Here is a 144,179-nt window from a genome sequence, read left to right as displayed (position 1 = left end):
TACAGAGTTAAAAATCAGAGCAGCTCTGTACTCATTATGGGATTTAATTTGGAAATAAAAATATTCAGAAAAAATATATTCCAGACTTTTCAAGGGCCCTCTTCCTCCTTGGGGCCCTAGCAATCAGTCCCACTTTCCCCCCCAGACGCCCCTGCAAAAGGGCTGTCATGTGTATGGACACCTCTGGGTCATTTCACTCTGTTCGTAACCTCATTGCCCTGTGTGTTTGTTTTAAGGCTACCATCCTGCAGGAAGATGAAGTGTATCTGCATGATATTTCTGCTTCACTACTGCACCCTCACTACAGCAGGTACAGAGAGGCACTGTGTGTACTGTATGTGTGTGTGTACAGTACGTGTGCGTGTGTGCCTGGCTAGTACTAGTCTGCCTAGTACTGTAGTGTTTGTGTGTGTGTATGTGTGTGTGTGTGTGGGGGGGGGGGGGTGGTGTATCCATGTCTGTATTTTACTCCCTAAGGATTGCTTAGGAATTGACCTTAGGATTGACGATTAACGAATGCAACACAAACAGCGCGAGTCGGCTAGCCTAGAAATCTAGACGCAAATTACATTTGCTGCCAGGGCTAGTCTAGCAACTCTCCGTTGGCTTGTGAGCTCCAGAAATCGAAACTCAATCAGGCCAATGAAATTGTGTATCGTTAGGTGGGTCGTGAGTCGTTAGGTGGGCTTAACATATTGATTGATGGCAGAGTTGCAACGGTTTGGCTTGAAATCCCTGCTACTTGAAAACAAATAAGATGGATGTTGCTGTTGGCGAAGTGTGACACGAGTTAAGCTTTTATTAAGTTGGCAAACGTTTGAACTAGCCAACTAGCTCCGCTGGTGGGAAACGCATGGGACTCATAGCGCTGCCGCTGTCCTATTGCGTGCAGAGGGAATTTGAAAGACAACTGATTATCCTGCCCCTCGGACTGAGCACTGCGAACGGTGAGTGCCCAGACCCTACATTTTAATGTGGGTCTGGCTCGTCAGCCTACGAATCGGCTACTCCTCTCACGTTCAACGACTGTGATTTGCGCTGCATTCGTTAATCAACTTGCTTCCTTCAAGGTGGCCGCGGCAGAAAGACAGCTAAGGTATCCTAAAAACACACCCTTCATAAAATAAAGTTTTTATAACCTTTCAAAACACTTAGAATGTTTACAACACTTTGATTTGTCTGCAGACAACCTCACCACACTACCACAGAATTGTCATTCTATTTTGAACATTGTCAGTGGTGTAAAATAGTTTGTTTTTGACGTGAGTTTTATGCCCAGTTTGCTTTCACTGTAAGACAATTTGGTGTTAATGCAAACTACAGTACGTTCTTGCACAAAACTTCATCAATTTATATTATGCTCTCAAACAACATTATGAACCTGTTAGCTTCTGAAAATAGACCCTAGGTTGTTTTTGCACCAGAACATTCCTATAACACCAATATTTGGTTTCTTTCTCTGGAGTTTGGTTTGTGGTGGTGGGTCCTGATCGTCCTGTAGTTGGTGTGGCTGGTGGGGACGCGCTCCTACCATGTTTGCTCAAACCCAACATCAGTGCCGTGGACATGGAGGTCATGTGGCTCATCGGCAGTGCTGTAGTCCATCGCTACAGAAACCACAAGGACGAGGCTGACCTGCAGCTCCCAGACTACCAAAACAGAACCAGCTTGTCCACAGAGGGGCTGCAGAGAGGAAACGTCTCGCTGAGGCTCACATCAGTCCAATTCTCAGATGCAAATACATACAGGTGTTACATTGTATGTACTGAGGGGGTGTTTGACACCAACATTGAACTCCAAGTGGAGGGTAGGTGGTCTACTTCAAAATCTCATTGTTGTTGAGCTTAAAGGTGCCATGAGTAAGAATTAAGGTAAAAATATTCAAAAAATGAGCTACACGCATCAAAAGAATGAGAAGAAATAAGGGCGATGATGTCATTAAAAAAATTACAAGGTATGGTGCTGCAGAGATATGAACCTGAATTAGCATGCTAAATTACTAGCCACAGCTCGACAGGTGTCATAATACCAGTTTCGGCAATGGGAGGTGGTATGCGGGCAACATAACCGCCAGCCAAACCGCAATACATCTGACTCGGTTGTTACTCTAGGGTAGACCAACTCACTTTTTGGAGGTGATTTGAATTGATTTTTTGGCGGACATTACACATGGCACCTTTAAAGGTTGTATCAGCGATTGCAGGCCCAAAAAATAAATGATCACATTCATCTATCCTAACGATCCGCTAGCTGCCTGCCCCATAAGCAGGCCGTCAAAAAACGCGTCTCTGTAGGCAGCCTAGGCTCCGAGATCTGTACACAAAAACAATTGGTACCAACAAGGGTTGGCAAAATAAAGTGTTTCAACCAATAACCGATGAGATTGTTTGGTCAAGAAGTGTCTGCTAAATGTAATGTAATGAGATGTGCGTTTAGGAGAATTTTAATTGCATGGGAGGGAGGGGGAGGGACTAGAGAGCTAGCTCTCTGTTTTATTTGAACATCAACAGAAGTGACGTATCCCCGGTATCGCTGATACAACCTTTAAGTGCCTTTTGGTGTATTAAAGGTTGTATCAGCGATAGTGGGGATATGTCACGTCTGTTGATGTTCAAAGAAAACACAAAAAACTAGCTCGCTACTCCCTCCTCCTCCCTCCCGTGAAATTAAAACTCTCCTAAATGCCCACCTCATCGGTTATTGGTTGAAACAATCCTTGTCTTGTAGAATTGCCATCGATCACTAGTACCTAGGCTGCCTACAGAGACGCGTTTTTTGACGGCCTGCTTATGGGGCAGGCAGCTAGCAGATCGTTAGGAATTAGATGAATGTGATCATTTATGTTTGGGCCTTTTTTGGGCCTGAAATCGCTGATACAACAACAAAGGAGTAGACATAAAGCTCAATCTTTCTAGCAGAAATTGGACCCAGGCCTGTGATTCCTAAATATTTGAGCTCATTTGATTGTCTTCCATTTCTCTGTAGCTGTGGGCTCCACTCCAAACATCTCTGTTGAGAGTCTGGGAGATGGGCGTGTGCGTCTGCAGTGTGAATCTACAGGCTGGTCCCCTGAGCCCCAGATGGAGTGGCTGGACAGTGAAGGACAAATCCTCCCGGCTGAAGCTACACTTGTCCGAATAGACCCTGAAGGCTTCACAGTGAGGAGTGTCACTGTGCTGGAGAGTGAGGGCAGCAGGTTTCTCTGCAGAGTCTCAAACACGATAAAGACAAAAGAGAATCCGACCCATGTCCCACGTAAGTATGTTTCAGTTTATGGAGTTGGCGAACTATACTTTTCTTCTAAAATTATGTATTAATAAATGTAACATCAATCTGTTATGCTAATTCTATTAATGCAAATAATAATGAAAAAAAAATGTCAACATTAAGTTGTCAGTGCTACACCAGTTTTTAAAATGAGTCAGGCCCGTTTAAACTGTAACTTAATGTTACTTTTAATCATTTCCTATATAAATGAAAAGTGAAAATGAATTGAAACATTGCAGTGGTCAATTAGGTAATTTTGTATTTTTTAGGAATTATGTTTGCTCTGTCACGGCATCGCATGTACCCTGCTAGTTTCGTCTTGTTCTTTCTGGTGTCCACTGTAGTTCTCTCAATATGCATCCTGAAAAAACATCAAGGTAATGTTGTCATTTAAAATGTCATTCTTTTTCATTTTCAACGTCTCTATCTAGGGCAAAAGACTTTCCACTGTGAAGTATGAAGTATTGAAGTATACTTGAATTTGCTTAGTCGTGTAACTGATTTTTTTTTTTATGTTATCCAGGGCTCACCAGATACAAAGAATGGGTCATATCCAGTGTTGAGTCTGAACGTAGCCCCTTTCCTGATAATCTACACGACCACTACACTGACCCGCTCATCATTAAGTTAAATGTAGAGGAAGATAAAGTGTCGGCTGCAGGAGAAATATTCCAGGAGACCTGCAGTTTAGATAAGCTCTTCAGCATTGATGATGGTAGACCAGATCCAAATGCAATCATTCTTCAGGGACACACAGGGTGTGGCAAAGCCTTCACTGTACAAAAGATCATGTGTGACTGGGCGTCTGGTGCGGCCTACTTAAAGCGCTTTGCCCTTATCCTTCTCCTGAAGGGCGCAGAGCTGAGGCAGGAACTTCTTCATCAGGAAGAAAAAAAGAGGAGTCTGGTAGAACTCATCAGCCCCATGGGGAAATTCAGTAGTGTTGCTGGGCGCCTTCTGAAGCACACTCTGAAGGACGCTCCACACAAGGTGCTGTTCATCATCGATGGGTTTGATGAGCTGAGGCTGTCAGCAGTAGAGCCCAGCTCCCATCTCCCCAGCCAGCCATTCACCAGAGCGCCCCCCGCATACATCATCAATGCACTGCTGGGAGGACGCATCCTGCCCGAGTCCTTCCTGTTGGTGACCACCAGGCCCACCGCTTCAAAGGCGCTAATGAAGATGCTCAAACAACGGGAACAGCGCTTCACTGAGATCCTGGGCTTCTCTGAGAATAAAGTAGGAGATTATTTTAAGAAGTTCTTTGAGAACCAGGAGAGAGCAGAGGAAGAGTATCAGCTTGTGCGTGAAAATGACTTCCTGTTCTCCTCCTGTTTAATCCCTATACTGTGCTGGATGATCTGCTCAGTCTTGAAGAAAAATCCTAGAGGTTTTCAGGAGAGATCTCCTGTAACCAGAACCTCTATATTTCTGCTTTATTGCACATCCCATATAGATAATGTTCGGCTCAAGAGGCTTGGCCAACTGGCAGCGAGTAAGACATTGACGGGGGAGGTGCTGTTTGATGAGAAGAGTGTGTATGACACAATAACAGATCCGACCAAATCCCCGCTCTTGCAGAAATATTCTCTCGGCTGGAACGATGTCCAGCAGGTGATGTACGGTTTTGTACACCCGACTATTCAGGAGTTCATCTCAGCTCTGTACTATATCACCTTAAAAGAGGAAGAGATGCTAAGGGAAGTAAAGGAGCTGCTCAATTCATTGAAGGGACCCTCTGCAGATGAAACCATCCAACTTCGGCCCATTATTCATTTCCTCTTTGGTCTCTCAAATGCGAATGTGTGGAGCTTACTCTCTGCCAAATTGAAATCAACAGCTGACAATAAATCTATTCGAAATATCTTAGAGCAATGGATTTTTGAAGAGGTTGCAACATTTGTTGGGAAAGATATGAGACTGTTTATTCTCCACTGTCTTTTTGAACTCCATGAGGAGGAGTTTGTGAGGAGCGCTATGAAGAAATGGAGGAAGCTTGACTTTGCCTCATTTTCTCTGAAGAGGATAGACTGTTGGGCATTGCACTACTGTTTGCAGTGCAGACCTGCCATAGCACGCCTGAATCTCAGCAACTGCAACCTAACCGCAGAGAAGCTGAAGCTGCTTGAGCCTGCACTGTCACAACTGGACTGCAAGGAACTGTGGTGAGTGACAATTGCCTGAATATACTTACAATCTAATTAGTCAAGACTTGCTCATAATTGACTGATGGGCGAAACATGTTTTTTGTTTTGTCATTGTTAGCAGCCTGGTCCATGGAGTTGCATCAGTACTGCCTATGTAATCAGACTTCCGGGTTTAGCCATGTGGCTTTGTATGTCATTGTCACCTCTCATTGTCATTGTCAATGTCATCTCTCATTGTTCGCCTAATTGTTTGCTACCCTGGGTCTCATCTGCCCTGTTTCCACTAAGTGGGTTGCCCTGTGTATTTATAACCTTGCTTCCACTGTTCTTTCCTTTTGTTGTGGTCATCATCATGTTTTGCCTTCATGTTTTCCTGAGTGTATTTTTTTTTACTTCATGTTGTGTTCAAAACCTCATTGTGGTCACAACGAAACAAAACCACTTAATTTCACCACTTATTAATTCCTTACTTTTGACCTTAAAACCCTTATTTTATAGTATTAGTTTTTAAGTAGAAATGTGCATAAAGGTCGATTTAGGAGAAAAGCCTACTGAATTTACCCCCTTAATCAAGGAATCCCTGTATTAATACTGCCTTCACGCCAACCGTAAATTCGGAGGACCCAACTTTAGATATCCCGACCACTGAAAAAAGTGTCTTTATGAGATCAGCACAGAAAAAAGAGGAAATGCATAAATAAATTAGAACTGCTTACTATGGTTTAGCAAGAAGGAAAATGTCTCGGGTGAGTATTTCTATCTGTAGTGTTAATTTAGTGATAAATTACCTTCCCTATTTGAAATGAGAATGAGATTCACCTTGTGATGTTACAAGGGAGGCCGTCGTGGTTGGAAAATATGATAATGATGTCAAGTCCGGTACCTCGAGGTACAGGAGTTCCGCACAAGTCTCTGAGCGTAAAATCTGACCGGAATTTGCATTCAAGTCAATTTTCCTCTATCAGAGGTTGGAATATCCAATGTGGCATGAAGGTCAGGACTTTTACAGGCTTTTCCCAAATCACGGAAGAAACGTTGACGCAGCGGTATAGTAGCAGATAATCAGGCAAGTCTTATTTAAATAAACTCCTGGTGCACTTGCAAACTTTCTAATGCCTCGTTATTGGACTAAAGGTCATAGTTGTACTACTGCAGAAGTTTCGTACCATTCAGGACATTATTAGTGGGGTAATTTACGAGATAAAAGTTGGTACCATTACGACTTCAGAAACTCATTCGTTTCTGACAGCGCTACTCGACCAGGGTTCGACCAAGGGAAAACCGGTTCTGGGAGGGTGTTTGGCTCGGGGTCATTGTGCAAAGGACCCTAAGATGAAATTACTCCAAACCATCGCTTTAATTACTCCCTTAATGACAAGAAATAAATGGAACCCCTGACTTGACACATTAAATGTAGATTAAGGGGTCACACCTTAAAATGGCCTTTTAATGTAAAATTAAGTGCCTGTTTTACAAATGATGGGCCTCTTAATATAAATTAAGTGTTTTTGGTATGTTTTCAGGGGTAATTTAAGGCAGTGTTTTACAACCTTTTTTGTGCCACGGCACACTTTTGACACTTAAAATGTCCCATGGCACACTAACATCCTGTGTGAAGAAAAAATAAACATACCATAGCCTAAAATTTCAAATAATACACAGATATGGCCTCATTAAAATGTAGGGTCTGGGCACTCACCGTTCGCAGTGCTCAGTCCGAGGGGTGGGATAATCGGTTGTCTTTCAAATTCCCTCTGCACGGAATAGGACAGGCTATGAGTCCCATGCGTTTCCCACCAGCGGAGCTAGTTGGCTAGTTGGCTTATTTGTTTTCAAGTAGCAGGGAATTCAAGCCAAACCGTTGCAACTCTGCCATCAATCATTATGTTAAGCCTGCCTAACAACTCTATACACGATTTGATTGGCCTGATAGAAGTTTAATTTTTCGAGCTCACAAGCCAACGGAGAGTTGCTAGACTAGCCCTGGCAGCAAATGTAATTTGCTGCCGCTAGGGTGCGTCTAGATTTCTAGGCTAGCCTTATTATGGCTTCTATGCAAGACCTGCTCAATAAAACAAGCGCCCTGTTTCATTTGTAGGTGACTATATCTAATTTAATTGTTGTTATGAACTGGATATGTGATGATTCTGTGAATATTGGATATGGGGCCTGCATACCACAAATAGTGCAATCATACAATCAATGAGAGCATGTGGTTATAAATTCTTTGATGCAACAGTTGCTTTTCTGGACCAGTGAGTGACATTTGGGTAATTATCTGCGGCACACCTGATGATCTCTCACGGCACACTAGTGTGCCCCGGCACAGTGGTTGAAAAACACTGATTTAAGGTGGCCTAAATGCACAACCCACTATGGAATTTGAGTACATCACATTTCGTAGTGGGTTGGGCATTTAGGTCCTAGAGTTAAATGTATAACAGAACTCTGGATGAATGCTGAGTAATGAATGTGGTATTGCAGGCTGGATGTGGAGGACCTATCAGATGCTGATGTTGGTGATCTGGTCTCAGCTCTGAGCACAGGAAGGATCCTGGGCAGATTGAGGTGATGTCATTTCCTGTTTTTCTGTTCATCACCAATGTCAAACACAGCAGAATACAGTTGCCTTTATTTTGGCCTCCGCCTGTCGGCTGTGTGGCGGAACATGAACACATCAACACAGTGAGTGATATGCCAGTCTACTGTAAGTGAGTATTGAATACTTTTCTTCTCTTTCAGAGTGGAAAACAGCTTGCTGTCAGATGACAGTTTACAGCAAGTCCTCACTGCTCTGGAAAAACAGAAGTCTGTGGGTTCAGTTAATCTCTCAGTGAAGACAGTCAGCTTACTCACAGCAAATATGGTCCTAAAACATGTACACAAAGTCACAGGCATCATGAGGTGAGAAATACTGTATGCTTTCTATACCTCTAGATCAGTGGTTCTCAAACTTTTCTTTAAATTTAACTTCAGTGATGAAGGATGTTTTATTGTATATATGTTGATGTAATTTGAAGCTGATATGCCTCTGGAATACATAGGCTACACACACCTGCAGTTGTTCCATTCAGTGCATAAAGCATTGAGATTTCCAAGGAAAAATAATGATGCAATGATATTTTCCTTCTTATTTAACAGTATCACATTGACGTGGAAGAAGCCACCTAATGGGGATGGACATGGAGACCGACTCTGTTCATCACTCCGTGTGGGAAAAAACCAGCACAGCTTCACGTGAGGCAACAGACAGGGTGGTTCTTTGTGTGTGTTCATGGTGGGTCATCAGTTTGAATGCAACACTTGGTTCTGTGTGTGTTTGTGATCAGTGTGAGCGTTGAGGATGATGGGAGCACTTCCCGGCCGGCCGTGTCTCAGCTCTCCGCCACCCTGCCCAACAGTGAGGAGACTGCTAACTGGACACCCCTCCTCAAGTCTTTCCATGAGCTGAGAGCGCTGAAGAGCGAGTAGGAACACTGTTAATGAATGCAGTTTGTGATGTGTTCTGCTGTTGGTGGTTTCTCTGTTTGTGACGCGCCCTTGTGTTCCCCAGCCCAGAGCTGGATAAGAATGTGGAGATGTTGTTTTCCTCCCTGTGCTCTCTACCTGGGCTGAAGAAGGTGTACCTGAATGCCAGAGTCCAGAAGATACAGTGGGCCTTTGAGCTCCTCTCTCTCATCCACAACTGTGCCAATCTACAGGAAATGGAGTGAGCAAGTTTGTGGTTCTGTGTGTGTCTGTGTGGGGGTGTCTTCTCTCTTCCAGACCTATCCCAGACTGATGGAAATAAATCTTTTAGCAGCACCATGAACAGTTTTGTAAATTGATAAAAGCCGAAACACAAACATGTTTAATTAATTATACTAATATAATAGTATCACTGCACTGTATGAATAACCATTTGCTCAGTTTTCTAATATTGTTCTTTTTGTTTAAAGTGTAATGGTGAAGCATCGGCTAGAACAAGAAACTCTCTGCTCATTCCTGTCTTTGAAGAAAGCCCCGTATAGCACTCTCAAGCAGGAGGCAATGATCAGGTAAAACTAGAGCAAATGCTAATTGAAGGACTGACTAAAACTTCTGGCCCGTGGATGTATCACTTTACAAGTCCCGTCTCTCTTAGTTATTATGACCGCTGTGCAGCAAAGTTTTTTTTCATCCGTTTTTTTTCCGCATAAGTAATTTTCCGTCAAGGATTCCCGGGACACTGAAAGACCGGGGTGCACGAAACTTGGTGGGCATGTAGCCCCACAAGGATAGCATGGAACCATTGTTTTTCGTTTTGATCTGTAGCCCCCCTGCTGGACTGAACCCCCCGAAAGGAGGGTAGGGCGGACACAGTTTTCTGTGAATATCTCGAGAACTGTAGGGTTTAGGAGGACCACCTTTTTTTGTATGTTGATCTTAAGGGGCCATGTCAACCCATTCCATAACCACTCATTTCATGTATAGCGCCACCTAGTTAAAAACGAAAAAGTAAAAATGAGGTGTTGTAATCACAATATCTCTGGCTGACATGGTCAAAACTGCACGAAATTGAAAGTGTAGGATCATTATGACACCCTCTGAATGCATGCAAAGTTTTGGGGACTTTCGTTCATGGGGGGCCATACAATAAATTAATGTATGTGTACATTTAGTGACCGTACACCAACAGAGTTTTCTGTGAATATCTTGAGAACCGTAGGGCCTAGGATGACCAATGTTTTGCGTATGTTTGCCTCCAGGGGTCATGTTAACCCTTAGAACCCGATTGACGCAAAGTGCGTCAAAAAACACACCCTTTCTTCTCTGTTACATTGCTCCGGAACGGTTCATCGCAGCGAGATGAAACCTTTATTGCACGACAGAGCAGAAGTGGGGCTTTCCAACGAGACTACACACTTGTCTGTACGATCAAGTATGAAAATAAAAAAAAATCATGAAATTAAATCAAATTGCATCATATTTACAGTCTATACTTCTCTGCGTTCACCTGCACACACATTACTCTAGTTTGAATTACTCGCGAACCCGTGATCGCATCGATATGGCAAGCATATCAGATGAAAGAGGGGGCACAGGGCTATCCATTGGTACCATGTTTATCGATCCTTCTGGCTTATAAAACCAGACGAAGTGACTGCAAAATAATAACGTCATGTACACAAACCAACGCTGCACACTCATTACTCTCGTTTGAATTACTCGCGGACCCGTGATCGCATAGATATGCCACGCATGTCAGATGAAAGAGGAGACTCAGAGCTATCATTTGATACCAAGTACATCCTTCTGGGTTATAAAACAGACGAAGTGACAGCAAAATAATAACTTCATATAGCTGGACTTACCCCACGTTTGTGTCTGTTCTTGTGGCAAAGCATGTTTATAATCCAATGCTATCATGTGTTTCTCTATGGCAAAGCATGTTCATATTCCGGTTTTGAGATCCTAGCAAATTCATGCATGGCATCCAATTCAAGGCTCACATTGCATCCCAATTTGTTCAACAAATAAACACCTTTTTTGCCTTTACTTTGTTCATGGCAATGCAGTAAAGAGTTGAGAATTATTATGACTGCATACACACAGGCACGCAGGCTAACACGCAACCTCGGGTCAAGTCAGGTCAGATCAGTTCGTGTCACAGATATGGAGCGCAGAAAGGTCATTTTTCATCACTAAATAAAAAATGGCATTTATTTCCGTAAATCACACAGCAAATATTTCTGTAAATTGCTCAGCCCCAGAGTATCCCTCCAACATGGCAATTATATTGCCCGATTCAGGACAGTCTGCCCTACACACACATGAAATGCATGTAGAGCTGTGAGCTTGCAGTGGTGAGATACATGTCGAAATATAATAATTTTTATAATACTTTATTTATATTTTAATTTTTTAAAAATCAAAAGAAAATCAATGCTAGTATTAATACATGAAATGATGGCAGATCTGAATAGCCTAAACTCTCCTGAAAAAAACAATATATAATATATGTGTGTGGCACTTACAATGACCAGAATAAATCCTTATGAATAAAGGTAGTGAAAATGCCCTAAAAACAGCTTAGGGTTCTAAGGGTTAACCAATTCCATATGCACACATGTGCATAAACAGATATTCACACACACACACATACATTCACAGTAATCATACGTATGACACATACACACACAGTAGACATATGTACGTATGCATGCACATGCACACAGAAAGGCCCACACACACACACACACACACACAAACATAAACACGTACACACACACATGCACACAATTCAACAATTTCTCAGAATTATGAACAGGCAAGATGGGGGTGGGGTGGTATAAAATGTATTTTACATGTGAAATCTATGAACTAATCATGTTTTGGTACTTGTTGTCTAGAAGATACCAGAGAGAATCGAGTGTGCATAATGAATTCAGTGAGACAGTTAGAATCATATATGCCTTTTACCTTTTGTTTTTAGCCAGCAGCCAGACCAGCAGATACCCTGACTTTGCTGAATTACTGAAGCTAAGCAGGAACAAAGTAGGAAATGAACACAATTTGACAAGCGTGACTTATTTTTGTGGAAAAAATGTGCTGGACTGGGTGTCATATTTTGTACCACTCTGCGGTACATCTAGTTATAACATGAAAGCCAAGGCTTTTCAAACTCAAATGCAAATATATTTTTTTTAACCACACTTTGTACTGTCCTTTCTCTTTCTGTATTGATAACCTAAATGAAAACCCCTAAGGTAATGTAGAATTAGTTTTGTTGTAGGCCAATAGAGCCTATATCGAGCCAACATGTTGTAGGCTAGTATAGGTTCTTGTTTCATGACAGAGTGTTCTGCAAAAAGGCATGTAACTCCCCTTGTGCTGTTGAAATTCATAAATCTCAAAACATCTCTGTTGTAGGTCCTTTGACACAAGGACATCAACAGTGTTTTATAGCACATAGGCGTATATTGTTGACATTATGGGTCTCACAACTTCACCGATCACATGACTGTTTGATCCACTGCTACTGTAACAACTTATAATACAATGCTGATGCAATCCAAAGTATTCAAAATACATTACTGACTTTTAGTAATCTATCGGTATACATTACAAAATACATTTTAGGGCATGTTTTCTGTATTCTGTAGTGAATACATTTTAAAAGTAACCTTCCCAACACTGGACACATACTGTAAGAGGTTCGTTGATTTTTTTCTTAGTTGCCGGCTCGTCAGGTTTGTTTGTTTGAATGTGTTCCTTGTCCATCTTTCCCCGCATTTTAGCACCGATTAAAACACTTTTTTTCACTGATGAGATTCACTTTATCAGCAGCAGCAGTGTTATATGTTATATGTATGAGGCTGTGTACATGGAATGTAACAATGACATGTGTGAAAAAGAATATCCTTATAGGACAATAAAGACTCTATACTATCTATACCAGCTGCAACAGGCGCATCCAACTACAAAGTGGGGTCTGGGGTCATAGAACCAAGTCACTCAAAAAAGAGAACAATCCCAGAAAATCTTATATGTGCCAACCTTATGTTAAATTTTGAAATAACAGCTGTGTGTGTGTGTGTGTTTCTCTAGGCTGACTGTGGAACAGAATACCTTAGGGATCTCTTCTTCACAGACACCCCCATCTTTTTCTGTGGATGATCGTAGTTGGCGGAAACCTAGTCTCACTCCTTCTCTTTTGGCTCAGGAGAAGAGGTGAGTCATTCTCTTCTCTCAAAGCACACACAGTCTTAAGATTAATGACAATTAAACTGTATGTGTGATTGTGGTTGTGTCTGTGAATGTGCTTCCAGGTGGAGTCCCCTGTCTCTTATCTCTCTCACCTTCCCAGGCTCAGAATACTCCACAGTGAATTGGAAGCTTTTCTTGGATATGTTTTACAACTTGAATAAGTATGAGAGATTATAAAGTTCATAAAGTCATTTTAGCCTTATTGTGGGTGTCAGTGGATTGGACAACAGCGTGAAATGTGTCATTTGTGAGCCAGGGGTGGGCAAACTGCGGCCCGCGGGCCGGATCCGGCCCGCCAAGCACTTTCATCCGGCCCGCCGAGCATTTCATTTAGTTATCAGGCTGCTCGCTATTTTTTTTAATGCGATAGAGACGACGTTGGTTAGCTTTACTGCAAACTGCTTTTCACTCTCCTTAGATAACGTTTACAATGTCAATGTCAAAACATCATGTTAAATAGAGATAACATCATGTTAAACTAAGTTAACTCTTAGTTATCAACTTTGCAGCAGATCTAACGTGAACATTATGCAATCCATTTAATTGGGAACGCGTCTGCACTCACGAGAGGGAGAGAGAGCCGCAGGTTCCAGCTGGCTTGTGATTGTTGATAATTGATATCTCCTTCTTATAAGAAAGTTTTAAAAGGAAATCATGAAGGCAACAGTAGTTCCCACTACTGACCATTTAAAAACTGTGAGAGGGCCCAGCCGTAGGTACAGCACTAGCCATAGCGGAGCAGGCAGAAGATAATTGAGAAATAAACTTGAATTAAAGCGACTGTCTTAAAGCGACAGTGCACAATTTATACATTTGTTAAACAGCATAAAATTAGCAGTATTTTTAAGCAATTCATATTTTAAAGCAAATAATTTTCATACTAAATTATAGGCTATAAAAATGTATTTTTTTATGCATGTGTCGTGGGGGACGGGGGGGGGGGGCAAAAAGTTTGCCCACCCCTGGGCTACTGACTGTGGAACACCAGAATCTACAGTGATTCGTATTGTGGTGTTTTGGTCTCTCAGGAATAAGAGTACTGATGTGGAGACTGATGTGGACACTCTGTTTGCCACCCTGCGCTCAGTGCGTGGTCTGAAAGAGGTGGAGCTGAGGGTCCACGGCCTGACGGAGAGCTGGACTCAGCACATCCTCTCTTTCATCGGGGACCAGGAGATTGAGTACAACAGCAGCAATAACTATTACAAAGCTAATGTTAGCCAGAGATAAGCTAATAATGCTAGAGTTAGCCAGACACAAAAATGATTGAAGCTAGTATTAGCCAGAGATAAGCTAATGCTAATGTTAGACAGAGGCACAAAGCAAATGAAGCTAGTGTTAGCCAGAGACACAAAGCTATTGTTGAAGCTAGTGTTAGCCAGAGATAATTATGAAGCTAGTGTTAGCCAGAGACACAGAGCTATAGTTGAAGCTAGTGTTAGCCAGAGATACCCGTAAAACAATTTAGTAATATTTTATTTAATAATAAATCCGAATAATAGCCCGGGCTTTTATTTTCCTAAATCGCCAAACTGCACCGGCTAGTATTAGAGACAGGCGTCTATATGAGACAGGCCTTTAATTCCCTTTACACAAAACTTTTCCTCTGCAAAGATGGAAAATATTATCAAATGAATTATTTCAAACACACTGATGACAATGACAATTACGGATCATCATTCATTTAGTGTTGTTCATTGAGTGGATAAGATCCAAATAGCGGGGATAGCCAGAACAGATGAAACATGTTTTAATCAAACGTAATTTACAAAGAGATTGTATCACACTGAAAGCTCATATTTCACTGTCATTAGCAACCTATATCTGTCCTCTGTCAAATACAGTTGCATTTTCAGCCCTGACCAAAACCGTTCAGGAATTATTTATGCAAAAGTGGAACGTGCGTAATGTTTCATTCTCCCTCCTTTTCACCCCAAATGAAACAGTATGAGAGAGCATGAACCATATCGTTTGACAATGACGAAGTCGGACATATAGGCATAGTTCATATTGAAAAAAGTTATACTTTTTTTATATGCTTTTCCCCACCGCAGTCTTTTAATGCCATCTAATCATAACGTTAGTGCGTGCAGTCTGCACCGATTTTACGGGCTTTAGAAGATTAAATACAACCCAAAACTAAAAAAAAAACAGGCCTCTATTTGAGACCGGCCTTTAACCCAAACCTGTAGCCACACCAGGCATTTAAAAGAGACAGGCATCTATTTGGGACTCGGCTATTATTTTAAGTTTTACGGTAAACTAATGAAGCTAGTGTTAGCCAGAGATAAGCTAATGAAACTAGTGTTATCCACTGATAATCTATTGATGCTAATGTTAGCCAGAGATAAGCTAATGAAGCTAGTGTTAGCCAGAGATATCCTATTGATGCTAATGATCCTCTCTGCTATACCCTGCCTCACACTGCCCAATAAACGCTTGTACTGTGTGTGTGTGTCTGTGTGTGTGTGTGTGTGTATGCAGTGTTCATGTGCTGAAGAAGTGGGAGAGTTGTGAGGAGAGTCTTTGCTCATCTTTCTTTGTGAGAAAAACAGCCAGCACCTTCAGGTGGGCCACACCATCTGGCTCCACACACACAACTAGCCACTTAAATGTGACTGAATAGACTGAATCTGTGTGTGTGCATATGTGTGTGTTTCAGATTGGCAGTTGAACACCTGAGGAAGGGGAGCAGCACTCCTGCTCTCTCATACATCTCCATTCTGGTAGACACCAACACAGTCACACCCTCGGACTGGACTGACTACCTCAAGAGTTTTCACACTCTGAAGGATGAAATAGAAAGGTACAATGACTGCATCGGTCCAGTTTTGTGGCTATTAACATAGATTAGGTCTGCTTTAAAAACAGCCTGGGGTCTGGGGTCAACCTGGTAAAAACAACCTGGGGTCTATGTATGGTTGATAACAGGTTCAAAGTTTCATTTGGGAGCAAAATTACATTAATCGAAGGAATATTGAGCGAGACCGTTCAAATAACATATTAGCAACAAAATGATTTATAACATGTTGCAGTTGAGTATCCATTTAATGTGTGAGTGTGTGTGTTTGTGTTGGTGGTGGATGTACAGCACAGTATTTCAGTGTGTGTGTGATATTGCAGTCGGTATTTGCATGATTTCGTGGGTCCTCTCCTGTTCCCTCTGCAATCTCTGGCTGGCCTGAGGGAGGTAGAGCTGAGGGTGAGCTGTCTGACGGAGGTCTGGGCCGATAACATCCTGTCCCTCGTCGACAAATGTTCCAACCTACAGGAAGTGAGGTAAGAGCAGCAGCTCAGCTGTCTATTCTATTATTTATTTGTGTCAGTGTGTGTGTGTGTGTGTCAGTGTGTGTGTGTGTGTGTGTGTGTGTGTGTGTGTGTGTGTGTATGTGTGTGTGTGTGTGTGTGTGTGTGTGCACTAGATGGTGTGTCCCTGCAGGCTGTTTGTGGGTCGGGCTGTAGATTGTGTGTGTGTGGGTGTGTCCATGATGATGAAACGTGTGTTTACCTCCTGTAGGTTGTTTTCGGGCCTGGCTGTAGTGTGTGTGTGTCCAGGGCCATCGCGGGGGGTGGGGGCGGGCGAATGGGGCCGTCACCGAGGGCCTCACGTCTGATGGACCAAACATTGCATTAACCATTTATTTCCATATCTTTATTAACTCCTATTGTAAACAAAAAGCTTAACGTGGCTTAATGTCCTAAAACAACAATCAGTGATCACCAAATTTCTCTAATATTGTTCCTCCTAATCATTAAGAACCTTCAAAAAATGTAGCATGAAGTCATTATGAACTTTAGGCTACCTGACGTGACAGCATGTTTCTTCAATCTCCTTCCTTCACTGATGCCATATGGAAAAGGCTTAATGGGCTCCCAAAACAACGATTGGTGATCACCAAATTTCTCTCTCATATTGCTACTCATAACCCCTGAAAACAAAAAATCTAGCCCCTTTTTTTCCCTTTTTGAGCATGTCCGAATCGCAGGACATAATGCACTGACCTCTTCCAGGAGCTGAGGCTACTTCGAGATATAATTGCAAGATATGCTAGGCTACTGCACTTAAAACTTAAATATTGAACAAACCTTCCCGAACTTTGAAATTGCGATCAGTGACTGGCATCAGGTGAACAAAGCTTTTCGAGATTAAAACTTAGCTATTGAGAACTATTTGCGCACCTCCATGTCACAGGAGAGATATGTGGGCTTGCCTTTCTATTGAAAAAGACGTTACCTGCAAGCTGGTCTATGAGTTCATTGCTGAGTTTGCGGCAAAGAAAGCAAGAAAATGTTTTTGTCTGAGTCAGAATAAGTCAATTTGTCCAATGTTACAGACCAGTTTCTGTATAGTGCATCTTATCAATAGTTTGAATGTTGTGTGTGTTTCTGCTCATTGACAAATAGCGTTCATTACAATGATTCATGCCCAATTAATGTCCCCTGTTAAAGTATTCGCCTTTGTCTACACCAGTTTGGTTTCCATTTGTATGCAATTCGGTGATGTAGCCTATTAAACATCCACCGACAGTAGGCTATGTGTGTGTATGTGTGTGTGTGTGTATGTGTGTGTGTGTGTGTGTCCTTGATGGGGAAACTTGTGTATTCCTCCTGTAGTGAGAGGTGTAGTGAGTGATGGTCTGTCTGTCTGTCTGTCTGGACTGACATAAGAGGTGTCGGTGTGTGTGTTCCTGTTGCAGGCTGTCTGCAGGTCATTCTGTAGTTAGTGATGGTCTGTCTGTCTGGACTGACTGTGGTCCTTTACTGCTGGAGGAGATCACTCATCTACAGGAGACTCCAATACGCCCAGACTGCACCATCACACTCACAGGGTGGGCATCTCCTACACACACACACACACACACACACACACACACACATACACACACACACACACACACATGCTTTGTTTTGTTTATAATAATAATAATATGTTTATTTTATATAGCGCCTTTCTCAAACCCAAGGTTGCTTTACATAGTAGAAGGAAAACACAACAACAGACAGACAAACAATAAGAATACAACAAAGACAAGCTATGTGTATAGAGCTACTGTATGTGTTGGGTGTAGAGGAGAAGCTATGTGTATAGAGCTACTGTATGTGTTGGGTGTAGAGGAGAAGCTATGTGTATAGAGCTACTGTATGTGTTGGGTGTAGAGGAGAAGCTATGTGTATAGAGCTACTGTATGTGTTGGGTGTAGAGGAGAAGCTATCTGTATAGAGCTACTGTATGTGTTGGGTGTAGAGGAGAAGCTATGTGTATAGAGCTACTGTATGTGTTGGGTGTAGAGGAGAAGCTATCTGTATAGAGCTACTGTATGTGTTGGGTGTAGAGGAGAAGCTATTTGTATAGAGCTACTGTATGTGTTGGGTGTAGAGGAGAAGCTATTTGTATAGAGCTACTGTATGTGTTGGGTGTAGAGGAGAAGCTATGTGTATAGAGCTACTGTATGTGTTGGGTGTAGAGGAGAAGCTATGTGTATAGAGCTACTGTATGTGTTGGGTGTAGAGGAGAAGCTATTTGTATAGAGCTACTGTATGTGTTGGGTGTAGAGGAGAAGCTATTTGTATAGAGCTACTGTATGTGTTGGGTGTAGAGGAGAAGCTATCTGTATAGAGCTACTGTATGTGTTGGGTGTAGAGGAGAAGCTATTTGTATAGAGCTACTGTATGTGTTGGGTGTAGAGGAGAAGCTATGTGTATAGAGCTACTGTATGTGTTGGGTGTAGAGGAGAAGCTATGTGTATAGAGCTACTGTATGTGTTGGGTGTAGAGGAGAAGCTATCTGTATAGAGCTACTGTATGTGTTGGGTGTAGAGGAGAAGCTATCTGTATAGAGCTACTGTATGTGTTGGGTGTAGAGGAGAAGCTATGTGTATAGAGCTACTGTATGTGTTGGGTGTAGAGGAGAAGCTATTTGTATAGAGCTACTGTATGTGTTGGGTGTAGAGGAGAAGCTATTTGTATAGAGCTACTGTATGTGTTGGGTGTAGAGGAGAAGCTATCTGTATAGAGCTACTGTATGTGTTGGGTGTAGAGGAGAAGCTATCTGTATAGAGCTACTGTATGTGTTGGGTGTAGAGGAGAAGCTATGTGTATAGAGCTACTGTATGTGTTGGGTGTAGAGGAGAAGCTATTTGTATAGAGCTACTGTATGTGTTGGGTGTAGAGGAGAAGCTATGTGTATAGAGCTACTGTATGTGTTGGGTGTAGAGGAGAAGCTATTTGTATAGAGCTACTGTATGTGTTGGGTGTAGAGGAGAAGCTATTTGTATAGAGCTACTGTATGTGTTGGGTGTAGAGGAGAAGCTATGTGTATAGAGCTGCTGTATGTGTTGGGTGTAGAGGAGAAGCTATGTGTATAGAGCTGCTGTATGTGTTGGGTGTAGAGGAGAAGCTATCTGTATAGAGCTACTGTATGTGTTGGGTGTAGAGGAGAAGCTATCTGTATAGAGCTACTGTATGTGTTGGGTGTAGAGGAGAAGTGATCATTAAACAAAAAGGTCTTGAGATGTGCTTTGAAGAAAGGAAGAGAAGGACAATCACGAAGAGGTTGGGGTAGGGAGTTCCAGAATTTCGCAGACTGAAGGACCTGCCACCCAGGGTGGAGAGTCTGGTGCGGGGGATAACTAAGAGGTTTTGGTCAGAGGATCTGAGTGAGCGGGAAAATGTGTAAGGGGCCAAGAGGTCGCAGATGTCGGGGGCAAGGTTGTGGAGGGCTTTGAAAGTGAGTAGTAGTACTTTGTATTTGATCTGGGACAGAACTGGTAGCCAGTGGAGTTGATGGAGAATGGGGATGATGTGTGCAGATCGTTTTGGTATGGGTGAGGAGCCTGGCTGAAGAGTTTTTGAATGAATCGCAATCTTTCAAGGGATTTAGTGGGGAGACCAAGAAAAGTGAGTTGCAGTAATCTAGACAGGACATGATGAAGGAGTGAACCAAAGTCTGTGCATCAGTAACAGAAAGGAAGGGTCGGAGGTGGGCAATGTTACAGAGGTGAAAGAAGGCAGTTTTAGTGAGTGTTTTGATATGAGGATCGAAGCTAAGGGTGGAGTCAAGTTGTATGCCAAGGTTTTTGACAAAAGGAATAGAGTGGACAGGTAATCGATGTTGAGAGTGAGACAGAGATTTTTTAGAGCGTGCTTTTAGGGCCAATCAGTAGAATTTCGGTTTTGTCTGTGTTGTTTGAGAAAATTGTTTTGCATCCATAATTTTAAGTCAGAAAGGCGGTCAGTGATGGAGCGTGGTGAGGGGTCAGGGGGAGAGGGAGTGGTAAGATAGAGTTGGATGTCATCTGCATAGCAATGGAAGTTAAGGCTGTGGCTGCGAATAATCTGACCAAGAGGGAGGATGTATAATATTAATATATAATATATAAACATTGCAATGCTGGATCATTGTTATGTTGGACATAAACTTCATGTTTGGTCTCCATGGAAATGGCAATAGGCTTGAGTTCGACTCAGTATGGACTTTAGGCTACAGGAAGCAACGGAGGGGAAAAGGGTTGACTGCCTAGGCTACAAACACAGGATTTATACTGTTCCTTCACAATTACTGGGTTGAAAACACACAGTGGTGTCATGTACAGTAAGGACCCTATTCATGTTGCACAGCACTTGTCATGACATTTTGAGTCTGTTAGGAGGCGCTAAGGCACAGCTTAGGACATGCATAGCTTGTAGGCACTTTGGCTGCTTTAGCCGCTAGCTGGCTAACTTGCGTCAGACAGCACCGGTTTTTTTTCACGTTTTTTTCAGGCCGACAGTATGAATAAATTAATAAATGTAAATGTTAATACTAGCAGGATGAGTAGAACAATGATCATTACTGACATACATTTGCTAATGATGAGCCCAAGTGAATATGGACTTTGTAACAAACACAGTGGTGATGTTTGTTTGTTTGCTTTCGTTCCAAGGATTAAAAGGAGGACTGTTGAAGTGTCCAGTCACTTCAAAGAGGGGAGACTTCAGTGCAACAGACCAGTGAGGATCACCATCAGGGGAAACAAATCTACTGAGGACTTCCTAGAGCACATCAGAGAGAGAGAGAGAGATGAGTCCCTGTGTCCACCACCCCGGCAACTGACCCCTGACCCTCCCTGCCCAGGATCCAGTGTATTGCTGAGACCAGAGACGGTTGATAAAGCGAAATAAAGAAAATAGCTAACTAATGTTTGGTGGAGACTCTGGCCGACTTGCCAAACTGGGGGCCACAGAGTTTCTCTCCTGCTGAGCCAGCGCTTGAAAACTGGCAGCTACATGCGCAGTTCAGTACACGTCAGCACGGCCACTCCACACACGGGCAGTCCACTCTATACTGTACACCAGTTTTTCTCAAACTTTTTCAGACCAAGGACCACTTAACCAATAAAAAAAAACTCATGGACCACCTAGCTAAAAGAAAGAGTAAACCTACTTCAACAGTATTACACAATAGGCCTACTCACTGAACCACCTTGCTTATTGTATTTGCACTTTGCAGAACTGTTTGGATTTACATTCAAGTTGGTTCAATATTGCAAACAACTCATCTATATTATATGTTACCACGTCTGCTCGCGGACCACTTGGGATAGCTTGCGGACCACCAGTGGTCCCCGGACCACACTTTGAGAAACACTGCTGTACACACGCGGACAGTCCACTCCACACACACGGACAGTCCACTCCACACACACGGACAGTCCACTCCACACACGCGGACAGTCCACTCCACACACACGGACAGTCCACTCCACACACACAGACAGTCCACTCCACACACACGGACAGTCCACTCCACACACACGGACAGTCCACTCTCTGCTGCTGGTGATGAAATTTGTGCACAGTGTTTGCAGACTGTGTCTGCTGGAGTGTATCTACCCGCTTACTGCATATTATATTATTGTGGGCAGCTTTAACATATTGTATGTGTATATAAATGTTCAACATATTGTATAATTTGCATTTCTTGGATGTTGTGTCTGTTTTCTTGAGTGTTAATGTTATGTGACCACCAGAGGGCAGTATGGCCCCAGTGATATTCCTGAATTTGCATTTATTTATAAGGTAAAAATGTATGTATTGTGTGTGTGTGTGTGTTAATTTGAGTTCACATATCTTTAAAATAAAGATGAGGATGTCACAAGAAAACATTTTGTGTAGATTATAAAAAAGAGAAAATTACAACTGTCAATTGTACCAGATTAAATCCTCCTATTTCAACTATAATCTCATATTAAACATCTGCCACAAATGGCTGAGGAGTGATTGCATCTGGTCAAACACAAACAAAAACCATCATTCAACTGAAATAACAAAAATATTTATTTGTGGCATATAACCTACAAAACAGTAATGAAACCAAATGACATAGGAACATAACACACAGCAGCATCAAGCACACTTAAGGCTGATTTACTGCAGCTGTAAGCAACTATACAACTAGCAGCAAGCCAGAAAAACCTATCATACAGTGTGGTCAAACTGATCTCTGGTCAGTGTGGAGCTCTGTCTCTGTCCCTCTGGTTGCCGTGGGGATCTCTCTGCAGACCAGCACACAAAGTAGAGGGTCTGCAATCAACTGCAAACTTGCGATGGGAAAAAGCATGTGCAATCTATAATCAGAAATGATGAAAAACGTTGGAATGCAATAGAGAAAGATCATAGAAAAGAGAGAGACAAAGAGCAAATCTAAGCCCGGCTTCCTGCTTGAGTGTGAGCATGGAATACAAGTTAATACACATGTAGTGCGTTAATACACATGTCTTATTGCAAACAGGACAGGGTAAATAAAATAGGAGGTGACAGACAGAATGAGGGAGAGGGGGATGGAGACAAGTGGAGAGGAGAGGTGACTGGAGCAGCGGGGACATCTAAGAGAAAAGATTCCCTCCAGCGCCACCAACTGGTGAAAAGAGCAACCACAACGTAATATGACCAGAATGATACTGATAATGAGGAAAATATACTGCTTCTCCTAAATTCCTCAGTGTGAAAGGGGTGAGAAGGAGCTCCAGGGCATCATTGAAGAGAAGGAAGATGATGAAGATTGAGACTCTACCACCTTGGAGCTGACGCAGTGATCGGACAGCCCAGACCAGAGTCGGCAGACCCGCACACAGGCCAGTGATGAGGAAAATTACTGCTCTGATGTGGAAGGACGGAGGTGGTGAGTCTGTGGTGTTGTACATGGTCTATCCTCAGTTCTGTCAGTGAGAAATATGTTTGCATTACTTTCACAAAATGTATTTGTGGCATGTTTGTGTTTGAAGACATCTAAAACATTTGCATCCAGAACAAGGGCGTAGGTTTGGTCTCAGCATTGGTGGGGACACATCCCCAACTCCTGTGACCAACATTATTGTTTCAATACCAATAGCAAGTGAAGAATCTCGATTTCGATACTTTTGCGATTTTTTAAAATTTGATTTGGTTTGTGTGATCATTCAGATTCAGTCTATGTCTGACATGCACAACAGCGTCAAAGCATAGCCTACGTCTACTTCACTTTGTGGAGACACTGCCAGAAAAGCGAGTTAGTGTGTGTCGGTATAGGCTAAGTTATCAAGGATGTCTACCAATACATAACCCAAAAAAGGCCTGTGTAAAACATTTTAATATTCCCTTTGCCCTTCAGCATGCACATTTTGCCCCTTTTTGTGCTTTGTAAATCAGTTATGCTACCAAAGAAGAAAAGGCACATTTGTGTCAGATAAACCCCATTCGGTTTCAGCCAATCAAACGACAGTGTTTCTTTTACCGTCGGAAAGGTCCAAATAGCACAGAGGAGTTCACTAAAATATTGGTGGGGACAATTTTGTCATCTTAAGACCAAAAAAGGTGGTCCTCCTAGGCCCTACGGTTCTCGAGACATTCACAGAAGACTGTCCGGCCACCTACAGACCACTTGGTGTACAGTAACATAAATTAATTTATTGTATGGCCCCCCCTGAATGGAATTCCAAAAAACTTGGCGTGCATTCAGAGGGTGTCATAATGATCCTACACTTCCAATTTCGTGCAGTTTTGACCATGTCAGGTCAGTGATACTGTACCTGCGATTACAACATCTCATTTTTGCTTTTTCATTTTTAACTAGGTGGCCCTATACATGAAATGAGTGGTTATGGGATGGGTTGACATGGCCCCTTAAGTCCAACATACAAAAAAAGGTGGTCCTCCTAGGCCCTACAATTCTCGAGATATTCACAGAAAACTGTGTCCGCCCTACCCTCCTTTCGGGGGTCCAGACTGGGTCAAAATGAAATACAATGGTTTCATGCTATCCTTGTGGGGCTACATGCCCACCAAATTTTGTGCACCCCGGTCCTTCAGTGTCCCGGGAATACTTGACGGAAAATTTAATTATACAATTTTATTTCTAAATGTATTATTTATAAAAAAAAAAAAAACAGAAGAAAAAACTCTAAACCTATATGACCACCGCTTCGCTGTGCGGCAGTCATAATTAGGTATTGGCCTACAACAGATGTCGGCCATTTCCACATGTAGGTCTACAGTCAAACTCTGTCTCTCTTTCTCTCTCCCTTTCTCTCTATGTATATGAGAGCAAGAGAGGAGGGGGTTAGTATTTTGGAAGAAGGGTGAAGGAGAGAAAGCCAATCTTTAGAGGTGTTTTTGTCAGTCTGGATACCCTTACAATTTACCTCCACAACAGGGTAGGAATTTCACGGCGGCCACGTCGTAGCCCCTTGCATTGGCCGTGACGCCCCTTTGAAAATCAGAGGTTTACAGGCCACGGTGGCCTTGGTGCCCCCTTCTTTCAATATTTTGCTTTGCGTCCTACTAATAGCGATATATATTTAGCCTATGGCCTGTCAAAACAATCTTAGCATTCAGCGCAAATTACGTAAGAAAGTGCGTCCAAATTCACCCATTCTTCTCAATTGAACTACTTGCGAAGTAGCCTACTCATCACACAGACATCACAAGTATCACACGAAAGAGCTTTTTCTCAGGTTTTAAACGATGTCAGCCGCTAATTGCTGTGATGAACGGTTCGCGAGAAAAGTAAATAATATCATTCAATTAATCATAAATTCTACTGAAGGTTTTGCGTCAATCTCCCTACCCATTCATCTCGGCGGAATACTTCACGAACCCCTCGTTTAACACATGACAAACCATATATCAGAATAAACAGCAGACCTTACCGAACACAAAGGTGTAAAGCAGTCCCCTGTACAGTTAGCCGTTCCAGAGTAATGTTGAATTTGCAGTAAATTTCAACATACATGGATGTCTCCAAATTTGGGCTTTTAGTTTTACACTGTGTTTAAATTGTTCCACATTATTTCATAACGGGCCAAATACAAAATAAATATTACAAATGTCGCCTAGATATCGGTAAATCAGAGGACAGCTGACTAAGAGTTTGTGAAAGTAGCCTTAATGATCACAAAATGCTAAGCATGCATCTAGGCTATTTGACTTTCTTAAAGCTGAGCTGTGCTTAAATTGTTCAATACATGATTTCATAACAGGCCAAATATCAAATAAATGTTAAATATAGCCTAGATATCTGTAAATATTAGATGATCAGATGATTTACAGTTATATGTAATGTGTCATGTTTCATGTTTTTGTAATGTTTCATACAGTGATGCAGGTCTACTGCAGTGAATAGGCTAAATACAACTTTGATCATTTTTATAGCCTACTAACTATTGTATAGTTATTGTTGGCCTTAGTGCCCTGACATGTGGCCTTTGTGCCCTCCACCAAATATGCCCAACTGAAGGCCAAGTGGCCTTGCCCCCAGAATGTTGAAATTCCAAGCCTGCTCCACAAGGTAATAAGTATTTTTTGAAAAAAATATAGCCAACCTTAATGTATAGCAACTGTATACAGCAATTTGTCAATGTTGTTATCTTCAAATTCATTTAATCTGTGTATTGTGATGTAATGGACAGATAAACAGCCTGTTGATATTTGTAATGTTTTTGCATATCTTTGGGTAGGGCAAAAACATACTTTTGCTTGAGCAAATTCATTGTTATCCCATTCAGAATCCCATATCTGTTGCTCTTGTACACATACTATGACTCTCCATTTCACCATCGTGAACCTCTACATTATGAGAGAGATGTCTCCATAATTACAACTTTATTGTTCAACATCACTGGTCTGTGTGCAGGTCTACCTGCATTGATCTGGGCTGTCTGATCACTGCACCTAGTTGGGGGAGACAGAGTGTCAGCCTTCAGTGTCTCCCTCCTCTTCAGTGATGCCCTGGAGCTAATTATTATACCTTTCATTGTGGCAGATACAATCAAAGGAGGGATTGTAATCAGAGAAGGGTACATTTTTCTAGTGTATCCTGAATTCTTTAAGACTAGGTTCTGTGGTTTTTACCTCCACCAGTTGGTGGCGCTGGAGGGAATCCTTTCTCTTCATAAGCCCCTCTATTCCAGACGCCTTTCCTCTGCACTCATCTCAATCCCCCTCTCCATCACTCTATGGACGTGTGCTTTCGTTTATCATCCCATAGTTACTTTGATACTTAAAGGAGAATTCCGGTGTGATATTGACCTAAAGTGTGTTGAAACATGATACCGAGTGTGAACGTATGTCTCATAGCCCATCTCGGCTTGTCCCCTGCACTCCAAAATCTGGCGCTAGTTAGCCGATGCTACCAACAGCTTTTTCAATGGTGGTGCTTCGGCATTGGGCTAACCATGCAAATAAATCACTGTTTTACACCATTTACGAGGCTCAATGTATCTCCACACTTCATTGGTAGACTTCCGAGGGCCCTGACATTTAAAACGAGACATTGAGAACTTTGAAAAAGTACTGGTAGTTTACTTACAAGACGATTTATACAGACAGCATCTTCACCAAGGGGGCAGGCAAACGTTCGGAGAGCGTAGACACTATGGCGGATCTGAGGCTAAATAGTAGACCAGTTCACCTAGCCATCCCCATTGAAGACAATTCAATTTAGGCGCCACTTTGACATCAAATAACGTTACAGCTGAAGCGTTTTAAGCCTTTATATGAACTTTTTCTATTTCCGGAGTAATACAACATTGTGTGATTAACGTCATAACCTAATAACTGACTTACAGACTGAGTAATAAACTTTTTTCCGAAATCAATGCTAAAGTGACGTAATAAGCATGTAGCCAGAGCGGGTGAAAGCGTCGCACAGGAGCAAAATAACCGTATTCTCTGGATAAGAACGAAAGCATCGGAGCACATTTCAGCTAAGTTTTGATGGATTGACAGTAGCCTAGGCTATGAATGTGGCGAGTGCTGTTTATATTAAATCACATTTATCTACGAACAACTAGGACATTTAGAACAGTAATGTAGACATGGTGGTAACGAAGTAAGTGGCTACATACCCAATCTCTCGGTGCAGCTATCACAAGAGTTACACAAGTCAGACTACGTGCCTACGTTACATTTACGTCCCCTGAGCCTGCGCAGAAAGCCTCGTCGACCAACAGGAAACGGTTGAAATTTGCTTCACCCGCCACGATTGACGTCTACGTGATGACTCTGTCCATATCTTTTACTGTCTATGATCTTCACGAAGTTTAGCGTTTGCAGCCATCTTGAATTTAGTCACGATAAGTCGAGCAACGAGTAAGAATGAACCAAGGGGGCAGGCAAATTCCCGGAAGTAGAAGAATCGACGTAGGCTGGAGGGACCACCTCTCTGCTAACTCCCATAGAAGGCTATTCATTCTAGGATTTTTTTGAAATACCATAACTTCATATAATATATATCCTGTGCCAATATTGTAGCTTCTGTGTAATCCACATAAACACTACAAAGGCAAAACAGACTCCACTACCTCGTCCGTAATGTTGGTTACCCGTAAGAAGAATGGTTAGCTAGTTCGGTTGGAGGGAAGCTAGCTTTGACGTAATCTCTTCTTTGCGCCGTAGGGAGATAACCGTATTGTTTGGATAAGAAGCTCAGTCCACCTTACTGTCCGACGGTAACTCATAAGCAAAACCTAGCATACACGACCGTATGTTAAGGTAAAGCATTACACAGAGGCAACCTAATAATAATAAAAAAGTAAACCTAATTTTTTTTAAAACGGCACTAATCATTTCAGAGGTTTTCGATGGATTGACCGTAGGTCGGAAAAGTGGAAAGAAGATTAGCTTCAAGGCTATAACTTTTTTGTTTTGTTTTAGCATGACTGTTTTTGAAGATGATCATGTAGCCTATGGTAGTTTCAACATTAACACGACTTGGTGAGGATGATATTAATAATAATACATAAATAAATGTTTAACTTTGATGACTTTGAAGGCGAAGGAAGTGTGAGAAGAATTTCTGTGTATCTATCATATGAGTTACAAGATTCAGTTCGATGGCTAACGTCACAAAGTTAAGTGTGAGTTTGCGCAGTACTGGGGGGACCAACTGAAAAATCGTTCTATTTGACTCAGTGCCCTCCCATTGAAAACAACGGAGTCTGTTCGTCCATTTCTTTTACTGTCTATGGAATGAACAGGCATGATAAGGGATCAGATTCCAAAAATAATTCCGTGGAAATGCATGGATTCCAGTTGCTGCTACTGGAAGAAACTGGAATCCATGCATTTCCACTGAATTGAAGAAGTGTGGAGATACATTGAGCCTCATAAATGGTGTAAAACAGTGATTTATTTGCATGGCTAGCCCGATGCCGAAGCACCACCATTGAAAAAGCTGTTGGTAGCATCGGCTAACTAGCGCCAGATTTTGGAGTGCAGGGGACAAGCCGAGATGGGCTATGAGACATACGTTCACACTCGGTATCATGTTTCAACACACTTTAGGTCAATATCACACCGGAATTCTCCTTTAAGCAAGTAGATGGTTAAGCAAGTAGATGGTTAACGTTATGTTTGTATTAGGGGTGTCAGCCATAGGCCTAATGTGTTAATCGCGATGCGAATAAGGACCAAGCATACGCGTTAATTTTTTTAATCACATTAAGATTTTGTGCATAGCCCTCGGCCAGCGCTTCAATATTGCGCCTTTGTGCTTCTGTTTGGAGCAAATAGGCCACCTTGAAGGTGCCACTGCGTTTCGTAGTTTGGTATGATATTCTTTTCAAACAGCGACAGCGTTGTTGCATTTTAGATACACAGGTTTTGCATTTGTGAAATCGGGTAAGATGAACGCAAAATTGTCTTTCCATTCCTGTTTATAGGCCCAGCTATTTTTCTCCCAGCTCCAACTCCTGTAGTTCGCTTCTCACTCTGCATGCTAATATTTCTTGTAAGCAAACAATAAACATTGCAACATTGTCAGGAGATGGGTTAACCAAGTAGCTTATTTAAGAATAAAAGATAGACTTTATCCAAAGAAGTAATTAGAATAAGTCAGGCTCCGAGTTAAACTGTCCATCAATGCCAAAATTATTGTAGCCTAGTGCCTGGTGTTGTAGTGCCCACATGTACTATTCACAATATTGAAAGGGGACTTAAAACAGAGTTGTATAGGACCCCAATAAAACTATTTCAATTCTATACTTTATATTGGGTTTTTAAAGTAATTTACTGTATTTTATTCTTTTCTATTTACTTATTTATTTATTTCATTCTTTACATTTATTTTCAAAATAACAAGGTTTTTCATGTTTGAAACATTTGGAATAAAAAAAGGTTTTATTTAATACATTTCCGTTCAGATTATTTATAGCCTAACATAATGGTGATGAACACAGGTTGGTTGGGCCCCCTTGGAATTTTTGCTTGGGGCCCCCACAGACTCTAGAATCGCCTCTAGGCACGCTTGTTCCATAGCGGATTGCTATTATGATGGCGGATTTGCCAGGCGCAGCCAGGAACGGTTCACAGCGCTATAGTCAGTTGGGAACAGTTTGCTATTGATTTTTCCTCTTGACAAAATGTAATACAGAAATGTCACTTTCCGATGTTTTGGGATCACTCTCACTGAATCACGAGGTTATGAATGCATGGTGATATTTTTGCAATGTAATCTAACATTACCTCACTATAGACAATGCAGATCTCGCAGATAAGCTCTCCTCTCCCGTGCTGCTGCTGGGGCATTTGGGTTAAATGGCATCGGCATGCAGTTCAACATCACATCTCATTAAGTCCACTCATTAAGTCCACTAATACTTCCTAATTTATGTCATTAACACATCCGTGATTCGTGGAAATGTGTTCGCTAGATTTATACCTATTTTTTCACATCGGACACCACACTGATTTCCCTCGTGTAGCAATATTTGTCCTTGTAATTATGTATGGTTTGGAGAAATGGGAACTGCGTCGTATAGATGAGAGGAGCAAAGTGCATTGCGCAACACAGGCGCCCAAGCAAGCGCTCCTGCAAGTGTAAGCTACGGCTGCACCTTACCAACAGGCAACTCAACAACGACAAACAGTTTCCAAATTGACCTAACTTTCCAACTCTAAACATTGCAACATTGTCAGGAGATGGGTTAACCAAGTAGCTTATTTAAGAATAAAAGATAGACTTTATCCAAAGAAGTAATTAGAATAAGTCAGGCTCCGAGTTAAACTGTCCATCAATGCCAAAATTATTGTAGCCTAGTGCCTGGTGTTGTAGTGCCCACATGTACTATTCACAATATTGAAAGGGGACTTAAAACAGAGTTGTATAGGACCCCAATAAAACTATTTCAATTCTATACTTTATATTGGGTTTTTAAAGTAATTTACTGTATTTTATTCTTTTCTATTTACTTATTTATTTATTTCATTCTTTACATTTATTTTCAAAATAACAAGGTTTTTCATGTTTGAAACATTTGGAATATAAAAAAAGGTTTTATTTAATAAATTTCCGTTCAGATTATTTATAGCCTAACATAATGGTGATGAACACAGGTTGGTTGGGCCCCCTTGGAATTTTTGCTTGGGGCCCCCACATACTCTAGAATCGCCTCTAGGCACGCTTGTTCCATAGCGGATTGCTATTATGATGGCGGATTTGCCAGGCACAGCCAGGAACGGTTCACAGCGCTATAGTCAGTTGGGAACAGTTTGCTATTGATTTTTCCTCTTGACAAAATGTAATACAGAAATCCCATTAACTGCATGACAGTAGGCTATTTACAATATTTTATGTAAAGTAGAGTTTGTAAACACATTATCATCAACTTAATGCACGCACAACTTTTGTTTGAGCAGGAGAGAAAATAACAATGAATGGACGCAGCAGCTACAGAAATTGTAGGCAAGGCTACTTGCAGCTTTTTTTTACTGTCTATGGTTGCTGGTTAACAGCACATAATAAGCTTATTTAAGCGAATTCACAAACTCAAGACTTCAAGGCCATCATGGATATAAAACGTTTTTTTGAAAACAACGAAAGGAGGGAGGGAACATAGCAAAATTTGGAGTTATTTCAGATGGGCTACAACAAGGTAGGCAAAATTGTGGTGCTTGTCAAAACCTTAGCGCAGCTGGAATAATGCTTATAGGCTGATGTTAAAGCGCACACAATGTTTAAAGCCATACACAACGGTAAATTGGAATAAAACTAAAGGTAACTTTAGCCTTTATAGGGCTGTATAAAGTTGTCCAAATTAATAGGTCGTAATTAGGCGTTGTTGTTGTAAAGATATTGCATGTATGTACTAGGCCTATATAGGCTACTACATTTTTAGTTGACCAATGCACGAACAAAACCGGGAAACGGACAAATATTATCAAGGCTTTGAATGTTTCCATCTGTGCACAGGGTGTCTGTAGATCGGTGTGCATAGCATTCATTTCTGCAAGCCTGTGGCCATGCATGCGCCCTTAAAATAGCATCTGAATTTGTGCCACTGACTTTAGACCAGGAGGTTCCTGGTCTGTGTTTTCTGAAACTGCAAAATATCAGCAGAGACCGTTTGCGCCTGAACACGCCCCCTCTTTTCGAATTTAAATATAGGAAATATAGAATTTTGAAATTTAGAAACATATGTATGAAGGGGATCTGAATTTATATTTATTAGTACGGTGTCTTGTGTAATTCCGCTGGATTTTCTTGTAAAAATTTTTTTTTTTTGCATATTTTGCTAGTATAGAGTCTAAGGAACAAGATTTTTTTTGTCTTCAAATTTTCACGATCCATTTTCACACTTAGATGATATCATCATTTATATAATGCATAATTAAGACTGGGACTACTATCACTTGGGGGTCAAATGTGAGAAAACACTGGTAAAGAGGGTATTCTGCCTAATTTTTGGGTGCTGATTCTGAATATCATATTTACTTAGCTGATTTTTTAGTTTTAAACCTGCTAATTAGCATTTGCGGCCTAAAACTGGCCTCCATAGGCAACATAGAACGGGTGAATAGGGTAAAAAATGTAACTCCTTGATATTCTTATGAAACTTTACTAGTTGATTAGTTATGTAGAGACAATATTTTTTTGCATTACAAGTTTTCTGAAAATATATGTTTAAGCATGTAATTTAACAATATCTCATTAATTATGCACTAATTTGCATACATTTCAATTACAGACATCTGAATATTGGATAGTTAACATTGAATGTATACGTTCAGGTTTGCCTTCAGAACTTTTTCTGGATTCAGAGCCTTAAAAGAATGGCTTGTTCAAGCACCAGTCCTAGGTTATGCCGATTTCAGTCGTCCCTTTATCTTAGAGACGGATGCATGCCATGCAGGATTGGGGGCAGTTTTGTCACAGGAGAAGGATGGGTTACAGCGACCAATAGCCTTTGCTAGCCGGGACTTGCGGCCAAGTGAGAGGAACATGTCAAATTATAGTGCCATGAAACTCAAACTCCTTGCAGTCAAGTGGGCAATCACAGAAAAAAATGTCAAGTATCTCCTGGGCAACACGTTCACCGTGTACACTGACAACAATCCCCTCCAATACTTGCAGTCAGCGAAACTGGGCGCTCTGGAACATTGCTGGGTTTCTCAGCTTGCCCTCTTTATTACAACATCAAATATTGTCCTGGGCCAGCTAATTGCAATGCCGATACCCTTTCTAGGCTTCCCACAAGCCCCACTAACACTTTGCGATTTGTGTCACACGGCCTGGACGTCCCCCTGCCGCTTGCCATAGCCAACATGCAAGCCTCAAGTGCACCTATCCAAGACTCTTGGATGACAGAATCTTGTATGGTGGACACCATCCCTGGTCGAACCAAAAGAGACCGGAAAGTCCTGCAAGGGACTGATCCCTGTATTTCCAGATACCTGTGGTTTTGGTGACAGGGACGACCACATACCCGTATTTCCAGATACCTGTGGTTTTGGTGACAGGGACGACCACATACCCGTTAAGACAAGTGGAGTGAACCAAGGGAAGTCCGCAATTGATAAAGCAGTGGTCCCAGATACAGGAAGTGGATGGGACCTTGTACCGAGCGATCCAGGCTCCTCCTTCCAGGGATCCAGTGCTGCAGCTTTTACTGCCAAAGGTGTTGCGAGTCAAAGTGCTCACTAGCCTACACAACAACCACGGCCATCTGGGGGTGGACAGGACCACAGATCTGATATGACAGAGGTGCTACTGGCCCCAGATGTGGCATGAGGTGCAAAAGTGGTGCTTGCTAAAGCAAGACAACCCAAGCCAGAACCTTCTTGGGAAATATGCTAGCCCCTAAGCCTTTGTAAATAATCTCCATTGACTTTACTCTCTTGGATTGGGCTAGCACAGGACAAGAGAATGTTCTGGTAGTCACAAATGTTTTCTCAAAGTTTACCCAGGCCTTTCCCACCCCTGATCAGAGAGCTTCCACCGTAGCTAAGATTCTAACTGAGAGATGGTTTTATGTGTATGGCGTGCAAAGGAGAATCCACTCTGATCAGGGGAGCAGCTTTGAGGAGGAGCTGTTGAAACACCTGTGTGACACCTATAACAAAGACTAGAACCACCACTTATCATCCAGAGGGGAATGGTCAATGTGAACGTTTCAACAGGACACTTCATGACTTGTTCAGGACCTTACCCCCTGAAAAGAAGCGTAAATGGCCCCAGTTGCTCCCTCAGCTCCTGTTCGCCTATAATACCACCGTGTACCAGTCCACACAGCACTCCCCATACGAGCTGATGTTCGGTCAGAAGCCACAGTTACCAGTCGACCACCTACTTGGATATACTGGAGGTGACCACAGGGTCAGTCCACCGACTGATTGGGTGGTGCAACATCAAGAGTACCTGACTTCTGTCTATGCTAGTGCTAGGAGACACTTAGAAGAGGCTGCGGCATATCATAGGCATGGTGGTCCTAACACTGTAGTCCTCTTCAAAGTGGTTGTATGCACATCCCACCTCACTGAGGCCAGGTGCAGGACAAAAAAGCTTATCAAGGAAAGAAGAGTAGTTGTCCGCACACTGCCATCATAACACATAACGCAACGTTTCGACCCACCAGGGTCATCATGAAGACCCTGGTGGGTCGAAACGTTGCGTTATGTTTTTAACTCAATAAATTTAGTTCTTCTGGGAGATTGTAGTGTGCGGTCCTGACACTGTACCCATATTACCACCTGGCACTCTAGTCTTTTTCTAGTGGGCAGTGGTAGTGTAGTGGTTAAGGAGCTGGGCTAGCGTGCAGTAGCCTGAAAGTTGTCGGTCGGTTCAATTCCCGGCTTTCACTGTTATGCCCTTGAGCAAGGCACTTAACCCCAAGTTGCTCCGGGGACAATGTGATCTCTTGTAATATAGCTGACATACAGTATGTAAGTGACTTTGGTGTCTGCTAAATATATGTAAACTCTTTTGCAAGAACCATTTTCATGGTCGCCACAAAATCCAGGATACATGGGTGTCTACCAAGTATGAAATTGTGGAGTGTCTTGATGGAATTGGCACACACTATAAGATCAGGCTGTATGGGGAAAAGGGCCCCCTTAAGACGTTCCACTCATAATACTGCCGGACAGCATTCAAACCCCTTCCACCTCCCACAGTCTGTTTCACATGAGTTCTCTGCCAGTGTAGCAGAAGTAAATATTCTCCCCGTCCCCTTCAAGCCTTGGCAGTAGATAGGTATGCTACCAGGATGGTGAACTTTAAAGACAGGTGTGTATGCAGAAAGGCTGACCTGCAGCGCTGGCGCACACGTCCACCTGTGGGTGGTGATCATATACGTAGCTTCCTCTCTGGGAGAACACAGCCGGTCATTTGATATTTTTGCCGCATGGGTGTTTGTGGTTGTTGTTGTTGGAAGAACATGGCTTTATTCTTAATTCTAAGACTTCATTGCTTCTCTCGCACGCCCGGCCTGTTGGCTGTGGATAACCCGTAGCTTTTAAAGAGAGCAAATGCACATGGTTTAGTGTCTGAGCAATGTTTTCCCTTGAGTTTTTTGTTTTTTGTATTAGTTCAGGCTGTGAGAGGGCCATCCGTGGTTTGTCTGTTTGTTTGTACCTTATATTCTTTTGTTTGTTAATTTTGCCTACTGTTACTCAACTACCCATGCCTATGTCACCTGTGTTGCCTGTACTATTATTATTATTATAGATTATTTCCAAGACAAATTTCTCTTAAGGTAGACAATAGAATGACATGGCAGGTCAAGGAAAGCATCAAGAAAAGCAAAGATTAAGAAATCGTTTTTGACATAGGCAACAAGGGTGGAGGTGTTTTTACACTTTTCAGACACTCAAAGTTTGAAAACTATGGATATTGTTTTAGAACCAACAACCTTTCTACATTATCTGGGGGTTTTGTGTGCAAAAAGTGGAATTAATTGTCAAAAAATTAGAAGAAAATGTGAAAATCACTTTTCGGACTAGATATAATCGCTTATTTTAAAACATACAGAAAAAAACACTAAAGATGGATCGTGAAAATTTGAAGACAAAAAAAATCTTGATCCTTAGACTCTATATTAGCAAAATATGCAAAAAAATTAATTTTTACATGAAAATCCAGCGGGACCCTATTTTCCAAACACAGCGTACTGTACTATATTCTCAAAACCAAAGATCATACAGCAATCTCCAGGAATGAAATGAAATAATGAAATATTTAGGCTTAATTCATTCTTTACAAACAAAATGCAATTGTATTCAACATAACTTACATAAAAAATACTATTGTCACACCAGGTAAACAAATGTGGTGCTGAATGGGTGCTCTGTACTGCCTCTACAAACACAATCAGCCCCACAAATAGTTTGTGTGTGTGTGTGTGTGTGTGTGTGTTAATTTGAGTTCACATATCTAAAAAATAAAGATGAGGATGTCACAAGAAAATATTTTGTTCAGATTATAAAAAAATGAAAATTTCAACTGTCAATTGTATCAGATTAAATCCTAGCCTGGCGGGCCATCCTATATCATTGACATGTATAGTCTGGCATCGAATCATTCACCTCGCTTAATCCAAGGGGCGGGCAGAGAATTGTCTTTCAAACTGCCTAGGCATGCAATAGGCCAGCGCTACGACCATATCCGTATCCGGTCGGCAAAACGGCAAATACATCCTTCTTCGAAAGGAATGACTTAAGTGCATTGTGTTGATCTACTTTCAAAGAAAAGCACATGTCCAACTCCTCCAAAGTTGACGCCAACGCCGATTCAAACAACCGCTCTTCGTTTGCCATAGCCACCTTCCTTGTTGTTCACCGTCGCAGGATGTCGTTATCCTGTTAAGCCCGCCTTAAGACTCTTTAACGAAATAGAGCGCTGTGATTGGCCGTCATCCACGGTGTTAAGCCAATAGAAATTCCTATGGTTCGATACTAGACGTACAAGCTGAGCAAATTAATTTGCCGCCGCTAGGGTGCGTCTAGATTTCTAGGCTAATTAAATCCTCCTATTTCAGATATAATCTCACATTAAACATCTGCCACAAATAGCTGAGGAGTGATTACATCTGGTCAAACACAAACAAAAAACATCATCCAGCTGAAATAATGGAAAAACATTATTGCCACGTATTATGTTTATTTATTTATTTTTATTTTACCTCCTATTCATTCAGTCTTATTTCCACCTTGATCTATTTTATTGTATTTATTGTATTGTGTAATTACTATTATTATTACTGATAATATTTTCTTTTTCTTTTTGTTTCTTTTAAGCACATTGAGTGACATTTTGTATGATAATGTGCTATGTAAATAAACTTGAACTTGATCTCTGGTGAGTGTGAAGCTCTGTCTCTGTCCCTATGGTTGCCATGGGGATCTCCCTGCAGACCAACACACAGAGTAGTGGGTCTGCAATCAAACGCAAACTTGCGATGGGAAAAAGCATGTGCACTTGACCATCAAAAAGCCAGTACAATTCATGATTATAAATGATGAAAAAGATTAGAGGGCAATAAAGAAAGATCAGAGAAAAGACTGCAACAGGGAGCACATCTAAGCCCGGCTTCCTGCTTGAGCGTGAGCAGGAAATACAAGTTAATATGCATGTAACTGCTACAGTGCAGGCCACTCCACACAGGACAGGGTAAATAAAAAAGGGAAAATTGGAGATGATACACAGAGTGATGGAGAGGGGGATGGAGACAAGTGGAGAGGAGAGGTGACTGGAGCAGCGGGGACATCTAAGAGAAAGGATTCCCTCCAGCGCCACCAACTGGTGAAAAGAGCAACCACAAAGTCTAAATGTGTTGACAAAAAAAACCCCCCTCATATGATAATACAAATATCTTATCCATGTAATATCATTCAGTATAAAAGGGGTGACAAGGAGCTCCAGGGCATCACTAAAGAGGAGGAAGATGATGAAGGTTGAGACTCTGCCACCCCTAACTTGGAGCTGACGCAGTGATCGGACAGCCCAAACCAGAGCCGGCAGACCCGCACACATGCCAGTGATGAGGAAAATTACTGCTCTGATGTGGAAGGACGGAGGTGGTGAGTCTGTGGTGTTGTCCATGGTCTATTCTCAGTTCTGTCAGTGAGAAATATGTTTGCATTACTTTCACAAATGTATTTGTGGCATGTTTGTGTTTGAAGACATCTAAAACATTTGCATCCAACACTGTATCTGTCCAGTGAAAATGTGAATTATAAATTACAGTCTTTGTTTTCATAGAGTGGTCCCCGGGGACCAAACGCTTATTTTCCATAACAGTCTAGTGGAGCTACATGCCCACCAAGTTTCATGTTCCCTGGTGTTTCGGTGACCCAGGAATCGTTGACCAAAAATTCAGAACACTGACGCTAGCGGCGGTCATAATTACATAGCCTACTATGTTTTCATGGGGTTTCTGACTTGTAGCACACAAAAACATACAGTGACAAACCTGGACTTGGCTGATGGAAACAAAATGGCCAAACTTTACATGACCAAAAAATAAATCAGAGGATGGTTTCCAGACTATTTCCCTAAGAAATACTGCTATGAAGCAAACACAAACACACCAGCATTTAATCTGTTAGAAGGTTTCTGGTTTATACTGTATGTTGCAATAATTCAAATGTTGAAACAAATGGAGACACTTTGCAATGGCAGTGTATTGGACTGTAGTGTAGTGCTCTTCAAAATGTTGATTTTATGTTACCATTGTTGAAATATTTAGAAAGTTATATTGAAAATAAAGTTATATCGACAAACCACACTCTCAAACATGGATGACTCTTTAACAGTCTTTATTGGGACATGTCATCAAAATGTACACGTTTCAGCCCTAGGCTATCATCAGCGTGTTGTGATGGCATAGGGCTGAAACGTGTACGTCAATAATGCTTGAGAGTGCTGTTTTTCAGCTTTGTTTTTATAGTCTTTTTTCAAACTCGCACCCTGAGACGGGAATTTTATTTTTGGAGTTGAGCGCGCCTGTTCCTGTGTACGTCTGAAGAGAATTGCCATCCTCTGTAGATTTGTGATGGAACATAATACAGCTTCAAAGTTCTGACATTATTTTCATTCTCAACCAATTATTGATTTTTTTTATCTTAATTGGTTGTTGTTTTTTATTAATTCACTTACTGATAGTGTAGTGTTTATTCTTATTGGTAATTGTTACTCTAATGTTCTAAATCACTTTGGATGAAAAAGTTTCAGCTAAGTACAAAAACAATAATTGTATTATGCTGGATTTTGTCTGCTGCGACTATAGTGCTAAACATGATCAATACTTTTCATTTCATCAATTTCATCTTCATTCTATCTGTGTTCTCTAAACTGTTTAAATGCAGTTTTTTTTCTATGTTCCTCTCAGCAAGATTGTCATATATTTATAAACACTTTGAATCCTACGGTAACAGCTACACATGATTAATCCATATAGAATCCTATACTATACTAATCACATTTCTCTCTGAAAGTCCAAGAGGACTAATCACAGTTCATCCATAGTACTTATTTTACTCTACATATAGAAGCTGAACTACTTACACAAATGTCTGCCGTGGTCTTAGGCTACCTCAAGAGGGTGGAATACGAAGTTAGAGATAGCTGCAGGGGTGACACTAAGCCACTGAGCCACCTGCGACAGTAAAGGTTCAGTGAAGTAAAGCAAAGTTTCCTGCTCACCACTCCACCCCACTCTCTCTCTCTCTCTCTCTCTCTCTCTCTCTCTCTCTCTCATTTTCACATAATCAACAAAATCAGGTGTTGTCCATATAAGACAGATGAGACTTTTTCATAAATACATTCTTTTAGCATCAAAATAGGGTAGGCCAAGATCATTTATAATGTTTAAGGACATACTTTCACCTCACTAATCTTGGTGTTTTTTTTTCTCTTCCTTTCAATATCTTCAGGCCACTTTTAAAAAAATTCTTATGTGACAAAAAGTAACAGGTTTGGCAGTAGCCTAAGGCTACGTTCAGACTTGGCTTCCTTTTTCTGACAAGAGAAGTTGTGCAGACCGCTTTTTCACTATTTAAAAATTTGCCATCGTTTTTGTTCCAAAAAGCAGCTGTAAGTATATTTTGCGGTTATCGGCTTGTGATTGGTCAGCTGTCAAAAAACATAGGATGCATACGATAGGATGTTAGGATGATAGGACATAGGATGTTTTTCCGCTAGAAGTTGCACATTTCTCAATTTTAAAAACAGCTCTGAGCTGTAGAAAAAGATTCTCGTTTGAAAAGAAGCAGAAGACTTTTTTGAAAACACGATCTACTCCATAGGATTATAATGAAAAATGGATGCCGGTAGCTGCAAAAAATATGCCTAGGGGGAGGGGTGTATTTATGTGCGTGTGTGTGTGAATGTGTGTGTGTGTGTGTGTGTGTGTGTGTGTTTGTGTGTTACAACAAGTCTTGCTGATCCTAGCACTTACCACATGTCTTGAACTGACACTCAATGTTTAAAAAACAGCACTCACTGCTGCACTTATTCTTACTGTACTCTACCGTTTTTAAATTGTCCTAAAATTGTTGAGAATTGCTTTAAAACTTAAATTGTTTACCATGTTGTTAGTCGCTTTGGTTAAAAATGCGTCAGCCAAATGTAATGTAATGTAATGTGTGTGTGTGTGTGTGTGTATGTCTGTGTTTGCATGTGTGTGACAGCCATGTATGCATTGTTCTCTTGTGTGTCTTTCCCTCCGTCGGCCTGTAAATGGGGGTGTTGATCCAGGTGGTTCCACAATTGCCATGAGAAGAAACAAAATTGTTTTGGCTGCTGAATTCTGATGGCTCATTGGTGTTCATTGAAAGAGCAAAAGAAAACTTTAGGAAATGTTAGCAAATGTGGCCAAGTGTACACATACCAAATTCATCAAAATCATGTCTGAAGCTGTTCTTGGGGCATAGAAATTCATAAATTACAGTGCCTCCCATGGATGGAATTTCATGAAACTTGGCATGTACCCAGATCATACACGTACAATTTTTCTACGGTTTAGAACATATTGGCGATGCATTTTTACATTTATGTTTTTCACCAGGACACGCTGCACCACAAATGAAAAAAAATGAATGTGTCATTGTACCCAGCACTTCTGAAAATGCACTTCTGAGTGTGTCTCTGTCCCCAGCACATTTCAAATCAAACTGACAGCCTAGTTATTAATTTTAGTCTTTATTTAATTTTTCAATATTTTGGGTAATAAAACCCCAATTTTGAACAAACAACCTCTTGTGTCCTCTTGCCTCACTGCCTTGGTCCCTTACATGCACGTTGTGTATGACACATAACATGCATGTAAGGGACCAAGGCAGTGAGGCAAGAGGACACAAGACCTTGAATTTACTGAGACCTTGAATTTACTGAATCTACTGAGATCTTGAATTTCCCCTTGGGGATCAATTAAGTATCTCTCTATCTATCCATCTACAAGGACCCACGGAGTTGTTAACCCTTTTGAGCTGCTTTTTAAAGTAATAAACATTCCTGCATTTGTTTAACGTTCTCCACTAGTTCTGCAAATAAAGTAGATGTGTTAGCTGACATACTGGTGTAGGGCACGTGTCCTAGTTAGATCTTCACCCAGAGCACAGAGACCACATAGACTACAACCACAAGTTTCAGCACAAAAGGAAAGAGACCTTGTGGTGGAAACTGCATGAATATTGGTTGCATGTTGCCATATCTCCTATATCTTATGTCCAAATAAACAAGATTTGCACTCTGACATTGTGGCCTTTGTATTGTGAGCATGTTATTAAAACTGAATAAATGAAATATTACTATTTGAGTTTCTCATAACACATTTTTGGTAAACAAAGGTCTGGCTATGGAAACATATATCCCCATTATGTATGTATGTATGTATGTATGTACAACCTCAAATCACAAAAAGTAAAATGCAAATAAAACCAGAATGTGATAATCTGCAAATCTATATAACCCATATTTAGCTGCAAACGGACATAGACAACGTATGAAATGTTGAAAATGACAGATTTGACAATTTCATGGAAGATATATGTTAATTTTGAATTGAAATATAGAAACATATGTATGAAGGATTTGGGGGATCTGAATTTATATTTATTCTCAAAAGCAAAGATCATACAGCTATCTCCAGGAATGTTTAATGACATATTTAGGCTAAATTCATTCTTTACAAACAAAATGCAATTGTATTCAACATAACATAAAAAAGACTATTGTCACACCAGGGAAACAAATGTGGTGCTGACTGGGTGCTCTGTACTGCCTCTACAAACACAATCAGCGCCACAAATAGTGTGTGTGTGTGTGTGTTAATTTGAGTTCACATATCTAAACAATAAAGATGAGGATGTCACAAGAAAACATTTTGTTCAGATTATTAAAAAAAAGAAAATTTCAACTGTCAATTGTACCAGATTAAATCCTCCTATTTCAGATATAATCTCACACATCTGGCACAAATAGCTGAGGAGTGATTACATCTGGTCAAACACAAACAAAAACTATCATCCAGCTGAAATAATGGAAACACATTATTGCCATGTATTATGTTTATTTATTTATTTTCATTTTACCTCCTATTCATTCAGTCTTATTTCCACCTTGATCTATTTTATTCTATTTATTGTATTGTGTAATTACTATTATTATTACTGTTAATCTTTTCTTTTTCTTTTTGTTTCTTTTAAGCACATTGAGTGACATTTTGTATGATAACGTGCTATGTAAATAAACTTCAACTTGATCTCTGGTGAGTGTGAAGCTCTGTCTCTGTCCCTATGGTTGCCATGGTGATCTCCCTGCAGACCAGCACACAAAGTAGAGGGTCTGCAATCAACCGCAAACTAACGATGGGAAAAAGCATGTGCACTTGACCATCAAAAAGCCTGTACAATTCATAATGATAAATGATGAAAAACATTAGAGGGCAATAAAGAAAGATCAGAGAAAAGACTGCAACAGGGAGCACATCTAATCTTCCTGCTTGAGCGTGAGCAGGGAATACAAGTTAATATGCATGTAACTGCTACAGTGCAGGCCACTCCACACAGGACAGGGTAAATAAAAAAGGGAAAATTGGAGATGATACACAGAGTGATGGAGAGGGGGATGGAGACAAGCGGAGAGGAGAGGTGCCTGGAGCAGCGGGGACATCTAAGAGAAAGGATTCCCTCCAGCGCCACCAACTGGTGAAAAGAGCAACCACAAAGTCTAAATGTTGTGACAAAAAAATCATCCATAAAAAAAGGAGTATATGCATATCTCATCCATGTAATATCATTCAGTATAAAAGGGGTGACAAGGAACTCCAGAGCATCACTGAAGAGGAGGAAGATGATGAAGGTTGAGACTCTGCCACCCCTAACTTGGAGCTGACGCAGTGATCGGACAGCCCAAACCAGAGCCGGCAGACCCGCACACATGCCAGTGATGAGGAAAATTACTGCTCTGATGTGGAAGGACGGAGGTGGTGAGTCTGTGGTGTTGTCCATGGTCTATTCTCAGTTCTGTCAGTGAGAAATATGTTTGCATTACTTTCACAAATGTATTTATGGCATGTTTGTGTTTGAAGACATCTAAAACATTTGCATCCAATACTGTATCTGTCCAGTGAAAATGTGAATTATAAATTACAGTCTTTGTTTTCATAGAGTGGTCCCCGGGGACCAAACGCTTATTTTCCATAAAAGTCTAGTGGAGCTACATGCCCACCAAGTTTCATGTTCCCTGGTGTTTCGGTGACCCAGGAATCATTGACCAAAAATTCAGAACACTGACGCTAGCGGCGGTCATAATTACATCGCCTACTATGTTTTCATGGGGTTTCTGACTTGTAGCACACAAAAACATACAGTGACAAACCTGGACTTGGCTGATGGAAACAAAATGGCCAAACTTTACATGACCAAAAAATAAATCAGAGGATGGTTTCCAGACTATTTCCCTAAGAAATACTGCTATGAAGCAAACACAAACACACCAGCATTTAATCTGTTAGAAGGTTTCTGGTTTATACTGTATGTTGCAATAATTCAAATGTTGAAACAAATGCAGACACTTTGCAATGACAGTGTATTGGACTGTAGTGTAGTGCTCTTCAAAATGTTGATTTTATGTTACCATTGTTGAAATATTTAGAAAGTTATATTGAAAATAAAGTTATATCGACAAACCGCACTCTCAAACATGGATGACTCTTTAACAATCTTTATTGGACCATGTCATCAAAATGTACATGTTTCAGCCCTAGGCTATCATCAGCGTGTTGTGATGGCCTAGGGCTGAATAGTGTACGTCAATAATGCTTGAGAGTGTCGTTTTTCAGCTTTGTTTTTATAGTCTTTTTTCAAACTCGCACCCTGAGACGGGAATTTTATTTTTGGAGTTGAGCGTGCCTGTTCCTGTGTACGTCTGAAGAGAATTGCCATCCTCTGTAGATTTGTGATGGAACATAATACAGCTTCAAAGTTCTGACATTATTTTCATTCTCAACCAATTATTGATTTTTTTTATCTTAATTGGTTGTTGTTTTTTATTAATTCACTTACTGATAGTGTAGTGTTTATTCTTATTGGTAATTGTTACTCTAATGTTCTAAATCACTTTGGATGAAAAAGTGTCAGCTACAAAAACAATAACTGTATTATGCTGGATTTTATCTGCTGCGACTATAGTGCTAAACATGATCAATACACACTTTTCATTTCATCAATTTCATCTTCATTCTATCTGTGTTCTCTAAACTGTTTAAATGCATTTTTTTCTATGTTCCTCTCAGCAAGATTGTCATATATTTATAAACACTTTGAATCCTACGGTAACAGCTACACATGATTAATATAGAATCCTATACTATACTAATCACATTTTTCTCTGAAAGTCCAAGAGGACTAATCACAGTTAATCCATAGTACTTATTTTACTCTACATCTAGAAGCTGAACTACTTACACAAATGTCTGCCGTGGTCTTAGGGTACCTCAAGAGGGTGGAGTACGAAGTTAGAGATAGCTGCAGGGGTGACACTAAGCCACTGAGCCACCTGCGACAGTAAAGGTTCAGTGAAGTAAAGCAAAGTTTCCTGCTCATCACTCCACCCCACCCTCTCTCTCTCTCTCATTTTCACATAATCAACAAAATCTGGTGTTTTCCATATAAGACAGATGAGACTTTTTCATAAATAATTTTTTTTAGTATCAAAATAGGGTAGGCCAAGATAATTTAAAATGTTTAAGGACATACTTTCACCTCACTAAGCTTGGTGTTTTTTTCTTCCTTTCAATATCTTCACTTTTAAAAAATTCTTCTGTGACAAAAAGTAACAGGTTTGGCAGTAGCCTAAGGGTACGTTCAGACTTGCCTTCTTTTTCTGACAAGAGAAGTTGTGCAGACCGCTTTTTCACTATTTAAAAATTTGCCATCGTTTTTGTTCCAAAAAGCAGCCGTAAGTATCTTTTGCGGTTATCGGCTTGTGATTGGTCAGCTGTCAAAAAACAGTGTGACGTAGGATGTTTTTCTGCTAGAAGTTGCACATTTCTCAATTTTAAAAACAGCTCTGAGCTGTAGAAAAAGACGCCCGTGATCTCGTTTGAAAAGAAGCTGAAGACTTTTTTGAAAACACAATCTACTCCATAGGATTATAATGAAAAATGGATGCCGGTAGCTGCAAAAAATATGCATAGGGGGAGGGGGTGTATTTATGTGCGTATGTGCGTGTGTGTGTGTGTGTGTGTGTGTGTGTGTGTATGTGTGTGTGTGTGTGTGTGTGTGTGTGTTTATGTGTTACAACAAGTCTTGCTGATCCAAGCACTTACCTCCTGTCTTGAACTGACACTCAATGTTTAAAAAACAGCACTCACTGCTGCACTTATTCTTACTGTACTCTACCGTTTTTAAATTGTCCTAAAATTGTTGAGAGAATTGCTTTAAAACTTAAACTGTTGCCCATGTTTATAGTCGCTTTGGTTAAAAATGCGTCAGCCAAATGTAATGTAATGTGTGTGTGTGTGTGTGTGTGTACTGTATATCACAGGAAATTTGCATGAACTGCTAATTATGCCAATCACTGATGGGGGGGGGGTTCTTGTGTGTATGTGTGTGTGTGTGTGTGTGTGTGTGTGTGCACTAGTCACAGAGCAGAGAAAAGCCGTTGCAACACTGAAAAGCATGTGGTTTTCTTCAAAGTTGGTTTCTCTTCAGCAGAGTTACAAAGATATTCATATTCTACCACGCTCAGGTAAGTCCACTGGAAACATCACAAATTGTTTTGCAGTTGTAATCACGGTAAAAGATAACAGATGTCTTTACTTAGAATGTTTCATACGTATAACTCACGTTTTGTCTTTGGAGATTACTTGCATAAAATGGGTGCTATTTAATTTTAAGGTTGAAAGGTTAACATGCTAATATAAATCAAGTAAACTATACGCCATGAGTCATGTTGGTTAGTTGCTTCTAGGGTTTATGGGTAAATGCTATTTTCTTGTTTCTGATGTTATTTTTGTCATCATAACCGTTTATTGTGGCTTCTTGGAATGTGTGCAAGCTACAACTTATGAGCACAATGGTAGATGATTGTCAGAGTATGGTCAAGATTACCATTAGGGAGAAGCCCATTCTTAAAACATGAAGGAGATTTTAGAAAAAATTTGTCTTTCTTCTATTCAATGTGAAATTGGTTACTTTCACAAGTAAGATTGACCTGCTCACTTGAAGCTGTCAAATAATTGGGCACTCAATGCTTACTTGCATTGCGTGCCTGTATATATCCTCCTGGAAGGGATTTGATCTTCAGAGTAAACTACCCTTATAATATTTCTATGAATGGATATAGAATGGATATAAGGGCTGTTGTAACTCAACGAGGAAATTTATATTTACAATGTCAACACTTCATCGCAAAACAATACATAACTGTCTCCATTTGGACCTCCTATCCACAGGATTAGGGTGTTTTGATTAGTCATGTACTTGATTGTGTGTGGCATCAACATAAATTGCACAACAACAGGACAACAACATATACTGTAGCCTTTAGTCACTGTCACTTAGTTATGTATTGTAATTTAAGATTGGATATCAGTAAGGATTAATATTAGCCTGGTTAGCACAAAAACCTTCTCAATTGTAATTGAGAGTGGGTCTAGAAAAGGTCCATTGATTTACGACTTCCTGCAGGGTCGTAACTAACTAGCAGTGAAATTAAACTTAAATTAAACTTAAATTAAACTTAAATTGGTGCATTAAAATGTTACCAAATCATTTCAGAAGTGTGGCAATCTCGTAAATGAAGGTTTTAAATGCAGTTGTTTACTCAATTACAAAGAAATACACGTCCATGCCGGATTAGCGATTGTTGCTTGCCCGTGTTTTAGGGATATTGCAAAATCCAATGGCCTCTTGGCCAGACGGACCTGCTGAGCAAATGTCAAAGGTTCGTATGGGTATTCCCAGGCTACGTTAATATGTGATATCTTTAAAAATATGTGAAATAGGAAATGTATTAGTTCTGAACTTATCTAGTTAGTTGAGTGAAATAGGATTTTGCTTGTTTTTTTTTTTCCAGGCAATCGGTTTCCATGTTCTTGTCAAGTAAAGTGAACTATAACTAGATGTACCGCAGAGCGGTACAAAATATGACCGCCGCCCAGTCCAGCACATTTTTTCCACAAAAATAAATCAGGCTGAAAGGCCTATATGATTCTAACTGTCTCAGTAAATTGCATTATCCACACTCAATTCTCACTTATATCTGTACCAAAACATGATTAGTTCATAGATTTCACATGTAAAATTCACTTTATACAACCCACCTCCATCTTGCCTGTTCATAATTCTGAGAAATTCTTGAATTGTGTGCATGTGTGCATGTACATGTTTATGTTGTGTGTGTGTGTGTGTGTGTGTGTGTGTGTGTGTGTGTGTGTGTGTGTGTGTGTGTGTGTGTGTGTGTGTGTGTGTGTGTGCTTGTGTGTCTGTCTGCGTATGTGCCTGAGCATGCAAGCGTACATATGTCCACTGTGTGAGTATGTGTCATACGCATGATTACTGTGAATGTATGTGTGTGTGTGTGTATCTGTTTGTGCACATGTGTGCACATGAAATGGGTTAACATGACCCCTGGAGGCAAACATACGGAAAAAAATGGTCATCCTAGTCCCTACAGTTCTCAAGATATCACAGAGAACTGTGTCTGCCCTACCCTCCTTTCCGGGGTCCAGTCCAGCGGGGGGGCTACAGATCAAAACGAAAAATGACGGTTCCATGCTATCCATGTGGGGTTACATGCCCACCAAGTTTTGTTTTGTGTACCCCGGTCTTTCAGTGTCCCGGGAATCCTTGTTGGTGTACGTCACTAAATGTACACATACATTATTTTATTGTAAGGCCCCCCATGAACGAAAGTACACAAAACGTGGCATGCATTCGGAGGGTGTCATAATGATCCTACACTTTTAATTTCGTGCAGTTTTGACCTTGTCAGCCAGAGATATTGTGATGAAAACACCAAATTTTTTGCTTTTTAATTTTTAACTAGGTGGCGCTATACATGAAATAAGTGGTAATGGCATGGGTTGACATGCCCCCTTAAGACCAACACACATAAAAAAGTTAGACCTCCTAGGCCCTACGGTTCTCGAGATATTCACAGAAAACTGTCTCCGGCCACCTACAGGCCAGTTGGTGTATAGTAACATAAATTAATTTATTGTGTGGCCCCCCATGAACGGAATTCCACGAAACTTGGCGTGCATACAGAGGGTGTCATAATGATCCTACACTTCCAATTTCGTGCAGTTTTGACTATGTTAAGTCACAGATACCTGCGATTACAACACCTCATTTTTACTTTTTTGTGGCGCTATACATGAAATGAGTGGTTATGGAATGGCTTGACATGGCCCCTTGAGATCAACATACAAAAAAAATGGTCCTCCTAAACCCTACGGTTCTCGAGATATTCACAGAAAACTGTGTCTGCCCTACCCTCCTTTGGGGGGTCCAGTCCAGCGGGGGGGCTACAGATCAAAACGAAAAACGATGGTTCCATGCTATCCATGTGGGGTTACATGCCCACCAAGTTTCGTGTACCCCGGTCTTTCAGTGTCCCGGGAATCATTGACAGAAATTTGGGCATGCGAAAAAAAAAAAAAAAAAACTGAACCTATATGACCGCCGCTTCGCTGCGCGGCGGTCATAATTAGAATTTACAGAGTGAGTTATGACAACTTAGTTGCTATTATGTGTGCAACAAAAGTATACCAAGTGTACTTATTTTTTAAATGTTTTTACAACTGAAGTGAACTGATTAATACTTACTTAAAAGTGTTCTAGTATATTTTAAATGAAGAAGTAACTTAGTATAACTTCATACAGATAAGTTCCTTTACTTATCTTTTTCCAGGTAAACAGTTTCTACAGTTTTTAAAGTAAGGTTAACTTGTCAGGTTTTACAGTGTTGTGCCAATTGTTGTGCCCACCCAGATTACTATTTTAATTATTGTATTACTATTATCGCTGTAATGGGTCATTGTGGTCTTTCATACTATGAGTCAAACGTAATTGTGATCAAAAACTCCAGGCACACTCAGGTGTGAGAAAATTCTGCAGCTTTATTCACGATGCCGGGAGAAAGTTACAAGCAACAGCATGTCCATGTAACAAACCCAAAATTCTAGGGCAAGGCTAGCCTGGCTAACGCCAAACCCCATCTCACTGAGATGGGGTCTGGGAACTAGACATTCATTTTCTCGTATTTGAAACGTGGTTTACGAATGCCCAGAGCCGTTTATTGGGCGCTACGAATGTCTATCAAATGCGTCTGTACGTAGCTCATAACGGCTTCGGTGTGTTGTCATCGTCTTGCTGCCCTCCCTCCGTTCTGTGATTCGTTCCTTCGTTGAGGTGAAAACGAAGTCCATAGAATCCAGGCTGCCTAGCAGCGTGAATAAAATCGCGCTCATAAGGCAGCATGGGAAAACCCAGGCTAAGGCAAGGCCCCATTTCGTAAGGATTTACTTGATTTTATCATATACTGTACATCGGTTGCACATGAATGAAATGTCTAGAATTAATCCAGCATTTCTTTTTCGGTTTATAAAATTGATTCATGCTGTGATAACCCAATTTCAATTAAATTGATTATAGGCTTAGGCCTACATGACATATTCATGTAATTTCAACATACAGGTGGCATGTGGCGCAGCTAAACATGTGGTGTTCTTCACTCCACTCATATTCTTAAATCATGTCTTATTTTTGAAAACATCCTCATGTTTTCTCCACAGATTAGAGGATACACCATGAACTCCATCCGCAGCTACTCCACTGAACTTCATCAGGTTGATTACTATGATGATTTTACCACCAACTACTCCTCTGGATTTGATCAGTTTTTTAGACCAACAGTGATCCACTATTCCGCTTACCTGCTCCCTGGTCTGTGTGTGGGTCTTCTCACTCTGGTCTGGTCTGTCCGATCACTGCGTCAGCAGCTCCAAGGAGGTGGTAGAGTCTCAACCTTCATCCTCTTCCTCCTCTTCAGTGACACCCTGGAGCTACTCCTCATTCCTTTTCTTGGGGCATCGTATTTTTCCGTAGAAATGTTCAGTTATCTCATCAAACGCCATCTTGAATATGCATTCTTCTCTGTGAGATTATGTGGTTTTTATTTTCACCAGTTGGTGGCGCTGGAGGGAATCCTTTCTCTTCGTAATCCCCTCTGCTCCAGACGCCTCTCCTCTCCACTCATCTCCATCCCTCTCTCCATCACTCTGTGGTTGTGTGCCTTCACTTTAGACTTTCGTACTGTCCGTCGTCTACTGATTAGAGTTATCTGTGGGTTGACTTGTATTGTAGCAGTTATTGTGTGTGTTTTGGCTTTGAAGGCATCCTGCTCATCGTTGCGCAGAGACAGGAAACCAGCCTTAAAGATGCTTGCTGTTGCAAAGGTCACACTGATTGTCCTGGATGGGCCATTTATTCTATTTTTTTTTAGCTCTTCAATAATGTTCTTCTATTACAGGCTATGGCCAATATCAGTCTTCCTTATGAGTTTGCGACTGATTTCAGACCCTCTGCTGTGTGTGTTGGTGTGTAGGGAAATCTCCAGCAGGCTGCCCCCTGACACAAACAACACTCCAATCTAGAGGATCTTGTCCACCCTGCTCCTGCACATCTTCCATCTTCCATCTCGAGTTCCGTATACTGGTTTTCATGTTGGCTTATCTCCCATCTTATGTCCAAATAAACAAGAATTGCTAAATAAACAGTGATTCTGAGGCACTCACAAGGAATATAAATTAAAAAGCCTTTATTTTAAACTTAGCTATCCATTAAAAAAACATGCCAACATGTTTTGGCCTCTGTGGCCTTCTTCAGGGCAAATTCAAAATGGCAGTCCATAGACTGCATGCTGTATGTCTGCATGTGGTCACATGACCTAGAAGCACAGGTGCTCATCTGCACAGGTGTCACCTGGCACCCAAATGGCTAGCGCCGGCCCTGCACATCAAGATACACTTTAAAATATCAATAAAGATACACATATAGCAAAACACTGACATGTGTATAGTCAGTTACAAAAAAGGAGAAAAATCCAATTCTAAGTTTAGACCAGGGTATTGATTAGCTTTTAAAGTATAAATCCAAAAGGATTCTCTTTGCAAAAGTTTTTTTAGTCTATCCCCCTCTCTTGCTGATATTTTAACATGTTCTATCCCAAAGATTTTTAGAGTATCGCTACTTCCATGGTTCGCCTCTTTGTAATGTAGAGCCATAGGGTATTGTTGGTTGCTTGTTCTTATAGCATATTTGTGCTCTGCTAATCTTTCTTTAAGCTTACGCTTGGTTCTTCCAATATAAAAACAGCCACAGGGACATTCAAGTCTATAGACAACAAATGACGTATTGCAATTAATAAATGAGTGTATACTGTATTCACAATAGGGCTGTCAATCGATTAAAAAATAATCTAATTAATTACATACTCTGTGATTAATTAATCTAAATTAATCGCATATATAATATTTGCTGTGAAAGTATTCTAAATATTTAAATTCAAATGGATCATTGTATAATCAGCATTAGTGACAATAAAGTTCAAAAACTCTTTTTTAATTATTTTAATAATGGCCATAATAATCTATAATATGACCTAATATGCTGAGGAAATAAATTCAAAAGTGCTTCGGGAAGTTTTTTTTTTCCATATACAAGGTATTTCAGGCCACAGATAAAACCTAGGGGACACAATGAATAAATTAACACTCCCCTCAATGTCAACACTATTTCTTTGCATTGATGTGCGACATTAGAGTTGATAAACTCTGGTGATATGCAAATTCCTTGCTGCAGAGGACATTGCAGAGGACTTTATTTTAATCAACACCATCAGGCCCTTTTTTTAAAAGTAAATGTTCTAATCAATGATCTAGGCAGCACATTTTCTTCTCTCTTCTTCTTTTTACAGTCTAATGGTTACTGACTACAACGGCTCAGGGTCAAAGGTCAAACGGAATCGATTAATCTGTGTTATTTTTTTAATCAGTTATTTTTTCTCAAAATAATTAGTTATTTTGACAGCCCTAATTCACAATTTAATGTCACATCTGTAAAAATATTGGTCTTGAACATATTGTTACAGTGATTACAGTTTCCACACTTATAGTTACATCTTTTTTTTACAAGATTTGCACTTTGACATTGTGGCCTTTGTGAAAATTTTAAGAAAACTGAATAAATAAAATATGTCAAAGTAATTTCCAATTCATGACTATTTATTTCATAGTTTTTGATAACACATTTTTCGTAAGCAAAGCCTGTGGAATAGTAAATCCCCATTATGTATGTATGTATGTATATGTATGTATGTACAACAACAAATCAGAAAAAGTTGGAACGTTGTGTCTAAAATGTGTGGTGGTTTTCTATGACTTGTATGGCATGTATGGTTTTTATAAACTTTAATATTACTGCAGTTATTATGAGACTCCAAGGCCTGTACACATCTTGAACAGACCAGGGGCCGGTTCCCCGATAACGCTCACTCTTAGCGCGCTAAGAAGACTCAAAAGATATATCTTACCAAAGTTGTTTATGTTCCTAAGTGTGTTCCCCGAAGTGTCCCTTAGGAAGCTTCTTAACATGCTGCCTCTTACGTTCGACGTTACAAAGGTGCTGTCCCAAGTGAAGGTGCTGAATTAGTTGACATCGATTGCTCAGGAATCGATTTTCTACTTCACGTGAAGGTGCATGACGGCGTTAAGAAACACAACACGTTCTATGCAAATTAAACATTCCTCAAATTATTCCAGTAACATTTATTTTAACATAGTTTAAGTTATCAGTAAAATATAAACTATTAACTAAATTATCAAATTGTCAGTAATATGTTCACACGATATGTGACTGGTAGACTAACCGGGTAGTAGCCTAGAAATCTAGACGCGCCCCTAGCGGCAGCAAATTACATTTGCTGCCAGGGCTAGTCTAGCAACTCTCCATTGACTTGTGAGCTCTAGAAATCGAAACTAAATCTGGCATTGAAATCGTGTATAGAGTTGTTTGTTGGGCTTAACATAATGATTGATGGCAGAGTTGCAACGGTTTGGCTTGAATTCCCTGCTACTTGAAAACAAATATCCTATTGCGTCCTATTGCGTGCAGAGGGAATTTGAAAGACAACTGATTATCCCGACCCTCGGACTGAGCACTGCGAACGGTGAGTGCCCAGACCCTACATTATAATGTGGGTCTGGCTCGTCAGGCTAACTGGGTAGGCCTATCCCTCGCTAATCATCCACCCTCCTTATCCCGTTGTGCCACTTGTGCCGCTTCTTGACATGGGTTTAGCAACTTCTTAAAATTATGTAATACACTGTTATATTAATGGTAAGGTACCTTACAATTATAATTGATTGGCAAGCAGCTGCAGTTACTTCTGTTTAATGCGGTATTGATAGATAGATAGATACTTTATTGATCCCCAGGGGAAATTCAAGGTATAAGATATACTTAGCGTAAGAACGTGTCGGGAATCGTGCCATAACGTTAAGAGATAGGTTAAGGAATAGGTTAAGAACTACTTAGCGATAAGAACGTTTTGGGGAACCGGCCCCAGACCAGCAGTCAAGGAGTGGGGTGCAGGAGGATACAGTAAATCATATGATTTCATATGATGGCCAGTATCAGAGGATGATGCCAGCTGGTGAGGATAAGAACAAGGCCAAGTAACAGATAGACATTGTACGATATGAAGTAAACAAGATAAAAAAGCCCTGCTTACACCCAGCTGGATAGAACCAGAAAGACCCAGAACTAGACAGTTTTGCATGTTATGCATGATGGGAAAATGGTTTCCACAAATATTTGTAACCTTGGTGGATGCTGATTGGCCAAAAGGTGTCTTTCGAGAATGGCGAGAGGAGAGGGCACAACTCTAAGGTTAAGGAGTATAAAAGATAGGCCGCAGCCATCTTTTAGTCAGATCTAATCTGGGGGCGCCAGCTGATGACATCTCACCTCACCCTATTACTTGACGACTGGTCTGGACATCGTTAAGGCTGGATTATCACTGCAATACGGTGAATAAAGATCAACAGTCTTCAGAGATCTCTTGTCTGCATTGTCTCCTTCGGACGCCTTGTTCCAGAGTGCTGATTAGTAAATAGTTATTAGTAGTTATTAGTAGGTTAGTTAGTAGTATTAGTAGTAAATAGTTAATAGTAATTGGATTCGGGAAGTGGACCAGTTTTTCCACGACAAATGCTAATAAAATAAAAATACAATGTGGTAATCTGCAAATCTCGTAAACCCATATGTTAATTTAGAATTTCCTTGATATATGGAAATATAGGTGGATTTGTTTGGGTGGGCTTTGTGCAATGATGGACAGATGAGCTACAGTGCCTCGTCTATCACGTCACCTGAGCACGCTTCAGTTGATTTTGTTTGCAACAAAAATGCTGTCGCTAGAACCTAGGCACTTACGGTGGTGATCCACTAGTATTACACTACATTTTGTCGTGTCACATTCCACTCTATTCCTATGGGTGACGTCAAGCATTTTAACACGCCCGCAAAACATTCCGGGAAGGCAGCCAGGAATCGCTGGGGGCCCCCAACTATTAGGGGGCCCCCAATAAATCACTCCCCTCAAAAAAAATACAAAAATGAATAGGCTATATACTCGTAAACATGGTGCTTACATTGTCACTGCATGTTTTAATCATACTTCTAAGCCAACAAAAAAGCATCACAATGCCTATTCAGTAGCCTACATGTCTCGGCACCCTCCCTCCCTTTTTCGTACTACAATGGATTATTCCATTGAGAGACGGACGTTGTGCTAAAAATGAAGCAAAGTCGAAGTTATCCTAGCGGTTGCAATAACAGAAAAATGCGAGAGGAAATCAAAAAATACATCGCCACACTGCCTAAAGTGAATGACCATTTACTTTACGGAAACACCACCAATAGAGGTTGACAACAACAATAACGTCGATGATGGCGAAAATAAGAAGCTATCGTTACAGCCTGCTGCTGTCGCATCAGATGCAGGCAACCTAGATGATCTCTCTCTCTTTCACTCTCTCTGTCACACGCACACAGATGACTTGTAGAATGACTGTAAACATATAATCTCCCCTCTCCAACCCTTTCCTCTCTCACACACACTGTATGCTATGGGTTATTTCGTGTCAATCAGATTTGTTGCTGCACCACCTCAGATTTTGTTCAAACCTCGTCAAATGGGTAACATGGGTAAAACGTGCAAAAATAGTGACGTTAATGGTAGGCTGGTAGGCTAAACTTGTTTTTGTACACATTTGTTATCAACCATTATTTACATAGGCTAGGCCTACTGTATTATATCAAAATCATTGTTTTGCCTCAGGCCAAAAATAAGTAGCCTAATGAGCATTACCAAAAATGCAATCACACCTTGTTTTATCCTCATATCTTCATGTGCAATTTTTGCAGACTTCAAATATTGGCTCAACATCAATAAAATATTGCATTTGCAAACAAAATATTGATTGGTGCCATGTGGATACAAACAATGAGTTTACAAGACCCTTAAAATCACCAGTTTTGCACTTTTTTTCCATACCCAGTAAAAAAAAAAAAAAAACATGAAGCCTGATTTGGTATGGTATTACATTCTGTAAGTCTCAGCGTTGCTAGGAGAGGTAGACGGAACTTGAACACGCATTATGACTTATTCTACAACTACACAATCAACTTCACTCACCTCATATTTTCACGCATGTATGAAATCACGTCCTCCGAATGCATTACACTAATGGTGAGTAGACATGGACATTTATACCGGGCTAGGATGTGCTGCTTTCACATCTACGGTGTCATTTTCTTAATAAAGTAATACGACGTTTTAATGGGCATATCCCGTAGCATATTGTTCAAAACATCATCAGAGCAGGCCTAGTCTAGCCTCAAACCATATTGTTTCAAAATATTAGTGCCCATATTATGAAAAAATCACTTTTTCTGGGATTTGATGTGTTGTTGTGTCTCCGGTGCTTCCACACGCATACAAACTTGGAGAAAAAAACACCCATGCTGTTTTGAGTGAGATAAGGGTTTCTGGATGTATCCTGCCTTCAGCCTCCAGGGTGAGCTGGTCAAAATCGGCAAGGCTTTTGAAGTCACAAGCCGAAACATTTCAATATTCCCACCCACCACCTCCTTTTAGGGCAATTACGTTACATGAATATAATGGAAATGGAAACCTACGAAGCTGCATCGAAGTGGGCAGGGAAAATGATTTATACTTACTAAATCGTTGAACAAACGTGAATAAAAGGCACAAAATAAGGTTGGTGTAACAGTTATCTGTTTATTCATGGGATTCATTCTAATTCCATCACTTACTTATTTCCTAGGTGAGATAGCTACCCAGATAGCAAAGGGGCGTTGAATCCACATTTGTTTGAAGCGGCGGAGGTTGATTCAACGTGGATTCAACGCCCCTTTGCTATCTGGGTAAGCTTATGTTGTAGGCTACTGAAGTTCCACTGTTAGATAGCTAGCTAGCAAGCTAACCATTTTACATAGATATTATGGTAGGCTAAGTGTTAGCTACGGGCTATTGCCTACTGTAAAACGAAGGTGTAGTAGATGTTAGGGGATTTTGAATTGACCTGTCACTAAGCCCCGCCCCCCATTGTTACAGTGTGAAAACTCGGACAAACAAACCAGACTTGATTAGAATTACATTGTGGACAATGGCAGCTGACAGTATATGAATATGCTATGGAGGGGTGTATTCAAAACTTTAGAATACATACAACGTGACAAGCAGTTGTGGCGAGTAGGCGTGCAAATCACCGTGCAAAAACCACTGATAGATAGATAGATTACTTTATTCATCCCCACAGGGAAATTATGGTGTTACAGCAGCAATTAATGATATAAACATATATCACACATAAACATACATACAAGTTAAAAAAATAAATAAATACAATTGGATATAGTCTCTGTTAAAGAGGTTGTAAACTGCATTGACTCTCAGCATAAGATTTTCTCTCACGGCACAAAGAGGAGTTGTTGTAAATAGTTATGGCAGTGGGCAGGAATGATTTTCTGTAACGCTCCTTGCTACAGCGAAGTTGGAGCAACCTCCAGCTGAAAACACTCTGTTGTTTGACCAGTAGTTCATTCAGTGGATGTGAGGTGTTGTCCATAATGTTAAGGAGCTTTTGCAACATCCTTCTCTCAACAACTAACTCTAGGGGTTCAAGTGTACTTCCAATTACAGAGCCAGCTCTTTTAATCAACTTGTTGAGTTTTTTGGTGTCTTTTGCCCTGATACTGGTACCCCAGCAGATGGCTGCAAAGAAAATGCTACTAGAAACAGCAGACTGGTAAAACATGTTCAACATCCTGCTGCACACATTAAAAGACCTAAGCTTCCTCCACTACCTCCACCTCTTCCCCCATGATGGAGACAGTGTTCAACTTTGTCCTAGCCCTCTTAAAGTCTACTACCGTCTCTTTGGTCTTGGCCACATTTAAGAGTAGGTGGTTGTTTCCACACCACGCCACAAAGCTGTTCACCAGTTCTCTATACTCAGTATCCTCCCCATCCTTCACACACCCTACAACTGCAGAGTCATCAGAGTATTTCTGCAGATGACAGGTTGCAGAGTTGTACTGAAAGTCCGAGGTGTATAATGTGAAGAGGAAAGGAGAGAGTACAGTCCCCTGCGGTGCTCCTGTGCTGCTAACCACCGTCCTCCCACCCGTACAAACTGTGGTCTTTCCGTCAGGTAATCAACAATCCATGATGTTATGGATGTCTCCACCTGCATCCTTTGTAGCTTCTCTCTAAGCAAAACAGGCTGTATGGTGTTGAAGGCACTGGAGAAGTCAAAGAACATTATTCTCACTGCACTACCAGCTTCATCCAGGTGGTTGTGGGCTCACTGAAGCAGGTAGATGATGGCATCTTCAACACCAACCTCACGTTGGTAGGCAAATTGCAGTGGGTCCATTGAGGTAGTCACCTGAGGTCTGAGGTGTGCCAACACCAATCTCTCCAGCACTTTCATGCAGTGTGATGTTAATGCCACTGGTCTGTAATGATGGAGAAGACTTCTTCTTCTGATGTTAATGCTAGCTAGCTAGCTAGTGGAAGATTGATACTAAGATATGTTAGGTTACGTTATTTGATGTAGTAAGAATATAGTAGTTGGTTAATGAGCATTTTCATCTTGGGATTTAACAGGGAACCTGTGCCCACGTTGTTGGCTTAGTAGCCTACATTACGTCGAGCTGTTGCAAACGCGAGAGACGTCCTGTAGGCTAGGCTACTGTTGATGAAAATATACCCCGTTTTCTAGCTTCTCGGGGTACCGGCTATCAGTATTACACGTCCCCCATGCAAAACGTTTGACCAATGTTATCCGTCAGGGTTTTTTGAGTTAATAAACTCCATAAATAACCATTAATTTGTCATTTTATGCCTCCTCCCTGTTGTTTCCTATGGAGTTGACCGAGCTGATGTCTGAGTCCCGTTGACGCTGGACTGTCATTGGCTCATCAGCGTTCTAAGGGTGGCGCTTAGCGACAGGTCAATTGGCGTGTTTCAGACGTTGCATAATCAACACCCCACCTCTCCACACCAAGCCTACGAGTTCAACTGTTTTTTAAGCCTACATATCTCAGAAAATAATGTAGATACAAGCTTAAACCTTTGCACAGTAGTTGTTGGGTAATATTTAGCATTATTGGCAAAGTATGAAGCAAAGCCAAGATGGTCAGGCTAGGCTGGAGGCATTTGTTGATTTGGCACGAATGACCCTGGTAACAGTTAATGGAGTGGGGCGTGGGTAAGTGAGCAGCAGCTCATTAATATGTAATGAGCAGCAGAAACAGCACACTTTGACAGGGACTGAAAAAGAGTGTAATAGAGGTAGGTAAGAATATTTTCCTACAAGCTATTTCCAGCAAACAACTTCAGAATCAGAATCAGTTTTCTGGAACTCATAGACCTATTTTAACTTGTTGAAAAATAGTCATAATATGGGCACTTTAAAAACTAAATATAGCTGCAAGCAGCAATGTGGGGGCCAAGCAGTGCGCTATAGCAGGAATGGCGTTGCCATGGCATGAGCAAGCACTCACAGCAAGAAGCCAAATTACACCAATGTCCTTGTGCGTTCTCACAATCAGCTACCATGTCCCTCTACCAAGTTTGGACTTCATACACCAAAGTGTTGCTGAGATGTGAGCTCACTTTCTTTATTACAGCACCCCTAGAGGCCAAATGAGACCACTTTCCTTGCATGTCCTCACAATCAGCTAATATGTCCATGTATCAAGTTTGGACTTCATACAATGAAGCTTTGCTGAGATATGAGCCCACTTCCTGTATTACAGCGCCCCCTATAGAGGCCAAATGATGCCAATTTCCTACTGTGTCCTCACAATCAGGTTCCAAGTCCCTGTACCAAGTTTGGACTTCATACATCAAAGCGCTGCTAAGATAGGAGATCACTTCCTGTATTGCAGCGCCCCCTATAGAGGCCAAATGATTCTAATTCCCTATTGCGTCATCATAATCAGGTAACAGGTCCTTATACCAAGTTTGGACTTTGTACACCAAAGCGTTGCTGAGATACAAGCTCACTTCCTGTATTACAGCGCCCCCTATAGAGGCCACATGATGCCAATTTCCTAGTGCGTCCTCACAATCAGATACTAAGTCCCTGTACCAAGTTTGGACTTCATACATTAAAGCATAGCCGAGATGTTAGCCCACTTCCTGTTTGGTGGCTTCATCGCCATATTTGATTGGCTGTCACGGGCAAACAAAAATGAAATTAAAAGATCTGACAAGTATCGTTTGTGCGGCTCGGTCTGAAGATCATCTCCGACAAGTTCTGTGAAAATCGGATGAAATTTGTAACCGCTGAAACTTTTCGTAGAGTTTGGACTAAATCCAATATGGCGGAGGTCCAATATGGCAGAAAGTGATAGGATAGGGGTCGATGAACTCTGTATGGTCCAAGGATTCAGACACTACCTCAATTGTGAAAATCAGACAAAAGAGTCAAGGATCACGCGCATGAACGCATGTCCAGCATTGAACTGGTGGTGGCGCTAGAGTGTTCAATGTATATGCATATAAATTGCTGTGAGTGATTGGGACAGTGTCCTGACTAATGGTTTCGAGTTTTGTTATGTTAACTCAAAGTGGCACAGAGATGTTAGTCCACTTCCTGTTTGGCGCATCATCGCCATATTTGATTGGCTGTCACGGGCAAACAAAAATGAAATTGAAAAATCTGACAAGTATCGTTTGTGCGGCTCGGGCAGAAGATCATCTCCGCCAAGTTCCGTGAAAATCGGATGAAATTTGTGAACGCTGAAACTTTTCGTAGAGTTTGGACTAAATCCAATATGGCGGAGGTCCAATATGGCGGAAAGTGACGTAATAGGGGTCATTGAACTTAGGTCAGTCCAGGCATTCCAACAGTGCCTGATTTGTAAAAATCGGATGCACCGTTCAATGGTCACATGCGTTAATGCAATCCAGTTTTGACCCATTGGTGGCGCTAGAGTGTTGGGCATAGAGTTCTGTAAATTGGTGAGAGTGATCATGGGACAGTGCTGAATCAGTGTACCAAATATCATAACTTTAGACCCAGCGATTCTATTTTCGGCCAGATTTTGACCTGTTGGTGGCGCTAGATGGCTGGGTTTAGAGGTCCGTAAATAAGTGTGAATGGTCAGTGGAGTGTCCCGAAACTTTCTGCCAAAAATCTGAACTTTTTAGCCAGGCGTTCTATGGGCTGCCATAGACTCCAATGGCAGATGTGTAATAAATATAACCGCAAGCGGTGATTTACGGGGTCCGAGCAAAACGAACATGATAGCATAGCTTTTTAGTTTTACATATGCTTTGATTGTTTGGGCACAATTGTTCAAAAGAAACGTGATCGGATTTCGGTTATCGGATTTCAGTTACCGGATTTCAGCTATCGGATTGGATCAAATCTTGAAAATGGGTTGTTCAAAGGGAAACAAGGATCCTGAAATTGGATTAGATCACAATCTATTCTTGGTTTTGATCTGGATAAAACTTTCACTTTGTGTCGTTCAAAACTTTTGAGTTGGATTGGAATAAATTTGATGCATAAAATTAGGATTTCCCTGTGCTGTAACATTATAGTGTGCTAACCTCCACAACCCAACAGTATTCTAACAATACTTGATTCTACAGGACTATTTATTTGTTGTGGATAAGATGAAGGGTTTGATAATGGAAGGCAGTGTTTCCCACAGAATTGAATTGTATTTGTGGTGGTGGGTTCTGTGTCGGAGTCAATAAGATAAACAGCGTATAATTATACAGTTATACTTGCCTTGCACTACAAGTCCATATTGACAAGTAGCTGTAATGCTGTAATGTTATAGTGTGCTAACCTCCACAACCCAACATCATTCTATTCTAGTATGCTAACCTCCACAACCCAACAGTATTTTAACACTAATGCTTCAGGTGGGATTTGAACTCTCAACATAAGGATGACCAGTACAAGGCATTATCCCACTAAGCCACTGTCAATCCTACATCTTTGCCAGTCACATTCACATGGTGAAAATGTGTATTGGTAAACACACAAGAAAAACTCCAAGTATACATTTGACAATAAAATGAAGGGCTTTCCTGAAAGAGAACACCTGAAAACTTTTGGATATTCTGGGGCAATTAGACATTTATAAAGAAGAACAGTAATGGATGAAATATAAATATGATAGACTTAATGATGAAGGAAAAATAGTAAACAAAGAAGTTCCCCTATATGTCATAGAGTGTGTCGGCATTCTGATTCTTGGCAACTAATGAGTGTGAATGTTAATTGTCTGATGTCATTCAGGTGCTGTTCAATAGTGTGAATCTTCAATAACCAATAGCATGTGCATCTTGAGCCTAAAGCTCTAGCAGGATTCGAACTCTCAACCTAACAAACACCAGCACTAGGCATTATCCCACTCAGCCACTGACAATCATACACATTGAGCAGTCACATTCAAATGGTGAAAATGTGTGTTGGCAAACACACAACATCAAGAAAATTCCTAGCATACATTTGACAATAGAATTAAGGGCTTTATAAAAAAGAGTACATATCTGAAAATGTGCACTGTTAATGGTATCCACCTAATGATGGTTGTATGGTTGTTATCCAAGAAAAAAAAATTACTCATATAGGAATATAGGTGATATAGGAGAAATGGGCTGAGTGGTCGAACTTTATTGGCCTATATCTCTGAAATGGAACAACGTATCCAAATTATTTTGATAACTTTTGTGAGGCTTTGTCTAAACATTGTCTGTGAGAATTTTGGTGAAGATTTGATAATTTTTGAAGCCTGTGAAACTTTTTATGATGTTTGGCTTTTCTCTGAAATTGTGGCAAAAGTAAACATTTTTAGAGCATAAGACCAGGGTGAAAAAGATGCATCTGAATGTAGAGATTAATATGATGAAATAATTTTGAGTCTAGGTGAATCTGGTAAGGAGAAATAAGCGTTTTTGACAAGAGCGCCACCTTTGGGTGCAGTACCCCAAATTTGGGTTATGGGTAGTGGGGGGTACTGGTAACAATACTTGAAAATGTCAAGTTTCTAGGACTTACGGTTTATAGGAATATAGGTGATCTAGGAAAAAAGGCCTAAGTGGTCTAACGTTATTGGCCTATATCTCTGAAATGGAACAAAATATCAAAATTCTGAGCGATAACTTTTGTGAGGCTTGGTCTAAACATTGTCTGTGAGAATTTTGGTGAAGATTCGATTATTTTTGAAGAGTGTGAAACTTTTTATAATGTTTGGCTTTTCCATGAAATTGTGGAAAAAGTAAACATTTGTAGACCATAAGACCAGGGCCAAAAAGATGCATCTGAGTTTAGAGATTAATATTCTGAAAGAATTTTGAGTCTAGTTGAATCTGGTAAGGAGAAATAAGCATAATTCACTTTTTTTTTCAATAGCGCCACCTTTGGGTGCAGTACCCCAAATTTTGGGTTATGGGTAGAGGGGGGTACTGGTAACCATACCTGAAAATTTCAAGAGTTTTGGAGTTATGGTTTAGGCTGCAGTATGACTTTTACAGAATTTTGGCCAAAAAATGAACGGTACAGAAACAATAGGGTTCCTGCAGCTACGCTGCTCGGACCCCTAATAATAGGAAAAGCTAGTAACTCAATGGGTGCCTTCGCAGCTTCGCTGCTTGGCCCCCAATAATAGCCAAAAATACTAAATGAATCGCAATGCATGCTGGGAAGCAGATCAAAACGAAAAACGATGGTTCCATGCTATCCATGTGGGGTTACATGCCCACCAAGTTTCGTGTACCCCGGTCTTACAGTGTCCCGGGAATCCTTGACGGAAATTTGGACGCAAAAAAAAAAAAAAAAAAAAATCTGACTAAACCTATATGACCGCTGCTTCGCTGCACGGCGGTCATAATAAACAGTAAGGCTCTGGTGAGGCAGAAATCTCATCGGATATGCACTCTTTGCTGTTCTGCTGTTTTTTGGAGCTGCTGTAACATCGGGGACAGCTATGCGTGACACTTTTAAACGCGAGCATGCGAGCATTTACATTACAAGTCATGAAGAAGCAGTATCCTTAATTCTTCTGCAATGTAGAGCTAGATCGTTTTGCTTTACAAATTAAGTAGTCACTTCTGTTGCTAGACAACCCTAAACAAATGCTACGTGGTCTGTTTTTAACATTTCCCTAGTTTTATTGCATGGTATTCAGCTCCAAAAGTCAGTTCAGTCCCAATTCGGCCGTATGTGTGTTTCTGAAAATAAAACAGATAATAAGTAGGCCTACTGTACGTGACTACGTTAAAAAAACCACGCGTACGAGCATTTCATGCATTAGTAGCCTAATGACAGTTATCTGAAGAAATGCGCATTGTAGGCTAAGCTAGAAGCTAAGAACAGCGACTTTGCTAACGTTACACCAAGCATCACATCAGCTAATATAACATGAATTTGATAAAATCCCTTCCCTAGTTTGTAACGTTATACATTAACGTTAAACCCAAAATGTATGTGCTACATAATTCAGCATGTCTGCATATTAACAACCCTTTTCCCAGTTTATGAAGTTGTGCGTCTGTGAGCAAAGTAGACACTTTGCTCATAGACGCACAACTTCATAAACTGTATGATACTGTATCCCCACTAACACAAAACGTTAAGGGAACGTTCGGGAACATTAGTGTATGGTTCCCTAAAGGTTAGTTTGAACCAAACCAAAAACTAACGGTTAGGGAACGTTCCCTAAGGGTTCTAACGTTCCCTAAACTTTAAGGGAACCAACCAACGAAAACGTTCTCCTGTGGTTGCACAGTACCTTCACACAACGTTCCCGTTTGGTTGTCTTTGGTTGTTCTGAGTGCAGTTTTGAAATGTTTACAAGCTCCATTTCAGTTTTTGAAGTAACATACAAAATCTTTGCAGTCACTTGATTTAGATCCACTCAAATGATTGCTCTTATAAAATCTAAGTAAGGTAAACATCATATCAAGATAATATTTATTTTAGGCTAATATCAATTTTACTAAATAAAAAATAGACCTATATACTTTTGTGCTTTTTTACCATATTAAGTTAATGAACTTTAAACAAGAATCTATCAATAGAACACTTTACACAACTAAGAAAATTCACTTCTTCATTTCACAATTCACTTCAGTTCAATCAGACAGGCTCTCCCTTACACGTAGGCCTACCCCCCATGCCAGTAGGGGGAAGACAGCGCCTCTGCTTTCAGACTTTGCCTTAGACTACGGTAGTGTAGCGTGACTTTACAATATGAAGATGTGATAGTAATTAATAATCAGACTCATGATTTACTATTAAAAGATTTTTAGTCATATAACTGCTTAAATCCAGCTTTTTAGTCATATAACTGCTTAGATCCAGCTTCATTATTTCATGGCAAGAGATAATACCAAACTTGGACATGTTCTGCCTGACCAAGAGGGGTATAAAAAGAGAACGGCCCCTTGTTCAGGGCTCTTTGTTCTTCTTTTTCATTTTTCTTCGGGTCGAGCCGCAGAGACTTGAACGCATTTTTCTTTCTTTGTATTTTTATTTGTATTTAATAAAAGTCAAAATCCTAACCTTTGATTAGGGGTTTGTAAAAAGACCGTCTAGCGTTTTCTCGTATTTTTCTGCCTCTCCTGTGTTGCTGAGAACCCCGGACGCCTTGCAACAGGGGCTCTGCCCCAAAAACCTTCGCTCCGAGTGAGTAAGCGTTCGTTTGAGGGCTACTTTCTAAGACACTGTATATGGGCAAAAAATATACTGCGCATGCACTGACATACACAGGAGTAGTGAACTCAGCCAGGCATTTGGGAAGGAAAGTCCTATGCTCCAGGGCAGACAAAAAACCAAATAGGATTTGATAGCAAATTTATTTGTTGTGAAAAATTGTTTGTGAAACTAAGGTCTAGGACCCGTTGTGGTCTAAACGCACATCACACACCCAAGCGAGGATACGGAAATCTGTCTGATAAATACATGTGTATTTAGAGATAGGACTTAAATGGTATAGATCCGTTGTGGTCAATTGAAGTTCTTATATGTTACAAGAATTGTCATAAAAAGGAGCTTTAATTTAATTTTGACAAGAATCCCCAAATAGGGTAGTTGATTTTCTCTCAAATCTGGACGGCCAGACGAATGTCCGTAGTGAGTTTCTGACCTCTCTCAGATTTTGATGACAAACAACTCTTGCAAATACAGCTCTGAATTTCTTCCTCTTTTAGTGAAGTTAACCACATTTTGAAGTACGAACTAAGGGAATAGGGAACAGCGACTAAGAGATAGAAAGTGACTCTGAAGTAGTCCATCTTCTTTAGCCCCCAAACCCCAAATTAGGGAATTTGATTCAGATAGAGAAAACCTCTCAACAAAGTCAACCCTATCGTACATCCTAAACCCATTGAAAAGGGGCCCTCGCATGAGACACATACACTGAAAGATACTTCCTCTTTTACCCTGTGATATTATCACAGTCCGAAGACAATTACACACAGGAGTAGCGATCTCAACTGTGAAAAGGGAATCCCTTTAGACACCAGAGTAGTCAAAAAACGCATACCTCCTCTTTTACCCTGTGAAATCCTCACAGTCCGAAGACGAGCGCACCCACACCTACAGGAGTAGCGATCTTTACTGTGTTACGGGAGCCCCGTAGACACCAGAGTGGACACAAAACCCAACATGGCGCCCAACGTGTAGGCAGTGATTGAGTTAGACTGACAAGTCACCACACTAGCCTGAGCCCAAATACCCACGAGAGGGAACGACCACACAGCCTAAGCGCCCGAACCCAATATACCCGGAAAGAGTGTATATAAAGGTACGATCAGGCAGAAGAGCACTTTAGATAAAACCCGGAGAGTGCACCGGTGAATCTGGAAGCTCGAAAAAAGCGCAGGAAAGTCTTGATAAAATAATAGTGCAGGCGCAAATCGGCCCAGTAAAGGACAAAAAAGGACAATAAGGTACCTTATATATCCTGTCTAGATAATTACTGGCAAACCAAGTCGATCACTGAAGCCGACAGAGGCTGACTGTATCCGTAGATAAGGTATATCTTAGGTGTCACTGACTGTTTCCGGAAAGAGAGCTCAGAGCACATAGTGAAGTGTGGAAGGACGATGGAGCAAAGAGACCCGAAACAACATGGCCCTCTTACTACCCCAACTCCCGCTGAAGTCGGGAATAGTGGTGACCCAGAAAATCATAACTGATCCACAAGTTAGCACCGTCCTACATGTGGCTTATGAGGCTCATGATGGGACAATGAACCACAACCAGCAAGTACAATACTTGCAAACATTACTGCAGAAAGCCGTATTAGCGGCATCAGGGTCAATAATAACCACACCATTTGGTGATGAGGTTTTCTGTTATGATGCAACAGCAGCAGCGGAAGCACTCAGGAACGTAATACTATTAAATTCAGGGAAAAAGTTCACAGAAGAAGCCTTCCAAAGACTAAATACGGCATTAAGAAAACCCATGGCTCAAGCCCCTGCAATTCAAAAAGAGACAAGGAGTAGTGTGACAAGCATCCCTACGGCACCCTTGTTAACCGACCTCACACCTCCACTGCCAGACACTATAGCTCCGGCATTAGAGCCCATGGCAGCTTAAACGGCTAGAACAGTCCCAAATACAGACTCAATAGAGTTTGAATTCCCAGACCCCCCTAGGCCAAGAGAATGGGGGGGGGGGAATTATATTCTTAGCAGCACCACCAGATCAGGTGCCCTCTGTTATCATGGGAGCCTTAACTATGTTAAGACAAGTTGACATTATGACAGACCCTCCCGAAGAAGCTGAAGTGAGGAGGACATTCAGTTCAGCTAGATACCGTATAGCTCGTAGTACAGTGGCCATCAGCATAGGAGAGCCCAAACAAGAGCAAATGGTGAGACTGAACACCCCAGGGTCTCTTAGTGAGTGGTACTCCGCAGTGCAAATGGGAACCGCCAAGAGTAACCTGACTATAAGGTTCGTAGTTGATATAGGAGAAAATTAAGCCTTTTTAGAAAGTCTGATGAGACAGGCATATGCATGCAGCCCAGAAGGGGCCTCTCAGATTATCACCACACTTCCAACCACAACGGAGGATGAAGTAAAAGAGCAAGAAGAAGCAGACTCAGAAATACGCTCAAGTTTAGTCTGCAAACACCCAGACCCTCTCCTCAGGGAGAAAACCCTATTGGCCTTCAATATGAAGGGTCATGATTACAAAACTCTGCTCCCCTAGAGTTCAACAGGGACCACACCATGCTGACTCATGTAGAGCAGGAAACACCCATAATTCAACCCCCCCCCCACCATTGTGCAACAATCTGCGTCTCACAACGACACAGTACAGTACATAGAAGGGAAAGGTAGAAGATTAGAAGATTACAGCCAGTCATATATGGTGTGCAGGACCACAATGCCCCCATGTAAACCACCTGTATGATCAACCAATTAAGGTGCAGCCTTCTGCCCACTAAATACTTCCCTGATATATCAGTATCAGTAAGAAAACAGAGAATAATAGTCAGAACATTTCCTAGCACGAAGCCTAAAGAGAAAAAAAAGGGAAGTAACAAACAAGACGAAAATTCATATCACAAGCAGTTATTTACTGACGGTTCGAAGAGAGTACTGTAGGTGAAAACCTTGCCAAATGAGCCATAATAGCTGAAACTCCTGACACATACATCAGGAGTCAGATTATGTGAAAGGATCAGCACAAACAGGGAAAGTGACCGCATTGAGAGAAGCGTTCGCCTAGGCTGACTCCAGAAAAAGAAAAATCATTCAAATAGTGACATATAGTCAGTATTGTACAACGGATTTACAGATGACCTAGAGTTTTGGGAACAGAGAGAATTTCAGAACTACAAAGGAAAAGAACTCCAACACGCTCAAGAATGGGCAATAATAGCTGAGCTACGCAAGAAAAAATACATACTAGTGATTCTGTATTAAAGGATGAATCACTGGATATGCTAAGATACAGGAGATTCTGTATTAAAGGATGACTCACTGGATATGCTAAGATACAGGCGATTCTGTATTAAAGGATGACTCACTGGATATGCTAAGATACAGGCGATTCTGTACTAAAGTAACTCAAAACTCATCTCCAGTGGAACCTCAATCTCTCCCTCCAACGTCAACAGCTGCAAAGTTCCATAGTCTTCGGGTCTTTTACCAAATGATGGAGTGGAAAGGGGGAAGTGAAGGTATGGACCCAAAAGACTAGGGGTGGCATGTTTTGGATGAGGGATTTATGCCAATAATGACCAATGAGCCTGCGGCACCACCAGAAATATTAGATGTAGTCCGCTGTAGTTGCAAGAAAGACTGCAGCACAAAGAGATGCACATGCAAAAAACATGGACTCCCTTGCACAGAATGTCGTGGTACTAGCTGTACAAACTCACAGTTGCCTGATTTATCAGATGAATACGACCCAGAGGGGAAGAACTAAGCAAAGAACAAACCAGGAACTGATATAAGGGGTGCCAGAACCAAGAGCCACAGAGAAGGGGTCGAGAATCCAGGCTGCATATAAAAACAAAAAAAAACCTCCCCTTTTGTTACCTTGTCGTGGTGGGGAGGCTTGTGTTCCTCCATATAGTTATTAAAATAGCATTTTAAAAAATTGAGATATTACAAATCTGGGTGGGCACATGCCCACCTAACTTCAACTGGCACAACATCTCTTGCTACAACTGCAAAGACATTTGTGACGTTTCCAGTGGACTTATCTGAGCGTGGTAGGATATGAATATCTTTGTAAATCTGCTGAAGAGAAGCCAACTTTGAAGATAACCGCATGCTTTTCTCTGTGTCAACACTACACACACACACGCACTTGCACACGCACACACATGCACACATACACACAAGCACACAAACAAACATGTACGCACGCACGCACACACACACAAACAAACACGTATACACACACACACGCACACACACACACACTCACGCATGCATGCACGCACGCACACACACGCTCCTCCATCAGTGACGGGCATATTTAGTTCAAACCATACAAATCTGCTGTGATACTCTATACTCTATATGCTATCGATGCTCTAAAATTGTCTTTTAAAAATATAAACTTTGTGCCTTTGTATCGGTGTTGGATTTTTAAAAGTGACTGGATATTGTGATGTTAGTAAGAAACTTCAAGTCATAACTAAGACCTACTGTAGGCTTACATGTTCTAGCAAGCCACGTGCATCTTAAAAGTACTTTACCGTATTGCAGGGGCGTACCACGACTACTAGAATGTGTCAGGGGTGTCAAACTCATATTAGGCAATGGGCCGAATCTGTTGGAATGAGACCTCGTGGAGATCGTCGTGGTCATTTTCTGCATGGGTGTAAGAGTGTTGTTTGATGATATACTCCTTTACTACACCCTCATGAGCAAACAAATACAAACCATGCACTGCTGTAATATATTGCTCTTTCCCTTTTGAAATATCCTAGTACAATGTCAGTTTTTTCAGCCTCTTCCTTCCTAAGGATGGTTTGTAGTAGGTTTAATCAATATATCATACCATAGACATATTGCTTATTACACATTGTTAAACTGGATGTGGATATCTTTTTTTTCTTCAAATTTCCCCTTCCTACCCAAAACATTTGGGGGGCCGCATGAAACCTGCTGGCGGGCCTGATCTGTCCCCGGGCCTTATGTTTGACATTCCTGGTGTAGGGGTCATACATTAGGAAAAAAATGAAAAACAAAACATTTCACATTTTATGTCTTCCATTTTTGACCATGTAAAAAATCTCTGTGTGGTGTAGTCTACAATCTTCAGTATGGAGCGTCAAGTTGGCCCTGCTTATTTAGACTTAAATTCACAGGTGCTGTGACAACGTGGAAATCACTTTGATGCAGATTTCACCACAATCTTTCTCTCCTTTCGTGATGAACCTTTTAGGCCCAGCAGTGTATCAGACATCAGACGTTCCCATGGTGCACAGGCTTTTATCTGATTTCAAAAAACCAAAACCTACCCTGCACATGCAAGATGCTGGTGTCAGCCAAAGACCAGATTAGCTGAGGGGAATTCACACACACACACACACACACACACACACACACCTATCTACACACACCTACACACACACACACACACACACACATAGACATCAATGCCACATCAATAGCCATGGGCAGGAAAGTATATTTAAGATATATAAAACAACATTTAACCATTTATATTTAAGCAATATTTTTCAAAATTGTTTACATTTGGGGGAAAAAGCACACACACCAATATTTCTTTCCATTTTGAAAACAAAATGTGGGCATGTCTGCTCACTGAATAAAGGCCTTAAGCCTTTGTTTAATCAGTTTAAAGAATCCACAGTCCATTGTGATGAAATACAGAATCACACAAACCATCCTTACATCAAATCAGTTCATTGAATGTTATTAATTTAGCTGGAATAATAATTCCATCCCTTCTAACCATATGGAAAAGACATCACTGCAGCTCCTGTGTTCTTTCCAGTTATCTCAGTGCATGTTCTCTCTCTCTCTTGTGGCAAAGCAAGGAAATGACTGTCTATTAAACATATTGTAGCATGCATAGCACATCTGTCTTCTTTTGAAAAGCTACTTCAACAACATCTTCAATGTGTTCAGCACACCCCCATTTTGCAAAAGCTACTTCAACAACATCCCCAATGTGTTCAGCACACCCCCATTTTGCAAGGACACCAAGCTAGAGGCTACCGAGGATGGTGAGGATGACTGATTTCTTCTCCATCTTTAACTGAGATTGGTTGGGTGGGGGATTTTTGTTTTCAGTGGGAGGGTATGGAGGATCAGATCACTTACGTTATCAAGGAATAGAGCCTTGAATGCATAGATTAATATGTAAGAAAGACAAGCCAATGCTTTGAGTGCATGTGTCACGAATCACAATGAGGAAAGAAATATACGTTTCTGCAATGACCACCCCAAGGTACAGCAGACGAAGCAGAGAAACCTTGCATTGGATTGGTTTGCATGTCGTCAAATAAACTCATTCATTAATCATTTTGTTTCTAAATAAGCATGGTCGCCATTTCATGTCTGATTGAAGTCATTATGAAACTAAAGAGATCCTGGGGGAATGATTAAAATGTTGCCTTGTAGTTTACTTTAGTAGGCCTAGTTTACTTTGAAATGATGGTAGACTTTCAAACTTGTAATTTGAAGTAGGCGTAGTTGCTCTGTAATGTTAATCATACAGTATGGACTTTCTTTTTCCTGGTAAAGACTATACAAAACAATCAGTGTTATGATGACTGTTTTGAAAGATCTACTCTACAGATAACCATAATAATAAAAATAAATGTCATATGCCAAATGACACTGCATGAAACCATAATTATGGAGTCATATAGAGTTGAATTCACCTATACACAAGACAGAATTTCCCATTTCTCCCCCTGACATGTATGTGGAAAAGGTGAAGATTGTTGGATCTGAATTCCTATAAGATCAAGGCATTCATGCAATGTGTAAAAATGACGGGGATGGTGGTTAGGAAGATATATTGCCATCCTTTGGCACAAAAAGGCATTGCAGCACACTATCACATGTACTGTAGATGAGAAACATTAACTTTCCCTATATATGACTTCTGGTGGTGCATAGACAAGAAATATAGTGCTGTGTAGACTGTTGTATACAGTTGGTTTACAGAAGGTGGTTTAGAGCAGTGTTTCTTAACTGGTGGGTCAGGACCCAAAAGTGGGTCGCAGAACCATTCTGGGTGGGTCGCAGAGCTTGTGGGTAAAAAAATAAATAAAACATCACCCGTTTTAAGTACTACTTTGTCAGATCTAATATCCTGAAGACTTCACAAATGTAATGCCAAACATCAGCATGTTCCAAACAAATAGGCCTACATATTTCATTTATATTACTCTAAACCAGTGGTTCTTAACTGGTCTGGCCTAGGAGACCCACAATTTCCCATGTTCATTTAGTCGTGACCCATATTTTTTTTTTAGCGTCAAGCCAACAGATAAGGTGAGCTACATGGTAAGACACGCAAAGTGCCTGTAGGCATATTTGTTTGGAACATGCTGATGTTTGGCATTACATTTGTGAAGTCTTCAGGATATTAGATCTGACAAAGTAGTACTTAAAATGGGTGATTTTTTATTTATTTTTGAGACATACAACACAAATTTCAATGTAATGTATACAATGTCTCTGTATGCTGTTGTCGAGTTCTTACATTTGCCAAACCACACCAGAGTCTGCACTTGATTGGTTGTGAGGAGTTCTTGGGGACCCACCAGTACAGTACACCAGACTCTTGCTCAACCTCAGCATGTGTTGCTTTTGTAGTGGATCCAGAGCAGGCATTGTCAGAAGTCATATGAGGGAAAATTAATGTTTCTCATCTACATGTGATAGTCTGCTGCAATGCCTTTTTGTGCCAAAGGATGGCAATATATCTTCCTAATCACCATCCCAGTCATTATTACACATTGCATGAATGCCTTGATCTTACAGGAATTCAGATCCAACAATCTTCTCCTTTTCCACATACATGTCAGGGGGAGAAATGGGTGAATTCAACTCTATATGACTCCATAATTATGTTCATGCAGTGTCATTTGGCATTATGACATTTATTTTTTATTATTATGGTTATTTGTAGAGTAGATCTTTCAAAACAGTCATCATAACACTGATTGTTTTGTATACTCTTTACCAGGCAAAGCAAGTCCATACTGTATGATTAACATTACAGAGCAACTACGCCTACTTCTGATTACAAGTTTGAAATGGTCTAAGTGTTTCTTGGTGTTTTAAAGCCCCAACGTTGTCTCGATGGCAGCGCTGCCTAGAAGACAACGTTGGGGGCTTAAAACACCATAGAGCGGTCTAAGTCACCGGCATGGGGCTGGGGCATCTGTTTTATGGTTATATTTGCAGTTTATTTATTTGTTCTACAATTCAACCAGACCAACCTGCACAGAAAATGCAGACCATTGCTTGTATTGTTGCATATGCTACCAGGAGATAACATTAAAGTGCAAAATTAGAGAGCAATCTCAACACTGTCGTCCTTGTCCTGCTTATGGAAAGGTTATAACAAACTCCTCCCAGAACCACTGTGGCACATCGACCTCAGGCCATACACAGTGCTGCTAATCTGCACACTGCACATTGCCTCTCTCTCATTTGCCTTTTGGCTGGCTGACGAGGATACATCTGCATGGAGGTTTTTATTGGCCTTCCATTGTCTCAGTATCTCTCATCTTTGCCTAGCCGGTCCTGCTGCCAGTCGGCTGTCTTCACTGTGGGTCTTCCTCCGTCACGTCCCCTGATGGTAGCCCCCTCCACGGACCTGGTTCCGTCCTCCGCCCCCTCCACATGCCTCTCTGGTGGCTCTCGCTCCTGGCTCTGCACCTGTCTGTAGGTGTGCGTCTGGCAGGGGCGGCGGTGTCGGACAGCTTCAAAGAGTGCAGCCAGTTCTTTTACATGCGCACGGCACCCACGGGCATCCGAGGAGGTGGCCTACGAAGGATATGCCAGCGCTACGATGACAAGCCGCGGTACGCCACCCTATACGACGCCAGACAACGCTTGGCCGTCTTCTCGGCGTACACATTCAAGAAGACGGACGGCAGGAGTCGCATGGACACGCCATGGATGTATGAACCACAGGTTAGCGAATGACAGCTAGTGGCAGCGACACAGCTTGTGTTGCTGAGACTTGTATCCGCAAAAGGAGTAGACTTTGTTGACACCAATGTGCATGATTGTATGCCATATGGCTGTATCCTCAGAAGCATACCCAGGCCTTTAGATGTCTCTGATGTGGTTTATTACTCTAATTAGGATTTAAATAGGGGCTTTTAATTTGAATTTGTATGTGTGGTGATTTAAAGTCACTGCTTTTATGTATTGTTGTCTATGTCCAGTCTTTCAGTGTTCACTCCGCTGCTGCTGGTATTCATTCATAGGGCAGGTCTGTTGGCTTTCAGTTAGATAGCTCGCCCGTTTTATTTGAACACTCATCACAGTGCTTTAAATATGGTGATATTGATGTTTTTTGTTTGGACTAATACATTCTGTGTATGATGTCTATATGGTTATGAGAATGTAGTAGGCCTTCAAGGTCTAACACAATATTCAAAGCTCAACCTTATTAAGCTGTGGATATTTCAAGATTGTGAGTATGGATTTAGATGTGCCCACTTTTAAAGTTTAATTAGGGCCCGAGCACCGAAGGGCGCAAGGCCCTATTGTTTTTGTAAGGATTATTATTATTTATTATTATTATTATTATTATTATTATTATTATTATTATTATTATTGTTATTCCACTTTTTTGCTTTCCTGTTTTTGAGGTGGTTAACATGGTCGAAATCTCTTGAAATTTGGCACACACGTCAGGTGTCACGCATCGCAGTTAGGTACAAGAGCTTGACCCAGGGCGTGGCCCAGGGACTCGCTAGCGCCCCCTTAGGTGACTGATTCCGTGGTTGGCATATATTTTGAGGTGGTTAACATGGTCGAAAACACATGAAATTTGGCACACACATCAAGTGGTACAGTGAATAGACAGGGATAAAAGCTTGGCACCGGGCGTTGCCCAGGAACTCCATAGCGCCCCCTTACGTCACAGTGACTTGTGGTTGGCATATAGTTTTAGATACACACACCAAATTTGGTGGGTGTATGTAACTCCCAAAAACAAACAACTTTTGTATTAACATGCCATTAGCCACACCCACAGGAAGTGAGGTAATTGAGATTTTGTGCGTTGTGGACATGATTCATTTTAACGTACTCCTCCTAGACGGTTGATCCGATTCATGTCAAAATTGGTATACATGACGCCGAGATGTTCCTGATTCTAAATTGTGAAGCCTTTTTTTGATATGTTGTAATTTGACAAAATGGCGAAATTGTTAATTTTAATACCATTCCACACAAACAATAAATGTGTCATAATTCACCATGCATGGCTTGAAATGTTTTAAATTTCACAGGTCATTAAAGACCATGTTAATGATAATATTCACATGCCCATAATGCATGTTTGGCATAGCGCCACCAACTGGCAACAGAAAGAATAGCAATTATGCTGATTTCACATGATCAATTTGAACATACTCCTCCTAGACGGTTTGTCAGATTCATTTGAAATTTGGCAAACATTATGCCAAGATGTCGCTGATGTTAAATTGTGAATGGATTTTTGAATTTTGTAATGTATTTGATATGATTTTAATATCTCACCACATAAACAGGAAATGTGTCATAAATCACAGTGCATTGAATGAATGGTCTGAAACTTCTCAGGTTAATAGATATCATGATTATGATGATATCCAGACACCCAATGGGTCTGCCTGGCATAGCGCCACCACCTGGCCAAGCAGGAAATGTGGCAGAAATGGACAATGCCTTAAGTGATTGATCTGAAACTTTATAAAATATCAGACATCATTATTGTGATGATATTCACATTCGTAATTCACAGGCCTGGCATAGCGCCACCATCTGGCCAAGCAGGAAATGTGCCAGAAATGCTCTATGCTTTGAATAAATGGTCTGACACTTCTAATGTTAATAGATATTATAATTATGATGATATCCAGACACCCAATGGGCCTGCTTGGCATAGCGCCACCACCTGGTCAAGCAGGAAATGTGCCAGAAAATGGACAATGCCTTAAGTGATTGATCTTAAAGTTTACAAACATTTTGGATATCATTATTATTGTGATGATATTCACATGTGTAATTTCCATGCCTAACATAGCGCCACCATCTGGCCAACCAAAAAGTGTATCAGAAATGTTCTTTGCTGAAAATGAATGGTCTGAAATTTCTCAGGTTAATATATACTATGATTATGATGACACCCAATGGGCCTGCCTTGCATTACGCCCCCACCTGGCCAAACGAGTAAATGTGGCAGAAAATAAAATACAAAAGCAAATAGCACACGCATCAAATATGTACATTTCCCAAACGCACCACGTCGGTGCTTTGTTGGATTCCGACATGTCACGGGTTGCGGCCCGCAGGTGCTCGGGCCCGCCATTGCCGCTTGCGGCTATATTTCATTTTGAAATTGTTTATCAGGAATTGTACATCAGGCTGTAATGAACAATGGTTCTAGAAGTAGTAGTTCTAGAAGTAGTAGTATAAGCAAAGTCCTTTTAGGCAAGTCCCTCCACTCGGCGGGCATATTGCAACGCGTTTCTCATCGGGCATCCATTTCGACAGAAATGCGCGTGCGCAAGGCTTCACGACACCAATCTTGCTCCAGCGGTGAGATCACAACACATGATTGGCAAGATGTCTTCACAACACACCATATGATTGGCTCAATGTATTCACAACACAGCACAAGATTGGCTCAATGTATTCACATGTCGACGTTTTGCCGAGGAAGGGGTGTGATATGCGTAGACAACTGCGTTACAAACTAAGCCCATGCATTTCTATGGAGGTTTTGAGTGCTGTGTCTCCTCATTAGAAAGTCTCTGGTATAAGGTATATGAGTGACCTGTGGCCTTCTTGTGTTTTCTCTCAGTTAGCTTCTGCAAACGAGAACGGAAACATGCGGACGCTGGCCCTTAGTGATGACGCTGACCCGCTCATAGAGGAGAGCCAGGCGCTGCTGACCGACTACACCGACGCCGTGGAGTACGAGCGCGGCCCGCTCAACCCTGACCAGCACCAGTCCAGCAGCCCCGACAAGGCCTCCACCTACACGCTCACCAACGTGGTGCCGCTGATCGTCGACTTCCTGGAGGGGCCCTGGACCGCCTACACGCACGCGGTCCGCCGCCGCCTCAACAACTTCTGCCTCGGACCCGCCTACGTGGTCACTGGGGTGACCGTCTCCGGGCTCAGCATCCGCAGGGGGAAAGAGACCCGATTGGCCGTCCCGAATCAAGTGTGGTCGGCGTACTGCTGCCCGCGGTACGACCGCAACGCCCCGTACGAGGTGCGCTTCATGTTCCCCACCTACGCGGCGTATGGACTCAACCAGGGTGGACAGGCCGTACTGGAGGTGCCACTGAAGACTCTGGAGAGCCTCCTGAAGAACCACATGGGCATGGAATCTGACCTGGCACTCTTCCACAGAGACTGCGTGTCAGAGAACACAGCCAAGAAGAAATAATGTTTGTGTGTGTGTGTGAGTGAGAGTGAGAGACAGAGAAAGAGGGGGAGAGAGAGAAATCTGAACTTTGAGCAACTTGAACAATGTGGATTTTAATTGTCTTTGCAACACTATTCTATTGCGTTTTAAAAGTATGGCATGGCCATCTCACCTACATCCATTTATACAATTTCTGAGACTATTTTCTTCTTAATGTACCCAGTTGTATCATTGTTTTAACCTCACAAGTATACAAATGAAAAATTATTATGTGGTACACTGTATATAGTATACCAGTTCTACGAGGGAAGACATCTCTGATAGTAAGTAAATGGAATGACGTTATGCACAGTTAGAATGTGTGAGCAGAATTTGCATATCTATCTAGAGCTGCAAGTCCTGAGCAATTCCAGCACTGTCAATGGACTTCTGTTCTTCACTTCAGTAAGTTGACTGGCTGGAACTGTTTATGGGTCTATGTCCATAGTGTTAATGTTGATTGTAGTCCTCACCTTTAAATGTACAACCTCCTTTAAAGGTGCAGTGGGTATTTTACTTGTCAAGACACTGAAAACATTTCCTGGATTGACTATGATGTGAATAAGAGAAACAATGCAACACAGCTCACTTAATGGACCAACCGGTTTAATGAGCTGATGTTTCGGTCAGTCAGACCTTCATCAGAAAACGTCATCATACATTTTCTCCTAGGGGGGGGATCACATTAGCCAGCGGCAAGCAGCAGGTTTCATATTGTTCTCTATGGTTCGGCAGCGGAATGGTGGCAACACTGGCGTAACGCTAGCGTTGAGCAATCTGAGTGTTGAACTTGGTTCAACTTTCAAAGCGCAACGCGAGCGTATTTAATTGACAAACCATTTGTGTTGCTTAGGAACGAGATCAAACTTATTATGGTCTGAGTGTTGTGTTACGTTTTCTGCTGCCGCATGCCGCTGGCTGATGTGATCCCCGCCTTATTCATATTAAATTGTACTTTGTGATATAGCTACACCTGTAGTATTACAGAAGGTGTACAGTCTCCTCTCTGTTCTTTGTGGACTTACGATGACAACATAATAAGATAATAATAATAATAATCAGATAAACAGTGTTTCCCAGTATCACTATGTAATGTTACATTTTTTATGTCTGTTTACACGTCAAGGCCTTATAAATTGTGAACAAGTACATGAAAACACAAAGGATTGAAAAGTTCCAGGAACAAATGTGAACAATTACCGTTTTGGGTAATTGGGACATTTTTTAGCATTTAAAACCAACGCTGAGGTCAAAGGGCACATTTCTGTTATGTAGAAGCTGAAATAGGTCATAAACATTTTTTCTCAATCCTGCAGTCTCCAATTCCCATGGAAGGGCACAGGGGTGTTTCTTGTACAACACTTATTCAACTGTCTTCCCTTTCTTCACTTACATAAATATCTTTCCATTGATATGATGCGTCTTTTGATATTATGTTTGATCAATCTTATAGACACCATGTACATTACAAAAGCCCAAAATAACTACAGAACAAACAACATTGGGATACATATTTATAGAGGGTGTAGAGATTCTCTGGGTAATCGGGTATCTTTCTCCTGGGCTCCCTCAGAGGCCAATAAGGTTAATAGCTAGAACCGGTCACAGCCACACCTATGGTAGCCCTACATACTGTAACTGTTGCAACATGAATGTTAAGAGACAGTCAGAACCACTAGGGGGTCCAGTGAGTTAGGCAGTGTGAGTAAACTGTGTACCCTAGTACCTTTATAACAATAACACCTGATGAGAAAGAGGAAAATAACCAGATGCTAAAATGCCCTGTAATACTCACAAACTCCACATTAAAAAAAGGTAATGAAATGATGGCATTATATTACTGTCTGATTGAACATACCGAGTGTGGAAAATAGCCACCAAAGTGATCCAGCTGAAGTACAAATTATTAAGAAAAACGGGGGTCCAAGCACTTGAGTGTGTTGTTGTATATTTAAGCCTTTACACTGAGAATAACCTTAGCGTAATTGTTTTACTTTTAACTTCTATGGCCTTCTCTTAACCAGTCTTCATCACTTTAGAGAGCAAGCAGCCCTGAACCAGTGAACTCTAAGTGAGTGTGGGGACGGGACTGCTCACTAGTGCTTTGCATACTAGGTGCAGATTGGGAGCGCCACTATCTGACAGCCTATGGTCTGACTGCAGAGCTCTGCACATCCCTGGGTATTCACAGTTTGACACTCTGTTCTTTGGTTACTGTGAATTAAATTTAAACATATATCTGAGTCTTTGGAAAGACCTTGTGAGGTTTTTTAGCATGACTGTATCAGTCATGGCACGTATGAGATTGAAATCTTTCTTTCCCGGTAACTTGTTAATGGGCATGATGTTTATTCTTGTGGTCACGGCAACGATCGAGAGAGACTTCTCCCCTGAGTGCCGGGAGTTTCTTTACATGGGCACTCCGCCTGTGGGCATCGAAAGCGGCACCCTGGTGAAGATCTGCCAGCGATACAACGGCAAGCCGCGCTACGTGACGCTGTACGACACCACCAACCGCGTGCCCCTCTACTCGGCGTACACCTTCAAGCGTTCCGATGGGATGAAGAGCGTGGATGTTCCGTGGATGTACGAACCCCAGGTGAGCTGGCTTTGACCTGCCCAGATTGGCAAACTTGGTTCTGATTGGTCTCCATTGACCACTATGGGCCAGGACGACTGCATGGAAGGTTTGGATCAGTCCAACCTCTGGGTCCTGACAGGCTCAGGGCAGGTTTTGCTCTGGGTGGGAGGGTGCTCTGGACCAGATCTGGGTTTAACCCTTCTACTGAAACACCATGAGTCCTAATTTGAATATATATATTATTTTTTTTTGGAGGGGGGCTTTTCATGCCTTTTTATGCCTTAATTAGACAGGACAGTAGAGAGAATGAAAGTAAGGGAGTAGGAGAGAGAAATGGGGAGTTACCGGGAAATGACCGGGTCAAACTCATGGGCACGTGGACCCCACTATGGTATGGGCCCTAATTTGACAGGCAAAGTGTTTCATGCCTGAGCTAAAGCTATTGTGTGGCATGTGGCAGCACTTTGCTGACCTGCCAATGTTTTTGCGTTTAGGAGCAAATAGATTTTGCCTTGTTAGTATGTTAGCTTTAGTTAGAATTTAGACCTTCCTTGCCATTCCAAATTAGAGCTCCATATCCATTCAAATGTCACCTGGCAACATCTGTGGAGAACAAGATGGCAGGGTCTCGTGTCAGAAATTATTTTGATGTTGGTTTCCAAGGACCATGCTGACTGATGTGAATGTGAAAATATTGCTGGCTGGTTCTTGAATCTCCCCTTGGGGGTCAATAAAGTATCTATTTATCTATCTATCTATCTATCTATCTATCTATCTATCTATCTATCTATCTATCTATCTATCTATTAACAAATCACGCCAACAGCTGAGGTACATGTAGCGTATTCTATGAATGTACAGTACAATAGTGAATGAGTAGTTGACTTTGTAAAGGGGTGTCTAGTCTTTGAGAAAATGACATGTACGCATCTGACATGTACAGAAAATACAGCTGCTGATTTGGTATACAATGATATCCACAATTGCAAGCAATGGCATCTCATCTAACCATTCCTATTATAAAATTACTCACTCCTTCGCCATACATTTTCTGTAGATTCTCTCACTATTGAATGTTGTGCACTACACCCTCACTGTTAAATGTTGTGCTCACAAATGTTGAATATTTACATGTTTTCAGTGTGTGAGTGGACTACCACTGGTTTTAATTAATCTTTCTGACATTATTTGTTCTGATGTTTCCTGGGGCTTTTTTGTGAGAGCAGCTGTCCACCACTTCAGAGACAGGCGAGATGCAGTCATTCCCGCGGCACTACGTGCACCAGAACTTCGAGGACGCGCAGGCCGTCCTGGACGACTACACCAACGCCATTGACTATGAGCGGGGCCTCCTCAACACGGACGAGCACCAGGCAGAACCGGACGACAAGGCGGCGGCCTACACGCTCACCAACGCGGTGCCGCAGGTGCGCGAGTTCAACGTCGGGCCCTGGAAAGCCCATGAGCACGTCATCCGCAAGCGCCTCAACAACTACTGCCGCGGCACGGCCTACATCATCACGGGGATCGTGCCGTCCGGCAACCACATCCGCCGCTACAACATGGACCGCGTGGGCATCCCGTCGTACGTGTGGTCGGCGTACTGCTGCATCAACTACGACCGCAACGCACCCTACGGCGAACGCTACAAGTTCCCTGCCCACGCCCACTACGGCCCTAACGAAAAGGAAAATAACCAGGTTTTGGAACTTTCCATCAAGAAGTTGGAGGAATTTCTCAAGAAGTCCATGGTTGTCGACAAGAGTTTCCGGTTATTTGTGGACGACTGTGTTCCCCCAAGCCTTGCATTGTCTTAGATGGGACATTTTAGAAAATAGGAGAGAATGGGTCTGTTTGGTTGATAGTTGTCCCTTTTCCTGCAATGTATTAAAGAAAAACAAATATCACAACCTAAACTATTTTTGTGAAAATGTATTCAAATATGTAAACATCTACCATTAAAAATGATCTAAACTGGTTTGTCCTTCTGTTTGTGTGTGTTTTTGTTACTAACCCACAATATAGATGGATCATGTACTCTGTGTGTAATGGCCACTGTCAAGTCATGTTTATTTATCTTTATATTCAAATTTATTAGCAGACGCTTTTGTCCAAAACAACGTATATTATATTTTAACAAAGAACCAAACGAATCACACCAGAGAGGTAGCACTCCGGGGACTCAGAGTTCTGAGAAAGTGGAAGGAAGTTGTCACTTCAAACTAAAAGCTCACAGGCTGCCATCTCAGTTCATACACAGTGTTGTCCCTTGGTGACCAATAAAATGAGATAATGTCATATGTGTTACTGGCCAATCAGGCACATTTCACATGCTCATTACACATGTTTGATATGCCAGTCCACTAGTTCACTGGAGCTTTGCATATTTTAAGAGGTAATGGGAAGGCTACATGAGATAAACTGATCTTGTGCTCCTGTTTCATACAACTGCACTGAAACACTAGTTGGAGAGAGAGAGAGAGAGAGAGAGAGAGAGAGAGAGAAAAAGAGAGAGAAAAAGAGAGAGAGAACAGGAGGAAGAGAGACGTAGAGTGAAAGAGGGAGGTACGGACAGTGAGTTAGGCATTAGTTGGTGTAGAACAAGAGCTTTCCAAGGCGAGGGGACAACAGAGTCGAGAGAAAGACAGAAATATCACAGGTAAGGTCCAGAAAAGGAGGAAAAATAAACCAACGAAAAAGAAAGACAAAGAAAAATCCTTAGGTCTACTCCTTAGTTATGAGGGAAACACAGCCATATGCCATCCTGTGTCTGGTTGCGTCAAGTCTCCTGATGGTTTGGACGCCGCCTGTGCTGGCATCGGTGGTGACCGACTTCAACCACGCCGAGCGCTGCAAGAACTCTCTGTACATGGGCACCCCGCCGCGAGGGTACCTCAGCCACGCTCTCAAGAAGGTCTGCCAGCGCTACGAGGACAAGCCGCGCTACGTCACCCTCTACGACCCCCAGAAGCGCATCCCCATCTACTCTGCCTACATCTTCAAGAAAACTGACGGCGAGAAGACTGTGGACATGCCCTGGATGTTCGAGCCTCAGGTGAGTGTGTGTGCACTTTCTAGGGTCTCATGTCTGGGGGGATTCATTTAAATGGCTGATGTAGAATAATTATGGTTTATAGGCCTTATTTGTGAGCATGAAATATGTCCACTTCTTGTATACCCTATGATGCAACTGCAAATTAATTATTTTCAGCTTCTTACTACACTGGAGCTATAGTAGCCACATATGAGCTAACTACAGTCTGCATATATGGAAGGAATGTGTGAAGCTAATGTGAGGTTTGGATATCTCAACCTCACATTAACTTCACACATTCCTTCACTTTGGCCTTTTCAGTATAAAGAGATCAAATAAGTGAGGCCATAGAATTACGACTGTAGTAGGCAAAGCAAGTGGATCTCGAGATAAGCCTTTTGGAGAGCCTTGACTGAGCAATACAATGACACCATTTGAAAAGCATGCAAATACAGGTCATTCAACAATACCACGTCATGTAATATTTTTCAAGGAGAGCATTTTGCAGTCATGTAAAAAGACACGAACAGCAGCGTTTCCTGCTGACTAACCACCTTCATCAGCTAGCTACTTTGATGAAGATCAAATTACAGAGGAACAAGAACACACAACTGTGTGTACTTTTCCAGTGTGCTTCTCTGCAAGTCAGGGATGTGAGAGCTGCAATGACACCACTGACATGAATCCATAGTGGTGTTTTTATGTACCTAAAGTGCTATAGAAATGTAGGCCTAACATGTTGTCATTGTTATAGCAGTCCATCAGTTGAGCTGCAAAATCCTAAACACTAATGTCATGAAGTTTTCCATTGTTTAAATCCACTCCTTGTTCTAAAGTAATACAATATAGAAATTCCCCTTAACTACCATTTACTACATCCTGGGTATTCAATTAGTCTAAAACTGACGAAAAGGCTGATGCTACTATCCACAACAACCTAGATAGTGCAATAGAAAGCATTCCAGACGCTTCGGCAATGTTAGAAATTCCATTCTCCATCAAAGTGGTAAAGGTAAAGGAAGGAAAGGAAGGAGATTGAAAACGGACTGTGTTTCTTCTCTTTCATTCTCTACACTCATCTTTCTATCTCCTGTTCTCACGCCTTCTGTCTCTCTCTTCTGTTTTTTTCTGGCTCCTTTACTCCAGCTTTCATCGGACAAAGGCAGCAGCAACATGGAGGCTTTCCCCCAGTCTGCCAAGATGCACAGGAACTTCGAGGACACGCAGGCGATTCTGGAGGACTACGCCGACGTGGTCCAGTACGAGCGGGTACTCCTGAACCCGGACGAGCACCAGTCTGACCCGGAGGACAAGGCGGCCACATACACACTCACCAACGTGGTGCCGCAGCTCCGGGAGTTCAGCACGGGCCCCTGGGCCAAGCACAAGGACACCCTGCGTCGCCGACTCAACAACTTCTGCCGCGGCACGGTACAGTTTACGGTGTTTTTGTTTTAGAGGGGGCTTTCAGCCTTTATTCAGATAGGACAGTGAAGAGTGAATGGCAGAATGGGTGACGGAGAAGCGGTGGTATCAGGAAATGACCACAACTCGGATTTTAAACCCAGGTCGCACTGGGAACTGAAGATGGTATTTGTTCAGGGTACAGATGCTGCCACTGCTAGCACCACGGCATCCCCCAGTTTGTAGTATTGTCACAATACCAAAACTATGACTGATATAATTCTACTTTATACTTTAACTTACATTAGATGGATTTTGTGGGTTTTACTTTGGGTTGTAGTGGGCTAGAGGTTAAGAATCAGGCTTTCCACTTGGAATGCCAGAAGGTAACTGCCAGTAGAATTTGTGCAGAAAGACACTGCAGAAAGTTGCTCTGTCCCTGCAGTAAGTTCTAAATGACGTGCCATCCCATTTTAATGATCAGAGGATGATATTTCTACCTCTTGAATGAGGTCAGCTCTTTTAAGCAAATGTTCCCCTGCCATATTGGTTTCGAGTTGGGTTCCGTTCAAGGGTAGGACTGCACAATTATTACATCGCAATTGGCAATTGCAATATGAACACAATTATCTAATTGTAAAAGCTACAAATAATCATAATCAGTTAATCATGTCACATTTATGACTTTCATCCTGCTTGACTGTGCCACTTTTGATTGATGAGCATGCACAAAACCCCCAACTCATGAGCTTCAGCCAATCAGGAGTGCTGTGCCTCCCACACACCAGGCATGCTCACCAATCAGAAGTGGCACAACTTAGAGACATTTGGAATATTGAACTGAATCCATTCATTGACAATCAAAAATCATATTGAAAATTGTAATCGGAATATCCGTCAGAAAAATCGCAATTGGATATTTTCGCCAAATCGTGCAGCCCTATTCAAGGGTTCCTCCAGTTAAAGGGATGTTTTTGTTGCCACCATCACCTATCTGCTTACCATAGTGGGTTTTGGGCCTTAGGGTCTGTAAAGTGCATTTTGTTAATGGTGTGATATAAACAAATAACAATACAAACTCAAAAAAACATTAAATTGAAATGAATCGCCAATTGACCGTTTATGTTGTTTTAAGGCTTACATGATCACCGGGGTGACGACCTCGGGTCACATGATCCGCCGAGACAACCTGGACCGCGTGGCTGTTCCCGAACACTTGTGGACTGCCTACTGCTGCCCCGATTACGACCGCAACGCCCCTTATGCCGAGCGCTATAAGTTTCCAGCCTACGCAGCGTTCGGCCTCAACGACCGCGTCAACAACCACATGCAGGAGCTCTCCATAAGTGACCTGCAGAGGTTCCTGAAGAACCGCATGGAGGTTGACAAGAACTTCCAGATCTTCTATAATGACTGTATACCAGATTCGTGATGGGCTGTAAAATTCCTATAGTTAGTTATTGGTCCTGCAAATGATTATTATTATTCCTACATTTGGCAATAAAGTAGGACACACCTATCAACACAAATAACATAGTTTCAAAATATATAATAGTTGATCTGTTTTGAAATTAATATTAGCAATTGAAATAGCTCAAAGTATTATTCAATTAGTCACAAGGCCCAAAGTCCATCTGCTTATACTTATAAAATACTGTGACTAGATTATACTTAGAAAATACTGTGACTAGATGTAGCCTATATTATCAGTTGTCCACTTGACTTAAAAGTGCATTACACTATTTATAGAAATGTAGACAAAGAAGCTGCATATAACATACTTTAGCCTTTCATAAGCTCCTAAAGTTAATATAAAAACAAAAAAATTCTTGAAATAATGTTTTATTTCACTCTGATTTATGTTTAATCATTTTTCTCTTTACTTGGTAATTCAAGATAATCTATTTAGATTGAAGTATACACTTAATATCCATAGGGTTCTGCATTCAAGGAGCCAACCTTTCAGAAAATCAATGAACTTGAGTGTGTGTGGTGAATACACCTGTGTGGTGATACTGTATTGAATGTAGGTCATCGTAGTCATTAGAGATTGTATTATGTTTCAGGACAATGCTGCCACTTGCATGCAATTGTTATTTAGCATGCTTACTGGTGGAACATTGTTAATAAGCACCTGCAAACAGTCTCATTTTGAGTAAAGCATGTCATCTATTTTTTTCCCCATTCCAAAGATGTGTGGTTTCAAATGTCATTACTTCTGTAATCATAAATAAAGGCGTTGAACATGGCGTGCTTCCAACTCAGTCCGGATCCTTCTTGATATTTTTTTACCATTGCAAATCATATATAGTCCATGCCAAATACGTTTCAGTCTGCGGTCTTTCTGCAGTCATCAGATAATGTTTAAGAACTGCACTTAGTTATATCCTAATTTGACCACAAGATGGAGACAACCTCAAGCTTCTATCTCAACTAGACACCTATACTAACGAGTAGGGGGGGATTCAAGACTGTCCCTGGACCCTGAGGCCCATTTAAGCCTATTAGCAGTTCAAGGGTAGCAGAGCTCACTTTGCTGCCGTCTGAGGAAGGCAGAGATTGTAAAATGAACTGCGATCCAGAGAGCTCACTTTTTTCCACGACACCCATCCTCCCCTCTGCATCTCCTCCCTGTCAAGCGGAGGTCCATAGTAATGGGGGTCCATAACAAGCAAGTAGCTCCCCTGTGTCCCGGTGCATACTCCCAAAATACCCTTAGAAGAATTGTCCCTATCCCCACCCATCATGACAGGTGAACCGTGGGTGCTAAAGTGCTGGTGGAGGTCTTGTGCTGCGTCTTCCAACTGCGAGCCCCCACCCGGTACGTGGACGATACGACAGGCCACATCATAGAAATAGTCCATAATCAAAGATGCCTCGAACGTACCTATCCACTCACGGGACCCGGAGAAGGTGGCAGGTTTGTCACCCATTGTGACCAGAGCTCGCTGAATGTCAGGAAGACTCGGCGGGGATCTGCAGTTCCCTTTCGGAGGTGACCAGCTCCTGCAGAGCCAGGAACACAGCGTCTGCACCGTGCGGTAGCCGCAGCCCCAGCCCCGGTCATCGTGTCCATCGCAGCCGTAGTGGAAGTAAAAACACTCGCCGGACGCCAACGAGCACTTGGCATCAACTGGGAGAGGCTGTGGCAAGCCAACATGGACATTCATCAGCAATGTCTCGGGCCAGCTTTTGAGGTTATCTAACACTCGGTGCTCACTTGCTAATTTTGTTCCCCAGTCGATAGCATCTCGTTCACTTGACTCCATGTCACTCATTCTACAAACACACAATATTTGTGTGACAATACCCTATGATGCTCAGAAAAGGCTATACCGACTGCCTAAATATGCTGCGCAGCATATCGTTTTGCAAAGCACTGCACAGTTGTTGTACTGATTGTCCGGCAATGAAATCATTCCCCGAGTGTGTGACTGCGAGACACAGGCACACGGTTCCCCTTATTGAAGAATCGAGCCAAGGTAGTGTTGCCAATGTAGCAAAATAAACTCGTCAAAATCAAAATATATCCATTTAAAATATTAGCTTTCAATACATGGAATCTGAACGCTAATTATTATGCATTAATAACGCATAAAATCAGACTTGACCTACGACCTCGTCTTGCTCCCCACGAGACTAACATAATTTGTAGCCTAAATCCACATTTGAGAGAAATGCATCTACTTTTACAAACAATTTCAGCTATCATTGCATTTACCTTTACTAATGGTGTTTCGCATATCTCTAATAATAAAAACAGTGTTTTGTTTGAAAATGCTACCAACCTCTCTACTTCAAGCCTCGTGGTTCCTCAAAGGAGAAAGTCGTTAGCCAACAAACTCAAACATTTAGAAGAATTCTCTGGTAAGGAAATTGAAGACGGGTCTAGTAAATCGGGTTTGAGATTAGCCTGCGGAGAGAAGAACTTGAAGATTACTATCAAGAGAGACTTCTTCGGTAGAGGTGTCCCTTTCCCCCCAAGCTTCATCCAACTCGGCGATGACCCCGAGGCTCATGGAGTATGTAGGCCTCCTCAGATGAATCTTTTGTCCTCCACCGAGATGGTGCTGTCTGCTGGTTTGCAGGACTGTGGGAGCAAATCAGAAGTAAGTAGCCTTTAGACTATAGGGCTGATTTACTGTGATCATGGTCTATAGGCCTATGACTTCCCACAACAGCTTTAAGTTGAGTAGCCAGTGTAGGCCTATCTCTCTAAGATTCCCAGCACCGCATCCACCACACACACACACATACACACAATTTAAGTTCAATTTCAATTCAATTTATTGTGCTTATAGAGCGCCAAAACATAACACATGTATCATGGCGCTTTACAGAATGTAGGCAATCAGAGAAAGAAGGAAAGAAAGGAAGAAAAGAAAAGCAAGAGAGAGGCCCATGGGTAACAGGGGCGAGGAAAAACTCCCTAGAATTGGAGATATATATAGGAAGAAACCTCGAGCAGATCCACGACTCAAGGGCCTGACCTCATACATCAGAAGACTGACATGATTTGGTAAAGATTCTTAAATGATAAATTCTTTATATATTTTCTGCACTCACACACACACACACACACAGTGTGACAGCAGTGAGATTTTAACATGCAAGATGTCAGGGTCATTTTCTGCTGTTTGTCTGTGTTTAGGTGATTGGAGACTGGCTTATTTACTCCAATAGACTAGTGTTCACCCCTGCACCGCTACAAACCTTTAGTGGCAGTCTGATCCAGAGGGGATTGCCCTCAGTAGTGCTCATTGAATGTCATTATAAAAGGTAGGCCTGTAACCCACCTATGTGCTTTAATATGTCATGTCATGCATTTTATGTAAGTGAAGTAGGAAGTCCCGCATGTTATGTATACTGTATGCCTGTATGTTTTTATGAAAATAGTGTTCGTAATGCCTCATACCTGTGTCTTGGGTGGGGGCTAACACACACACACACACACACACACACAATCCCTCTCTCTCTCTCTCACTCACACACACACACACACACACACACACACACACACACACACACACACACACACTCTCTCTCTCTCTCTCTCTCTCTCTCTCTCTCTCTCTCTCTCTCTCTCTCTCTCTCTCTCTCTCTCTCTCTCTCTCTCTCTCTCTCTCTCTCTCTCACTCACTCACTCACTCACTCACACTCTCTCTCTCTCTCTCTCTCACACACACACACACACACACTTTCTCTCACACTTTCTCTCTCACACACACACAGGAGGCAAACAGTAAGAAGTGAGCCCTTGACCCCCACCTGGTTACCGATGACCTCCACTGTCCAGGCTGCAGGACTGCTAAGCTTTTCCCTGAAGGTCATGGGGGGTGAGTGCATGTTAGGTTGGTTTCAAAAAGGCCCACTCAGTCAGACACAAGCGGGCACAACTCACTGTAGGTGTGCCACAATCTCCCGGGTACATAAACATAGAATTTCTTGTGACAGTTGCTTGCCTGTGATGTTGGTAACTATGGCATATGATAGCTGGCAGACATATTTGGATATTTGTGGTGATGCAGCCCAGGCTACTAGCCCTTTTCCACTAGCAGAGAACCACACTGTGTTCAGAGGTCCTTTTCCCAAAAGCATAATTGCTAACTATGATAGCAACTACCTTGGAAGTGTCACTGCCAAATGTGAGTCTGTAGATTTGAGTTGCACATGCACAATATTGTCACATATGACGTTTTTAATTTTGGAAAATTAAAAAATAGGAGCATATTTGTTAGCTCTTACTCAAATGTGACTGAAATTATACCAAATATCAACACCATATTTCTGTAAGCTATTGTTTTACGTGTGATTCGAATATGGTCGACTCACATTTGGCAGTGACGCTACCATGGAAAATGCATCCTAGTTAGCAACTATGCTTTTGGGAAATGGACCCCAGAGCCTGTAGTCTGGCACCAAAAAATAGTTGTTTTTTCCTGTGAGCTGAAGTGAGTGTTCAACAGTTATGCACATTACTGCCTCTGTTGATGATACATCCTATAGGCAGAGACTTTCTGGAGGAGACACAGCACTCAAAAAAGGATTGCATGGGGTTAGTTCGTAACGCCAATATAGCAGTCTTTCCTGTATGCCTCCCTATTCACTTGAATAGGAAAATATTGTGTATTCCATTTGCCATTTGTCTATACTGACGGCTTGTGACAACCCATAATGTGAAATGACGTAACTTCCTTGTCGTAAGAACTCACCTTGAACTGGGGGTCCAGTGGGGGACGTGCCATCGTGTCATTTTGGGTAACTTTTTTTCAGTCATCTTACTACTCGTAAGAAGGGCCCTTTGGACAACTGGATCGCACCAATAGATTCCCGATAACTGCTCGAAGTGCATTACCAAGATGGCCGCCAAGTGGGGGCTGCCAAGTGGGGGCCTAAAAGGACTTTGCTCTAGATTCCATTCAAAACAGTTGAAAATGCAGGTTTGTTGACTAGACCAAGGTTCAAAGAATTCCAAACAGAACCTGTTCAAGAATCAGTTCTCTGTTGGTCAAAAAATGCCACACTTGGACTGATACCTGAAGATGCCAATGAATGTGCTGCAAGCCTGTGACTCAGGGTGTAACTGCCCAGTATTTACCAAGGCTAATACATTAGCATTGCATTCTGTGTGATATTAATGATATCCTCAGCCTAGTAGAGAGTTATATTAGGGAAGTTATCTTAACTTGTGTGCTTTGTCCACATCTCTGATTGGTAATGGTGTTTGTTGTCAACACAGATGACTGGAGGTCTGTCAGCAGTTCCATGGTCTACCTGCAGGGGGAGCCAGTGTTCCTGGAGGCGGCGGTGTCCGCTCCCCTGCACCCTCCTCTGCATCTGTATGTGGACTACTGTGTGGCCTCTCTGGACTCTGATCCCCTCTCCAAACCACGTTATGAATTCATTGTGAATCACGGGTCAGTGATTGTGGAAATTACGAGATAATGTGTGTGCCACTAGGGGGAGACAGAAATAGGACACACACACACACACACACACACACACACACACACACACACACACACACACACACACACACACAGTAAAAAGACAAATACTGAAGATCACTCTATTTGATCATTTACAAGTGATCTTTTCAGGTGTGGAGTTTTTCCACTATGCCCCAGGGACCAATTTAACCTGTGATTTTCCAGAGCATACAGTAGAATGTAGTGTGTGTGTGTGTGTATGTGTGTGTGTGTGTGCATCCAGTAAACAAGTGTGTGTGTGTGTGTGTGTGTGTGTGTGCATCCAGTAAACAAGTGTGTGTGTGTGTGTCCAGTAAACAAGTGTGTTTGTGTGTGTGTGTGTGTGTGTTTGTGTGTGTGTGTGTTTTCATTCTTGTCACAGTCTGTGCATTTGTGTTCATTTGTGTACAGGTGTCTGGTTGACAGCCTGATGCCCTACTCCTCGTCCCAGTTTGCCCCTAGAGCTGGAGAGAACAGCCTCCGCTTCAGCATCCAGGCCTTCCAATTCACCCAGGGGTCGCAGCAGGAACAGGTGAGGGAGATGGAGAGTAAGACACACACTGTTAGGATGGGTTAGGCACACGGAACGGAAAGGACTGACTTACAGGCAGGGCTTCAGTGATGTCACTATCTGTGGCTGATTGCTTAAATGAGCACTGTCCACTTTGTAACACACACACACACACACACACACACACACACACACACACACACACACAAACACACACACACAAACACATACACACAAAACCCAGCTTCAGAAAGAAATATCCCTGACGTGTGTTTGTCCCAACCATTCAATGAACCCACGTAGTCTAGTTAGCACAACACCAGCTAGGGAGATCAGCTAATTTGTGAAGTCCACAGGTTGAACCGATACGAGGCTTTAATTTCTGAAGGCCGGGGATTAGCGGGCTTGCTATACATCACCTTCTTCTACTTACAGTTTAACCCTCCAATTTGTCCCCAGGTCGTCATTAAGTGTCATCTGACGGTTCTTCCACAGCAGGTTGCTCCCGACAACTTATACAAGGCCTGTTCCTTCCACCAGCCTTCGCTCAGGTCAGTAGTATACTCCACCACTTCTAATATGTGCATGTGCATAGACAGCACCCCGCAAACACACACACACACACACAATATCACTCTGATATTATGAACTCTGATGTGTGTGGTGATCTTGGTGTTTGTGTGGTGCAGCTGGCGTTCCGCCGATGGAGATGATGCAATATGCTCCTGCTGTGTGACTGGAGACTGCCTCGGGCACAGGACAAACATGAAGGCCATCTCCAGCACCCCTACACCTCTCCCAACTACAGGTTACTGCTACTGTAATATTTATTACCTCTCTCTCTCTCTCCATCTTTCTCGTTCTCTCTATCTCTCTGCATATGAGTGTGTTCAAGAGTTATACAAGAATTGCAGTCTTTAACATTTGGTCATTTGACCAAGATCCATTCTTGCTCAAGAACTATCCACGCACTGACTATGCAATAACTGCCACTTTTGAAGTCTGTTTTTAGCAGGTAGCAAGTTTTTTTATCGTATGGTCAGGCAAATGACAGATAAACACATGTGTTGTTCCCACCAACACATATCAGCAATGAAAGAAAACCAAGAGGCAACAGTTTGGAAGTTAAGAAGTTTCTAGCAGTATCAACATGGGTAGTGTTTGCAAGATTTTGCATGGCTTTAGATAGCCATCTCACTTGTTTTAGGCCTCTGGAGTGCTGCTTAAAATGAGTAAGATCAAGAAATATTTACAGTGTCTATTACACTTTTTGGCAACACTTTGTTTGACAGTATTGACATAAGAGTGACATGACACTGTCATGAACACATGGCACTGTCATGACACATGAAACCTAACCTTAACCCTAACCCTAATCCTAATCTCTAACCCTAATCCTAACCCCAACCTTAACCATAACTTTAAACTTAATCCTAACCCTAACTTGTTATGACAAAAACCGAATGTCACTTAATAACAGAAGCGTTATGTCATAAACGTCATGCCACTCTTATGTCGACACTGTCAAGTAAAGTGTAACCCACTTTTTTGACATAGTTTCATAGTTTAACCATTTTAAAACTCTCTGGACTCATTATTAAATCAGTATGATAAATAAATGTATCTTCTTTTATTATGTGTTTGATACAGAAAAGAAGACCAACACTGGAGTCGGCCCACTTCATTTCCTACCCAGAACTCAATTAAAGGGTGAACAATCCAAACCCTAATCATTGGTGAGCAATCCAAACCCTAATAAACCTGACACAGAAAATTCTGTTGTTCTCTGTAGCCTACAGGTGGCAGTAGTTTTGTTCAATGCAAACAAAACATAGCAACATTTGTATATACTTTTTTGTAAAACATTTCCAGTTTTAAAAGAAAACATGGAGGAAGGTTAAAGGTGCAGTCAGGTGCGATCATACTGTCCAGACTGAGTATGCTGTAAAAGAACCCAGTCTCTGGAGGCAGCCCAGGCTTAAAAAACTGGACTCAAACAAAGCGGGGGCAGCCTGTCCCCGAAACAAAAATGTAACCCTACGTATGTGGAGTTTCTCTGGGAATACTGAATGGAGGGATGAGCTACCTCTTTGATGTGTTTTGTTTGGTCCGTGGTTAAAATATAATGTACATACAGTATATAATGTGTTTTAGACAAAAGCACCTGCTAATACATTTAAATATAAACATAAACATAAACAAACAAGATTTCCTGTGCCATCGCTGACTACATCTTTAAACCTAAACTGTCACAACAGTTTGGGTAAAACTAATGATATTTGTGAGTAGATAGGCTATGAAACTGAGGATAACTCACACACAAAAGAAATGGCACCTATTATCCTGGTGCAAAAGAATGTAATAATATAGTGGTTCAAGAGGTGTAGCACTAGCAGAATAACTAACATTAATTATTATCATTTTGGTAATTAACACGAGAGCAAGTGGTACGAGGCAAGTCGAGATATTTAGGTTGTCCACTTGAAGCATCACAAAAATACTCTCGGGAATTACAAACAACGTTTTGGTATTTAACGTTTCCTCTCACAAACCTAAAAATCAGGCTGACCACAAATAATGGCTCGATTGAAATACTAAAATATCCCCATGAAAAAGATGAGGGCCCCATTGTCGTAATAAACAAAACAAAGTGGATAAAAATAAGCGGAGCCGATAATAAACATGTCTGGCCTGGACTGGGTCCCTGTCGCATGCTGTCCGTCTGTTCTTTTATATGCCATATCTCTTTTCCCATCACAGGAAAGCTGCACGTGCGCTTCGACTTGGCTAGCAACGTGGCTGCATATGCTGACTTAAGCGCACGTATGTGTGTGTGTGTGTGTGTATTAGAAAGAGATGGAATGAGAGAGAAATTGCAAAAGTTTGTGTACGTAATGCACGTTTGCATGAATGAAATGTGTGCAAGGCTGTAGCCATGGAGTCAACATTTGGGGGGACCAAATATGCATGGTGGGTGAAATCAGCTCCTGGCATTCTACAAATTCATGAAGACATGGGGTGATATGTGTATATGTTTTTTTTTTTAAATAATAATAACTGTTTTTCTCATTTTCGTGTGTCTTTCCTTCTTATGCCACTGATGGTTGAACAAATTACAACCATAACCAGGGATGAGCAAAAATACATCGAAATGTATTTTGAAATAAAATATCAAATACCCTAATTTTAAGTGTACCAAAATACATTACTGTATTTGTGTTACTTTTGTCTCATTTTCAATCTCTTCATTCCCCAAGAGTTTTAAGGTGTGATAATTATTTTCCCATAGGAAAAATCGCAAGATACCGGATCTCCTTATATGATAGATGGTAGCTTTTTTGAAGGCGAACTTCAGAGGTCTATTGTCAATGCATGCCCAGATTGCACTGTGTAACACTGTTGATCAGGTAGGATCATGACCCTTTTAGTTGTTTTTTAACTAACTTGGGTTCCTAAATGGTGTTATATTGACGGCAAGGCATTTTTGATTGTGTTTCTTTAGGTGATACATGGAGCAACTTTTTTTGTTTGCTTGTCTTTTTTGGGCTTTTTTTGCCTTTATTCAGATAGGACAGGGAAGAGTGTCAGGAAGCAAGTAGGAGAGAGAGATGTGGTGGGAATCGGGAAATGACCACAGGTCGGATTCGAACCTGGGTCCCCGTGGGCACTCGGACCCGTTCATGGTGCAGGCACTGTGTGCAGCGCCCCCTGAGACAACTTTTTGATCAATGTTACATAAACCGGTTCTAGTGTTCTGATTGGATGATCGTGTTCATTTGCCGACTGATGATTAAAGTTCTCAAGAAAAATAAGTTGGCCAATATCAAAGGGAATGTGCCAGAACAACGATACGCAGGAACGTTGCCCAGAAAGGTGCCTTGTGTATCATCAGCTTTGGAGGACACATACACTTCACAGTCAAAGTTGTCCCAAAGTTCTACCAAAAACAGGCAAAGCTCTAAGTGTGGGTGAGCAAATAACTGTGGCTGAGTGAGTGGATTGTTGTGAGAGAGGGAGCGTGTTGTGTGTGAGCAACCTACACATTACTCATCTTGCACCAGATCATCTTCCTTAACTCATTGAATGCCAAGCTGTTTTCGGGAGCTTTGTCCTAGAGTGCCAGCAATCTAGACCATTGTTGATGATTTTTTGTACAGCCACAGCATATTCTGTGTTATAGCTATGAACACATACAATAGCTCGATTAAAAGGTGAGACTTTAAGCTCTCGGTGGGTGCAAACCGTGTATTTCTACACGCCTCGGTTCCTGAGAAATCCCAAGCTAAACAGTGGCTAGTTTTCATCAAAATCGCCTTCCGGGAAGTGATCGAGACCTGGCGAGACTGCCACCTAGTGATAGACCCACGAAAATGGCCTGGTTTTGACCTGACGTGCATGCGTCACTGATTCGACCCAAAGCGGCAACACGAGTTATGATAAAATGTCCAGATAAAATGTCCAGATTGTGCGTTTTCATGAGTTTCACGATCGTCATATATTTCATTTCCATTCATCACAGAGTTCCCAAAATCACATATAAGGTGTGCTAGAGTGTCTAGTTTCGTAATTAAAAAAAAAGCTAAAAACATAATATTATGTTTTTGGCACTCAACGCATGGGAAGGAAAAACGTAATATTACGTTTTTGGCACTCAATGAGTTAATCTGTAAATCTGGGCAAAGTCAGCACCAGGCTGAATTTTAAGCATTTTTGAATATTTGGGGGGGGAGGGTGATTACATATATATTATGATTACAGCCTTGAATGTGTGTGTGTGTGTGTGTGTGTGTACATGCATGCATTCAAATTTCCAACAGACCAGTTGATCTCAGTCAGTCAGTTGATATCAGTTGATGTGAATAGACAACATCTGGTCTATGAGCAAATACACGTTGCAAAACGAGTTCAGCTCATTTCTGGTGACGTGCAACAGGCCCTGGGGTGTGTTTCCCAAAGCATAGTTAGCAACTATGTTAGCAGCTTATATGGTTGGAACTATAAGTATGAGACAACTGTTTCCCAAAATGATAGTTTGAACTATGGTGGTGCAACTTACATAGTCCGATGCATCGTTAAGATACACAAGTGTTTCCCAAAACCATAGTTCCAACGAACGTTCCTGTATACTGTCGTAAAGCTAGTTAGTTCAAACTACACCTCGTCCTATAGTAAGGAGCATAGTTCAACTTGCAGCCATGTGCACGCAAGTCAAAGTCACACACCTGCAGATAATAATACAGGGTGCACACTTTTCATCAGTCAGTTGAGAATATGTAGCCTTTGATTCTAACATTGTCATGGGGGGGGATCATATGATCTGCACAATAGATAGTTTTATAGGTAAACAATGATGAGAATGTTGTAGTCAAAATCTCAACCCAGATTCGAACTCTTGGACAGGTGACTTAGCCTGATGAGCCAGACCCACATTAAAATGTAGGGTCTGTGCACTCACCGTTCGCAGTGCTCAGTCCGAGGGGCGGGATAATCGGTTGTCTTTCAAATTCCCTCTGCACGCAATAGGACAGCGCTGAGTCCCATGCATTTTTCCACCAGTGGAGCTAGTTAGCTAGTTCAAACTTTTGCCAACAAGCTTAACTCGTGTCACACTGTTGGCCAACAGCAACATCCATCTTCTTTGTTTTTAAGTAGCAGGGAATTCAAGCCAAACCGTTGCAACTCTGCCATCAATCATTATGTTAAGCCCGCCTAACGACTCTATACACCATTTGATTGGCCTGATAGAAGTTTAATTTTTCGAGCTCACAAGCCAACAGAGAGTTGCTAGACTAACCCTAGACTAACCCTAGGGTGCGTCTAGATTTCTAGGCTTCAGGTGACTGTCAACTGCTGAACACTGCAGGATATCATCAGCCAGCCTTAACGCAGTGCGCCAGACAGCTGACGGCATTAATGAATGAATAGGGGGTAAATAACAACTACGCAACTGTTTCATCAGCACATTTAAATGACACATGTATAAAAGTTCATTCAAAGCAGTCATTGATTTACAATGAATTAACTTGATGACCCTGAATAAAGAAAAACAGAAATGTTTCACGGATTTAAGGTAGTCTATCATTAAATCTCTCTTATTTGCAGGTGTGCCAGGCCACCTTAGTCCAGACTATTGAAGTTTGGAAACTTATCTATGGTCCAAACTTACAAAGTACTATGTAAGTACGACGGTTTTAGGAATAGCTCGCAACTTAGATGTTGTTGGTTAGTTGAGCATTGTACCATGTTAGTAAAAGCTAACCTCCATAGTTGTACAGGAAATGCACCTCTGGTAATTACGGAGGATGCTTACTGAGGTCTAGTCTCAGTGCATTGTTAAGCAATGCCAAAATCAATATGATAAATATGTGGTTCACGCCAGGAGATTCATCACTGCTCAATGCCCATGGACTTTTAGGGAAGTTCCGGAGTTAAAAACAACTTGGGGTCTATTTGTGGTTGATAACAGGCTCGAACTTTAATTTGGGAGCAAAATGACATTAATCGGAGGAGTTTAGAGCTATAGACCGTTGTTTGCATAAGCAGCGAAATGGTTTCAATTTTGTTTGAATTTCAAACAATTTCGTTCAATTTCCCATTCAACTTTTTCCAGCGTTTCCAGCAAATCTGTCTGAACGTGATGTATGTTTGTATTGTAAGATTCAGTCAGATTTGGGCTGCGAGATATTGAATGCACCCACTGATTCAACGCTACAGGAACAGAGTTAAAGCAATGTGTTGCCTTCAGAAACCCTCCTTGTTATAGCCTCTTTGTACACTATCAAAGTTTGCAATACTTCAGTTTATCTGGTAGGAATCCTATAGATACTACCACCATAGTGTAAGGTTATTTTTATCTTTGTCAGTAGTTTGAAAATAGCAATTTATTTTGACGTGTGTATGCCCGGTGCAAAAAACTATAAACGCTATACATTACCTTGCTAATGCAAACAACGGTCTAACTTATCAACCACAAATAGACCCCAGGTTGTTTTAACTTCTGAACTTCCCTTTATTATCGAGTGTTTATGTTATCTATGTCTGTGTGAAGTGCTATGAGTAGCCATTGTGCTTGAAGATGCACTGTACAAATAAATACTTACTTATTTACTTACTTCATTGCAGGAGATAAATAAAAATGTAACATTTATTTTGGATGGAGGTTCTATTTCAGAATCCAGAAAGTTTGTAAAGGAGGTTCTAGAATCAATAGGCACTCTAGAATTAATGCTTGTGTTTGCATCGCGACCAGATGAGCCTCACTTCAGTCTATTAAAATCCCTATGCCTGTTAAAGAGCATGCTGGTATTTATAGACCTACCAGAGGGGTGGAGAGGGAAGGGTGGTGGTGGGGGGTTGGGGTGGAAGGAAGGTGAGAGGGTCTTCCCAAAACAATCAGCGCGGGGCTGTGGAGACAGCACAGTGGTGTGTCTGCCAGAGAGGCACTACAGCTTGCCTCTTTTGGCCTCCGGGCTGCTTATCTGTGCAGCGAGCACAAGTCTCACCACTACCGCCACCATTCCCATGACAGCAGCCCCGCGCATTGACATAACAATGCCTCAGGGTGAGCCCAGGGCAGGGCAAGGGCTGGATGCAGTTTTGCTAGAGAGAGAGAGAGAGAGAGAGAGAGAGAGAGAGGTAGGAAGAGAAACTAGAAGAAGAGAGAACTGCAGAGGAGGATGAGAAAGGAAGGGAGCAGGAGACAAATAAATACATTTGGAGGAAGAGAGAAAGTTGGAATGAGAGGAGTTTAAAAAAAGAGGACAATGGAGGAGGACAAATTAGACAAGGTCAGAGAGTGGGTCTATAGTGAGTGTGAGTGAGAGAGAGAGCCAAAGGGAAAGGGCAGTGATACATCATGACTCTGCATTCTGACCAGGCCCCCAAACCCACCCTCCCTCTTGTCCACTTGTTGAACTGGGTTACATAGCTCACCTCGGGTATGTTGAGGCCACTGGTCTCCTAAGTGCCAGCTCAAGCCTCTGTTTCTACGTCTGCGTCTGTGTCCATGGTCCTTCTGGTCAGGAGAGCTGGTGTGGCTGGTCCTTGTATTGTCTTCACGCTAAATGGAAACAAAATTGTAGAATTCAGAATTAGCACATGAATGCACATTCCATTCTATCATTCCACAAAGAGGAAGTGACAGCTTGTGTCAACTTGGGAATATTATCATGCCATCGGGTCAAACAGTCAATCACATTTGACAGAGTAGGGAGCAAGTCACTGAATGAGCACTGAGGAATGTTATGTAGCATTTTGTTTTATGTATAGTCCTTAAAAGAGAATTTCATAGATCTTTGTTTCTCAAGGTCACTGAGTACGAAAAAAAACCCCAAATAAACAATTAGTTCTACCTAGCTGCAGCCAACAGCTAGAGCTACAACACAGCTACAGCGCTACACTCTGGGGGCATGAACATTGGGGATTATGTGCATGCCCCCAGAGTGTAGCGCTGTAGCTGCCGTCAGTACTCAGTGACCATCGCTAAACAGAGATCTATGTGAAAAATCACTGAAATTCTCCTTTAGGGAACAATTGTATTCTTCAAAGCCCTGCATAGATGACTGAATCCATTTATCTGTTAGCCATTTTGGTTGAGTAGCCTACAACAATAGTGTTTGAATAAACTTAAAGGATGGAAAGTCATGATGGTGATTATGTATTGGAAGGCCACCATTGTGGTTAGGTATGTTCAGTCATGACCCCCTTTCCATGAGGTGCAAACTCTCAACTATGTGATGGATCCAAGCCAGAGACGGGGCGAGAGGGACTGAAGGGGTGGGTGGGGGTGCCGTTTCTGGGACGGTGATTCCCGATTGCGACTCACTCTCCGCTCAGGAACAATTAGCTTCCGACGAGTCCTGGCCGTAGCGAGAGTGGAGAGTGTCCCCTATTCTTTCATGTGGGCTTCCTGTCCGATGTCGCGCCAGGAGACTTGCAGCATGCCGCCACTGCTGGCCGACAGCCCGCCAGCGGCCATGCACTTTTCACTCCAACTGTTTACTACGCCGGGAACGCGCTCTCTCTCTCTCTCTTCCTCTGTGTCGCTCTCTCTCTCTTTCTCTCTTTATCTCTATTAAATACAGGGTAGTCTTTGTTTATCAATAAAGGGGGGGGGGGGGACAGGGGGGGGTGTCCCCCCTCCCACACACACACAAACACAAACCTTTTTTCTTCCTAATTGATTCAAATTCCACTGAGTGCGTCCCAGCCACGGAGTCACTATGCCGAGACAGTCCTGGGCCTCCCGCCACCCCTCCCAGCCCCCCCCACCAACCTCTGTACATGTCCCGCGGCACGTACCTTCTCGCTTTTAGCTTGGCTCAGGCATAAGCAAACAGCATGGGCCTTGAGTAAACAGGACAACAGTTCTGCAATCCCATACATAGGGATGGGACTTGGAAAGAGTGATGGGTCTGTACCAGAGCAGGGAATGGGATAAGGGCAGGCACATAAAGATGGCAGTACTATGTTTTCTTTGGGTTCTGTAACAGCAAAAGTGCCTTTGTGTTTAGCTATTAGAAGAAACCTGAAAAAAATCTACTTTGTTGACGTCAGAAACTTTCACAAAGTCCTGAGTGACCGTTCAATCCATTCATTATGACCGTTGCTAGCGCAGCTACAGGCCTAGCATAGCGGACATATAGGTTTAGTCAGTGTTTTTTTCCAGATTTGTTTTTTGTTTTTCTTCAGTCATCTTGTGTCAACGATTCCCAAGACACTGAAAAACCAGGCTGCACGAAGCTTTGTGGGAATGTAATCCCCACAAGGATGACAAGGAACCATACATTTTCGCTTTGATCCGTCACCGGACACAGTTTTCTGTGAATATCTTGAGAATCATAGGGCCTAGGATGACCAACTTTTTTTCGTATTTTGGTCTCAAGGGGCCATGTCAACCCATTACATATCTGCTCACTTGAGGTATAGCGCATGAATGTATGGCAAGTTTCGTGGAATTCCGTTCATGGGGGACCATATCAGCTACACACACACACACACACACACAGGCACGCACACACAAAAACACACACATACGCACAGGTAAACACACACACACACACACAGGCACGCACACACATAAAAACACACACACGCACGCACAAACACATAAACACACACAGACGCACGCACGCACACACACACGCACATACATACTGTACAAACACAGACACATACATAAACACACCCACACGCGCAGACACATAAAAACATACACACATGCAGGCAAGCAGAAACATGCACACACACATAGACACACGCATGCGCAGAGACACACACAGAGAGAATGTGCAGGACTGATAACTTTAGATAGGCCTGGATTCCCATCCAATTTCGCGAGCAGTTTGATCAGGCTCACAATCCGGTCCAATCCAATAGGTTTTCTATCAGAATTTTTTGTGGCTGTCTTGCAGTGTGAGGGGTTTTACTTGGCCTACAGTGTGAGCACAGCAGCTGTGACCATTGGAAACGTGTAGTGCGAGTGAACATAAAATGCACAGTGTCTGTGGTGTTGTCATGTGGTACCAGAAGTAAAGATGAATTAAGTTTTGCTGCATGGCAGGTCAGGTGTATGTGTGTGTGTGTGTGTGTGTGTGTGTGTGTGTGTGTGTTTATGGGGGGTGAAGGACACCAAAGCAATGCCATGTTATGTTCTAATGTTCTAATACTGGAACCCTGCCTAAACAGAATGCCGATGGCCCAGTTGACTAAAGCAGTCGACCCAGGCCATGGGCTCGTTTCCCAGAGGGTTACAATTATTTAAATGTTATGTTATGTTGGACATGTGACTAATGGAATGGTCAATAAGTGGGATGACACACATAGGTGCTGAACTTAGTGGAACTTGGGAGGATGATATTTACACAGTGAATAAGTGACTATCATTGGCTGCCCCCTATATTTCCTGAACATTTCCCAGAAGGCCATCATGACACCCCCCTCTATGTATGGTATTTGGTATTCAAACACATGATGTCAGATGAATATGTTTTAAGGGGTAAAGCGGCTGCCAGGTGAATCAGCTGCATTATATACACGCAATCAGAGAGAATGTGACGTGAAACACGATGGGGCACGTTTTCTTTCTCCAAATCTATACGAGGCAGAGGCGTCAATAGCTGCTTTCAGACACGTCCTCCGCAATATTCGGATCTTTGGAGGTCTGACCCTTCGGGTGATTCAGATATGATGCTAACATGCGTAAATTATGCGGTCATATGTGTGAACGACACAGACACATACAGAATCTCCGCGTGGTTAAACGGTTTGAACGTGGTTGAACACGCACATGAACAGAATCTCTGCATGTTCTTCACTTCATTCAGACATGAGCATATTTACATATTTTAGTTGTTCAGATAGGCTATACAGCGGAGAAAATCATTATTTGATCCCTCACTGATTTTGTAAGTTTGCCCACTGACAAAGAAATGAACGGTCTATAATTTTAATGGTAGGTTTATTTGAACAGTGAAAGACATAATATAAAAAAGAGAATCCAGAAAATCACATTTAAAAGTTAAAAAACATTTTGCATTTCATTGAGTGAAATAAGTATTTGTTCCCCCTATCAAAACTTAGCAAAGAAACACCCCCAAAGCATAATGCTTCCACCTCCATGCTTGACGATGGGGATGGTGCTTGGGGTCATAGTCAGAATTCCTCTTCCTCCAAATATGGCCAGTCACACTGATACCAAAGAGCTTGATTTTGGTATCATCTGACCACGTCACCTTCTCCCAAGCATTCTCTGAATCATTCAGGTGTTAATTGGCAAACTTCAGACGGGCCTGTAGCCTACATGTGCATTCTTTATGTAACGGATGCCAGCTAGCTTAGCTGTACTTGTGGAACGTTGGTAAACCTCACTCCCCGACGCCTCAAGAGTGCTGCTGGCATGCGAGCCAGTAGCCTGGGCTATTAGCTCAACTGTCAGCACGCTCACCTCCCAATCCGAGGTGCTGCTGTTCGCAGGGTTCGAGTCCAGGCGTGTGCAGGGCTGAATCGTGCACGTCCAACACAACGCAGGTTACAGTGGTGCCGTGACCCGGATCATGGGAGTGAGGATTTAGGAAGGTGAGTGTAACGGAGGCGAACTGAGCTAGCATGTTAGTTGCCCGTGTAAATCCTCACACCCCTAACTCTGAGAACGCTTCTAACCGCTGAGTTGGAAGCCTGGGCTTTTAGCTCAGTGGTTAGAGCGTTCGACTCCCATGCCGGTGAGTGTCGAGGTGGCGGGTTCGAGGGCCATGAGAGGCGGAAGAATTACGACCTCTGTTACATTGGTGCCGTGACCCGGATCGGGAGTGAGGTTTAGGGGGGTGAGTGTAACGGATGCCATCTAGCTTAGCTGTGCTTGTGGAGCGTTGGTAAACCTCACTCCCCGACGCCTCAAGAGTGCTGCTGGCATGCGAGCCAGTAGCCTGGACTATTGGCTCAACTGTCAGCACGCTCACCTCCCGATCCGAGGTGCTGCTGTAGCAGGGGGACCTTATGGCCGCTGCAGGATTTTAATTCATTATGGCGTAGTGTGTTACCAATGGATTTCTTGGTGACTGTGGTCCCAGCTGCCTTGAGATCATTAACAAGCTCATCCAGTGTAGTTCTGGGCTGATCCATCACCTTTCTCATGATCATTGATACCCCACGGTGGTGAGATTTTGTGTAGAGCCCCAGACCTGATTGACGGCTCCTAGGACTAATCTATAAGCCTGGTCCTTACCGCCTGTGACTACGTTTCTCTTCGTCATACAGTCTGGAACAAAGTAATAATAATCTGTCTCCGTAATGGGCGGATGCTTATTTTGAGGTTTAAAATCATTGGAGTTCCCTTAACCAATCAGCAACGTTTGGTTGGCTGTGCGCCGGAGTTCAGGCTTTTACGCTTACCACTTCCGCTTCAGGCTCTTACGCTTCCCACTTCTGCTCTCAGTAGTAAACAGACCGCTGGCTAGTATGCAGGCTACCTGACCGCCAGGGCAGTCTCTTCGTAGTGGATATATCTCTAACTTGCGCCAGCCACAGACCGAGAGTTGTATACCAAAAGCGTCACGTCGCCGAGATTATATCAGCTCTTGTCACACGCCAGTTTTCCCTCTTATCTCTTCTCGCCGCTTATCAGACGATTGTTGTTCTAAGCAGCCCGGTGACTTCGTCGGAGCTTACTTTGTTCTCCACGGGCTGTTCAGACTACACTCTCGGATAAGTTGGATTGTACTGACAACCTACGTGTTATTTAACCTGGAGCTTGCTTAGTTAAACTAACAGTTGTTCGGCATAAAACAACGCAGCCTACCTTGAGCCACGCTCGGTGACTGGCTAACGTTACTGTCCACAAGCACGGTAGCCTCGCCTGGAGCCCAGCTCGGCCACAGGCTAGCCTCTGTCAAACACAAACACGGAGCGGTTTACCTTGAGCCCAGTTCGGTAACCGCTAGTCCCAGTCAAGCACAATCACAGCAGCCTTGCCTTGAGCTCCGCTCGGTAACCGGCTAGCTCACGTCAAGACACACCGCCTCGCCTTGAGCCCCACTCGGTAGGGTAGCTAGTAGCTAACATTCCATTCCTTAAGTAGGCCTATGCCGCATTGATTTTGTTAAGGTAATTTGAGAGTAGGGGGGAGAATAACGAGCAGCAAACGTTTATTTGAAAACATGATAAGTAGTGATGCATGTAGTACGTCTTGTGCGTTTAGGTTTAGCTATCACCATCTGATCAATCAAACTTTTCCCAAAGCCAGTTGGAAGGAGAGTTATAAGACGTCCTTGCCATTTATAAAATGACAAGACAAGCCTCTTGTTCCTGCTTTAATTGCGTGATGCCCTCGAGAGTTGAGACAACTTCGCGGATAGCTTCTAGCGTCTCTTCCTCCGTCGCCATTGTTGCTATGCTGTTGAACTACAAGCTTCGCTGGACTACAAGCAACTCGGCAGGCAAGTTCCGCGTCATCACTCAACTGTTCGCTGATTGGCGCGGTCGTACGCGAACCGCATACTGTGGGTTGGGCCAGACTACGTGCGAGGCTGAAATCAAATTTTGGCCGGAAGTACGTAGGATGGTAACACCAGGCTACTAATCTATAGGAGCCAGAATTCTTTATGGTTGGTAGTGGATCAAATGTATTTCAGTCAATGAAATGTAAAATATTTTTTATCTTTTTTTATGTGATTTTCTGGATTTTCGTTTTGATTTTCTGTCTCTAACTGTTAAAATAAACCATTAAAATTATAGACCGTTTATTTCTTTGTCAGTGGGCAAACTTACAAAATCAGTGAGGGATCAAATAATTATTTCCTCCACTGTAGGTTACGGCCCAACCGGTTGACATTCGGACTTACACGTACTGTATGTCTGAAAGCAGCTTATGTTTCCACCATGGCTAAAAGGATTTCCAAGAAATTTCCCGGAAGTGTGTTATGTGAGTCCATGGGTTCGTGCGGGATAGATTAAGGACACATAGCAAATTCCACATGACTCTTGCGAGTGAAATAACGCCACTCCATAGCGCACAAGTTGGGGGCAGCATACCTCTACAGTAGGGCTATAATTTAATACCATAGGGGCCTACTTAGAATTACACCATTATCTACATTTGATTTGTGCACTTGACCCACTTAAGACAACTGAGGTCCCAACTTCTATAGGAACATTTGCTTGTTACTAACACTTAACACTAACAGGCCCGCCTAACACAAGTAGCCTATATATGTTTGTGTATTCTTTTAGTTTGGATTAAGTATGGGTTGTTTATCCCCGAACGTCTATAGCGCTAGGATAAATGTTAGTCGCATGATATACGTACTGGCATGTGTTGCTACATGTTATATGTGTGGTGCTGTGCCCACACATAGACGTGGCCACGATTAGCTCCCTGTGGACATTAGAGACTATTAATCTATTATTTAGTTCAATAGCAATTAGTCATACTGATCTGTCAACAGCACTCTGAGGTCGGCGTGTTTGTTAAATCAGTCATCCTTTCCTTAATTTTGGCCTCTGCGTCACATGTCCTGTCTCTGTGTATTTCCGACAAGCCATTAAGCGATGACTTAGTTTTGATTTCATGAGATTTTGTTTTTAGATATCATATCCCACCAATCCAACACACTAGTTGTTGTTTCTTGAGATAACATTTACGTGCATTAATTAAGCAGACGCTTTATCCCAAGCTACTTACAAAATGAGGAATAAATACAAAAAACAACAATCTATCTACAAAAAGATATCAGTGGAAGACACTAGAATGTGAAAGGGTGGTGAAGGAGAATAGAGGTGTCAGTGATACAGAGCGTGAAATAATCGTGCTCATCTTCGTAAGTGGGAGCATGAAGATCTCGTTGGTGCTGTCACAAACCCATGTGTACGGACTGTGGAAAGCGGCTCCAAAGGAGTCTGGCGCGCGCAACCCACCACTCCCCGCCCGACATGCTCGTCTAATGGGATGCTGAAGGAGCGAGATTGTCGTCTCTTTCCCGCTCTATGTCAACAGACCCCCTGCCTGCAAGCAACCTGTCAAGTCGCCTCCAAAGAGAGGGTGGAGGTCTGGCTGGGCTGCGCCAAAAAAACAGTGAAAACTTAAGAGACTCACTGAAATCTTAAAAATATGTTTCCTGTGATAGATTATTTTATTGGGACATTGTGCACTGTAAACAGTAGTGAAAAATACTTATAGGACCGTGATTTAAACATTGACAGCACCTGAGCCAAATCGCACAGATACGTTTATTGAGGAGCATCACTTATTGAAAAGTCACTAGTTTTTTAAAGCCGTTGTTTACATGCAGCGACTCTTGTTTGAAAACATATATTATTTTGATGACAGTGAAAGCATAACAAGGAAGCAGCCCGGATAATCCCCTCAAGACAATAAAATCAAAGAAACACCTACCGGATAAGTGTGAAATCCATAAAAAGAGCTTCGGTTGCAATTAATGGACTTAGACGGGGCCAATGAGCGAAACGGCGAGACACCGCTGAGGGACTATGTGGATTCGGTTATGGAGATACCCAGTGAGTAACGCAGTCACCGCCGTGTTTTTTACCTGACGCGGGGGTTCTCCTGCTTTAGCCTCAGATGACTTTGTGTTGATTCTCCACCCAGGTAATAGGACGATTAAAGGCGCACGGACGCGCGTCGCTATCGGGTTCATCGCCTTATCACTTAGTTTGAGTGGAGGTAAATAGAGGTTTTGAGGCTTGCCAAGAAGTGTGATGTAAAGCTGGATAGTTCTCTACTCTGGTGATAACTGGCGCTCCCAGGAATTCACTGTAGTTTACGTGCGCCAGGGGAGAACCAGAGAAGCAGACACATAGGATTGGACGCACTTGAACTCTTTCGCATTACGATCTATCAGCAAGTGCATAATATGCTTTCTCTCATAATTTGTAAAGATGTTGCGATCGTTTTCGAATGTTTCGCAGTTTTGGTAAGTTCGAACAACAGCCTGTACGTACATTTGTTTTATGTTTCATTCATTTTCACTATATAATAAGGTAGTTGGACAAACTGCTAGTCTGGTTTAAAATGCATTCGTTGATCGTGACTTTGGTAATGTGCATTTCTGTAATAGATATGTTTATGCTACTCCGTTATCTCTGAACTGATTATCAAGCTATATTTACCGTTATCTATGCTGTCCAGTGATAATCAATACTTATAATCGATCATTTTACCAACTCACTGGATGTGTATCCTTTATAAATGCTTTATCAAATAGAAAGTAGAATAGCTCAACTGCGAAAAATGACTTGTATTCCTAGAAAGCGTGAGGTGAAACCTAACACATGCATACGGAGCACATCACGTCAACATGCAGGGTTTATCAACATAGACGAGGGCGGGTTTTACGCACTACCCTGCTCTGCGTTATTAGGATTCACTCTAGCCCACAAGAACGTTATTGACTTTCAATCCATCACTTGCTATTTGCAGTTTATTATGAACATCTTAATCTCAGAATTTTATACTTTATACTTTAGGTCGGCTCTATCATTGGCTCGGATTTCAGTCAGCTCATTCGCATATTCAATTGGGCATTCATGTAAAGTCGGCCCAAGAATAAATCAAACTCCCTCTCAAATATAAATTCTAGGCGCATTAGAATATTGAAGACAAATGTTTCCGGTTAAGATTCCTTAAATGCACATTAAAAAGGTGGATGGAAACAGAGGTTCAGACCATCTTAGTGAGGTGCGAGGGCTCAAAGGAGATACCCTGTTCTCACGAGAGCTTGCATTTACAGAGTATTAACCGTGACATTGCATTTTCCAAAAAGAAAAAAAAAGCACATTTGCTGAGTCAAATCTTAATCATGTGCTGACAATGCAATTTTTATGCAATCATCCAGGCAGTTACTGTAACAATACAGAGGGTGAGAAAAGGGTCAGGGAAAGTCCAAAGGGGACACTCTTTTCAGGGAAATGAGATGTGATTCCACTCAGGATGTGATGTCACCTCAGAATTTGCAGAATGCTGAGCGATGACGAAGGAATAGATGAAGAGTTTATTCCTTGGCTACACTGTTGCGTATTTAAGTACTTTGGACATGAGTGTGTGAGAGCGAGAGAGAGAGAGAGAGAGATATGAGTAGCCTACCTACTTTTGTGCAGGCTAATAATGTTCTTGGCAGAGACTGAAAATGTTCTGATAATACGCTAGGTCCATCATACTCTGTCTTTGTTTGTACTGAGGTACTACCCCTCAGGACTTATTTGGATAAGGCCCAGTCATGAGTGATAATCAATAATATGTGGTAAGGCATTCAGCCCACATCCAGGATAAAAAAAGAGTGAGGTGAGATGTCAGCATGGAGCTTTGGCTCCTGGTCAGTCAGACTCACTGTGTTAACTTTGGCCAGGACCCGCTGGCATCACGCTCATGGATTCAAGGCACGTGGCCACCATTGGACGAATGCAAGGTGACTGCCCTTACCCCCTCCTCTCTCTCTGTCTCCTGCTTGAACTCTAGCCATTTGCCTGCTGGTTAATACAGTTAAGAGGATGGTGGAACATGCAGGGCATTTGTCAGCGAGTGGCATTCAGAGTTAAAGAGAGTTAAAGCAACACCAAAGAACTTTCCCTCTTTCGCACACACGCTATTTGTTTATCCAGCACCGGCTTTGCAAATAACGATGTCCACAGACAAGGTATAATATTTTGCATGACTTATAAAAGTATGATGTTTTGCGACATCAGATGGAAGTCAAATTTGTAGTTTCTTATGACTCATTCCATCGAACTACAGATCCGCTACCCGATCTCCATGACTTAACTCCATTTCCCGATCTGGCAAACTTACATAGTGCGGTTATAGCCGATAGAGGGCCGCGAAAGCGAATGCAGAATTGCCGTTCACTCTGTTACGAGTTGATGAACCACTGAAACGATTTTGGAAACAATATTTTAAGGTACAAAAAACTCTTTGGTGTTACTTTAAGAGTAAGAATGTGCTTGCTACTGTAACAGAGGTCGTAATTCGTCCGCCGCTCACGGCCCTCGAACCCGCCACCTTCTGCCTGCCACTGTCTGACCTTGACAGTCAGAATTCAGTAAGACAGCATGAGATGGATATGTTAGTCTTTGTTTCTGTGCTGAGGCTGAGAGTGGTAGGATTAAGCTTAAGTGGCAATCTCTGAAAGCACTTTGGGGAGAATGTGCACTTGATAACATTCAGCTTGGCAATGACATGGCCTACGTGACTTTCATTCAGCCACACTTCTTCTGGAGACTCACTGTGTATATGGACTCTGCAGTCACCGGCCTTTATCAGCAGTTTCGCATAAAATTAATTAAACCGTTAGGGCACGATCAGACAGGATGCGGTGACGTGCACCTTTTATGTTGTTTCATATTGGCAGTAAGCGTTTTGGGTGTTGCTTATGCGCATAGAGCGCCTTGCGTTTTTGTGCCTGAGCACCTCGAATTGAAAAAAAAAGTTAAACTCAAAGCGGGAAAGCGCCCGACGCCATTCACGTTTTTATGAAAAGATAGTGCACCTCGTGTCTTACAAGCAGCAAAGCACGTCCTGTCTGATCGCTACCTTAATCCTTCCTAATCCTGGAAGCTGTTGCAGCATGTTAGTTAGATGTGCGATGCATTTGCAACAACAGTATACTTTTGCATGATGTAAAGAATGATCTGTTGAGAAAGTGGGTTATTGGGGTGCTAACTAAACTATTAAAGAAGCCATAGGGGTTGATGGTAACAGGATTTTAAGAAGTTGTTAAATAAATGGCTAGAGCATGCAAGCCACCTACAGATGAATAAGACTTAAGGCAACTTATGCACACTGCTTCTGGTATTTCTTCACTTGTTTTGGTATAGTTTTTCACTTAACCCTTGCATGAGAGAGTTCTTAAAATAATCTTTGAAAGTTAACAGTCATCTGTTCAGCACAACCCACAACTGCACCTTCTCTGTCCATCTGTAGCTCCAGGTATAAAAGAGCCTTTTGCTGATGTGGTGTATATCTGAAGAGCTACACATAGCTAACACTAGAGCAAAGCATGTGCCAAACTGACTCCATTTGCTGCCCACAGCCTTTGGACGTGTCATTGGAGCTCGTCTAGGGGAATGAGGAGCAAATTGACCTTTGACCTCATACTGTTTTGGGTCTTCAGTCAATACTGATGTTTACTGATATTTTTTCCCCAATCAGTTATCAACAATTCAGTAATGTAACCAATCTCGTCTGGGGTGCAAAGCTTGGAACTAGGTTAGCATTTGGGGTAGATGTAAAAGATAAAAATATATAACATGCATGTATAAAAGACTTTTTTGTCTTCTTGGAACTTAGCCTATGGGAGAGTGACGCAAATTATCCCTTTGACGTATTGAAATCTTGGGTCACATGGTCGTGTCTGAAATCACAGGATCTAATGCTGTTGGGGTTCCAGGGGTATGAAATGGGAAACACGTGCCTCGTGTCACACAAAAATGTCCCACATCTGATTTTGCGTCAAGATGTTCAGAGGCGGCATGTTTTGTATGCAGCACCCATTATTTCTCCTAAGGTCAGGCAAAGTTCAAGATTAATCCTCATCGTTGTGCTCCTCAGACACAGACGAGGCACAAATATCACAGACACAGTACAGTAGACCACAGTGAGGAAATAGGCCGAAAGAAGAATGTGATGTTGGAGACAGACTGCAGCATCCCTGGTCGTCAGACGTTGCATTTTGGGTTATATGTTTTGTATGCACTGTGATTTATTTTTGGTTGGGGTCAGTCCAACTGGATAACCTTTGCCCCTTCTTGTCCATCAAGGTCAGGATATTGGCACAGAAAGCTCTACTAGAAATCACATGATTCTCATTGAGGTCTAGTTAGACTGTAAGTCAAAAGGCACCTCAGTTCTGGGCTTGTGTGTCAGACTCTGTTATTGTTTAAGGGATTAGACATTAGTTTCTCAGATAATGGGAGTTAAGCCTTTGGCACAACTGGCATGTCCACAGCCAATGCAGCTGTTTCCTTTGCCGAAGAGAACCTGGCTCTTCTCACTGGAAATTGAAGTTTAGAAACATAATCAGCAACATTTCAATCACAACCGGAATCATCATCGAATACAACCAACCATTTATGCACAGCGGATTCGACAGTTGCACATTTTAAATAGAATAAGATATCAGTGGGATCATCACTGGATTTGGATGCTTAAGTGAGCCACCATTGCAGCTCCTTCTCACATGGAATGTGCTGGATTGCTGGATATATGCTATGCACAAAGGGAGCCGTTGGCAGCTGGCACAGTGTATGTATGGACACTGTGGGCATAAGAAAGCCTAGAAATCTAGACGCGCCCCTAGCGGCAGCAAATTACATTTGCTGCCAGGGCTAGTCTAGCAACTCTCCGTTGGCTTGTGAGCTCCAGAAATCGAAACTTAATCAGGACATTGAAATCGTGTATAGAGTCGTTTGGTGGGCTTAACATAATGATTGATGGCAGAGTTGCAACGGTTTGGCTTGAATTCCCTGCTACTTGAAAACAAATATCCTATTGCGTCCTATTGCGTGCAGAGGGAATTTGAAAGACAACTGATTATCCCGCCCCTCGGACTGAGCACTGCGAACGGTGAGTGCCCAGACCCTACATTTTAATGTGGGTCTGGCTCGCCAGGCTAGGCATAGGACCTACTGTGGGCATAATGTGCCATAGCTACAGCTCTCATTGGCGTCAGAGGGAAAGCCATGCTACCATTCAGAGGCCTTCTATTGAGACTGATGGAATTTGAATGTATCGATATGAAGAAATTATTGATTGATAACTCTATGGGATATTGTTACATAAATGACAAAATGGCCAAATACTTCAAGCAGGATGAGAGTGCAGAGATGTAACAACAACAACTTTGCATTTGTTTAGTGCTTTTTCATCTTTACAGTGAAGTGGGAAACCTCACTAAACAGTGGCAATGTGTAGCACCCACCTGGGTGATGCATGGTAGCCATTATGCACCTGAATGTTCACCAGCTTGAGGTGGAGAGTGAGGGAATGAATGGGAATGAATGAATGAGCCAATTACACTGATGATCAGGGGGCCAGATAAAACGAGCCAAGTTGGGAAATTAACCTGGACACCGGGGGAACCCCCTACTGTGCGATAAGTGCCATCATGGAATCTTGAATGACCACAGTGAGTTTAACGTCTTATCCAAAGGACAAAGTTGTTGGTGTCCAAAAGAGAGCGAGAGATGCTCCAAGATGTTGCAGAGACGCCAGACTCCAGCAATTTCTTATCACGTCTCAAGATGTTAGGGCTTCCTGTGTTTTGTATGCAATCACCATTGTATAGAGATGAGGTCAGGTGGACAAGGTCAGTAGTGCTGGCATGCGACTTGTTAGTGGTGCCTATCTTCCACGCCATCCCAGACGACAGTGATGACGACGGCTACTTTAATTCCAAGAATCGGCCATTTCAGGCTTACTATTGGGTCTGCAGACATCAGTTTGTGGGATCTCTGATAATGAGTGGAGGTGTTGTGACATTATCTGTTGTGTATGCAGAATGTATTATTTTGGGTGTGGGTCCAGTCAGATAGATTCCTCTCTGACCAATGGCTGATGGCAATCGCTGAGACAGCGTGTCGTTGTGACGACATCTCTTGATGCAATGGTCTTTCTAGTGTGGGATTTAAAGGCACATTTGCACGTGCTGAAGCCAGTTCTCTCTTCACAGTCTTGTGCTATTTAAACAAGAGTTCAGAGATAAAGGGGGCATTGTTGGGAAATGACATACTTAGGTAGTCTATTTTTCATATGTTTAATACATGAGAAAGTTAAGTAAGGCTTTGTGAGGTTTTACTCTTTTTCAAGGTGTGTGGTTGTAGCTCAGCAGCTTTTAGTAACACCCTGACCTGAAATAGGTCAAGGTCATTTGAAGGAGACAACGGTCAGTCTCATCAGCTGAACAGGATAGTCACTACCTAGTTTCATGCTCCATGTCACATACACTGCAAAAATGTGCGAGCATCACCATGTATAACTAGAATACTAGCACCAAATGTCCTGTTTCTGCTAGGCATGTCTGTTTGTTCTTACCTAGCTAGCTGGCTATCACTATTAAACAGTAAAACGTACTGCCTCTTTTAACATCAGGCTGTTATATGCATCAAATGGGCTGTTTACGTGCCAAAGTGCACGAGCATAACGTGAGAGGTCATGTACAGGATTCACATCTCACCAGCATACCAGGAATCAAGGAAAAATCAATACTTCTCCATAGGAGAGAGACTGGGTTTATGAGTGAGAGGATGGGTGCTTAATCAAGTTCATGGAAGTTACACTCAAATTCTAATCTGGCTGACAAAAAGACTGCTACTTAAATTTTCCATATTTTCCAAATTTTCCGTATAATGTTCACCCCCATCACAGATGAGTGGATGTGATTGGTTCCTGGGTTTTTGATGATTCGGAAATGCTTGAATGGAACAGCAGATGGACCTCCTGAGCAAATTGAAATGCGTTCAACGATTTATCTGGGTTCACCCAGCCTACTAAAATTCTAGAACACAGAAACCAATTACATTATGAATAGTAAAGTTGTTGCCTACTTTTAAAGTTTATGTTTTAGGTGCACTTAAATAGTGCATGATATTTATGCAGCTGGCCTGTTGCTGTTTGTTACATCGGAGAGTTGTGAATTGCGTTTGATTCACGCTTGGAAATAGCATCGCTAACCTTTCTACCCTTTTTCACTCTGCTCTCTCTCTTTCACGTTCCCTGCTTTCCCTTTATCTCTCTCTCTTTCACGTTCCCTGCTTTCCCTTTATCTCTCTCTCTTTCACGTTCCCTGCTTTCCCTTTATCTCTCTCTTTTTCCCTACTTTCCTTTTATCTCTTTCTCTCTTTTCCCCTACTTTCCCTTTATATATCTCTCTCTCTTGGCCCTGTTTTCTTTCTCTCTCTCTCTCTCTCTTTTTCCCTGCCTTCCCTTTATCTCTCTCTTTTTCCAAACTTTCCCTTTATCTCTCTCTTTCTCTTTTTCCCTGCTTTCCCTTTATCTCTCTCCTTTTCCCTGCTTTCCCTTTATCTCTCTCTTTTTCCCTACTTTCCATTTATCTCTCTTTTTCCTGCTTTCTCTTTCTCTTTCTCTCTCTCTCTTTCCCTGCTTTCTCTTTCTCTTTCTCTCAGGACTGTTTGCCGTGCTGCTGATAGTATTGGGGTGGATCAGTCCAGGGCTGCCCTCTCCTTTGTGGCCCATCTGTGACCTCCGCGCTCTCGACCACTTTGTCAAGAAGGCACAGGAGGCTGAGGCCGCCATGGTAAGACACACACACACACACACACACACACACACACACACACACACACACACACACACACACACACACAGAGTAAAATATTCCTCCCCATGTTAAATTTCTGTTAAAATGATTTAATCTATTACTATTATTAGTATGTTTTATATAAGCTATATGACTTTAAACTGTTCATTTTTGTAATTATTGTACGTCATTTTGGACAAAAGCTTCTACTAAGAACCATAACTAGACCTTGCTTGCCTGCCTTTTACAGAGGAGCTGTAAGGAATGCAGCTTCACTACGCCATTCACTGTCCCTCAGCCCAGCGTGGACTACAACGCCTGGAGAAAGAAGGATGTAAGAATGCACCCCTTTCACTTCTCTCTTGTATTGTACACTCAATTCAACTCAGTTAAATTCAATTTAGTTAAGGTCAAGTCGATCCAGAGACAAATACGTTTGAGAGACAAGGCCGTAAAAAATATACAGTTAATATTCAACAATATTCAACCCCAATATTCAACAACGCTCAAAATGTCCCTCCAATCAAGACATAAAATGTATAAATGTAGTATCATTCAAGTATCATTCACTGTTGTCCAAAATAATCACTTGTCACAAACTGGAAAATGGTATGCTAAATGGTTAAGTAACTGACAGAAAAGGGATTGCAAAGGTGAGATTATCTCCGTTAAGTGAAGAAGCTTGATTACACAGAATTGTTGGGAAAACACTAGCTTGCCTTGCGCTCTCTTGAGCCATCACTTACTGTAAGTGAAAGTTGTAAAATACCATGGAACCATGAAATACCTAGCCTGGCCCCGCCCACTAGATCTTCTTTCAGGGAGATCTAGTCTGGAACACCATAGTTCATAATCGTTTCCCTCAAAGAAAATGTCAGGCAGACCACCGAGCACCCTCTCATCGAGTTTGTGCTTGTCAGTGCGCACCAGATTGTAATTGACAGTCAGATCTCACACAGCCCTGCTCTGATTGGACCAGAAGAACCAGGAGCTGTGGATTTTTGCAAAACAAATAACAGGCTCTAGTTGGAGGTAGAAGTGTGTTTTTTTTATCTAAAACCGGCTGATATATGTTCTGTCGGAGCATAGTGTCGGTTTCAGCGAATATGATCAAAAAAATCTTGCCATATGCAGCTTTAAGTTGGATGTAAATTGGAGGCCTACCAGGCTTGTGCAAAATTCCAGAATTGAATTGAAACTGGCTCTCAAAATTCCAATTCATTTTTTGAATTTCACTTGCATTTCAATTGAGGTAGCAAACAGGAAGCAGAATTGCAATTCGAATTGTGCACAGCCCTGAGACCTACATATAAACATATCGCCCCATGTGGTCATGAATTATAGAATAGAATGGCAGGAACTAATTCCCACCATGCACATTTGATTGAGGCCAACCAGGGCCGTGGCGAAGTAGGGCAGGGCCTAATCGGGAATCGAGAATCGGGGCTGAACCGAGGACTTTTGGAATGGAATACGACGCAACAATAAAACCGGAGAAATTAAAAAATTGATCAGTAGCATTTGTTTAGGGTTGCCTAGCAAAATAAGTGACTTTGCTCATATTTGTCAATAAAAATTATCTACAGATATATAAAAACTTTGCAAAATAATTAAAGATACTACTTCTTACCATTTGTATGTGTACATTTGACCTAAATGTATGTGTCTGTATGTATTTATGTGTGTGTCTTGTGTGTGTGCATGTTTATGTGTGTGTATGTATATATGTTTGTGTCTGTGTGTGCATGTTTATGTGTGTGTATGTATGTATGTATGTATGTGTCTATGTTTGTCCAGTCAGAGCAGCAGGCCCTTGAGGTGCAAACAGGACTATGGCTGTTGTCTCAGGCCCTGCTATCCCTGAAGACCTCAGTCAGCAACACAGCACTACACTCCCACATAGACAACAATCTGGGCAACATCGTCAGCATCGGACAGGTGCTGCGCAGTCTCAGCTTCCAGGTGAGTGCTGCCACTGAGTCCTAGTGTGTGTTGGTTAAGGTCCTGTGATGACAGGTTATCCCTGTTTTCTGCTGGTTACATAAGTCAAGTCAAGTCAAGTCAGATTTATTTGTATAGCGCATTTAACATGCACAGAGTGCAACCCAAAGCGCTCCACATACATAGGGTTGTGCGGCCCGCCGGCCAATTTTCAAAACCCAATGTGGCCCTTGAGCCAAAAAGTTTGCCCACCCCTGGACTAGACAGTCCGAATTTGTGATGGGCGACCCTGCTGATTATCAGCTCGGTGGTAGGGGTGGGCGATATATATCGTCTGCGATAATATCGTGATTGTTGTTTTAACGATGTGCAATTTGACATTATCGAGTATTTAAATTACTTATGGGGAAAAAACACTCGAAATCACGCACTGAAGACTCATACATTCCCAGGAGGTGTATGCGGGAGAAGCCCCTGGCTGCAGCAGAGCAAGTGTCACGTGATCACTAGTGGGTCACAACATTGTCCCACGCACACCTAATGTTTATTTTGTGCAGCGAGAGTAGCCTACTTGGGATTTTATGCGGCTACTTTTGTCATCGTTCAAGTAGCATTGATGAGACAGTCATTTTTCCTACACGGTATTATATGGAGAGAAAACATTAGCCTTTGAGTATTTTAATAGTCAGTTGTAAACAAAGAACTATTCTCAAGTAACTCTTTTGAAAATGGACTGAAGTTCGCTGTAAATATCTATAGATATATATCTAACGTTAGCATCTCTATGGGATTTCTCATATACATTAGACATAAGCTAACGCATTAGTTTCTATTCTGTAACTTGGAATGGTAGCCTCTTGGAAGGCTAGTGCTCTAAAACAAAACATAGAAGGAAATAACTGATATGTACTCTGTTGGTCTGCTTAGTTTTACAGTGAATCCTATGTAAAGGTTTGAAAGGAACTTCAGCCTCAGACTTTCTCTTGGGAAACTGTTAGGCCTATTCATCTTCTCTAATGTAGCTGGCTAGACCATGTCATTGCCACACACCTAAGTGGGGACAGAATTGGAAATGTGTCATAGAGTGACAATGCATTGGTTGATTTGGTTAAAAAGTCACAGGTTAGGTTATTGGTTATTATTGTAATGATGCTATTCATAAATAATTAGCGGTAAAGTAACTCAGACTTTAGCAAAACATTTTTTTAAAGGATATCGACTAATTATCGTTATCGTCAAAATCACAAAAAATATCGAGATATTATTTTTTGTCCATATCGCCCACCCCTACTTAGTGGTCCTAGACAGTGACCGTTTGTTGTTTGTTGTTCATGGTTGACGCTGTCACCAGAGTTTCTTAGCACTCAATCCAGACTCCAGGCACCGGTAGATGCTAGCATGGCAGCTCGCATGTCAGCCGCAGCTTGGTGGTCGTGGCAGCTGCAGATCTCTTGCAGATTGAAGTTAGGCACCCTTGCTGAGCAATCCCTCCGTCCAGACATTGGATGTGCAGCGTCACGGATGGATGAGAGACTTCAGAGACATAAGGCAGGCTAGCCAAGGCGCTCATCAGCCCAATGGAAGCTGGTTAACGTTACTGACGTTGATGGTGTCAGCCGAGTTTGTTAATCAGAAAAAAGGACTAAGAATAACACAAAAACGATCGAAAATAACATAAATAAAGAGTGATTACATTTAACTAGAAAAATAAATACAAAAAATTAACACAACATTACATAAAATTACGAACATTACATAAATACAAACAAAAACATGATGCCAGACGGAGCAGCGTGTCTCGCCAGTGTCCCCGTAACCAGTGATGCCAGTAACGCGTTACTTAGTAACGCGTTAGTCTATTTTTACCACTTTTTTCAGTAACGAGTAATCTAACGCGCTACTATTTACAAACCAGTAATCAGATTAAAGTTACTTATCTAAGTTACTGTGCGTTACTATTTTTGTCATGTTCCTTAATAAAAAGATATATTCTTTGCTTTCTTCTTGTCTTGGGTATTAATGTCATGTAGAGGCTATGCTCACGTTTTCAGCATGAGGACAATTCACGTGCAGCGACACAAACGTAAACAACAATGGAGGGAGAGAGAGAGATGCACATTTCATCAGTCATTACTTTGAGTTTGTGTCAGTTAAACATGACAACATTAAGGTACATTGTACATTCTGTGCTGGCGACAAAGTGCTGTCTAGCTAGACATCCCAAGTCTCCCGAAGTTTTGTGAGTCTCCCACATATTGATAGCGGCTTCCTGACGCCCGCAAATTACATAAAATCTCCCGGAACCTAGAGCGAACAAGAGCACGCAAGCCAGACCGGACTTCAAATCAAAGATTATAGAATCTTTGCTTCAAATCGCGTGTGCATAGCTTAATGCGCACACAACGGAGAGGGAGAGAGAGAGGAGTGGTGCGTTTGTATCTGAAGCGCATCCAAGACAGAGAGCATCCTGGTCTGTTTTGCTAAATCAACCAATCCGTTTTCAGTGTAAGTGCTTATATCTCTTTTCTCCCAAACATAATTAATCAGTTCAGTCAGTGTATCTAGGAACAGAAGCGTCATGGCAGTGTCAGTGCCCCTCAAAAAGGAATATTTAAGACCCATTTCACATCAGACTACACAAAAGTGTACCCAATTGTCTCAAAAGATTAGCATTGCTCACGGCGGGTTAAATGATTTCAAAAGACTTGTTGAGGTGAGTTTAACAAGTGTAATTTCATTTGCATATTATTCAGGCCTATAGGCTACAAGATGGCTAGTTGCCAAGGCTACATGAAAAAAAATCTACATATTTTACTATAACAGTTTCTATCAATAGGCCTTCCTTATTTGGTGTACTTAGACATTATTGAACAAACATCTGAATTTCAGTATCTAAGTAGGTTAGGTTGGGATGTCTGCTATACATTGCTGTTAAAATGCACTTCCAGTATATTGAGTATTGACAAAACCGTTATCATTTTTATGTTGAGGCGTTGGGGGTGTTGTCGGCAGCTGCTGAAAGTAACTAATAAAGTAACTTGTAATCTAACTTAGTTACTTTTAAAATCAAGTAATCAGTAAAGTAACTAAGTTACTTTTTAAAGGAGTAATCAGTAATCAGTAATCAGATTACTTTTTCAAGGTAACTGTGGCAACACTGCCCGTAACCTAGCAACGGATAAGGTGTGTGATTCGTAATTCGGTTAGTTTCCTGGTGAATAGTCAAGTCAAGTCAAGTCAGATTTATTTATAAAGCGCATTTAACATGCACATAGTGCAATCCAAAGCGCTCCACAAACAAGACACATAACAAGACAAAAGATGCCGGATGGAGCGGCGTAGTCGCCAGCGTACCCATGACATCAAGACAAGACAAATACATTTAAAAAATAACAAATACAAAAAAAATGCCGGACGGAGCGGCGTAGTCGCCAGCGTACCCGTGACACCAAGACATACAAGACAGACAACAAAACAAATAAACAAATAAAAAAAGAAAATATATTCTAAAAGGGGAAAAAGTGATGTTAAAATTAGTCCAATTTCCAAACCAGCTGAAATTGTCCAAGGGCAATGATGATCCGTGAAAATTGCGCACAGAGCTGTGTCTTTACAACCGATGCAATGCCAACAAAGTTCTTTAGCAACTGACCAACCCGGTGAATTCACTGGCAGTCTGGAGATAACGTTAACGTTAGAAGCTAGGCCTGCTAGACTGCAGTCTGGAGATGATGGAAGCACAGTCCAAAGTACTGAGCGATCGTGTAGAACCGCAATTCGGTGGACTTAACAGCGACTTTGTTGCAACAACAACAAACAAACAAACAAAAACATGATGCCAGACGGAGCGGCGTGTCTCGCATACAGTATTCCTGGTAGTGATGTTTTTTCTTGGTAATGATGGTTGTTCTGGTGATTGTTTAGCATACACATTTTTTACAAACAGAACTAAGGCGACGGTAATTGTTTTCTGTGACATGTTATAAAGTTGCTAAAATTTGCTCAATTGGGTTAAAGTACACTTAAAGTGCTACACTTAAAGTGCTTCTTCAGGCCATGCTGCTGGTTTATGATTTGCTATTTGCATGTCTGACAGTTTAAATATTCCCACAGTTTGAACATCAGGTGAATGGTAAAGATTTCTTGGGATTGCCTGATATGAAAACGTGCCGCACCCACACACACACAACTTTGACAAAAACACATAGTCAAGTCTAGTCAACTTTATTTATATAGCACATTTCATACACAGAGGTCATTCAATGTGCTTTACATAAACACAAGCAACCAGGAATAGCTAATAAAAGCATAGGACATATATATAAAAGAACACACAACTTTCATGCCGATAAAAGAACTCAGACTGCCGTTACACATCTCAACCACACACCCACAGACACACAACGCCCGCCTGCATGCACCCACACCAAATACATGGAAACTCTTTGTTCCAGAAATGCGGAGAAATGCCCGAGATTATCTGTGTGTGTGTGTGTGTGTGTGTGTGTGTGTGTGTGTGTGTGTGTGAACCAAATGTGCTGAGGTCAGCAGGGGCAATCAGCAGACAAACATGCCCTCCAGACTGAACCCAGTTGTATTCCTTCGCCAGATACACACACACACACACACACACACACACACACACACACGCACACATACACACACACATGCACACACCCACGCACATGCACGCACCCGCACACGCGCACACACACACACACACACACACATGCACACACAGACATGCACACGCACGCACATACATACATGCAAACACCCACACATAGACCAGCAGCATTGTCCATTCACAGTCAGATATGCACAAATATGCATCTATTATGATCTCTAGATTTACTTTAATTATGTGTGAGTACATAATCAGTGTTTTCTAGAGAACTGAATTCCATTTGTGGTGGTTGGTTTGCAGAATTAACTTGAATGCAACAGTTTTTAACAAATTATCACTGCGTGGTTATCCTAACCAGATTTAAGCACAATTTAGTACAACCTGGAAAATCATTGTGTGGTGGTCAATGTTGATATTGTGGTGGGCCACCACAAATAAGTCAATGTATGGGAAACACTGATAATTATATCTAGACTATCTATCTGTCAATCTAGTGTATTTTCTGCACTTAGTGTAATTTGCATATTAACAGTTAGGCAGTTTGTCATTGTGCAAATGAAACTGTGCTCTCAATCAAAAGTTTGAACTTGTTAACTACCAAAAAAAAGACCCTAGGTTGTTTTTACTCCGGAGTTACATTTTAAACGTCTGTAGAAAGTTATGGTTATTGTATTTATCAGATGCCTTTTTTAGAACATGAAAAGGTTAGAAGTGATGGAAAAGGTCTGGACAACCGGGAGCAGTGACCTGCCTGCTACAGCGGCGCTCGGGGAGCAGTGAGGGTTTAGGTGCCTTCGGTTACAAGCCCTGGTCTGGGATCGAACCGGCAACCTGCCCTAACCAGTAGGCCACGGCTGCCCCATAACATACACATACACATTAGACATACACATTTAGTTTGTGAATACTGTGTTAAGCTAAGCAGCAGATATTTACAGTACGGACCAATAGCCTTTGTCATACCAAACGCAAATGGAAGAGAAATGTTCACAGCAAACACTGGCTAAACTTTTGCCAAAAAACACAAGTTGCCATGCTAGGCATAGATCCATGCCAAGGCATAGATCAATAGTGAATGCTGTTGTTGGTGTTTGGAAGGTTCTTGCATACCTTTTATACCTTTAGGTGGTTAGGCTAGCTTGTATTTGTTTGACCAAAACTGCTTATGCATATCTAATCTAACACGAGAGTGAAGGCTGATATCGAAGTGATGTTGAATTGATTAGAGGCAGTGGTGGTCTAATGAGGTAAGGTATCCATCATGCATCTGGCCTTCCAAATGGAACACTGTAAGGTTGTGAGTTTAATCTTCAAGGGCTGCCACCATAGACCATAGAAGTTAGTCTACAAAAGGACCCAAAGCTGTCATCTTTGCCCATATAAGGAGATCCGGGTACCGTCTTTGCCCATATAAGGAGATCCATATCTCCTTATATAGGCAAAGATGGCAGCTGTGGGTCCTTTTTGTAGGTGAACATCAGAGGTCTATTGTGGCACTGAGCAAAGCACTCAACCCTGAGTTACTCCAGGGGGTGTGGCCCTGTAGACACATCAATATTCCGCAAGTTGACCTGTGTGCTAAATAACAAATAATACAATGGAAGATAAAAGCACTTTGTCATTTCCTGGACATAAAGCGCAGTCTATGGGCTGCACTCGGTGAAAAGAAAACCACATGGTTGTATTTGTTCACTGAAGATGTCATGAACTAATGATGAGCTAGATAAAACAGCAAAAGTTGACAGCAGCCAGATTGAGTTAGTGCCCCTACAAACTACCAGCTGGCACAATGGAAAAATGGTTGAATATTCTGTGTCATTTTTGAATTCACATCAGTTGTCCATGCATTTGTTTTCACCGAGTTGTTCCAAAGTGGCCACAATATTCCCCATATATACTGTATGTGTACGTTTGAGAAAGGGACCTGCCCTTGACCACATCTCTTTCTGCTTCTGATCTTTCTACAGGACTACACTCCCCCCGAGGCAGCTTCAGTCACCACGGACACGTGGCGCGTGACCTCGGCTTCTGCCCTCTTCCAGGTCCAGTTCAACTTCCTCCGAGGGAAGGTCCGGCTCCTGATGTCCCACGCGCCTGTATGCCAACAAGCTGTCAGCTGATTGGTTGTCAGCCTGGACAGGGGTCTGTTGATTGGAGCAGCCCTGTGTCAAAGGGGTGGTACGTGGGACCAAGGAGGCTGCTAGTTGGAGAGGACTCAGGGAGATTTCATCTGCTTAGGGTCATAGACGGACATTTTGTAACCATGGGACATATGCCCGTATGGCATGAAGACACAAGGGGATGGAGATGACTGAAGCACTTTGTGTGGGTTTAAGACGTAAAAGGGAATGCTGGAATCCTGCCTCCTTAAGTGAAATATATGCTACAATCCTTAGGTCTACTGGGCCCGGTCTAACATTTCACCTTTCAAACTTGTGTATGCTTTTCCTTATGGAAAGATGTGTTCATCTCACAGGCTCAAACACCATTGGCTGCAACAGCTCTTCACTACATCATATGCACTGGAATGCACTGTATCATTGTCAATCAGAAACAGCCAGCCTATCCCCAGTTGGGAAGATGAGACTGACAGCCAATCAAATCTCACCAGATCCGGACTGTTCCTGTAGTTTGGATGTTAAATGAATTGTACTAACAATTCATTGTAAATTAATTGAATTGTTGTTTTGTTATTTATACAGATGTATATTTCTAATAGTCAAAAACATAGAAAGGGTTTAATGCGCCATGCCTTTCTGTTGTAGTTTAAACTGTAGCACTTGTGTGCATTGTTAGATATTGGAAATATTACTTGCTGCTACGCACCTTGTGTGTGTGTGTGTGTGTGTGTGTGTGTGTGTGTGTGTGTGTGTGTGTGTGTGTGTGTGTGTGTGTGTGTGTGTGTGTGTGTGTGTGTGTGTGTGTGTGTGTGTGTGTGTGTGTGTGTGTGCGTGCGTGCGTGCGTGCGTGAGCGAGTGTGAGTGTGAGTGTGTGAGAGAGAGAAAGAGAGTGCAAGATAGTGGAGCATTAAGTGTGTGTAAACTCCCTGAGTGACCTCAACAGTGACGGCAGACATTGTCATTGGGGGGTCACCTCGGGTGAAAGAGGAAAGAAGAGAATGCATGAGAGAGTGTGAGAGAGGTCCATGGAAAATGTGTGTGAGAAGCAAAGGACTGAATAAGTGTCAGTGTGTGAGAGAAAACGAGAGCGAGTGTGGTGGGGGGGGGGGGAGGTGGCAAGCATGGAGGGTCTACGTGAGAATAGCTTAACCTCTGCATTGGTTATCACTCAACAGGACTAAGGCATGCAGGGAAGCGGCTATGACACTGCTCAGCGGAGATAGCACCAGGGCCTGAACAAATACTGACTGGCTACTGACATGCACATCCTCACTCCTGCCTTACTCGCTCACTCACTTTGTGGTATTTATTTTTAATTCAATACAATTTTATTCATAGAGGTCCAAAACCATTTAAATTTGACTTTGTCATTCACTTAATGGTATTTTTGTTTTTTCAATTCAATTTTACTCATAGAGGTCCAAAACCATTTCAGAGTTCTAAGAGCTTTATAGAGCTCGGGATCTTATACCTTTTAGTATTGATCATCTCTCTCTCTCATAGCCTCTCTATTTTGGAGTAGTATTTTTATAATGAATATGTTTGTCCTGTTTTGAGCTTTGTGTGAAAACGGTTTAGTTTGCATTGTTGATTTTCCGTTGTTGTTGTTTTTTTCCTCATCGTCAGTATTGTTTTTGTACGTGTCCATCAGTCACCCAGATGTTTGGAAGGAAGTTTGTAAATGTCATTTCCTCTTTGTAGTGTTGTTTGCTCTCTAAATCACCATGCCATTTGGTATTTAAAAGAAAAACATTATTCTTAGATTAAAAAAAAATCCTGAAAACATGCAGAGGAAATTTTGAGTTTGTGATAAGTGCTTCTTTGTGTTGTCCTGCTTTCTGTTTTTGAGATGTTGTGAAAAGCTCATTTAGAGGTCAATGTCAAAGCACCTGCCCCTGCACACGGAGAAGCAGTATGCTGCAATGAACTTGAGCATGATCTAGTGCAGATCCACCACTGACCATTCCCGAAACTTCTCGGTTTTAAAGACAGTGTTAGCAGGGACACTAGATCACACTGCCCCCTCTGGACACAGTAGGCTTAGGCTATAAACAACAGACAACTTAAAGGGTTCAGTCTGTGACTAATCCAATGCATTTTATTCTGTCAAATTCAGAAGATTGCTCCTCACAGTCCACGAGCTGACCTTCCTGTGTGTGCACACAGAAAAGAAAATAGGATGGGATGGGGGGGGGGGGGGGGGGGGTTCTAGCATTATAACACTGTCCTGGCTCTGCATATGGGAAACACAATAGCTTGAAGTCCCACTATCCTACATGTTGCTTCATAAATTGAGGGGAGGTACATCAGTTGGTAAGGTGCTGAGCTCAAATATCAACTTCACTTCAGTCTTGGTCTTCTAGCCTGCCCAACACGCCATCTGTATGAGCAGATGCCATGCACAATTCATACTGTTTAATAACATGTCAATATATATGGCATTCTTACACAACAAAAAAGGAACACCACTCTACACCACTTATAAAAAATGAAATCAAATAAACATTACTAGAGGATTTAGTCACAAGCAGACAACAGTCCTACAGATACTTCTTAATGTAAACAAATCAAAATTTATCCACGTGGCCATAACTGAGCCATTTCCTTTCAGATCATTAACTCAGTATCAGCTGTTAAAAAAATATTGTTGGCCATCCACACACTACACATCTGTGTCCATCCCAATGATATTCATGTGTGGAAAAAAAAAATACATAAGGCGACACTTTATCGTCACATCAATGCTTATGCTCTAAACCATGCAAAGGTACAAGAGATAATAGTTGATGAAAGAATGTAAAAGTTGGTACTGGAGTACGAGGGGAACAATGGCTGTGTTTGTAGATTTCTGCAGACGGCCCATTTTCATTGAGGGTCGGGGTAGAAAACCTTAATGTGAATGGCCGAGTTATTCCGAGTACGCGTGATGGGCTCACCGGCTTCGTCCGGGTCCTCCGGCTCCAGATCGTCGACCAGCTCGACAGTGGAGGTGTTTGCGGCGAGCTGCAGCGCCCCCTGGCTGCTCGCTTGGAGCTGCAGCGCAATGTTAATTGCACGGTTGATAGCCAGTCCGAGTCCGTGAATGCAGATTTCCCGGTGGCCGCCGGTGCCTCCGCCGTCCAACAGCTTCTGGCATCGAGCAAGCTGAGCTTTGAAGTCCGTCTTCATGTTGACATACACGTCGTTGCGCCGCTTTGGTAGTTTCCGAGGCAGCCGTTTGCGGAGTGTATACTCCACGGGGTCCATCTCCACCACCATGGACCCCTCCGAAGAAAGGCCAACAGGGTTCTGTGGTACCGGAGCGGGGCTGCGAGGCTCTGCCATCTTAATAGGTAACCGGTTACCGGAGTGATCAGGGGCAGGCAGGGAAGAACAGAAAGAATGGCATGTCATCAACGTAATATCAACGCAAGCAAAGTGACAATAATAATAATAATGATAATAATAATTTAAAAAACAACAACAATCTAGTTTAAATAAGTGTACAAAAGTATAAACGCTACATTAACGCTACTTAACGCTGCATGTCGGGATGACAAGGTCAGTTGCATCCAACCAACTGATGAAAGGCTCAGTGACAGTAGGCTAGCCTACGATGGAATGTGCCAAAGGGAGAATTGAATTCACCTCAGCAACCTTAAAGACATATAGGGCAGGTTAATGTTTACCTGTTCCAACTGTGGCTGAAACGCTGATCTCTCTTTTTGTGGTTTTCACTTCACTTTCTCTTGGTTAGTCTAGTCACGGCAGTCTAGGTTTTGCTTGCTTGTTTGTTTTTCCACGCTAGCTGGCTATGCTGACACGAGTGGAGTCCTACCTTGCGTTGACAGTGAAGGAATATATCCAGCTGGCTAAGTTATGGGGAAACACAACACAAAGTGTGATTGTTGGTTGCTCGACTCTGTTTCATATAAACGAGCACACACCGAAGACATTAAAAAATAAACGCACACACACAGATACAAAAACAGCAAGCAGACGACTCGGTCTGACGAGTTGAGGTTTTGACGTACATTAAGCAGCTCTTGATTCATTAGCGCCACCTTGGGAACTGGAGTGAATATAGAAGCGTTACCTATCTTTCATTTAGCGTCAGTTCTTTTGAGAGGTCAGATGTCATTATTTTGAGCAAGTTTCTCCTTATTCCAAGATGAATTATTTTGAGATTTTTTTTTTCATTTGAACTATTAACTATCATTTTAATCTTTAATGATTCCTGTCACAATGGTCTTCCATATGTGAACTAGACTACAGGGTCCAAAATAACTTTATAACAGGAATGCAACTTAAATAACAGGAATTCAGCATATATATTTCCCCTGAAGTTAAACAAGTGTCTTGCTCACTTACAATAAAACAGCATTTCACATACCACATACATTTTATTGCAAGGATATTATTTTATTGAAAAGACTGTGACTCATGAGGAAAATACACTCCATTTGCCTATTGCTACATGATGTTGGTTACTAACAGCAATTTTAACATTTTATACATCAGTGGATGAGCAAAATCAGTGGATGAGCAAAAATTTTCTGAAACTAAATGATGACAAAACAGAGGTACTTTTGGTGGGACCAAAACTAAAGCGAGATATTGTTCTTAGTAATCTGGGAAACTTGGCACACCAGGTCAAACCAAAAGTAACAAGCCTCGGTGTCATCTTAGATGCAGAGTTAAGTTTTAAGCCCCATATCAGTAAAGTTACTCAAACAGCCTATTTCCACTTGAGAAACATTGCCAAAGTGCGGCCCTTTTTAACTCAACAAGATGCAGAAAAACTAATTCACGCCTTTATCACTAGCAGGTTAGACTACTGCAATGCACTTTTCACTGGTCTTCCCAAAAAACATCTAAAGAAATTGGCACTCATACAGAACTCTGCGGCTAGACTTTTAACTAAGACTAAGAAGAGAGAACGCATCACCCCTGTGTTGGCTGAACTGCACTGGCTCCCTATTTCCTATAGAATTGATTTTAAGGTTATGTTAATTACTTACAAAGCTCTGAATGGCACAGCACCTTCATATATCTCTGAGCTTTTAATATCTTATCAACCACAAAGGAAACTTAGATCGATCATCCAATTCTAATCTTTTAATCGTACCCAAAGTGCTCCACAAACAAAGTGGAGAAGCTGCTTTTATCCATTATGCCCCCAAACTATGGAACACCCTGCCTCTGTACATCAAGCAGGCGAGTTCAGTAAATATTTTTAAAAAAGATCTGAAAACATACCTGTACAGGAAAGCTTTTAGTTAACTCGTCTTATCCTGTAGACTACTTTTTCAGATTATTCTACATCTGCTGCTATTGGAGGGCGCAGCCAGCCAGAAGCAGATGGGCTCCCCCTATTAAGTCAGGTTCTGCTCAAGGTTTCTTCCTGGAATATGGGAGTTTTTCCTTGCCACAGTTGCCATATGGCGTGCTTGTGGGGGGTAAGAGGGTTAAGGCTGCCAGTCTTATGACATGTCATTTTCTATATTTTTGATATGTTGCTGAGTGGATCATAAACGGCCCCAGCAATGAAGAAATGTGATTGATAATGACTGACTGACTATTATTTTGTTACATGCTTCAAATGTAAAGCACCTTGAGCTGCATTCTGTGTATGAAAGGTGCTATACAAATAAAGCTTATTATTATCAACATTCAACAATAATCAATAGACTAAAGAATAGAAGAAACAGAAATGAGATACCTCCAGAAAATATGCTTGTAATTTGTATTTCATAATTCAAATGAACAGAACTTTATGTAAGACAAAGCTTTATCTAAGCCTCACTGGTTTGATAGCCTTTTTGTGACCATCCATGACAACTGCTCCAGGCAGCTTGGATGAACCCAGACAAACCTGTTGGCAAAGTTGAATTTGCTCTGCAGGTCCGCCTGGAAAGAATCCCATTGACGCCCGTATCCAAATCACCAGAAACCCAGGATACAATCACTATCTGACAGTACAACAAAACCAAAGTCTGTGTTGATGACAGGGCTAAACAGACATGGAAAATATCCATGTAGAGTAAACAACTGCATTTAAAACAAGAAATGTATGTTTGCTGCACTTCTGAAAAGGGTTGTTAAGAGTTTAATGCACCCATTTAAGTTTAATTTCCCTGCTGGTTATGCCCCTGAAAGTCATAAAACAGGAAGTTTGGAAATGGGCGTCAATGGGATCTTACCAGATGGACCTGCAGAGCAAATTCAAATTTAATAACAAGGTCGTCTGGGTTCACCCAGGATACAACAGCTCAAGACAGACAGACGATCAAACATTAGTATGATCTCAGGTTAGTGTCTAATGTTTGCCATGTTCGACTGAATTCCCTGCAGACCAGAACACACAGTAAAGGTTCTGCCACCACACGCAAACTCATGATGGAGAGAGACATGAAAAACAGCAGCGACTCCACACAAGGATTGATGTACCGGTTAAAGCTCCTGGCTACAATGAAAGGGCCGTAGACAAAAAACAGAATGGCCATGTAAGCAAGAAATATATTGAGGCGTGGGTTTCTGCGGCCGGTGAGCCTACGATGCACTGCATTAGTGGAGGGGAATGATTTGAAAGTGTCTGTGGCTGTGAAGGCCACTAGAGTACAAATGACACCACATACGATCAGTTTGGTCGCGCCGTGATATCCATTAACAGCTGTGTAGCTAACACACAGCCATGCGGCCATCGAGAAAGACACACAGTTGTAAGCAAAGGGTCGAAAAGAGAAAGACGGCCGTGTGGCAAAGGAGAGGGCACGCCTCAGAGCCCAAGCCCCCTGCAGTACCACCAGCTGGTGATAGACAAAACCACACAATCTTATCGAGGCGAACACTGGATACATTGCTACACAGGGACGGCTAGCCCACCCATGGGTCTCGTCCTGAAATAAAGAGTACACCATAAGGGGAATGAGGGCAAGCTCCAGGACATCGCTGAGGAGGAGAGCGATCATGAAGGGGGAGATTTTTACGCCACTATCACGGTGGGCACGCAGGTACAGAAGAGCCCAAACCAGGGTGGGTATTCCCATGCAAAACCCTGTGCAGAGGGAAACGACTAGTGAGACTATAGCCAACTTCTCCTCGTGAGACCATGCAGACGCATTCCTGCCGATGGCTTCACAGCTGGACATATTGATGATGGACTCGATGGACACATTGGCGATGGACGCCATGGAAACATTGGTGATAGACGCCATGGAAACATTGGCGATGGACTCCATGGACACATTGGCAATGGACGGCATGTAGACATTGGTGATGGATGCCATGGAAACATTGGTGATGGACTCCATGGACACATTGGTGATGGACGGCATGTAGACATTAGTGATGGACACCATGGAAACATTGGCGATGGACGCCATGGAAACATTGGTGATGGACTCCATGGCTTCTGTAATAAGGTCTGAAAACAGAATGGGAATTAGAATTAGAATGAGAATTCATTCCCAACAGAATGGGAATGAAAAAAAAAAAAACTGAACTATTAACAGATGTTTTACCAGATCTTTGTGACCTAACCCTGATCAGTTGTTGAAGTCCAAATCATTAAAGAAAAACTATAACCATCTGAAGGTAACACCAGTGCTAATACAGAAAACATAATGTTATAGAGTCAAGTAATGGATTGATTTAATGTGTGAAACCATATAGCATCCTGCCTACTAGCATGTGTCCTAGATGCTGCGTCATATCTTAACCACGCTTCATATTTTTAACATGTCCCTGTTAACTTCTTACATCCACATGTTAAAACTGGCTTTCTCTGCATTTGTGACCTTTGCTTATAATCTGGAACTCTTGTTTTAAATCTCTTAATTTAGACGACAAATGCTAAATGTAGTAACCATATGGAAATGTGAAATTAATGTTCCTTTTTATACAGCATATGATAACACATATTTGTGATATATATCTTCATGTCTAATTTTGTTATATTGAAGCAAGCGACTCGTATAGTATAGGTCTACTTCTGTTAGCATCATATCAGCCTAAGAAACACCTTTAAACCGCATGTCGAAGAGAGACCTTATTTTTACTGCCAATTGCATAGCTGAGTGGTATTTCAGAATAATAGTCTTACCTTCGACTGGCTTAATCTTTTGGAAAGTTTATCCCTTCAAAAATGGATGGACAGCTGTCAAAAGCCAACAGCACGGACAGCTTACAAATATTGATATGCTCACAAATACATGTATACAAAAATACCACTAGGACTGCTGTTTAACAGCCCACAAGAGAGGAAGTGAACATGGTCTGATTACCCTCCTCTTAAAACATGCCTGACCCACGTGACGCTGATGGTCTAGTAGGTAACCTACTTCACGGGAATAGTAAAAATAGTAAGTTGTTCCACATGCAAAACGCATGTAAGTACACTCTTTCAAATAATGTATTTCATCAGTTGGATCAGAATCAGTTATTCACTTTCATCACCAGGTTGGTATGACTACAACTTGCTCATAGGCCAGGTGTTTGCACACTTCTACGTTTGTTCTGAAAGAACACAATCAAGTCCAAATTAATGGCCAAATCAGTCTGATCACCAATGAAGAATTACATGAAGAACGGCATTTGTCTGTTGAGGCAAATTACAAAAAGAGAGATATACCGGTACTCCTATATTATTTTGCTGTATTTTACTATCTTTTATGTTTTTCTTTTGCAGCAAGAGTTACAAACAAAGCACAAACAAAACAAACAACAGTTTGTAACCGTTCTTGAAAAAGATTAAACACTTAATTAAAACTTAAGAGTGCAACCTTTTTTTGTGATTTTTGGCCACTGCAACACATATGTCAATGCACCCAACTACCTGCAAAAGGGAAAGAGCGGTATTCATATAAAAACTATATCTGTTGAGGTAAACAAATTACAACTTACAACAATATTGTTGATAAATAAAAAAAAAGACTGCTTTAGTGTGCTTAGACCATTCTCAAAGTCTGACCCACGACTAATTTTGACAACTCTCTCTTAGTTCTGACAGTAACTGCCCAGCAATACGTTTTCAAAAAAAATATGTCCAGTCCTGAATGTGCTGGAAATGTGCCAGTGACCAGCAGGAAGGAAGATTCGCCTCCAGCGTCTAGTCCTAAGGACTAACAAGTCGACAAGAGGTCGCCGGTGGTGTAAAAACAGTTACTGTAAAAAGTCATTATGGAGGTCCACTTGCAAGCAGAAGGAAGTACTGGACGGCAACATTTTGTGTGTTTTAATCAAGATATTTTTTTATTATTATTATTTTTCTTCTTCATCCAAATGAACAGTCAAAAGAGCAAAAAGAACAACATAGCATAGCAAACCAGGAAGAGGCCTTAATACAGACCTCTACACAAGGCCAATAGCTACCATTGCATCTTTTCTTTCCTTAGTTCCTTAAGTCTTTAGGTGAGCAACTGAAAGCCTACATGAGCCTAAATTATCTCCCCAGAATAATAATAATAATTAAAAACAAACAAACAAATAAACAAACAAAAACAAGCGTGGTGTGCTTAAGTCCTTAGCTGTAACTTGTTATGCATGTTACTATCAGACTACAGTTTTAACAGTAGAGAAAAGACTAAGTTAGTAGCAGGTCCAGTCCAGATTCGGTATGGACAGTCAAGTGCTTCCTGGACACTACTGGGCATACAAACTTTGCACAAAAGCAAAACAGGCAGTGGTATAATAAATAGAGCAGCAGTGCATCAGTTTGGTCCTCACTGCTGTCCTACATAAATACCAAACATAATTTCCCAACCATTTCAGAAGAAAAACAAAAAAACAAAATGGATATTACGGTGCGGGTACAACGTGTTTCGTAACTACGGTGCTTTCCCACCTGCCAATACCTCTCCTCCACTTAAGCCATCTGTCCTTCATAGCGATGTTTACATAAAGAGACCAAAGAGAAAGGGAAATTTACACACAACAGGGGTGAGGCTTTAAAAAAAAAATTGCATCTGTAGAAAACCTGATAAGAATTGAGCAGTTGGTGCTTTTGGTTTTGGGGGGTGGAGTGTGGGTGTAGTGTTAAGGAAGTATACCTTGTGGTGCCGTGAATGTGTCTGTAGATTTGACATATTTTGACTGCATTACGTAAACATGCGAGTTGGTTTGAACTGTGTTTCAGTTGGACGACACAACACTGTGTTCAAGTGTCTGCATTCTGAGAACAGAACAGTCTAAAAAGTGTAGAAAATCTTGGAAAAATTATACTGTATAGCTCTTTGGCTTGGACATGGGATTCCATAGACCTGCTATTGTCTCATAGCATTTCCTGAGTGAGCTGACAGGAATTATGGGAAAAAAATATGTGGCTGTGGTGAGAGTAAGGCAGGGAAGTAGTGTGGAAGTCAGGATTGGAGTGAGCTTTTGGAAGGGGGGGGGGGGTTGGTATCTAATACTGCCCTCTGATTGGAGGAGAGTGCTGCTACTGGCGAGCGCGGGCCAATGGGGCGGCACTTAGGTCATGAGGAGGCGGTGCACTTGCTGCAGCTGCTGCTGTGATAGGACGAGACTGTGGGAGCGTTCCTGACCGCGGGCGCACGGGATCAACACCTTCCCCACCAGCACCGTGCCACTCTTACTCTCGTCCTTCGCCTGGGAGAGAGAGAGAGAGAGAGAGAGGGGGATGGAGAGAGGGAGGGAGAGAGAGCAAGGGGGGAGAGGAAGAGAGAGAAAATGAGCAGAAAGAGGGAGACAGAAACAAACAGACAAAGCAATCGAGGAGTTAATCACTGAGGAAGTGTGGGCCGGGTGGACAGTGTTGGGGTATATAATGGAGTAGGACGTCAAGTCCATCATCTTATTTATGGGATTCATCTAGTCAGTAGAACAGCTGACATGTTTGAGGTGTGTGTGTGTGTGTGTGTGTGTGTGTGAATTATTTCATTACTCACCTTAACGAAAGGAGAAGAGGGGAAGGTGGCAAAGTCAGAGGGCACCCGAGCCCCTGGTTGCTTGGATACGACATGCTCCGCCACCTCACCCTGAGAGAATGAGGGAGAGAGCAACAGCAAGACAGAGAGAGAGAGAGAGAGAGAGAGAGAGAGAGAGAGAAAGAGAGAGAGAGAGAGAGAGAGAGAGAGAGAGAGATAAAGATGAATGTGAGGAATCCTCCACTGATGATGCTTACATAACATACAACCAATCTACAAGATTTGTATTTTTATATCAAAATGATCATGCCTTTTTTTATATCAAAATGATCATGCCTTTTTTTTATATCAAAATGATCATGCCTTTTTTTTATATCAAAATGATCATGCCTTTGGTGATGCCTGTTTATTTAGTACCTCTCTTAGAGTGTGTGTGCATCTGTGAACATGTGTCTCTCTGGGTGAATATGTTTGTTTGTTTGTTTGTTAGTGGAATGTCTCACCTTGAGTTTGTCCAGAGCGTCGCTTAGGGACTGCAGCCGAGCTGTCTGTTCCAGCAACTGGGCACTGGGACTGACTGTGAGACACAAACACGCACCATAATAATGTATATATTCATAAATGTATGTGTTATTTAGCACATGTTGTACCATGAAGGAGGGCTGTTACTGATCCCGGGTACAACATGTTGTGTGCTTGCGACTGCCACCAGCCAATTGTGCATGTTTGTTGTATCCCACGACATGTTGTGTAATGCTAAATAGCCTCGGTTGTTGATCAGCCACTGTGGGGACATCCCCTATACCCGTTACACGAGGTATTTAACATGTGTTTGTCTAATATATATTACATTTTGCTGCAGTTGGCAAGATTTTTTTGATCATATTCACTGAAACCAACACTATGCTCCGACAGAACAACATAAAACCCACACTTCCACCTCCACCGAGAGCCTGTTAATTGTTTTGCAAAAATCCACAGCTCCCGGTTCTTCTGGTCCAATCAGAGCAGGGCTGTGTGCGATCCGACTGTCAATCACAGTCTGGTGCACACTGAAGAGCACAAACTCGATGAGAGGGTGCTCGGTGGTAGTGGGGGAGGGGCATGAGAGTTGTAAACATTCAAAATGTTGGCTAAGTCCCCTCAATCTGTCAGACTTGCCAACTGCAGCTTTAAGTTAACACAGTTCAATACTAGTTCAATATTTCAAAGACGCTCGAGCGTTCCAGTATGTTGGGTTCTTCAACAGAAAACAATAAACTCGAAATAAAGGCGAATTATCGATCAGCAAACAACATTCTGACCAATTAAATTCTCAAAGTGCATCGGCTTATAGACCAATCAGAATGTATTTTGTGACGTATCGTGCAGATCTGGTAACCCGTGCAAACCATTGATGAAATAAGACAACAGAAAAAAGCAGGAGGCAATATTAACTTCTCTCTCTCTCTCTCTCTACTATACACACACACACGTATAAAAAATATTCAATCGCTGGTCTAGGTGACTCCACCTGAGGTTTTGCCGGTGATGTCCACCACCCTGACATCGGCGCTCATCTTGAGCAGGTTGCTGAGGAGCAAGTCGGTCTTGCGGTAGAGGGAGCCGGAGGCTGCATCCGGGGGCACGCCCTCCTTGGGCACCCCTGACATCTTTGGCACGGTCAGAGGGGGCAACGAGGCCAGCTGGGCGCGCATCCTCTCCGCCTGAGGACACACACACACACACACACACACACACACACACACACACACACACACACACACACACACACACACACACACACACACACACACACACACACAAAACACACACACAAAACACACACAAAACACACACAAATAATGGAATAAAAATATGGATGAAGGCAGCAAGGTAGGGCATACACACACACACACACACACACACATTACAGTTTACATAAACTTAAAGCAGTGTGCTTCACACAAATGTGTCAGGTGAGCCCACAATCCAGAGTACAAGATAAACACGAGGGCAGCAGAGTTTAGCACTGAACTGGAACAGAGAAATGCAAAAACACTGCGTGAAGGGCCAGCGAGGTGCGAAAACGCATTTCCTACATTAGGCTACTGCTGTGATAACCCTGATAGGATGCTACCTTGTCCCAGTGCATTTAGCTGCCAAATGCATGCATTTCTAATATTAGAAATGTCTTAATGGCAGTAGGCTATACGTATTTAAAATTCTCCAACAGTATCTAATAGTTTCTATATGGATGTGTTTGCCACGTTTTGCGACTTTGGAAAAAAGAAAAAAACTCTAGCCAAAGTAGGCTAATCTAAAATTAGTTTAAAATCAAAAAGTTGTCAGGTTTAGCACAGCAACCACACACATTATTCATTACCCAAACAGTGGACACTATTATACTTTTCAGTAGCCTAGTTATTTTATTTTGTTTTGGTTATAGTTATTTTGTTGTAGGCCTATTGGTTGTATTGACTGATGTGCCCATAACAAACGTCGCTGGTTGTGCGGGCTCATGCTTGCTTGCGCTGACTTGTAACATGGAGCCTATAGTAGGCTACCCTCGGAGTGGAGAGGTGGGGTGTTGGCTAACATCTGTTGATGTGGAGGAAGGTCTTTTTTGTCCCAAAGTGCATGAAACATCCGAGTTCAAAATCCCCCTGGTAACCTTTTCTTACATATCCGTATTACTACACCTTCTCAGACGAAGCACTGGTCAATTTAGATGGCTAAAAATATTTTGGCAAGGCTTGCTGTTGTACGAGCAGTTTAACTCAAACTAGCCTACTATTCCATAAGTGCTTTCAGTGCAAATACTCAAACTAGCTCTCCTGCTTACATGCTACAGACTGAACTCTCTACTGCATTATACTCAACTTCCCATCATGCAATATGCCCATGAACCCTACTAATTCACACTGTTCACAGTCTATTGTGTTGATGCTGCATTTATGCTACGAAATTGTAATTAATTCATTAACCTGTTGTAATTGCTACTACTTATGCTACTAAATTGTAATTAATTAATTAACCCGTTATTGTAATTAAGTACCGGTATAAATGGGTTTTGACATTTTTTCAGTGTTCTCCTATGGAGTGTGCGTTCCCTGTTGGTGTGTGTCTTCAGACCTTGAGGCGGTTGTTGTCGTTCTTGAGGTGTTTGATGGCGAGCCTCTGGGCGTCGATCTGTTGCCTGAGGAGTGGACTGTCCACCACCTGCAGGGATCCTGCGCCAGCCACCATACTGGCCGCTACGGCGCCTAGACACACACACACACACACACACACACACACACACACACACACACACACACACACACACACACACACACACACACACACACACACACACACACACACACACACACACACACACACACACAAAACACACACAAATAATGGAATAAAAATATGGATGAAGGCAGCAAGGTAGGGCATTAGGGCATACACACACACACACACACACACACACACACACACACACACACACACACATTACAGTTTACATAAACTTAAAGCAGTGTGCTTCACACAAATGTGTCAGGTGAGCCCACAATCCAGAGTACAAGATAAACACGAGGGCAGCAGAGTTTAGCACTGAACTGGAACAGAGAAATGCAAAAACACTGCGTGAAGGGCCAGCGAGGTGCGAAAACGCATTTCCTACATTAGGCTACTGCTGTGATAACCCTGATAGGATGCTACCTTGTCCCAGTGCATTTAGCTATCAAATGCATGCATTTCTAATATTAGAAATGTCTTAATGGCACACACACACACACACACACACACACACACACACACACACACACACACACACACACACACACACACACACACACACACACACACACACACACACACACACACACACACACACACACACACACACACACACACACTTCAATTCAGGCAACTGCTTTGCTCACTCTTCAAGTACATCATGAAATGAGGTCCTTTATTGACACAGAAACATTTAAAACATGATCAGACCTGCAGATGGATTGGTGTGTGTGTGTGTGTGTGTGTGTGTGTGTGTGTGTGTGTGTGTGTGTGTGTGTGCATGTGGCATGTGACTCACTGGTTGAGGTTCCCGTGACGATGGAAGCGATGCCGGAAGCGGGGGGTGGGCGAAGCCCCTCGATGGTCATGCGTGACTGGTTGCCAAGACGCTGCTTCAACTCTGCCTTCTCGGACTCCAGCTGGTCAATGTCGGCCTGAAGGGCGTCCATCGTCTCCTCAAACTCCCTGAGAACACACACGTACGTACACACGGGAGAACAGCAGACACACAGACACACACACATTAGAATGTATACTCAAACACGAAATTCCAGCACACACAGTACAATGCTACAAGCTCACAAAAGTCTATCTGTTCAATTCCATGGACCAATTCCTATCTGTGGTCGTGGTCAGTCATCCTTCATCCATACATTCCTGCCAAATGCAGTCATTCATTCATTCACTGAACTGTAAAGTAAAATCTATTCCTGTTGCCTGTATAATTTAGCATAATTTAGTGTGTGTGTGTGTGTGTGTGTGTGTGTGTGTGTGCCTGCTGTTCTCCCGTACTTCTCCTTCTTCTTGAGCAGAGTGAGGGTCTCGTCCAGACGTGTCTGGATCTTCTCCACTCGTTCGTCCGCGTCTTTAGTGGACGTGTCCAGCTTCTTCTCCAGCAGACTCAGGCGCACACTGGCCTCACTCAACTCCTCACCCTGAGAAAGAGAGAGAGAGAGAGAGAGAGAGAGAGAGAGAGAGAGAGAGAGAGAGAGAGAGAGAGAGAGAGAGATTTAGACAGTGTACATTTTGTTGTGTTTTATGGTGCCTCTGATGTTTTGTAGATTTGTGTACTTGACAGTAGTCTGCCTTGCGTATTTGATAGTAACTTGATCTCGGGAGTCTTTACTGGTTGATACCTAATGGCCTAGAATATACTATGTTTGTTTATGTGCATGTGTGTATGTGTATATATGTATGTTCGTGTGTGTATGTATATATATATATATATATATATATATATATATATATATATATATATATATATATATATATATATATATATATATATATATATATATATATATATGTATATATATGTGTATGTTTATGTGTGTGTGTACCTTGATCTTGAGGCTCTTCTTGAGCTCCTTAATGACGGTCTCTCGGTCCTCCAGCTTGAGGCCCAGGCCCTCTGCGTCGGTCAGTTCTGCCCTGAGTGCAGCAGCGCGGGCCTCCACTGGGGGAGTCTGCACACATACAGATCACATGCTAATGCTAACTTGCTCCCTTCCCATTCATAAACAACCACATCAAGTTAGCCTAAATGCTAATGCTAACTTGCTCACTTCCCATTCATAAACAACCACATCAAGTTAGCCTAAATGCTAATTTACACATTACCTAGTATGTGCTAACATGCACCTTCACTGGTGGAAAATACACACAGCCAGAGCCATACAGATCACATGCTAATGATAATTTCCTATTCATAAATGACAGTATCAAGTTAGCCTAAATGCTAATGTGAACATTCATGCAGCAACATAAGTATATTTACTATATATTCCTGTAATAATTCAATATAACAAGTGTTGAGATTGCGTGAGTTTGTGACATGGGCTTACACATTTCAGTATGTGTGTGTGTGTGTGTGTGTGTTTGTCTGCTTGGACTCACAGGGCGTTGGGGCTTATCGGAGTCGTACTCTCCCTCCTGCATGGCGGTGGCCATCTTGTTCATGGTGGCGATGACTGCGCTGCAAGACTGGCGCAAGCACTCAGGGGCATTCAAGCCATGGGCACCATACACCTGCACGCACGCGCACACACACACACACACACACACATTATATGTTAAAAACACACAGTTGTGTAAACACAAGACACACACATAAGCAGACAGCAAACTTGGTATGGTTCCCTCTGAAGTTGGCATGTGTATGTTGTCAAGCATGTTTACATATACAAGTCTGTACTTTGGCAGTCTTGTGTGCGTGTGCGTGTCCGTGTGTGCGTGCATATGGATCTGTAAGTCAGAATAGGTTTGTGCCGGTGTGTGTGGGGGGATGTAATTTGCATGGGTGTGTGTGTTTGAATGAACTTGCCTATATGCGTGAGAATGAGTGTGTGAGTATAGTACCTGCTCAACGGCTTTGAAGGCTTCATCCTCCAGTTTGACTGCAGGCAGGCCCTCCTGCTCAGCTAGTGGCGCCACCATCTGGGCACCAGACGCCGCTACCTCCTGCAGCACGGCCACAACCCGAGTCAGGTTCTTCCTGCAGTCAGCCAGCGTCTCTGACACCTGAATGGAACACACACACACACACACACACACATTAGTGCACGCATAAAGTATACACAAACACACGTGTACCGGTACCCGTGAGCACGCGCGCGCGTGTACACACACACACACACACACACACACACACACACACACACACACACACACACACACACACACACACACACACACACACACACACACACACACACACACACACACACACACACACACACACACACACACACACACACACACACACACACACACACACACACACACACACACACACACACACACACACACACACACACACACACACACACACACACACACACAAACACACAGGGCTAAGCTAGACCAGGCACGTAACCGAAGCGTTCCGTTCGCGTTGCGTCTGCTGCAACAATTAGCTTCCACTGTAATCAATGGAAGTAGCTAGCTAGACGTGATAGTGACGCGTACGTTCGAAAAAAACAGACCAATCTTCTAAAATGGATTTTACGCGTCACGAACGGAACGCTTCAGTTATGCGCCTGCTGTAGCTTTCCTGACACACACACACACACTCACAAGATTGCAAAAAGTGATAAAAAAAAACATTGATAGTAGTGCACAATGATTAGATTCCCAAAGGTTATTACTATGTAACTAAACTGGTACCATGGGAATGACCAACACACACAGAGCCTCTACATGACACATTGCCTGCTGTGGGAATGCAAGTTCAGCAGCCGACAGACTCCTTACTGATCTATAGAACAGTGGCTCTCGCTACACCAAAAAAAAGCAATGTGGGCTTAGGTGTGGCCCTCTACCTGCTGAGGGAAGGCCAGTGCGGTGGGTATCCCGGGCGCGTCTGTGCCGGGCATCCTCCGGCGGATCTTCTTGCAGAACTGGCGGATGTCGCCGCAGGACGTGTCCAGGTCCTTCAGCAGGACGCTCAGATCTGCCTTGTCCTGGCCGGCCTGCAGGAACGCGCGCAGCCGGCCCACCTCCACTCCCATGCAGTCCAGTGCACTCTGGGTAAACTGGGGTCAAAGGGCAACAGGATGGCAATGTTTATGTTTGTCTGTTACCACACTATTGGCTCACACTTTATTTGGATGATCCTTTGTAGACTATCTACAGATGGTCAGATCATAAGCAAAGTATGGTTTAGAATAGGTTACATATACAGGACAATAGCATGACTATGAAGCCCAGGTGTGTTACCTTGATGTGATCAGCCAGCTGGGTGGTGCAGTCCTCTGGCTGCTCAGTCAAGTGGATGCTGTACAGTTGCTGTGAATGGGAACAGGACACTTTCATCAGACACGGTTGCCATAGTAACACTGTTGTCATAGTACCACTGTTGGCACTCATGGAAAGTACATGACAGCTATGACGGTATCCAAAGACGTTCAAACATGCATTTAAAGTTAACAGTTAAAGTTGATAAAAGTTGGTATTTAGAAGACACTTTTATCCAAAAGCAACATGGAATCGCAACGGAAAACGTTGGTAAAAGTGTAGAATGAGTATGTAACATGCGCAGCGCTGTCTAAGCATGTGGGGGATATGTTAGTGGCCTGCCACTTTGTGTGCTGATGTGTAAATCTGCAAAATACTATAATACAGTATGCTAAACCTTGGAATGCAGTAATATGTGTTCTAAAAGTGAATATATAGTATGCATAGGTACAGTAGTATGCTGTTTATGTCTGATAGTATCAGATAGCCTTGGTGAGAGAATAGTGTGGTGACATAGTATGCAATGTACAGTTTAAGCAGCTGGTAGTACGGACTTTGTGAGGGATGCCCATCATGAGCATATTGCATGCCTGCTTAAGTATCTGGTGGTATTTTATGGGCTTTGTGAGTACAGAACAGTGTATGCAGTATGAAGCACGCCTGTTTTAAGTACCTGGTAGTATTTAATGGCCTTTGTGAGGGGCTCGA

General features: G+C 42.0%; 9 protein-coding genes and 1 long non-coding RNA gene across 13 annotated transcripts in view; 6 read left to right on the top strand and 4 right to left on the bottom strand.

Annotated features, from left to right (window-relative positions):
* The first annotated feature begins 1,494 nt into the window (after window positions 1-1,494).
* Window positions 1,495-22,283, top strand: LOC143127008 (NACHT, LRR and PYD domains-containing protein 1 homolog). Its single transcript, XM_076288310.1, has 17 exons — window positions 1,495-1,807; window positions 2,986-3,255; window positions 3,791-5,432; window positions 7,899-7,982; window positions 8,157-8,318; window positions 8,556-8,651; window positions 8,744-8,881; window positions 8,968-9,123; window positions 9,353-9,451; window positions 12,984-13,106; window positions 13,205-13,303; window positions 14,171-14,323; window positions 15,627-15,710; window positions 15,805-15,948; window positions 16,266-16,421; window positions 17,840-17,971; window positions 21,065-22,283. The coding sequence occupies exons 1-17, from the start codon at window positions 1,567-1,569 to the stop codon at window positions 21,300-21,302; spliced, it is 4,017 nt and encodes a 1,338-aa protein (XP_076144425.1). The 5' UTR covers window positions 1,495-1,566; the 3' UTR covers window positions 21,303-22,283.
* Window positions 22,284-41,960: 19,677 nt separating this feature from the next.
* Window positions 41,961-44,918, bottom strand: LOC143127978 (uncharacterized). Its single transcript, XR_012987762.1, has 2 exons — window positions 44,838-44,918; window positions 41,961-43,394 (listed from the first exon to the last, which is right to left on the bottom strand). It is a non-coding gene; the product is annotated as an uncharacterized LOC143127978 (long non-coding RNA).
* A 22,851-nt stretch (window positions 44,919-67,769) lies between these two features.
* Window positions 67,770-78,827, top strand: LOC143127007 (uncharacterized). The gene is made up of 4 exons (XM_076288309.1): window positions 67,770-67,966; window positions 71,603-71,730; window positions 74,415-74,662; window positions 77,550-78,827. The coding sequence occupies exons 1-4, from the start codon at window positions 67,770-67,772 to the stop codon at window positions 78,141-78,143; spliced, it is 1,167 nt and encodes a 388-aa protein (XP_076144424.1). The 3' UTR covers window positions 78,144-78,827.
* Window positions 78,828-80,324: 1,497 nt separating this feature from the next.
* On the top strand, window positions 80,325-82,559 carry LOC143127006 (endonuclease domain-containing 1 protein-like). Its single transcript, XM_076288308.1, has 2 exons — window positions 80,325-80,760; window positions 81,969-82,559. The coding sequence occupies exons 1-2, from the start codon at window positions 80,437-80,439 to the stop codon at window positions 82,557-82,559; spliced, it is 915 nt and encodes a 304-aa protein (XP_076144423.1). The 5' UTR covers window positions 80,325-80,436.
* Window positions 82,560-83,247: 688 nt separating this feature from the next.
* Window positions 83,248-86,835, top strand: LOC143127275 (endonuclease domain-containing 1 protein). The gene is made up of 3 exons (XM_076288667.1): window positions 83,248-83,797; window positions 84,923-85,207; window positions 86,316-86,835. The coding sequence occupies exons 1-3, from the start codon at window positions 83,480-83,482 to the stop codon at window positions 86,610-86,612; spliced, it is 900 nt and encodes a 299-aa protein (XP_076144782.1). The 5' UTR covers window positions 83,248-83,479; the 3' UTR covers window positions 86,613-86,835.
* Window positions 86,836-87,157: 322 nt separating this feature from the next.
* Window positions 87,158-88,569, bottom strand: ufsp1 (UFM1-specific peptidase 1). Its single transcript, XM_076288668.1, has one exon. The coding sequence runs from the start codon at window positions 88,456-88,458 to the stop codon at window positions 87,709-87,711; it is 750 nt and encodes a 249-aa protein (XP_076144783.1). The 5' UTR covers window positions 88,459-88,569; the 3' UTR covers window positions 87,158-87,708.
* Window positions 88,570-88,857: 288 nt separating this feature from the next.
* On the top strand, window positions 88,858-95,924 carry LOC143127005 (zona pellucida sperm-binding protein 3-like). Its single transcript, XM_076288306.1, has 9 exons — window positions 88,858-89,289; window positions 89,832-89,959; window positions 90,413-90,526; window positions 91,930-92,097; window positions 92,560-92,680; window positions 93,119-93,210; window positions 93,349-93,467; window positions 95,420-95,482; window positions 95,917-95,924. The coding sequence occupies exons 1-9, from the start codon at window positions 88,858-88,860 to the stop codon at window positions 95,922-95,924; spliced, it is 1,245 nt and encodes a 414-aa protein (XP_076144421.1).
* A 12,506-nt stretch (window positions 95,925-108,430) lies between these two features.
* epoa (erythropoietin a) lies at window positions 108,431-125,942 on the top strand. 2 transcript variants are annotated; one of them, XM_076288670.1, is made up of 5 exons: window positions 108,431-108,667; window positions 116,285-116,415; window positions 116,669-116,752; window positions 118,216-118,380; window positions 124,954-125,942. In XM_076288670.1, the coding sequence occupies exons 1-5, from the start codon at window positions 108,589-108,591 to the stop codon at window positions 125,104-125,106; spliced, it is 612 nt and encodes a 203-aa protein (XP_076144785.1). In that variant the 5' UTR covers window positions 108,431-108,588; the 3' UTR covers window positions 125,107-125,942. The 2 variants fall into 2 exon arrangements, with proteins under 2 accessions (XP_076144785.1, XP_076144786.1); XM_076288671.1 differs by lacking the exon at window positions 108,431-108,667 and adding an exon at window positions 109,017-109,083.
* A 1,564-nt stretch (window positions 125,943-127,506) lies between these two features.
* Window positions 127,507-129,108, bottom strand: pop7 (POP7 homolog, ribonuclease P/MRP subunit). Of its 2 annotated transcripts, none has more exons than XM_076289664.1 (2): window positions 128,924-129,108; window positions 127,507-128,430 (listed from the first exon to the last, which is right to left on the bottom strand). In XM_076289664.1, exon 2 carries the CDS (start codon window positions 128,428-128,430, stop codon window positions 127,972-127,974), a length of 459 nt encoding a protein of 152 aa, XP_076145779.1. In that variant the 5' UTR covers window positions 128,924-129,108; the 3' UTR covers window positions 127,507-127,971. The 2 variants fall into 2 exon arrangements, with proteins under 2 accessions (XP_076145779.1, XP_076145778.1); XM_076289663.1 differs by lacking the exon at window positions 128,924-129,108 and adding an exon at window positions 128,775-128,817.
* A 5,207-nt stretch (window positions 129,109-134,315) lies between these two features.
* The window catches only part of dctn1a (dynactin 1a), a 24,640-nt gene continuing 14,776 nt past the window's right edge, over window positions 134,316-144,179 (bottom strand). For both annotated transcript variants that reach the window (XM_076288665.1, XM_076288666.1), the window contains 13 exons: window positions 144,145-144,179; window positions 143,454-143,522; window positions 143,057-143,269; window positions 142,095-142,256; window positions 141,633-141,764; window positions 141,077-141,202; window positions 140,529-140,671; window positions 140,035-140,201; window positions 139,083-139,213; window positions 137,482-137,674; window positions 136,472-136,545; window positions 135,990-136,079; window positions 134,316-135,690 (listed from right to left, as the gene is read on the bottom strand). The exon at window positions 144,145-144,179 is cut by the window's right edge and continues 134 nt beyond it. In XM_076288665.1, coding sequence (XP_076144780.1) covers window positions 135,553-135,690; window positions 135,990-136,079; window positions 136,472-136,545; window positions 137,482-137,674; window positions 139,083-139,213; window positions 140,035-140,201; window positions 140,529-140,671; window positions 141,077-141,202; window positions 141,633-141,764; window positions 142,095-142,256; window positions 143,057-143,269; window positions 143,454-143,522; window positions 144,145-144,179 — 1,673 coding nt within the window. In that variant the 3' untranslated portion in view covers window positions 134,316-135,552. The remainder of the gene's footprint in view (window positions 135,691-135,989; window positions 136,080-136,471; window positions 136,546-137,481; window positions 137,675-139,082; window positions 139,214-140,034; window positions 140,202-140,528; window positions 140,672-141,076; window positions 141,203-141,632; window positions 141,765-142,094; window positions 142,257-143,056; window positions 143,270-143,453; window positions 143,523-144,144) is intronic.

This window comes from Alosa pseudoharengus, unplaced genomic scaffold, assembly GCF_046254945.1.
Source record: "Alosa pseudoharengus isolate Yale_2024_CS ecotype anadromous, Long Island Sound unplaced genomic scaffold, YU_APseudo_1.1 YU_APseudo_1.1_scf_17, whole genome shotgun sequence".
NCBI lineage: Eukaryota > Metazoa > Chordata > Actinopteri > Clupeiformes > Clupeidae > Alosa > Alosa pseudoharengus.
The sequence above is the reverse complement of the archived record's forward strand: the minus strand, read 5'-3'. Positions and strand labels throughout refer to the sequence as shown.

Excerpts from the sequence above, each read along its gene's own strand:
- ufsp1 (XM_076288668.1), bottom strand. The coding sequence starts at position 88,458 with ATGAGTGACATGGAGTCAAGTGAACGAGATGCTATCGACTGGGGAACA.
- pop7 (XM_076289664.1), bottom strand. The coding sequence starts at position 128,430 with ATGGCAGAGCCTCGCAGCCCCGCTCCGGTACCACAGAACCCTGTTGGC.
- LOC143127007 (XM_076288309.1), top strand. The coding sequence starts at position 67,770 with ATGACAGACCCTCCCGAAGAAGCTGAAGTGAGGAGGACATTCAGTTCA. Across the intron at positions 71,731-74,414 it reads GCTAGAGGCTACCGAGGATG|GTGTGCGTCTGGCAGGGGCG; the intron begins GTGAGGATGACT and ends ACCTGTCTGTAG. Across the intron at positions 74,663-77,549 it reads CATGGATGTATGAACCACAG|TTAGCTTCTGCAAACGAGAA; the intron begins GTTAGCGAATGA and ends GTTTTCTCTCAG.
- LOC143127006 (XM_076288308.1), top strand. The coding sequence starts at position 80,437 with ATGACTGTATCAGTCATGGCACGTATGAGATTGAAATCTTTCTTTCCC. Across the intron at positions 80,761-81,968 it reads CGTGGATGTACGAACCCCAG|CTGTCCACCACTTCAGAGAC; the intron begins GTGAGCTGGCTT and ends TTGTGAGAGCAG.
- LOC143127005 (XM_076288306.1), top strand. The coding sequence starts at position 88,858 with ATGCATCTACTTTTACAAACAATTTCAGCTATCATTGCATTTACCTTT. Across the intron at positions 92,098-92,559 it reads GAATTCATTGTGAATCACGG|GTGTCTGGTTGACAGCCTGA; the intron begins GTCAGTGATTGT and ends ATTTGTGTACAG. Across the intron at positions 93,211-93,348 it reads TTCCACCAGCCTTCGCTCAG|CTGGCGTTCCGCCGATGGAG; the intron begins GTCAGTAGTATA and ends TGTGTGGTGCAG.
- epoa (XM_076288670.1), top strand. The coding sequence starts at position 108,589 with ATGGACTTAGACGGGGCCAATGAGCGAAACGGCGAGACACCGCTGAGG. Across the intron at positions 108,668-116,284 it reads TTCGGTTATGGAGATACCCA|GACTGTTTGCCGTGCTGCTG; the intron begins GTGAGTAACGCA and ends TCTTTCTCTCAG. Across the intron at positions 118,381-124,953 it reads TGCGCAGTCTCAGCTTCCAG|GACTACACTCCCCCCGAGGC; the intron begins GTGAGTGCTGCC and ends ATCTTTCTACAG.
- LOC143127275 (XM_076288667.1), top strand. The coding sequence starts at position 83,480 with ATGAGGGAAACACAGCCATATGCCATCCTGTGTCTGGTTGCGTCAAGT. Across the intron at positions 83,798-84,922 it reads CCTGGATGTTCGAGCCTCAG|CTTTCATCGGACAAAGGCAG; the intron begins GTGAGTGTGTGT and ends CCTTTACTCCAG. Across the intron at positions 85,208-86,315 it reads ACAACTTCTGCCGCGGCACG|GCTTACATGATCACCGGGGT; the intron begins GTACAGTTTACG and ends TGTTGTTTTAAG.
- LOC143127008 (XM_076288310.1), top strand. The coding sequence starts at position 1,567 with ATGGAGGTCATGTGGCTCATCGGCAGTGCTGTAGTCCATCGCTACAGA. Across the intron at positions 9,452-12,983 it reads AAGCAGGAGGCAATGATCAG|GCTGACTGTGGAACAGAATA; the intron begins GTAAAACTAGAG and ends GTGTTTCTCTAG. Across the intron at positions 17,972-21,064 it reads TGCACCATCACACTCACAGG|GATTAAAAGGAGGACTGTTG; the intron begins GTGGGCATCTCC and ends TTTCGTTCCAAG.